The sequence below is a fragment of the Lampris incognitus genome, chromosome 8 (assembly GCF_029633865.1).
Source record: "Lampris incognitus isolate fLamInc1 chromosome 8, fLamInc1.hap2, whole genome shotgun sequence".
NCBI lineage: Eukaryota > Metazoa > Chordata > Actinopteri > Lampriformes > Lampridae > Lampris > Lampris incognitus.
This window is the reverse complement of record NC_079218.1, coordinates 16250388-16394566: the sequence shown is the minus strand read 5'-3', so window position 1 is coordinate 16394566 and position 144179 is coordinate 16250388. Positions and strand designations below refer to the sequence as shown.

The window sequence follows — 144179 nt, the reverse complement described above, 5'->3', positions numbered from 1 at the left end:
TGTTATGTTATGTTATGTTATGTTATGTTATGGACACGCTTGTATCAATTAAAAAATAGGTGCTTCAAAAATGCAAAAACATTAATGATGTATGTGGAGAAGCAAAATGCATGAAACCATGGTATTTGCTGAAATGAAAGGACAATGAGGAATGGCAGATCCATGTACAGCTTAAAGGGAACCATGTCCTGTGGCGTAGGCAGGGAGTGATGTCGCATGAACATCTGCATTGTCTTTGAATGGAAATGTCTTACACCATAGTGTCTTCTTCTGTTGAGTTAACGATTTAGTCTGGTTTGAGTAATGTTGGGACGGCTCTTCTTGGGCCTGATAATAAATCCTGGAGACTCTAAATGAGACACTAGCTTTGATAGGTATTGTGCTGCTGCTTCCTGTGAGACAAATGTGAAGAGCTAGGTTGTTTTAAGTAGTATGCGATTCTCATTCTTTGTGCTCTAGTGGGATCCAGGGCCACGTCTGAGAGTGATGTGAAGATAGAGGGAGACCAGTTGGTAGGAGTGAGAAAGACACTTGCCTTTACCTGGCTCCTCATTTTCTCCATTGCTGTACACCATGCTCTTTTTTTTATATCTCCCCTAGTAATACAGACACCTTGACCCAGGCTGCTAACCAATTCATAGCGGGGATTTTGGCCCTCTGGTCTTGCTCACAATTTGCAGTTTGACTGAAATAGATTGTGTGAGGACCTTAGTACACATTCAAGCACCCTCGTGAACATTTTTCCTTTGTTGGGCCATTACTTCTATTGGACGTTGTATGCATGAACACCACCCCCCCCAAAAAAAGAAAAAAAAATATTAATGACAGACTTGCTAGCTGAGACGAATTAATACTCATCCTTCTGCAATGTAATGTCTGCAGATTTGTGTCCTAAAAGTGATCAAGTTAAGAAGCCAAGTAACGAGTTAGCCTAAGACCCCTTGACAACCTGAGCCATAATGCTTATATTACCCAGGTTCATTCTTACAAATACTTGGGTGTACATATTGACTGTAATCTGTCTTGGCATGCCCACGTGAGTTCTGTATGCACCAGGATCCAACAGCGACGCCACGTTTTGTGCAGACTCAGGGTGTTGGGGGGGGGGGGTTGGACAGAGGGTAATGATGTTATTTTATCATGCTGCGACAGAGAGTTTATCATGTTACGTTATTTCATCTTGGTCTGGTAACATATCAGGTAAGTTAAAATCACAAATAAACAGACTGGTCCACACGGCAATGAAAGTGATGGGGGTGAGGGAGCATCCCCACCCCCCCCAAATGCTCTTTGAGAAGACATAGCTGAACAGGCTAGGAAAATTATCACTGACCCCTCTCATGCCCTGTATTCAGGATTCGAACTGCTCCCATCAGGTAGATGCTACAGGGTTCCAATTAAGTACAGCAAAAGATAGCTGAACATGTAGAAAACTATTTCCCCCCTCTATCGGGGACTCTCCTGTACTCAGGACATGAGGAGGGGGGGTGAGATGAGGGGCTGTGCTGCACGTATGTGAATGCACTTTATGTCTGTTGTTGCACAATGATGCATGTATTTTTATGCGGCAGCCTTTATGTCCAAGACAAATTTCCCTCGGTACAAAAAAAAGTAATCGTGACTCGTGACAATGGTGCTTACAGACAGCAAATTGTTGTTTAAGATGGCAAACTTATACTTTTGTTCACGTCTGTCATCTGTACTACATTGTGTATACTGCTTGCAAAATGTATAACTAGTCCCCCCCCCCTTCCCTTTGTTTTTTAACAGGATGTAGTGCCAACAGACATGTCGAACCATGCTGTCGCTATCTGAGCTGTGTTCATCTTCCCGTAGTTTATACTGAAATGTGTGGCTGTGCACACACACATAGTAGCAATCCCTCACAATCGCACCAATTAAAACAGCGATCAACCTCATGCAAGAATCATGACAAGTGTGGCACCTAATGTGAAATAAGAATGACTAATTCAAAATGATGGAAACGGGGGGGGGGGAGTTTAATCACTGAAATGAGAAAGAAAAGAAAAATTGTGTTCCTCCCCAAACTGAATGGTTTTGGTATATAAACCAAAGCCAAAGTCACTTCTGTGGAGGACTGTTGGCCAGAATATTTACAATCTGTTACATGTAGATGGGGGGGGGGGGTCCCTCTTCAGACATCCACAAATTTTTGATTTCTATGCCTGAAACACATGACAAGCGTTTCTACTTGCGTGTTGTGTATCGACAGGGGAACGCCGTTACACAGGTTTTTGCTGGTGAATTTGGCGTAGGTGTACTTGAACTGTGGCAACCTAAGAGAATATTGACAAAAAGGCAAATAACGCTCACACTCCATTTAAGTCTCTCTCTTTTTTTATCACTTTTCCTTTCACTTACTCCTCGCTCTTTAGCTGTAGGGCTTTTGCCCCCCACCCCCACCCCCACCCCAACGCCGTTGTTGTCTGCCCCCCCACAAAATGTTAAATTGCCTTTAAAGAGAAACCGATAGAATAAAACTGCAGTGTGTGTGTAGGAAGTTCTGGAAGCAGTGGCCCTCGGAGCGCCGAGAGGAGCCGGGATTCAGAGGAAATCGATGCAGACACATCCGGAATACAACAAACACGGATATACTGAGATTCTCGCCGAGGGCCTGAACAAACACCCAACGGTGGGGTGCCCCACCACTGATAGTCTGTTATGATGGATGTGAAATCTCTCCATGCCACATAAAAGATGGAGGACAAAGGATTGAGACGTCCTCTAGAGGATCACGGTGGTATTACAGGGAAGGGAGGAAAACATGAGTGGATTTTGGCCTCGTCCGTCTCTTGGGGAGGCTTGGGAGGAGGCACTGCAGCAGTCAGCAGATGGCGCTGCAGAGGCAGGTTGGAGGGTTTGACCCTTGTGTTGCTCCGAGGGAGGAGAGGGGGGAAAAAAACGAGAGGATGGAGGAATGAGGAAGTGGAGGGGCACCCACATCAGGATAATCATCATAACTCTAGGTGTCTTGGTGTGCAGACCAGCGAGGGATGGCTGCTGTAAATCCAGCACAAGAGAGAGCGGCCGTTACGTACGCGGTGCAGGAGACTGATGTTGAGCATTACTTGATAAATTAGAGACGTCCCTGGGGAGAAAGTTGCTTTACGTCGAAATGGAAAAGGCACACCATCGCTGCAGACACTCGTTATCACACGTCTGCTTGGGCTCCTAACGAAGACCTATAGGTTGTAGCACAGTTGGGGGCCTGGACTTGTGTTGTGTTGTGTTGTGTTGTCTTTATGCATGCTCAATAATCCAGGTAAGAAAATCAAATAAAGTTGAATCAGTTCATCTGGATACAATGTTTATTAACAGATACGTTTGTAACACATCTGTCAATAAATGTATCCATATGAACTGATTCAACTTTCTTCGATTGTGTTGTGTTGTGTTGTGTTGTGTGTTGTCTTTATGCATGCTCAATAATCCAGGTAAGAAAATCAAAGAAAGTTGAATCAGTTCATCTGGATACGTTTATTAACAGATACGTTTGTAACACATCTGTCAATAAATGTATCCATATGAACTAATTCAACTTTCTTTGATTGTGTTGTATTGAGTTGTGTTATGTTGTGTTGTGTTGTGTTGTAGTGAATATGTCCAAGAGGGAAAAATGTTAATCTCATTGTTTTCATTCGTTGCAAACAAGAAAAAAAAAAGATTGATGATGATAATTTAAAAGGTACCGAGTCAAGGGGTGTTTCACACTCCCTCAAGATTGTCACAATACCCACAATGTAATGAGAGAGCGCTCAGCGAGGGGAGATGAGGAGCGTTTTCGGGAACCCACAGGTTGGCAATTGGCACGGCGGTGGGCAGGGAAACGGCGGCAGCAGATGGGGTGTCCCATTAGCGGTGTCCTATTAGCCAGGGCCAGCTGCCACTCAGAGCCAAGAGAATAAACCTTTTTTTCTTTTTTATTTATCTCGGTTTACAAAAGGGGGTTGTTATTTTTTATAGATAGGGCGGCACGGTGGCATAGTGGTTAGCACAGTCGCCTCACAGCGAGGAGGCCCTGGGTTCAACCCCCGGGGTTGTCCAACCTCGGGGGTCGTCTCGGGTCGTCCTCTGTGTGGTGTTTGCATGTTCTCCCTGTGTCTGCGTGGGTTTCCTCCCACAGTCCCAAAACATGTAGGTCAGGTGAATCAGCCCATACTAAATTGTCCCTAGGTGTGACTACGTGTGTGTGTGTGTGTGTGTGTGTGTGTGTGTGTGTGTGTGTGTGTGTGTGTGTGTGTGTGTGTGTGTGTGTGTGTGTGTGTGTGTAACCTGTGATGGACTGGCGGCCTGTCCAGGGTGCCGCCCAATGACTGCTAGGACAGGTTCCAGCACCCCGATTGGGATAAGCGGGTTGGAATAATGGATGGATGGATGGATGGATGGATGGATGGATGGATGGATGGATGGATGGATGGATGGATGGATGGATGGGTGGATGGATGGGTGGATGGTTGTAAGTTTGCTGACTTACAAGTCAGCAAAACAACATGCACCCCCAAATACACAGTCACAATATTGGAGCATGACAGTTTTCCGAATAGGCGACGACGCCACTGGCAGAGTTTAAGCATAAGGTGCCTTGCTCAAGGGCACCTTCCAGGATGTCGTTCAGTAATCCTGGAGCAATGAGGCATTTCAGCAGCAGTGGGATAGCGGGTGGCTGGCGGCGGTTCACCTCTGTGATACCGCGGGGGGCTGTCACTCGGTTTTGGGAACCCCGCGTACTTCGAAATGTCAGCCCCACGTCTGACCGGTTTGAGACCCATCCAACGCAGCGATCTTATCTCGGTGATCCCCTACTCGCCGCTGTGCTTCTCTAATCCCAGGTTTAATTCCCGGCCAGCGTAAGAAGCCACAAAAGAAACGAACCCCCTCACGACAAATCAAACCCGTAGTGTGTGATTCAAATGAAAATAAATAGACAAACAAAGACACCTGCTAAGCTGTTCAATGAGGAAAGATAATCAGCGGGTTTCGGCAAATGAGACCGCCGGCCTAGTGACAGATCTGGACAGGGGTATCGGTTGTGGCCCAGAAAGACGGATACGTACAGTGGTTTCCAAGACAATAAAGCTTTAATAACTCAGAATGGTGATGATGGGATTTCCTTGGCCGGAGATGCAAGCTGGGGGGTTTTTTGTCACTCACTCTGCACCACCATTTGACTGAGGAGCACGGTTTACCTCACACCATTTCATTTACACACACACACACACACACACACACACACACAAGCACTCATACACACATGTCCCCATTTTTTCCACAACCTTTTTTCTTCACTCATCTTGTCCTTTTTTTTTCTCTTCTTCTTCTTCTTTTTTTAAATAGCTCTTTGTTCTCTACCCATGTCTATTTTTATCCTCGGTTCACGGGAGGAGTCAGAGAAATGACGAGGCTTGGGAGATTTGCTCATCTCCATGGCAACTATATTACAAGCCTTTATTGTCTGATACAATGTTGCCCCCCCCCCCCACATCACACACCTCAGATGATCTATCCAAATATGGAAGCAAGCCGGGTCGACGTGTTACAGTATTTCCTTTCAAGATGCTCCATGGACGTCTTTGGGTTTTCCACGCCTGCTGCCTCCCTTGGATTCTGATCTCTCCATGCTGTCCAGACTTCGTCAGCCCCTCCTCCTCCCCCCCCACACACACACCACCCCCAGGAGTGAATTGAGCTGTCCTTTCCTCTCTGAACCAATGGGTGTGCTGTTGTAGAGTAAATCTGCACCAACCCACGCCTTACTCGTGAGAGTCAATTAGGTGCCATGCGTCTTGCAGCCACTGTGAGGCCTACTTTCATGAAGCAAACAAAACAAAAAAATTCTCTGTGGGCTTTGTTCAGTTCAGGGGGGTTTCCCCGTTTTCCCTTTTCACTGGATCCTGCTGGGAAACGCAGGCTCACTTATTTCCTCCCCCAAATCAGCACAAGGCAGCAGCCTTAGAAAAAACCAAAAAGAAGATGCTTGACTACTGCCTGCTGGTGTTTTGGATTTACTGGGTGGAGGACACATTTCTCATCTAAGGGGATATAAATTGTTATATATGCACTGATAAGATACAGGGGCTAATGACAAAACCGAAAATGTTTTTGAAGCTATGAAAGGTCGGTTTACAGAGTGTTTGTGGGGCGGCGGGGGGGGGGGGGGGGGAGGAGGAGGATGAGGGTTGATACGTGCACGCCTTCCCGGGGTTTGGCGGGTTTTCCTGTCGTTTGCTCGGTCGGAAAACCCACACATTTGCTGCCATATGCTGGAAGCGTTTGTATTCGGCGGCATCGTGCGCTCAGGAGCCCACATAAAGAGGTGCAGAGTGAACGGCTAACACCGTAATAGCAACAGCACATCAGGGTTGGTGGGTTGGAAGGTGGGGTGGGGAGAAAACCCAGGAACAGCTCCCCACTACTGCAGATTACAGTGCACAGACGCACACTGACGGGAGGCGCCCGCACACCGTTTTGAGATTAGAAGAATATGCTAACGCCCAGGCTCACAATGCCAGGTGAGATAATGAAGTTCATTATGTGCTGCCTTTTTGTGCCAGTCCGCGAGTGCTGATAGACGCCCCGAGGAACTAAGTGCTCACCCGTGGTCCTCCAGATTGCCAGTAAAAGAGTCGGTTTCAACGGGCCCTCCGTTCCCTCCGGCGCAGTCAGCCCCCTCAGCACCGCACGCCGTCGAGGGAGCAGGTGGACCCAGCAGGGCCAGGTGGATGCTTCACCTGTCACAGTTCAACAACTATTCCACACCGGGGGGAGGACAGGGATATTTCCGACGTGCAAACATTCGTATATCTGGATTTACATAAACACTCGCTCCTGGTTGCACACGTCAACGCATGCAAACACACGAGTGCGACTTACTTGTGAATCGACACACTTTCTCGTGTGCGCTGTACCGTACATACAGAGTGAGGCATACAACACTGGGTACTGAGGTTCTGGTGCCTACCTTCCGGCGGGGGCATATTCAAAGAAGCCTTTTCCATGAGCCCCACCTCCATGAGATTCTCTGACAGCGTATCTGGGATCTGGCCTCACCGGGTCCGTTTGGATCTCACAGTTAATCGCCTCTGTCGGGGTAGTTGTGGTTTAGTTGTTATGCTGCTCCATATGTCCTTACTGCCTGTTTCCCAACACGACAAAAGGGACTTGTTTGTGACTGCATCTGATACATTTTTTAATAACTTTTCTCCCCAGTTGTACCTGGCCAATTACCCCACTCTTCCGAGCCGCCCCGGTCGCTGCTCCACCCCCTGCCGATCCGGGGAGGGCTGCAGACTACCACATGCCTCCTCCCATACATGTGGAGTCGCCAGCCGCTTCTTTTCACCTGACGGTGAGGAGTTTCACCAGGGGGATGTAGCGCGTGAGAGGATCACGCTATCCCCCCCAGTTCCCTGACTGACCAGAGGAGGCGCTAGTGCAGCGACTAGGACACATACCCAAATCTGGCTTCCCACCTGCAGACACGGCCAATGGTGTCTGTGGGGACGCCCGACCAAGCCGGAGGTTAACACGGGGATTCAAACCGGCGATCCCTGTGTTGGTAGGCAACGCTACCTAAACGCCCTCTGATACGTCTTTTTTCTTTCCTTCGCTGGTTCACATTTGGGGTCGACGGCCCATTTTGTGGCAGTGACTGCTGTGTGTCCAGCATGTTACATGTCGCCTGCCCGTACGGCCCCGGCGAGCAAACCCCTGATAATCAGAGAGAGTGCTTCTCATAAAGAATAAAAGGAATGATCTGACGCAGAGTATTATGGGATGTGAGAGGGGTGTCGGTGACCCCGCCCCCCCCCCCGACGTCGAATGAGTGACAGTCAGGCAATCTGTAACAGTATCTAAGGTCACAGCCGCCCACCCTGAAATACGGCTCAATCAATAGTGGCGATGAGATGCGGCGTGACGAGCGGTCTATCAATACCTGGAGGCAGACGGAAGGTAGAGTCATAAATCAATCTTGTCTTTCAGGTCCTGATTCTACAACAATTCTTACAACAGTGGAAACAAGGAGGGCATGTCAGCAGTTTACCGTTTTTCTGAGGGGGGACAAAAAAAAACTGTTTCAAGCTTTTACGATGGCAAAATTTCACCAAGGAACTATAATTATTAACCGTTACACCATGTAGGAAAAAAGGGAAATCCATTTTCAACGAGTGCGCAATTTTTCCCCTCTGAATATAAGTCAAGAAAAAAAAAAACCCCAATACTGCTGAACGGATATAAATATAATTTTTTTTACAGTGTAAGGCATTTACACATCTACGAAAACCGATTGATGCATTTGAGCGGCGGAACGACAATGATGAAATATGTCACGATATTAAACTAGTGGTCCAATAAACAATACTTCACGTTGTGTTGACAACCGAGATCAATTCCACATGCCATGAAATGTTGACGTTTCCCCCCCCCCCTTCTTTCTTTTTCCCCCCCTCCTTCCCCAGCTTTACTCACTATCCCTCAGTAATAATGGCATGACAAATGTGCAGAGAGGCAGTTGCACATCACCTCTGAGCTGGCACTTTGAGAGGAATGATTAAGTGCCCTCTGAAGGCCTTGCCAGGGGGGGGGGGGGCACAGAACCAATTGTCTAATTCCCAGTACAGGCCCAGTGGCTGTAAGAGCTTACTCATTATCTACTGTATGTCGCAACATTTCCCCTAAAACTACATCTTGGTCTCATATTACACTACCAGTGGATGGGATTTGCCAGCTGGGCTATATGTGAATGAATAAATTGACATTTTGTTGTTATAAGTATTTCCTGTTCGCTATGGTGCTGGCAAATCTGGTGCTTGTATGGACGAGTAGCTTGTATAGCAGCTGAATAAATGTCCCTCCTCTCATCCGCTCTCTGAAAACACTTCTATGGGCCATGTCCCATTACTGATCATGATTTATCACATTGCCTGCACGTACTGTACCAATCCAAGGGCATTTTGCAGCAACGCTGTACGCAGATGATGCCGCAAGCATCTGGAGTTTCCTGTACATTGCGTCTTAAAGAGATACAGTCAATTATTTAGCCACAGTGTGAAGTAAAGCATGTTAATTTGAGCGGGGGACCTATGTGGGTAATGTCTAACGTGTGCTCGCTGAATGGTGTACACATCCTATTCCCCTTGGCGGGGCGAAGATACGTACAGGAGCGCTGAGCTTTGGCCTTTGGTTTCAGAGGTGCTCTGTCGGGAATCAGATGAAATGCATGTGCAAAATGATTCCCAAAAGGACTGTCCACATCTGCACAAATCAGCACTGTGTTGTCATCGCCCTTTTCCCCGCGTCTCTTTCAGATGAGATCAGGAGGCATGAACACGGGGGGGGGCATTTTACACAACGACACCGGATCCTCACATGCAGATAACCGTGCAATCCCCATGGGGCAGGTGAGGTGGATATAACGTCTCAAAAAGGAAAAAAAATAAAAAAATAAAATAGGTCAGAAACTTGTCCAAACTATGCAGAGTATTTTGAACAATGCTTGCACTGTTTTCAGTGTCAAGTAACTCAAGATCTGAGGGAATACAACGCAAATGATGGCAGGGATTAAGGTGAAAATCATCCGTTTCAACAGGGCATTATTGAAAGACAGCGTGTCTTCTGTACAATGAGCATCCTTTCAAAAGTAAGGGGCAGCGTCATTGGAAAAAGGGGAGCACAAGGAGCAAGGCGTTGGCCCAAGGTGGGGGTAGGTTTGATTCGACGTCTGAATGATGGAATTGTTGTTCATTCATAATGGTCAGCTATAGATGACAAGGTAAACTACAGTATTTTACTGTAGAACATATCAAAAGACTAATTTCTTGTTTTTCTTTCCCCCCACATTTACAGCCTGCCCTTTGCTATCTCCTCCTATCTCCGTCCACTTCCCTTTGAATTGCTTGCCTGTTCGTTCCTTTGTGTGTTTTGCTGTCCAGCCTCCCTCGCTGGCTCTTTTTTTCCCTTTCCTTTACGCTGTACAGTATATGAGTTTCTTCCCTCGGGTCTTACAGACATGCAGAATAGAGCTGTGCACATTTAGGTTGACAGATTAGTTTACATTTGGTTTGACACCACAAGAGTAGGCTTGGTTTGCCTGCAGTGAAGACCACTGCTCTCTGGATTGGTTCAGGGTGAAAGCATGGCCTGCCAGGAGAAATATGGAGGTCCAAACCTTGACCCAGCAGAACCTGCCCATGTGTTCATAGCCTTGTCCTTTTGAAAGACGAGGTGAATCATCTATACTGGAGTATATATATACACCAAGTAAAGCTGGAATACGCCCTAAGGAAGAGGCTGTTTCTAAATTAGTGGCCAATGAAAGCTGCATTACGGAAGAATGCATAATCAGGCTTCAAGTGTGCTTATTTCAACGCTGACCATCTCAGAGAGAGAGAGAGAGAGAGAGAGAGAGAGAGAGAGAGAGAGTCAGTCATGTGCTTATATGCAATATTGAGCATGTGATTATGTGTGCGTTGTATGCTTAATTCACAAAAAAGTCATATAACAGCTGATTGAGTTGTACATCTCTATATCTGTATATGATATCTGATTTTAATTACTATTTTTTTGTGTGTGTTTAGAACAATGTGTAAATAAGCCTTCTTATTTTTACCAATCTATGACAGTGATGAGCATGTATATCAAACTAATGTGTGCTGCTTAGGTAATGAGTTCTTATCTGTGTGTGGCCACCTCTAAAAGAGTAGCTCAGCTGCTCTGAGAAGGCATAGGTCCCTTGGCTGAAACTCATATGCCAGACAAGGGTTGTGATACACACACACACACACACACACACACACACACACACCTCTTTTCCCCTAGTGTGGTTTCCGCAGCTGTTCCTGTTGGGGAGTCAGCATGGTTTGCATCACAAGGGCCAAAACAAAGTTGACTCGACTGTAGAGAAAATGGAGCATTAATGACAATTATTATGAAACGCAGCACATGTCAAACATTAATATATATATATATGTATGTATGTATAAGGGAGTATTCGTCAAGCATACCTTCTTTTATTACAAACGTAAAAGCCTCCAAACCAGTGCAACATTAGTTACAGTTTAACATCGGCTTGCAACTAAACTCTTCTGATTGGCAAACTGCAAATCCTAGCCAAGAGCAAATAAGAAATTGACCAAAATAGTAATAAACTCTGAAAAACAAAAAGCACGAGCTATGCATTGACATGAATATCAAATTTTATCAAAATTGAACCTGCAGTGACTGAGTCCTCACAGACGGATGGACGGACAGATGAACGGATGGATAGACAGATAGGTGGAGGCCAAACCATGGCTACCAGCAATTGGTACAATCAGGGGACAATAAACAAATTGTGGAAAGTTTGGCTACCAAACTTAACATGTGTGTCCAGAGTCTGTCTGTGGGTATGTTTTGAATAGGATTATTGCTGTTATTGAATTATATTTTTTCTTATCAGTGGATAGAGCAAAAAGAATTAGAAAAAAAAAATCAGTATTTCAGCATTAACTCTCATATTGTTATGCTTTGACTATAGCTCTCATATATAACACCTCTTCTCAAGTATATGCTGATGATACTCAACTGTAGCTCTCTTTAAACAACGTCATATCAGTGCACTACATCAGTCATCATCAATTCTGTGTTTATTTGGTGCTTGCAACATCTTTGATCTATCTATAGATGTTAAACATGACACTATAAACTAATCTGGACATGAATTTTATTTAAATCAGGAGCATAATAATAATTAAATTAACTGGTTTTTAATAATAGTGAGAAAATTATACATGATTTTTTTAAATCAAATTTCCTTGACTATTATGGATTGTTTTGCTGTCTGAGCCAATAAGCCTTAGCATGGCTTCAGATCGTGAAATTTCTTATTTCTAGGCTATTGAATAAAACTAAATACACATCCTGAACTACTCAGTAGACCAGAAAGCTCTGCAGCGGATCGTCAAGGCGGCCCAGCATATCACCGGTACCCAGCTCCCAGCCATAAAAGACATTTATCACAAACGCTGCCTTCGAAGGGGTCTGAGCATCAGCAGAGATCCCACCCACCCCAATCATGGACTGTTCTCCCCCCTGCGCTCTGGGAGGCGCTACAGGAGCCTCAGAGCCCGCACTACCAGGCTCAAAAACAGCTTCTTTCCACAAGCTGTTGCCCAGCTGAACCTGGCTACCCACTGAATGTCTGTAGATATTTTTAAATATTTTGTACTCCATCTCTTTTTTTAACTTATTTTTAGCTTTTGGTCTTCATGTGTGTATCTTATACTGTGTTTGCTGTGTTTGTCTGTGTCTGTCTTGCACTGTTTGGTGAAGCCACAGCCCTCATTTCATTTTTAACATGTGCCTGCACATTGTTTTTAATGACAATAACATTGAATTGAATTGAACTACTTTAGTGCTGGCTCCTGTGCTGAATATCAGAGAATACATTCGTTGTTTTTTAATCAAATCATTCATTCTTAGCTCGTCTCTGCCCATTCAAATTTTGAAAAAGATGAAATGGAGGAGCACAAGAGAAAATGCAGGTTGGGGTAGGGATACTGAAGGTGGCAGTGCTGTAACAGAACACCACACCTCAACTTCTCAGAGGCCTACTCGGATTGGAGTGACGCCTTTCTACTTGGGTCATATTTTAGTGGTCTAACGCTTTACACCCCACATGGTGGCAATGCAATGTGAGTTGTGTCAACTAAAAAAACCCTACCAAACAAGAACCTACATACATACACTCACCTCATCACAACTTTCTCTCGAATTGACTACTTCCTGAGTAATAACTCGATCAGATCAAAGAAGCAAGAAGTAAATATCCACCACATTATTATTTCCAACCACACTCCAGTAAGCATCCCTTTTATTACTGAAACCACCCTTGAACCATGCACAAGATGATGTTTTAACATACCATCGCTTGCAGATTCTGACTTCAACACATACTACCTGAATAGAGTGTACATCTTTCACCAAACTAAATGATTCTCCAACAACCTCGTGTATACGACTCTGGAAAACAGCCAAGGCAGTGATGAGAGGAAAAATAATCTCATACTCCCCCAATAAAAAAGGAAAGAGAAAAACCTGGAAAGAAAACTTGAGCAGAGAGTAGGAGAGCTGAACGGTATACTAGCTACAAATCAGTCTGATGATATAAAAAAAAAACTAACTGAAACAAATCATAAACAAGAAGACATACAGACTTTCTCATACAGAAGCTAAAACATAACTACTTTGAACACAGCGACCAATCAGAAAAATATCTGGCAAATCAACCAAAGCGACAACAAGAAAAAACTATAATACAAACAATTAAAAACTCAGAGGGAATACCATGTACACTCCAAATGATATATTGACAACTTTTAAAACTTTCTATAAACCGGGTTGTGCATGCCTAACCTAACTACAATAAACACATTCTTTGATAACACAGCGCTTCCAAAGCTACCAGAAATTAATGCAAATATCTTAGACAGACTTGTTACACTAGATGACTGTGAGAAAGCACTTCACGCCATGTCAAATAATAAGGCACCTGGATCAGATGGTTTCCCCACTGAATTTTACAAGTGCCTTTGGACCAAAATATCACCACTATTCATTAAAATGGCAACAGAAATTTATAAATCCTCCAACATCCCATCACATATGAATTCGGCCCTCATTTCAGTTCTCCCCAAACCTAAAAAGGATCCTACTCTCTGCTCAAGCTATCACCACTTATCAACACAGGCATCAAAATTATTAGTAAAGCACTATCTATGAGATTGGAAAAAGCCGTTCCTATTTTAATTCACCCAGACCAACCTGATTTCATCAAAGGTAGACATTCTTCAAATAATATGCACTGCCTAGTCAACCTAATAAATATATACAAAAAAAACAAAAACAAAAGACTAACCCATCCATCATATCATTAGATGCAGAGAAAGCATTTAGTTGTGTAAACTGGACTTTTTTTTATCTGCAACACTAGATAGGTTTGGTTTTGGAGAGTCATTTACTAAATGGATCAATTTTTTTTACAACTCATCCACAGCATCAGTAATCACCAGTGAAATAACCTCACACTATTTCACACAAAACTGCAGCACTAGATAAGGATGCCAACTCTCTCCTTTCTTATTCATATTATTTATAGAACCTCCAGCAGCCGCCATTCGCCAAGAAACAAATCACTGGACTCACCACCGCCAACACAACCTATAAGGTATGTTTATATGCCAACACTATTATGCTATATACAAAAACCATCAATATCATTGCCTGCAGTGTTTAAACTCATTTAAATATTGTCCTTCATCTATGATTATTCCATTAATTGGTCCAAAATCAGCATCCTCCTACTACATCAACACCAGTGGAAGGTTGCAACCCCAAAACTACCCTTCTAACATCTCAACTGGTAACATTCCATATTTGGGCATTGATATTTCTTCCAATCTTTCAGAGATTTTCCCCCTCAACTTTACCCCCATCCTCAAATCCATCGAAGGTCATTTAAACCGCTGGAATAATTTACAAATCTCCCTTGCTGGCTGCATTGCAACAATTAAAATGTCAATTTTACCCAGAATCAATTACCACTTTTCAATGACCCCTGTCCATCCAACACCCAATTGGTTCAATACACTTGATTCACTAATCACAAAATTCTACTGGGAAAATACACTCACCGGCCACTTTATTAGGCACACCTGTCCAACTGCTCGTTAACGCAAATTTCTAATCAGCCAATCACATGGCAGCAACTCAATGCATTTAGGCATGTAGACATGGTCAAGACGATCTGCTGCAGTTCAAACCGAGCATCAGAATGGGGAAGAAAGGTGATTTAAGTGACTTTGAACGTGGCATGGTTGTTGGTGCCAGACGGGCTGGTATGAGTATTTTAGAAACTGCTGATCTACTGGGATTTTCACGCACAACCATCTCTAGGGTTTACAGAGAATGGTCCGAAAAAGAGAAAATATCCAGTTAGCGGCAGTTCTGTGGGCGAAAATGCCTTGTTGATGCCAGAGGTCAGAGGAGAATGGCCAGACTGGTTCGAGCTGCTAGAAAGGCAACAGTAACTCAAATAACCACTCATTATAACCGAGGTATGCAGAAGAGCATCTCTGAATGCACAACACGTCGAACCTTGAGGCAGATGGGCTACAGTAGCAGAAGACCACACCGGTTGCCACTCCTGTCAGCTAAGAACAGGAAACTGAGGCTACAATTCGCACAGGCTCACCAAAATTGGACAATAGAAGATTGGAAAAACGTTGCCTGGTCTGATGAGTTTCGATTTCTGCTGCGACATTCGGATGGTAGGGTCAGAATTTGGTGTCGACAACATGAAAGCATGGATCCATCCTGCCTTGTATCAACGGTTCAGGGTGGTGGTGTAATGGTGTGGGGGACATTTTCTTGGCACACTTTGGGCCCCTTAGTACCAATTGAGCATCGTGTCAACGCCACAGCCTACCTGAGTATTGTTGCTGACCATGTCCATCCCTTTATGACCACAGTGTTCCCATCTTCTGATGGCTACTTCCAGCAGGATAACGCGCCATGTCATAAAGCTCGAATCATCTCAGACTGGTTTCTTGAACATGACAATGAGTTCACTGTACTCAAATGGCCTCCACAGTCACCAGATCTCAATCCAATAGAGCACCTTTGGGATGTGGTGGACCAGGAGATTCGCATCATGGATGTGCAGCCGACAAATCTGCAGCAACTGCGTGATGCTATCATGTCAATATGGACCAAACTCTCTGAGGAATGTTTCCAGTACCTTGTTGAATCTATGCCACGAAGGATTAAGGCAGTTCTGAAGGCAAAAGGGGGTCCAACCCGGTACTAGCAAGGTGTACCTAATAAAGTGGCCAGTGAGTGTAAACAACCGAGAAACAAACTCACAGCACTACAGAAAATCAAACAGCTTGGAAGTTTAAATGCCCCAAATTTTCACCAAAATGACTTAACCAATCAATTATAATACATCATGAAATGGATTTACTCAAATGTTCACCAAGATGTTCACCATGGTTAGAAATGGACAATCACAATGTGCCAGACTGTCCATCATAGATATACCATTTCCCCCCCAAAAAAACATTACAGCTACAGGAACACAGTCATTGCCACAACTATGGAAGCTTGGCGTAACATCAACAAGATCACCAATCACACACCCTCACCATGTAAATTCATCCCAATTTGGAACAAACCAGACATTGTAATCAATAAGCGCACCGTTTCTTTTAATTCATGGAAAATCAAAATAATCACCCACTTAGAACACCTGTTTGAAAACAATACATTAACGCTCCATGAATTGACCCAGATGTTTGATTTCACTCAAGAGTATCAGCAGTATGGTTTCATGCCACGAAAGAGCACTACAGATGCGATGCTTGCTTTGAGAATGTTGATGGAGAAGTATAGAGAAGGCCAGAAGGCGTTACATTGTGTCTTTGTGGATTTAGAGAAAGCATGACAGGGTGCCGAGAGAGGAGGTGTGGTATTGTATGAGGAAGTCGGGAGTTGCAGAGAAGTATGTAGGAGTGGTGCAGGATATGTATGAGGGAAGTGCGACAGTGGTGAGGTGTGCGGTTGGAATGACAGATGTGTTCAAGGTGGAGGTGGGATTACATCAAGGATCAGCTCTGAGCCCTTTCTTGTTTGCAATGGCGATGACAGGTTGACGGATGAGATCAGGCAGGAGTCTCCGTGGACGATGTTTGCGGATGACATTGTGATCTGTAGCGAGAGTAGGGTGCAGGTTGAGGAGAGCCTGGAGAGGTGGAGGTATGCACTGGAGAGAAGAGGAATGAAAGTCAGTAGGAGCAAGACAGAATACCTATGCGGGAATGAGAGGGAGGACAGTGGAATGGTGAGGATGCAAGGAGTAGAGGTGACGAAGGCGTATGAGTTTAAATACTTGGGGTCAACTGTCCAAAGTAACTGGGAGTGCAAGAGAGAGGTGAAGAAGAGAGTGCAGGCAGGGTGGAGTGGGTGGAGAAGAGTGTCAGGAGTGATTTGCAACAGAAGGGTACCAGTAGGAGTTAAAGGGAAGGTTTACAAGATGGTTGTGAGACCAGCTATGTTATATGGTTTGGAGACAGTGGCACTGACAAAAAGACAGGAGGTGGAGCTGGAGGTGGCAGAGCTGAAGATGCGAAGATTTTCACGGGGAGTGAGGAAGAAGGACAGGATTAAGAACGAATATATTAGAGGGACCGCTCAGGTTGGATGGTTTGGAGAAAAAGCAAGAGAGGCAAGATTGAGATGGCTTGGACATGTGTGGAGAGACGCTGGGTATATTGGGAGAAGGATGCTGAATATGGAGCTGCCAGGGAAGAGGAAAAGAGGAAGGCCAAAGAGGAGGTTTATGGATGTGGTGAGGGAAGACATGCAGGTGGCTGGTGTGACAGAGGAAGATGCAGAGGACAGGAAGAAATGGAAACGGATGATCCGCTGTGATGTCCCCTAACGGGAGCAGCCGAAAATAGTAGTAGTTTGATTTCACTCAAGAACATATTCTATAATACAACTTGAGAACACACTCAGGAAAAAAACTAGTATCACACATAATAACTTGCAACCACCACCAATAGTAAAAGACCTATTTACAAATTCAAATGGCTTTATTTGCAATATTAACAGCCATGAAACCACCGTCAAAACTATACAGACTTGTCTCATCAACCAAAGACTCCACTATAACCATCGTCACCAGACTGGGGAAAAGATTTATCGATTAATATTGATGCAACCCTCTGGGGAAAAAAAAGTTTTTTTGACAAAATAGATTTTATATGAAAAGTATATTTTTCCTACACAACAAGCCTCTCCCCCCAAAAAATCTCATGAACTTGAAAACAATACGATCATTACCTCTGATTTTCATTACTATTCCCACTTTTCATTTAGCTAATTTTTTACAAAGAAACATCCAAGTCTTTTCTCACTTGTCTATATCAAAAAATATCAAAAATTATATATATATATAAAAAAATCAGGAATAAGGAGAGGGCTGGGGCTGTCTTGTTGGGGAGCCACAAGCCAACAGTTACATGATCAATGGGAATCAGAGAATTTGAGTCTTACAACCAAACATCGGAAATAACCCTTTAAACAGCTTAATAGCAAAGATTATGTAAATCATAACAGTCGATGTAACACTGAACACATGCAAGAACAAGAACAAAATGTTACACAACAAAACACAGCTTTCAAAAAGAGGCCCAACACCGAAACAGCAGACCAACCTCTTGTAGGATTAAACTCAGAATATGCTAAATAAGGACTGTAAACAGCTCAAGTTGGGCCTTGCCTGGTATTAAAATTCAAACGGTCTCTTTGCTAGCGAAGAAAAATGCAGGCCGATGCATGAGAGCTCCAGCAAGCCCAGCGGGGCTGGGTGGGACGTCCCCAGCTTCTCCTCATCTCAGTACTCACGTCTGACGTTTGCGGGGGAGCTCCGAGAACGTTTGTCGCTCGATTTGGATTGTTGCTGGGCCATGTAGTTGCCAGTATGGTATCCACACATGTACCAGGACAGCAGCATGCTGGACAGCGTTGACATGTCAGCACCCGGGTCGCTGTCAGGCTCCAGGTTCCTGTCACCTCCGGCAGAGAACGTCGAGACGGGAGGGGGAGGAGGAGGGATGAAGGGCATACAATCTGCGGGGCTGGTGGTTGGAGGAGGTGGTACTGGTGGGAAGAGGGAGAAGGGGATACTGGGGCGTCTGACTGATATCTCTGCTGAGTCTCTCTGGAGGCTTCCTCCCCTGGTCTTCTCTTGCACCGGGGTTGAGTCAGGGTGGTCAGACGACAGCATGTCTTGGCGGGCTTCTACCCTCCCGCCACAGCGTTCGTCTCTATTCTTCCAGTCAGACTTCCTGTCTACAAAGGATCTCTCGCCAGCTGACGAAGATGTTCCTTTGAAATCATCCAGGGACAGTAGGTCACTGAGGTTATGCTCCTCCTCGTTGCCGTAGCCTTCGAACCGCACCCTGCAGCGGTCCCCCTTCATCCACACCACCACAGCGGGGTAATACAACCCATCTTCAGAGTAGGACGCACAACAGCGGGAGCCGAGTTGCCACACCCGTTTGTCCATCTGTGCTCCTTCTACAGCCTGTGGCATCATCAGAGCAGTCAGGTCCATCTCTTCCACATAACCACCGAATCTAACACGGCACCGCTGGCCCCCCATCCAAACCAATATCCCAGGGCACACCCGGCCATGTTCTACCCTGGCTGCGTAACAGTGGGCCCCTACCTTCCACTCCGACGGAGTCTCAGACTTGCTTGTCTCTTGGCGATCTTTCTCACCGTCTTCTGCCTTCCAGACGTCATCTCGTTCGGGCTCCTGTTTGCCAACCATCTCGCCGATGACTGCGTTGTCGTTTACTTCATTGGAGGCTGTCGTCTCTACATTCCCACGTGAAACAATTTCATCTTTAAACTCGGCCATGTTCGCTGCTTGCCGTCGGCAGAAGTGTCCCGTCAAACGAGGACCGAGCGTCTCATCGTCTTCACGACACTTCACGCGCGGTTTCGTAACGGAGACGTCACTTCCCTTCTCCGACTCCCCATGAGAAAAAACCGGACGATTTTAACTCCACGTGCGAAATTTGGCCGCGAGAGGCGGAGCCGGTGCAAGATGGCGGACCGGGCGCGATATTATGAACCCTACATAGCCCTCGCCAAAATCCCGTACCCTGTCCCAAATCTCGCGAACGGACGCCGGATTTCCGCTGCGTTGCTAAGGAAACAATCAACTATCAACTCGGTGCGAAGCAAAGCTAACGTTAGCTACCTTCAATTTGTAATTTTGTATTTTTCGCAATTTTGGACAGCTGGCTGCTTTTGTAATTTTGGACTGCTGGCTGTCAACAACAGAACGGAGGTAAGTAACGTTAGTTGTCTGAAAATGAACATATATCTAATAAATAGACTTTCTCACATTTAAGAAAGCTTACATTGAGTATTACATCACGACAGAGTCAAATATGTCATCTTCCTGAGGGTGGCGCTAATGTGCAAGAGCTGAAGGTGGCGCTAATGTGTAAGACTTGTAAAAGTCATATTACTACAATATAGGAGCTCGTTTTGTTTGTAGTCATGATAAGGGGTGAAGTATCCTATGCTCAAACGTGGAGCAAGCAAAGATTGAGTTAAAAACGTTAATGTTGATTGTGGATAACTTAGACAGGTTAAATTGTGGGTGTACGAGCAAGCAAAGATTGAGTTAAAAACGTTAATGTTGATTGTGGATAACTTAGACAGGTTAAATTGTGGGTGTACAGCGTTTCCTTGATGAGCGCTAACCCCATAACAACATATTTTCGCGTTGCTACGGTGGCGCACACGTGACAAAGCCAGAAACGGGATTTTGGCGAGGCCTATGTAGGGTTCAAAATATCGCGGACCGGGCGCAATCCATGCTTTAAACTCTGTCGGCGTGTTTTACAATATGTTTTACCACGCAGCTATCGTTATTTGGTGCTTGTATGCGCCTTTGAATATTTAAATTGTTTTTGCAGCGAATACGGGGGGGGGGGCAACCGCGGACACCGCCGGGACGCGAACCCGTGTCTCCTGCACGGCTGGCGACAAAGTTAACCAGTCGAAGGGTCCGACCCGTTAGCCAAGCGCTACCGAGTCTGTTTATCCGTGCACGTTACAATACTGAAAAAAAAAGAATTGCCCCATGACGACTATTTCAACCCGCTGCAAATATATGAAGAAAAAAAAACACGATGACGTATAACTACTGCGCCTCCTCGTGCACTCTTTCCTTCCCGGACGGGCGTGGCGGAGATGGCGGAGCACAACGCGGTCCCCAGCGATCTGAACGAAAATCCATCCATTATCCGACCCGCTTATCCTGCTGTCAGGGTCGCGGGGATGCTGGAGCCTATCCCAGCAGTCATTGGGCGGCAGGCGGGGGGGGACACCCTGGACAGGCCGCCAGGCCATCGCACACACACTCGTTTCACTATCCTTATGAGGACCCCTCATTCACTACAGTCATTTCCTAGCCCTTAACCCTAACCTTAACCACGCAAACTACATGCCTAACCCTAACCTTAACCTAACCCTAACCTAACCCTAATTCTAACCTTAACCCTAAAACCAAGTCCTAACCCTAAAATAGACAATTTTACTTGTGAGGACCTCTAAAATGTCCACACAAGGTAGGTGGTTTTTCTATCTGGTTTTCTGGTTTTTCTATCCTAATGAGGACATTTGGTCCACATTAGGATAGCTAAACATGTACACACACACACACACACATTCATACCTAGCGGCAATTGGCAATTTAGTATGACCGATTCCTCTGGAATCAAATTTGCAATAACATCTTCTCGATGACCAGCAACCCCAGATTACAGCTCATTCAGTGTAAGAACATGAACAGAATACACATAACTCAACACAAGATGCACTTAATGGGATTTACAGACACCGCATATGTCCCCAGTGCACTCGCAACGCCACAGACTACTTCCCCTCGGTACAGCTTGAACACCAACCCGAAATTTCTGGAATAATAACTACATCTCCTATCTTGGGGCACAGCATTCCACCTTTTCTTTCCCTCGGTCTCTTAGGAGGCCTCACACCCACAGTCACCTACATGTACCATAACGCCATACGTATTGCCCTGAACACTGCAGAAAAAAACAATATTGCTCAGCTGGAAATACAGACAGACACAAAATAACAACATCACAGTGGCTCAATATGTTAACGGAACATCTCTCAATGGAACAAATCACTGCATCTAACAAAAAATCAAACAGCTAAATTTCCCGACACCTGGGCCCCCTTCCCGAAAACTGAATCTGCCAGTGACGTCAAATCCCTTTTTTATGTACATAACAATACATATTCATGTTGTACATTAGTACCTGTTTAGATTAATTATAAACCAATGGAGGCTGTCCGTCCATCTGTCTGTCTGTCATTTGTCCTTACTAACATTATGCAGGGTGGGGGGGGGGTGTTTGAATTTGATTTTTTTGTTTGTTTGTTTGGTTTTTCTTTTTCATACATATTTTGCCCTTGTGGAGTGACGACATCTTGTCTGTAAATACACAAATTGAAAAAAAAAGTTCTTCGTGTCTTTGACGCCCTCATATGATGTCAGTGAATCAGGGCTTGATCATATTTTGCACCCGGGAAGAAAGACACAGCATATATTTCCTTCCTCAGAACAAATGAGTGATGCCGTGACATTTTTGTGCTGAATTTATAACAAAGCCATTCATTTTTACCATCCAAGGGAATTACCCACATGTTTTCAGCTCAGAGAGTGCAATTTTTTGGGATTACTACCTCCTTCATATCAACCATTAAAGGCTTAACATATTTCTTTACTGCATTTTTGAGTTGCTATGTCCATGTCTTAATTCACAATTGGAGTCATGGCTTTCGCTGGATCTGCATTAAAATCAAGTGGTGGCTGCTTCTCCCATAGACGTCTCTAGAATTTGGACAACCCTCCACATTGAGATTTCTGAATAATCTGTAGATTAGCATCAGTCTGGAAACCCTTAAAGATACAGCAAATAGTCAACAAAATTCAATTCATGACCTTGAAAAAAGGGGGTCAACATGATTGAGGCCATAAGAGCTTAGACGTAGAAGCCAATGGGATGTTGCCGTCCTTCCACCGCCTTCTTTTCCTCCATGGAAAAGATCTGTGCGTAACCCTGATCTCTTTGCTTCTAGGTTGGTCCAGTCTGTCTCTAATATCCTTCAGTGCGGGCTGCAGGCTGGGGCAGAGTCACGAAGGGTCCTTCATACTCGTCCAGCCCTAGTGGGCTGTTTTGCCACAGGTCTTTTGTCTTTGGCTCGCAATAACTATGTCAATAGTTGTGGATTTAATTTTTGTCGTCCCCCCACCCCCCCCAAAAAAAGGAGCATCTTTAATATTTGTTTTGTGATCCTGAATAGGAGGTCTGAGTGGGACATTGAGTGCATTCAAACTTCTGTCCAAAGGGCTACCTAAATGCATGTTGCAACACATCTCCAACTACTGGGGACAGGAAATGTTATTTTGGTAGATGTAAAAACGTCCATTTATATTAAATAAGTGAACACAACTTGAATCTCTTTTTTTTTTTTTTTGCATTTTCCGCCTTTATTCGATGGCGACAGGGGGGAGAGAGAGGGGATGACATGCAGCAAAGGGCCCCAGCCGGATTCGAACCCAGGCCGCTGCAGTAACAACTCAGCCTTATGTGGTACACACTCTTCCAGGTGAGCCCCTGGGTACCCCCACAACTTGAATCTGCAGCAGAAATCCTATTGGCAAAATGAAATCACTTTGAACGCCCCTTCACAAATGGAGTTTGAGGGGAAAGGTCAACTCATTAGCCACTTTTAAGCGTATTTCTTCAAAAGTATGCTGAAGTAATGCTTTGCACTTTTTACATTGTCAATTTTTCTTTCTACTAGATTACAGCATGAGCAGACATTGCACAAATGATGTGCCGTTTGGAGTTCTGCACAATGAAAAGCAGAATGAAATCTGTGAAGCGGAGCTGACTTAAAGCGCTGCGTATTTCTCACACTCCTAACTATGTTTAAGCAATATGCTCGAACTTGTTGCCGTATTTCATGTATTTCATGATGTATTTCATGGCATATTTCATGACATGTTTTATGGCATATTTCACATATGTCCAAATTCCATGATATAGCCATACAATATCACGGACTTCATTGACAGCCATATTGAGAATGTTACACGGCAGTATCCACACTACGCCAGTTTCTTTTTGTGGAGGTCAATTTGAACAATGTCTTATTTAAGATGAATTGCAGAACTTTCAGTTCATATTTGTCAGTATTTCACTTGAGATTTACATGACGGTGTTGTGTCAGTAGTATTCTGCTGGTTCGTCTATGCCCTCGCCTCTTCATTGGTATGCTAGCTATTTCTACCTCAGCCATTGGTGTTTTGTGTAATCCATCCATCCTTGGCATGTACTCTCAAATTAATCACAAGTGAAGTATCAAGGGGAAAATGGACATGTTTAACACCCTCCCTCTGCCTCCACCATTTTGTCAATACGTTGATCTCATCACAGTAAGTGTGACCAATGAGCCATGGACAGCACAGTAGATCACACTGATATTAAAATGGTATAGGTTTTGGGTCATTTAATTACCAAGTTATGTATTGTGAAAGTAACATAATGTGACAGTAAATACATGAATGATATATGGCTGATGTGTCCCACTGTCCATCTTACTTAAGGGGATAACTAACCCTGCATCAAAATCTCTCCAAACTCACTGTATGAGTGGGTGTATAGTGAAATTAAAGTGATATATGGTGTAAAAAGTCCGGATGGGGAAATGGGACCAAATAACTATGTTTAGGATTGTACTTTTTGGTACTATACTACTTCCACCTTTTTTCCCCTCAAAATTTCCCCCCTTTTCTCCCCAGTTGTATCCGGCCAATTACCCCACTCTTCCAAGCCGTCCCGGTCGCTGCTCCACCCCCTCTGCCAATCCGGGGCTGCAGACTACCACATGCCTCCTCTGATACATGTGGAGTCACCAGCTGCTTCTTTTCACCTGACGGTGAGGAGTTTTGCCAGGGAGACATAGCACATGGGAGGATCACACTATTCCCCCCCAGTTCCTCCTCCCCCCTGACCGACCAGAGGAAGCGTTAGTGCAGCGACCAGGACACATACCCACATCCGGCTTCCCACCTGCAGACACGACCAATTGTGTCTGTAGGGACGCCCGACCAAGCCGGAGGTAACACAAGAATTCGAACCGGTGATCCCCATGTTGGTAGGCAATGGACCAGACTGCCACGCCACCCAGATGCCCTCTACTACCACTTTTTAAAGGTATGATCAAATGTCTCTGGACTGCCACCCTTAGCGAAGATGTGATGGAGATGTTGGGGTGTAATATTTTTGCATCTTTATAGGGGGGCGGCAAGGTGGCGCAGTGGTTAGTGTGGTCGCCTCACAGCAAGAAGGTCCTGGATTCGAACCGCGGGGTATCCAACCTTGGGGGTCATCCCGGGTCATCCTCTGTGTGGAGTTTGCATGTTCTCCCCATGTCTACGTGGGTTTCCTCCGGGGGCTCTGGTTTCCTCCCACAGTCCAAAGACATGTAGGTCAGGCAAATCGGACATGCTAAATTGTCCCTAGGTGTGAATGTGTCGGCCTTGTGATGGCCTGGCAGCCTGTCCAGGGTGTCTCCCCATCTGCAGCTGCTGGGATAGGCTCCAGCATCCCGCCACCCCAATTGGGATAAACGTCTTGGTTAATGGATGGATGAATGCATGCATGAATATCTTACATAGTATCTCAATATCCAGCCTTGCTATCATTTCAACAAACCTCAGAAGAACCATATGTACTTAAACTGAAAGCCAGCACTTTCAAAATAATGCCTAACTCTAACTGACAATGACAACAGTCTCCAAAGGACAACAATCCATTCATTATCTACTATGTGTAGTAGGAAAGACAGCAAGAAGTCGATAAAGAAGGGGAAAGACAGGAAGTGGAAGTGACAGTCTGTCACTAGGGCCATACAAATATTGGAGGTAAACTTGAAAGCCCATGGTGTAGTTAGCATAGGGTCAAATAAGCCATTGCACTTATTCTTTCAGTGCAACTTTGATTATCGGGTCAACCGGCAAACGGCACATTATGTAGTCTGCTCTTCTCCTGCATTTTAATCCAGTGAGCCAGATGATATCCCAAATTGTTGAATTATTCATTGTGATCAGACACAATTCCATCACATTACACGTGTAAGCAAAGCAAATAGTGATGTCTTGTAATGCCATTTCAAAATTGTATTGTACAAAAAAAATGCCGTTTTATGTTTTTGCAGCACATTTTCTTTACTTGTTATTAAATGAAAGCCACTTTATTTGACATTGTATTCTTACAAATTATATTCTTACAACGAAATTTGTCCTCTGCATTTAACCCATCCTATTGTATAGGAGCAGTGGGCAGCTGCAGCGCCCGGGGACCAACTCCAGTGCTTCTTTCCATTGCCTTGCTCAGGGGCACAGACAGGAGTATCAACCCTAACATGCATGTCTTTTTGATGGTGGGAGGAAACCGGAGCCCCCAGAGGAAACCCACGCAGACACGGGGAGAACATGCAAACTCCACACAGAAAGGCCCTGGGGTTCGAACCCAGGACCTTCTTGCTGTGAGGCAACAGTGCTAACCACTGGGCCACTGTGCTGCCCAAATTACTGGTAGTTGCTTTAACCTTTAGTTCATGTATTTACTTTTTGTCATTACATTTTTAGGGTTCAGGTCTTTTAAACTTGTGCTGGTTTATTGGTTTGTTTTGTTTTTGTTTTGGGTTTTTTTCACAAATGCTTGCGCAAATTCCCATGAGATGGTAAATGGTAGAGGAGTGAGGTTTTGCCCATTGGCTGGAAGTTGTGTGCAAGTGCTGTTCAAGAAATATGACCCCTATCGGCCTGGTCGGGATGCATTCATTAATTAAAGGTCAACATTTTGAAGTCTGAAAAGTCATAACTCCCACGCTTCAAGTCCGATTTACACGAAATTTGGTACAGACATCCACCTCTTCTGATTCTACAAAATTACCCCAAGAACTACTAAAGTCCGCCTGACTAGATTTTCCACCATTTTGAATTTTGGGGAAAACACATTTTTGATATCTCCTCCTAAACCGTAGGTCCGATTGCTACCAAACTTTCTCTGACTTATTATTGGACCAAGTTTATCAAAAGCTGTATAAAGCTTGTTGATATCTTATTTAGTTTTCAAGATATTGACCAGTGAACTTCAAAAGGGCGTGGCTAAGCAAATGAGACCAAAGTCAACAGCTGGTGGGCTGATCATCACAAAAATTGTAGGCTATATCCACATAAGTACCTGAAACATACCCTGCAAGTTTCGTTCATTTATACCACTAGGAGGTGCAGGGGCAGCCGAATTCGCTACATTGGTGTCAGAAGTGGGATGGTGAGACCGTGAGGCCATCGGAAGCGCGTGCACCCACAGGCGTGAGGGAGCTGACATGCTTAAGCGTGGGGGCGCGCTTCCTGAAGGAGGGGGGTAGTGTAACGACCACGCATGACTAGACTCGCTAGCGGGAGACCCGGGTTCGCGTCCCGGTTGCGGAGGAGTCCTGGCTGCCCCCTGAATTTGCTTCATTGGTGTTAGAAGTGGGATGTGCAAAACTACAGAGGTATAAAGTTGTCAACTTTTCACTACAATATTTTCAATTAAGCTGTTGAATCTTTCAAATTCTAACAGTCTGTGTTGGCTTGAGCGCCAGAGTCGCCGCTTGCAGCTACATTCATTTTTGTTTATGTGTTTTAGAATTTGTTAATGTTTTCCCATTTGAATTCGTATTGCATTAATCTGGCCACCATATCCATGTACTGACCACCATACAAAAGGCTCCGATCATACATTTTTTTTCTACTAAATTGATAAAAACAAATTGCTGTCCTTATATTGCCCTGCCTGATCTTTATAAAACCTTGGCATTTAAATCGGTGAACATGCCATTTCAGAATCAGCAACACCTATTACAAACACTGAGTTTTCTGATCACAGATGTCGTTCCAAAATAGTCCAATGACAATTATATTTGGCATAGACACAATATCTCTACTGTTTTTTTCTCCAATCAATTGGCCGACACCTACTGGACAGGCCTCCAAAAGTGATTAACAGGGCTTGATGTTGCTCATCTGCATATTATGTCATCTGATTCAGCCAACAACTTGTCTAGTGCATAGCAGCTAGACTCAGCTCTCTGGCAGTGAGTGTGGGGGCATACTAATCTCACCTCCCAGCTGGGTGGCTAAGAAGTGAAAAGGCCTTCTTGGATGCAGGGGTTTACCTCCTACCAGAGGGCTGGCCTTGGGGGCCAAATAGTTAGCCAGCGTGGCTTCCATTTAAGGTTTAGAAGCCAAGCCCAAAATCTCAATCTCATCCAAATTCAAAAATTGAGCCAAGGAAAGCTTAAATGCATCTTTGGGTGTTCTCCGGGAAGAGGTTTGCTGGTAAAGTTAAAAAAAATGGCATGGGGTTACTAATTGTCTGCTGTTGAGGAAGGAAGAAGTATGCCCCCTCTCACCAGTTTTGTAGTTGTAGTACTAGGCAGTACTATTAACTCTCAGGTGTACATTGCATTGGATAAATGCGCCTTGCTTAATGAAATTGTATGTTGTAGGTAGCTGACAAGGCGCTGAAGCCCAAAAGCCTCAAATTCCTCAACACTGAATCGATCAGTGAGGTTTTTGTCTTTACACTTCTAAATGATGCCTGACAACGTCTCAATGAGAGCTGGTTTTCAAAATGTGAACCTGTCCCTTAGAGGTGATTATAAAATCAGGGATGGCAAACTTGTTTCTGTTTTTATTACTCGATCCGGTTTGTGTTCAGACTTGGAGAAAACACGCCTAGTCATAATAAAGAATGCCGAAGCTCACCTTTCTTCTATGTACGGAGAAGCTCCTATTCACAGAAATACATTCACAAGAGCAGACTGACGTCATATAATAGGAAAAAAAAATGTCTGAAACGTTACCTGCTTTTCTAACCATGAACCACATTCACAGCCAGACGACTTGAGAAGGCAAAGGTGTAAAACGCTGCGAAAACACCTGAATCTTCAGTGCAGTTTTTGAAACAGGATTATAAAACATCACTTTGTGCTTTGCTTACATGTGTAATTTGATAAGATGGAAAAAAGATACTCAAAATCAGCATATTACCTGAACTGATGTAACGGCAAACATCAGCGGAAATCAAATTAATTACTGTACAGGTATCTATGAGCCCAATTATTGAAGCAACATAAAGCTATTATTTCTTGAAAAGAGCAGCGGGGCCATCATAATTACAACATATATGAACCGATCACACTATCAAATGCTTACCTTTCCTACTTTTCATGAAGGATTTAAATATAATATTCTATTTTTTGTTTCATGTGCAATTTTACAGAATCGAAACAATAAAAACAGAAGCTCGAGAAATGATGACAATATGAAAAACTTCAACTTGAATTTTACAATGCCCGCCACATTCAACTATTCTTGCCTGTTCTCTAATGATGGAGGCTGGCTAAGGAGAGCTATAGAAAATGGTTGTGTCCATGCACGGCTCATTTGGCACACATCATAATCCTTACTGCTTATCACATCGCATACCTGCCTGATAAAGTCACCGAGCTTCTCTCTAATTTGCTTTTTGACTCACTTTTCTTTGCCTTTGTGATAAGCTACAATAGTTGCCCAATCTTGTAATTTGTGGCAGCGATGAGCAGTCTCATCAATTATAATTTCCCATTTGAGGATTAGGTCCCAAAAGGAAGTACAGCAAACTATTAACCCCTTCCATCCTACTTAAAGATGTGTAATTGTCACTAACCAGAGTTATTCTTCTTGTATGACGAGGGGAAGACTGAAGCAGATAACTAACCAAGACTAGTGTGCACTTGGTAGGTTGGGCTGGTCCAGTAACAGCTGGTACAGTGGTCTGACCTCACATCATGAAACTGATTGATCTCCAAAGAACCGGAATTGTGGTATTTTTGTTTCTCCTATCATCTCCACTTTTCATTCCAATTTGGCAAGTTCAATTCCTTGTTCCCCTATGCCACTGCAAGAACTCTACAGAAGTTAGGCAGGGTGTAGACATCAGGCACAGCCTCCGATACAGGTGGAGCCAGTCCATCACTTTTTCTCACCTGTTAACTGCAAGTTTGGGGGAGAACGTAAATCGGGCAGAGGCTCACACTGTTTTCCCTGCCCCCCCCGGCAGTTGCAGAGGTACCCCACAACTTGTAGGAGTCACTAATTGCAAAGGTGAAACCTTTCACCCTTACTGGCTCCCCACCAAGGAGCGTTGCCTTGTGTGCAGGGGCGTAGCCAGGACTTTTTTTTTACTGGGGGGCAGCTGGGGCCAGCCATTTAACTAGGGTGGCACTTGTCAAAACTACTATTTTAAAACTACTTCCGAAGATTATGATAGCCCTTTTAAAAATGCCATGGATTGTGTATAGCCAAAGGGTAAGGGATGGTATCATTCATCTAATCTACATGTCCCATACACGGGTGTTAATGCAAGGGTTTAAGTGTTGTAAAGTGTAAAGACCGAAGACAGAAATGTCATTTAGTATTTCAGTTGCAATTTCAGTTGCATGAAGGGAAAATGTACACGATGAAGCCAACACTCCCATATCCTGAACACACACGACTAAATAAACTACATCACTTGGACTTGCCGTGCTGCACTCACACACTCTTGCTTTTACACTTGGATTTACACACACTGCACTTTTTACTCCTCTTTAAATTCTTTCTTGATCTTTCTTTTTTTTCCCCACTGCACAGGAAAAGCTGAACATCCAAAATGCAATGTCACTACATGTCTAACATTAGCATTTCTATGTATGTGACATAGAAAAATCCTTGATACTTGATCCTTGACATTTCCATTTATTTGTCATTAACAGCATTCAATTCAAACTAAAACTCAAAATTATATCATAACTTTAGTGGCAAAGGACAAGACTTAAGAATAATAGGCTAATAATAATAATGCATGTATTTCAGCTTCCATTTGACTGTTTCTGTGCAGGCTTTTTTTTTCTCTTGTTTTACCCACTCGGGACAGGGGAAGGGGGGAGGGGGCGGGAGGGCCAGCGGGGGGGCCGTGCTCTGACCAGTGGGGGCCTTGGCCCCCCTGGCCCCCACGTGGCCACGCCCCTGCATGTGTGCTCCCTTCAACGGCCAGCCAAGATGGGGGCAACACTGAGGTTTGAACCGAGAACCTCTCCAATGCGATGTACACCACCCAAGAACCCCCAAACTGTGATATTATTTAAAGCAAATAAGTCATTCCCCCCTTTTTTGGGGGGGGGGATTTTTCCCCACCATTTTCTCCCCAATTGTATCCAGACAATTACCCCACTCTTCCGAGCCGTCCCGGTCGCTGCTCCACCCCCTCTGCCGGCTGCAGACCACCACATGCCTCCTCCCATACATGTGGAGTTGCCAGCCACTTCTTTTCACCTGACAGTGAGGAGTTTCGCCAGGGGGACGTAGCGCGTGAGAGGATCACGCTGTTCCCCCCAGTCCCCCCCCCCGAACAGGCGCCCCGACCGACCATAGGAGGCGCTAGTGCAGCGACCAGGACACACACACATCCAGCTTCCCACCCGCAGACACCGCCAATTCAGGAATCAGGAACCCTTTATGAAGTATTGTTTCCCCCAGCCCACAGCAGTGCAACACAAAGACAAAAACACACCCAAAAACTACAAGAACTACAAGAACACACATATCCAAACTAAACAAAAACTCACTGTCCAAGCGAATGAACGCCAGCCAGGATGACTGTCGGAACAGCCGGTCTGCATGGGCTAGCAGTTAGCTTAGCCTGCCCCACTTCCGCACCCTGTCAGACCACCCTCGGTGTTCCCTCCTTGGGCGCAGCTCCAGGCAGAGGCCGCAGTTGGGCCCGAGGAGGAATGGTGTCTGTAGGGACACCCGACCAAGCCGGAGGTAACACGGGGATTCGAACCGGCGATTCCCGTGTCGGCAGGCAACGGAATAGACCGCCACACCACCCGGAGGCCCCGTAATTATGATTTATGCCTCTGAATATGAAGACTGTGATTGTCTTCTAACTATTGTACAGTAAATTACAGCAAAATAGTGTTTTAACGCCGTCATTCATTTATGTTGTATTTATTGACTACTATAGAAACAACAAAATGGTCAAAATGGTAAATGTCTACGTACATTATGATGCACACTGCTCTGGCTGTGGTTCAGTCCTGGGATTAATTCTTTAGTTGTGTTTATGAGCGATGGAAAAGGGAATAGCGAGGTACATATGCAGGCCTTTTAGGTTTAAAACGAACATAAAGCTACGTGGAGTTCTGTCATCAGAGGCCGGATGTTTATTCATTTGTTTATTTATCATCCTTCTACTTGTTTGTTTATTTTCTGAACATCCTGTACACCGTGTCCACTTCCCTGAATGTAAACTTCCCTGCAACCGTGTGCCCAGTTGTGCTCTCCGTGGACTTAAAAGCTTTTCAATGCATCTCAAAATATTTATGAATCTAAATACGGTTATGTTACTCCAGTAACTAAGTGCCAATGGTGAACGCGGCAAAAAACCTACCTATGGAGTCATATTTGCAGACTCAAGCATAAAAGTCCATTTGAGCAGTGTATTGACTAGCTAATGGCACCATAAAAGGAGATGTTTCCATGCCGAGATGGATTCCATCAGCAAAGTATTTGATGGCTCAACGTGGGGCCACATGCACACATTACATCTTTATCCAAGGTTAAAAACATAGCTTGAACTGCAGAATCTTAAAGGACAGTCATAACCGTTCACGTGGCGCTAGGAAACGAAAAGGAAATACAGATTAGCATGCACGTGTGAGCGCTCGCATGTGTTTGTGCGTTCGTCCGCTGTATACATGCATGTATATGTGTGCACACACATGTGCATCCATAGATGGGTTTGTTTATACGTTCATTTATATATATATATATATATATATATATATATATATTAGTGTAAGCACTGTCGCAGCCCTCAATCTATATCTTCCTTATTCCGATCAACTGCAAGGCACAGTGCCTCAGGTCTGTCTCATATTGTGGATTAATTATTCTCTGCTGGAATTGTGTTAATGTGTGATTGTATGTGATCTTGTGCATGATCACACACACACGCACACAGTGCGTGCGTGCGTGTGTGTACTTTGTTGCTGCACGGGGAAATGACAGATCCGAGTATTACACACCATCTATCACATCCAGGCCTCATACTTGTGGATGCCTTATCTTCGCGGCTATCGCGAGCGCACTGCCAATCAGGTCCCTTTGAATATGGACGGCACAGAGAATGAGAGGAGGACCCTGGGCCAGGAGTGCAAGGTGGCTAGGCCTTTCTCTTTGTGGCTGTGTGCTTTAAAATAAATAAATAAATGCAGCTATGTGCACTGGAAAGCCTCTGCTCGCTGAATTTTAAAATACCTTTGGCACCATTGTTTTTTTTTTTGTTTTTTTTTTCCCCTCTCCTGTGTGTATACAAGCTGCAAGCAGTCACGCAGCTGTTTCCATGGCAATATCCATCTGTGTGAGGAATTCATTAACCCTTTCTCGCAGCGGCTCCATGTAGCGATCCCACGTACAGCGCAGACAGCAAAACAGGAAGGGCTGCTACACTACATACTACTTTTCACAAAAGGCTACTATTTATGAAAGGCTATATATATATATACACACACATATATACACACACACACACACATATATATATATGGTACATAGTAGTAAATCCAGACTTGCTTTGCTATTGGAAATGGCTCATGGTCTCAGATTTGTTGTTTCTGTTTTATAATAATCATAATAATAATACATTGTATGTGTGGGCGCCTTTCAGAGCACTCAAGGACACCTTACAGAACACACTTAAAAAAACAAACAAGCAGCACTGTATCAGACAGCATACAATCAAAACAAAACATGATTATTATTATTATTATATGATTATCATATCATCATATGATTTTAGTGGCTACAGCATACTTGATTAAGCTTTCACATTTCAGTTCGAGGTAAAAGAAAATAATAATACTATTTATGTGTGTGTGTGGGGGGGGCATGTTAACCGGAGAGGTGGGATGAACAAGGTGACCAATACGAGGCAGCCACCTTACCGTGCACCTTTCAGTCACATTCAAAGGTTCACACTGCAAGACTCGCTGCTTGATGAAGGATAAATGAGCGGGTTTGCGGAAACTGAGCTCGCTGAGGAACAGGGGACGAGGGAGTGTTGAAAAACTTCAAGCAACAAACAGACAGCGTGGCAGAGAGTGGGATCAGTTCATCTGGACACAGCGTTTATTGGGAGAAACCTGTCATCACTCGTCACTGTGTCCGGATGAGCCGACTCAACTTTCTGTGATTTCCACACACACAGTACGTACATGCAGACATGCAAAGATAATCATGTATGTGAACACACACACACACACACACACACACACACACACACACACACACACACACACACACACACACACACACACATACACAGCATATATATTTATGTATACAGTAATGGTTCAGATTCAAATTGCAGTCACACTTGTGTGTGTGTATATGGGAGTAAGAAAAAGGTGGGAGGGGTGATACTATTACTCTATGTCTTCTATTGCAGGCCATGTACTTTGCAGACATATCGGTCCAATAATTATAAGCCGTTTAACCTTATGCCTGACCACTTAATGTTATGCCTAACCTTTGCAAACGCTTAATTATTCATACCAGCTGTATCAATAGGTACCATTAGGGCATACCCGAACATATACCAAAGATAGAGGTGCTCAAGATGGCATCCATTAAAACGTGACTAGGAACCAGGTGTAGGCTGAGGGATAGAATTACAGATCTGAATAAGTCGTTTGTCCTCCATCACTAGCTTTTTGGCACTAAGTGTTTTGCCTCAACCGTGCATATTTTGACACGAACAAGCCATGTGACTGTTTGAGATGTGCACTCTGCTGGTGTAGAGGACAGATGAGGATTTCAGGTCTCTCGGTTTGGTGTTGCCTGGAGGATGGCGGGCCTCTATTTTACTGGTTTTTGAGCAGGTGGACTGTCTGTTAAGCTGTTAGCTGGGTATAGATAGATAGATAGATAGATAGATAGATAGATAGATAGATAGATAGATAGATAGATAGATAGATAGATAGATAGATAGATAGATAGATAGATAGATAGATAGATAGATAGATAGATAGATAGATAGATAGATAGATAGATAGATAGATAGATAGATAGATAATGAAAATACATTTGGCAGGTTAGCATTTTGAAAACACTAGCATAGCAACATCATAAGGTAAATAATCTTAAAGTGATCAATATATATTCTTTGAGGGCCGATGACCTTCTAGCTCACGATTTTCCAAGACATTCCTTTCAATAAGTGTCATTACTGTTGCTTATTGACCTTTGACCCCCATAGACCAGTGCAACTGCAAAGGCGGTGTTTAATTGTAAAACATGCGCTTGAACGTCTGTAAGCTCTTTACAGAAGGATTTCTGCGGCCGTGCTTGCTAAACGTGGATGTCACTTCATCTAATGTGAGGATGCTTTTAACTAGGAAGCTGTGCCATGTGCACATGTGTGGAAACGCAGTGAGCGGTCACAACGTTATGCGTTACCCTACAAAGTACCACCGATGTCATGTCAAGTTTATTTATATAGCACATTTACAACAACCACAGTTAAACCAAAGTGCTGCACAAGCTTAAAATACAATATAAAAGAAGTAATACACATGAATAACACATGTGATGTCCCCCAACGTGTACCTAATCCATGGCGGCCGTGCTGCCGAGCTGAAGCCACGGCGTAAGTGTGCCCCCCCCCCCACACACACACACACACACACACCGCGGCTGAGTGTAAACAACGCCGCTCTCAAGTACTGGGGGGCATTGTGGTGCGGCTCGTCTTCAGCGAGCAGCGCGCTGCGCTCTGGCTGGGCTTTCTATGGTAGCCTAGCAACAATTGCCTGGCAGCCTGCCGGCGAGGCAGCGCCTCGGAGCCGTGCGCGCGCGCTGCGCGTTTTTAAAGCCCCCGGTCTCATCGGCGCGCGGTCAACGAGTGGCGTGTGGAAGTCGAACCTCCGTCTTCTCGGAGCTCGTGACGTGTGCACCGTCAACACGGAAACCCTAGAAACAGAGGAGAAGCGGGCGCCCCCCCCTCCTCCCCCCGGGAGCCCCCCCCGGCTTGTCAGTGGGATCATAGTTGAAGACAATCGGCAGAACACGAGACAACTGTATCACGAAATCCATAAATGGGTTATAGTCACTATACATAACAGCGGCTCGTGTTCGCAGACACATCCTATGGACGATTCCTCCGGAAGCTCGAGCAGAACACCGGTTTAATTGGCCTCTGGACTTTCCACCGTTTGTTATGCCTGGTTCAAATGAATTGCTTTGGTAATTCCCATAATATTTCCATAACCCATCAAGAGCTGGTGCCACTTTAGGTCAAAAGCCAGTCTCAAGTCAACACGTCCAACTATCACTTACCAGGGTTTCTATTTTCCAGTGTTTCCGCCAAGACTTGTAAGTAGAAAGCCATCAGAGTTACTGTGACTAAGTCACTTCCGAAACTGTGTCCACCTGGATGCTGATAAAATAATCACTCATTCCTTTTTTTCCTTCTGCTGAAATGAAAGAAATCAAGGTCAGGCTTGAATCATGCCATGATGTTGGCCACTGTCTCTTCTTGTCTGCTGGAGCTTACTGGTTCATGCACTGGTCCATGCAGAGGTCAGAGGAGGAGACAGACTTGATTCCACCCGCGCAGCACATCTCTTCAGTGCTGAGGTCTACCAAGCACTGGCAAACCTCACCGATTATATCCCACTCAAACCTTGAGCCTCATGGCGAGCCATTTTAAATACTCACGGTTGCAACAACCACGAGGGCTCCAATCGGAGCAAAGTCTCTTCATGACGGACTGTGAGTTATAGTAAAAATAACTTGATTTCTTTACCAAAACGGCCAATATAAGCTTGATTTTTTCGTAACTTGGCAGTGAAATTCACCAAGAAATATCACCAACATCATTTTTTCCCACCTCTGTTACAGCACATCGATGAAGTATAATGAAGACAGGGTGATAAATGAAGAAACAGGCTTAAATATTGAAATATAATCTGTCAATTTGAGTCAATTAAGAATGTTTGACAGATTTGATAGAGCAAGAGGAAAGCGGCGGGAAAGCGACTGGGAGGCAGCAATGCATCAACCATGGATGGGATACTATTTATATCAGAGGAGTAAGGGTGACCCAGTAACTCACATGTGTTATGCAACATATGAACGGAGCAAAAGAAAGTGCATGTATATGCCCATCTCAGGGGGATGTATCTCCTTGTCGTAGGAGCCAGTAAGCGTCGGCTGCAGTCTTCAGGTAACCCTTGGAAAAGGGGACGCATCCTCATGAGTGAGACGGGCCAATGGATAAAGCCACCGACTGGGAAGGCCCTGCAGACTGTACTGTGATCCATGTTTGGGAGGTTCCTACACAGTGCACCCCACGTGTACACGACATACAAACCCCCCTCAGTGCTTTATAATGCATACAGAAGTGGTAAAAAATAAATGGTAAATGTGCTGCATTTATATTGCACTTTTCTAGTCTACCGGGCACTCAAAGCGCTTTACAGTGTATACCTCACATTCACACACACACATTCATACACTGGTGGTGGAGGCTGCCATGCAAGGTGCCAACCTGCTCATCGGGAGCAGTTAAGGGTTCAGTGCCTTGCTCAAGGACACTTTGCCATGCTCTCTGCAGGAGCCGGGGATCGAACCAGTGACCTTCCGATTCCTAGATGACCTGCTCAAACCCCTGAGTCATGCCGCCCCTATATGGACAAGTTTTGTTGGGCATTTCTTTTCTTTTTGGGGGGGGGGTTTGTCCCCCTTTTTCTCCCCAGTTGTACTTGGCCAGTGACCCCGCTCTTCCGCGCCACCGCGGTCGCTGCTCCACCCCCTCTGCCGATCCAGGGAGGGCTGCACACTACCACATGCCTCCTCGCAGGCCGCTTCTTTTCACCTGACAGTAAGAAGTTTCACCAGGGGGGGCGTAGTGTGTGAGAGGATCACGCTATTCCCCCCAGTTCCCCCTCCCCCCGACCAGAGGAGGCGCTAGTGCAGCGACCAGGACACATACCCACATCCGGCTTCCCACCTGCAGACATGGCCAAGGGACGCCCGACCAAGCCGAAGGTAAGACGGGGATTCGAACCGGCGATCCCTGTGTTGGTAGGCAACGCAATAGCCCGCTTCGCCACCCGCACCCGGATGTCCTTGTTGGGCATTTCTATCATTGTTTACCCATGCTTTTTACCCACGCTGCCAGCGCAACCAACGGCTTTGCCTGTGAGTAAGCTAAAAACGAAGAACAGCTAAATAATGCTGGTTAGGTCAGGCTGATCTTGTCTTTGACTCTCGTTTCAAAATCCAAACACACCGGGGGAGGCCTACGTAAAGATGCGTCCATTCAGCTGAGAGACCCACTTCCTGTGTGTGGACAGGGCTGGTTAGTACCGTCTGGCTCCATATCACCCCGACGTGAACAGCCACAAAAGGTATTGATGCAACCATAACAGTTTCCTCTAAAATGGAAAGTGAATAAATAAATAAACAATTAAATAACTAAATAAACAGAAGAAAACAAACAAACAAACAAACAAATAAATAAATAAAATTTTCCTTGTCTGTGTTTATGTAAATGAGGTCGTTGTATGTCTGCTGTATAATTGCTTGTACTTGATGTCATTTTGGCAGATGTTGGGGGGTGGGGTGGAGACATGTTAGGGAGCAGGGGAGGGATCCTTCATATGTTGATTCTGTGATTTGTAAAAGGCAAAATTCCAATAAATATAAGTTTAAATAGGAGGCACGGTGGTGCAGTGGTTAGCGCGGTTGCCTCACAGCAAGAAGGCCCTGGGTTTGAGCCCCGGGGGTAGTCCAACCTTGGGGGTCGTCCCGGGTCGTCCTCTGTGTGGAATTTGCATGTTCTCCCCTTGTCTGCGTGGGTTTCCTCCCACAGTCCAAAGACATGTAGGTCAGGTGTATCGACCGTACTAAATTGTCCCTAGGTATGAATGTGTGTGTGATGTGGGGGTCCCTGTGTGATGTGTGGTAATCTGGTGGCCTGTCCAGGGTGTCTCCCCGCCTCCTGCCCAATGACTGCTGGGATAGGCTCCTGCATCCCTGCGACCCTGAGAGCAGGATAAGCGGTTCGGATAATGGATGGATGTCTTAAAAAATAAATAAATAAAATGGAAGAAAATAAACACTTGTTGCTCACGACGATCACTGTTCGAAAAAGGAGCACTTGTGGATATCTCTCGGTCCATTTGCAATCTCACTCTACAATTTACGTCATACTTTTTAGTCACTAAACAGTGAATCAACAAAGTCCTAAACGGTCCTAAAATCAGGTAGACTTTGCCAGTGAATGTCAACGTTGTTTGGGTATTTGAGTCGCTTGGAAGCTGCATTTGTGGGCAGATGCAACTCCCAGCAGCATCACCCGGACAGAAAACAAGAATCTGCTCCATCACGAGGGAAAACTGGTGGATTGTTAGGACATTTCAATTTAGGAGGCTTCTGGGAGGGCGACCCTGCTATAATATGTCAAGAGCTTCCTTTGACCTCCTCTGCAGGGAACCTCCCACCAAGTTGGCCGGCTGCAGCGGCAGACCACATTCAAACGGCGCACAATCATCCAGGAAACAATTAGCAAATGTCAGTGAGGGGGAAATGGCTTCTTTTTATGGTTACCAAGGTAACCGGCAATTATTTTTAAATGGCTTTGCCCATGCACCTCCATCCATCCAGCGACAGATGAACAGGTATGAGGAGTCGTGTGTGTGTGTGATAGCAGTGTATACATTGCCTCCTAATCTTTAATTGGGCGCTAGCTCTTTAAATTAGAGCTGCTATCCCATCCAGGGTGTTCTGGTCATTAGGAGACTTGTGGACAATCTCATGTTGACTGAACATCTCCGGAGGCCAGTGTGCAGTCAATGATGATGTTGCCTCAGTTTTAAATGTACTTTTTTTTTTACAAGCTCTAACAGTCCAGTCCAGTATTTTTCAACACTGAGAACTTGAATGCAAAGTCAGAACTCAGATGTACCCAATGTATGGCCTAAAACTCTACCTCACTTACTGTGCATGACACAGACTGACAAAAATGGACCCGCAACATGTTTTTCCTGAACTTTAACATCCAAGTGAGCTTTGTATCATGACAGTGCTGTCGACTCAAGCCAGAAAACTTCCCCCCCTGAATTACTAGAAATCAACCTGCATCCTTTCGTCCATTTTCCCATCTTCACATTTGATCCCTGAGCTGTAGCACGTGTTGCCGTCACAGATTAGAGGACACACTCTCGACCCTGATTTCCGGCTGTTGTAGATGAGGGGGGGGGGCGAATCTTCAGAAATACAGACGGACATGTCAACGGTGTGTTCCTCTTTAAATGTTGAGTAATTACTTGGCTATACCATAGCAAGGCTCAAGGTTTTGATGATGATGATGACGATGATGATGATGGTGATTGCTCTGGCACGCCATTCCTCTCAATGGTCCCGTTTTGAACGCAGTACAACAATGGCTTAGCCGTGTATCAGTGGATGTCTGCTTGTGCCCCACTGACACCACGGCGGCGGCGGCGGCGGGGCCTACTCCTTCAAAATGAGCCTTTGCGCATAGCCTTCGAAACGCCACAACTGCATCGGTGCTCGCCGGGTTGCTTAGCAACTGGACAGCACAGAGATCCCTGAAGAAAGCCTCCTCTTCTGTATAAAACACAAGCTTGTGTGATTCTTGCATATGGTGTGTGTGTGTGTGTGTGTGTGTAGCGTCAGTGCTCACACATGTGCAGTTTAGTTTGTGTTTCAAATGAAAAGAAAGAAGAAAACAAAACGTGCACAAGCACTTTACGCAAGAGAAGGGATTTTTGGTGTTTAAGGTGCGATAGGGCGCCCATTGTGTGTGTGTGTGTGTGTGTGTGTGTGTGTTTCTTGAAAGAAAAAAAAAAAAAGGAAAAACGTGGCAAAGTGGAAGAAACGCGTGAACACGCGCCGGCACACACGCGCAGCATTTCAATGGGTTTTCGGAGCGACACGAGACAGTTGGGCGCACGGATATAGAAACGCCGTCGCTAAGGAAGTCACCTTAGGTGTTCCCCCTTCCTCCCCAAAATGAATTATTTAAATGTCGTCTAACGTCTTAAAACGGGGTTTCTTGATCGCGGATCCGTCGACCGTCGGGCTCCGTGTCATCCGTTCGGCGTTTCGAGAGAGAAGGCGAGCGGATCACGCCGAGGCGTTCGAACGCCATTTGACGGCGGACGGCGGAGACAGCTGGACTTTGTTCTCTCGCGGCGGGTCAGCGTCTCCGGTATCACGCCGCCGGCCCCGCGTGCACTGCAGGCTATCCATATTCCTCGCTATCTAATTTGTCACTAGAGGGCTGATGGCTGTAGCCTCGCTCTGACGTCTGCATCAGATATTACCCAGTGCTTTTTCTCTTTTTTCAACGTGCATTTTTTCCCCCTGTGACTTTGCGCTGATCTACATCATCATCATCATCATCATCATCATCATCAGCAGCAGCAGCAGCAGCGGCAGCGACGAAGATGCAATGAAGATTTGGTTTTTCCCCTTTTTAAATCCACCGCTCTGCTCTCATCACCCTACAGCGTCCACGGCGGAAACGAATCCCCCGACAACGCGCATCGTGGAACAGTCGTCGCGCCGGAGCATCGCTGGAACCATGCCTCTCCTGCAGACTCGGACTGGGAAAGCCCATCCAGCACCAGTTTGACCAGCGAGACGTCGCTGCCAGAAGCCGTTCGTCTCCCGAGCCCGTTGCGTTTTAGGGGAAGACTACTTATCGCCACTTTCCAAAGTATCGAGCAAAGGCTTGTTTTGAGCAAGATGTCTGATCTGCTGGTGCTGGTCGAGGGGCTCTGTGACCTGCACGGATTTCCATAGCTCGGGAAAGCAGCGGGGGACCAATTACGAGTATTTCAATGAAGTCCTTGCATGCGTAGATGTAGGGTAGTTTATTCGATATTTTATTAAGAAAAAAAAAAGAAAAGGAAAAAAAGAGGCGATTGTTTTCAATTGCCAGTTTTACTTTGCGCGTTTTTTGGGAGGACCACCGGCGGTTGGATTATTGAAAACTATCTAAGGATTAGTGGAAATGTTGGGTCGTCAAGAAGACAAATTATGTGGAATTTTCTCTGCTCTGGCGGCTTTGTCCTTCGTTTGCTTTGTTCAAAGGTAAGAACACGTCCCCCCCCACCACACACACACACCCCCCACACACCTTTAAAACACTGTGCACCCATAGACGCGCAATGCACTCGCAACGCGAAAGGGTGCAACGCAAACAATTACCAATTAGCCCTACTTATTAAGAGACGTTCGTACCGACGGGGCACGTTTTCTCCATCTCGCCATACTGTGACGCGCGCGAGCGTAAAAACATGCGCGTGCACATCAGCCAGCCCCATTGTGAAAGGTAACCCAATCCCGATACCAAAAAAAAAAAAAAATAATAAAAAATAAATGGTGATGCGTATTGGATTAGAGCAACGTTACCCCCACAGCGGGCTCCGATCGGATGAGAGGGGGTTGATTTATCGGACGATAATCGATAGATCATCAGGCTGTGGTGATCAGCTGCATGAATGACGGTCTATACGCTCAGTGGGTCCGGGCCTCCCTTCATTTTAAAAACATGAACAACATCCCCCCCCCCCCCACACACACACACACAGCTTCTTCCTACTTCGACAACTTAATATCGCCATCAACGCCTTCAGATGCAGAGCAACAACAGCAGGCCCGGATTAAAACAAGCATGGGGCCTTATTCATTTAAACAGCATTACTCGTGTTGTCATATTTCCCTGCCCATGTCAAAACGTTTTAACAGGCCGTAGTCTGTGATCAATGCCCGTCTTATAGACACATTTATCTGTTTCCCGAAACCCTTAATCTAGACACTGATCGTGGCCTCTGAGACCTCGTTGTCTTTCCCATAGCTGTAAAACCCCAGCCATAAAATGACCTCAGTCACCGTGTGCTGGTTATAACCCAGGAGGGATCTGTGCATCTTCACATGTTGATGACACAAACGTGCCCCCCCCCCCCAAAAAAAACGCACGAGCAGAAAAATGTGGCGCCGTGATGTACTAATATGAGATTACGTACACCTTACAGGTGTCACTCGTGCATGCAAGGCCAACAGTTTACCCTCTGGATGATGCTCTCAAGTTTTAAACCCACAAGCGTGGCGGTTGCCAGCTTGATGAACAGCTGTTCTACCTATGAGCTAATTAACAGCATGTCCACGACTTTGCTAAAGGCTCACGTTTCTACCAGAGGAATGCTCTCAACAGATTCTCACACACACACACACACACACACTATAAAAAGGGGCCCCAGGTAGACAGCTCGGCCCAGCCAGGTGATGCGGGTCATGGCACCAATGTTATGGGTGTCAGTCATACTAGCAAGGGCTGTAGCTTTGTCTTGGGGTAATTCTCCGTCCAGTCTCGACCCTGCAAGGCCTCCCTCCGTCGCCAGCAGCGTACACAGTAGTGCCGTGGCTTGAGCCTACCTCAAGTGAATTCTTTTGACTAAAAGATATTTGGTTTTTTTTTTTAACCCAAGGAGTGAGTTACACCTATAAAGACATTTTTTGTTGTCGTATTTATGTCTCCAGCTTTGCTCTTTCTAGTTTGAGGTTGTTTTTTTTGACAATTTGCTTCAATTAAAAGACTCTCATTTAGTCACTTTCACTGAGGCACTAATTTCAGTGTTGGCCCACCGGCTTTAAACTGATTAGATTTATACAGTAAGGTGGGGCTAGGTGGGAAAAAATGCAGACAAAATACATTTTTTAACCCTCAACCCTCCCATCCTATTGCACATATTCAGCATCATAGACAGCATAGGTTGAGAGCACAAGGGTGCCTCTAGTCTGAGGATATTTGCTGCCCTTGTTTTGTAGGTTTTTACATACATGCAGGGACAGGTACAGTGTGTGAGCACGTTGCTCATTCCTCAAAAACGAGGGCTGCTCGCAGTGACCGAAACCCTCATTTCTCTTTACTTTGTGTTCAGCATTCAGCAGCGACAGTCAAAGTTTGTTGCGGATAACAGGGAAGTAGTTGTGAATGACCAAGATGTTCACAGATGAGTGCATGCACACATGCAATTCGTGTTCACACGAGATGGGGCGTGAACAGATGGACTGAAAATGTTGTTCAACAAACTGCTACACCTTCTTTCCTGCACCCTTATTCACGTTTATCTCCATCACAGCCCCGCCAAATGTATCTGTCGACAGCCTCCTCAACAACGGTATCTATCGATGTTTCACGCCCTTATCCACACCGGTGTCTTAAAACAGAGGGACAGTAATTTTGGACACAGTAGGCTTAGGTGTGCTATGAGGAAAGGTTGTCGCTGACAACTATGTTAGATTTAGATATCAGATTTTTTTTTGAATGATCTTTTTAGTTATCCCCCCCTTTAAAACCTCTTTACACTCATGGTTTCTGTCCTCAGCACCTCCACTGGAAGCACCGGAATGTCTGTGGCCAAGACCACCGTGGACAAGTTGCTGAAGGGGTATGACATCCGTCTAAGGCCGGATTTTGGAGGTACGTGCAGTGTTCCTGGAGCTCTGAATGAAGCCGTACGCATCAGGGGTTCTCCCTACTTAGGTGTTCCCACACAATGACATGTACGAGTCACTTCTCTAAAATCTGGGGAAGAGTTGGCCTGTGGCAAAATGTACGGACTAGCTGTGAAGTGGCTGCTACCGTGCTATTGCTATGCGTCTATTCACATATTGAAGATGGCTGCTCCTCAAGATGTAGGGCACACACACGTAGGAACAGCCCGGCACCATGTTTCTAAAAATATGGGGCAGATTTTCAATACTCGAACCGATTTGTGATTTCTTTGTGATGAAATGCCACAGCAGGATTTCTGAGTGAATTACTTGCAGATGTAAAGGCAATTTTTTTTTCCTCCTCATGAATGTTTATTCTAAGTTGTGGGTCTTTTTCATTCTCTCATTCGAAAACAGTCACTTTGGTAACGGATGAAATTAGAGGGAGTTGGCGTAACAGGTCAATGCCGGGTTGTAGCATATGTATGGATGGATGTTTTGTCAGAAATTAAGGGGACAGGACCCCATCTTTCATGGAGAAATTATGTATTGAATATGAAACTGACAGTGGAATAGTAGATATGGGTGTATGATATATGCACATATTAGACACTGTTTTGCAGGGACATGACTTTTCCTCAAGCGACAGTCAAGTAAGCGTTTGTATCTTTGGCACTGTCAGCTTCCTTCAGGGAACCGCACCTTTTACAGCTTTACGCCCAACTATTCTGCTGGCTTACAGCTGATAACTTTTCAAACAAGGATTGCAGAGAATTTCTCGCCAGCTCACGAGCTCAAATCTACGACACTTGAGTCTGCGACACCGTGGAGGCCTCACCTCACATTATCCATGGGCCATTCACGCTCATGAGCTCAAATCTACAGCATTGAGTCTGTGACACCGTGGAGGCCTCACCTCACATTATCCATGGGCCATTCATCATTGCTTTGTGTTAATGCTATCATGTTGGGTTATTGCTTGTTTTGGGTGGCTTACTGATGATGTCATCCCGCAGCATCTGTTGATTAAACAGCAAGACCAGTGCTGTTTTAACATAAAAATCTAAATGATGTACAAGATTTCCAATAAGCTATTTAACTTCACCAACGTGCCACATGACAAACTAAACCGTTCGTGGCCTGTTTTACCCCTGACAAGTCTATCCCGACTGTCGAAGGGGGAAATCCTGATCGGATGCCTGGTTCAGACCAATAGACGGCAAAGATTACTTCACAGACTGAGAGAGGTTTCCAGATACAATCTTGACAACACCCGACTGCCTCACCGGCTGATCTGAGCAGAACTGATAATATCAAGTATGTTTGATAATTACAACTCTACATCTGCAGAGGCTTCCTGAAAAAAACCCCACTAGTGTCAGGATAAACAATTAAGAGTAGACTGCCAATAACCGCTGATTTAACAGACGATTTGGAAAAATTGTGCTTGTGAAGAGACAATACACAGGGATGGAAAATATTAACTCGTAGTAATGTATTTATTCATATAGTTTGGGCAATCATTTATTTACTTGTCTTTTTATTCATTTATTGATACCCATTAATGGAAGACCTACAAGTGCGCCATTGCTGTTCGTGATTATGCGCTATGTTGAGTCTCAGCAACGTTAGAGGTCCTGACGTCGGTGACGTGACACAAGATGATTACAGCAATCATCTATTGTGAGCAAATTTATGAATAAGAGGCATGTTTAATGTGTGAAATCTCGCTTTTTTTTTTTTGCATGTAATGCGTTAGTTGTTTTTCATAATCGCATTGCTTCACAAACAGAGGTGAGGAGTGGCATGATGTTAACATAGTGAGGGCAGGAAATACTTTCAAACTACTACTCAAGCACACTCAAATCTATGTGGGTTGCTTCTCACAGTACTGGAATTACACATGTAAGGAAAATGACCGAAAAATGTATTTAGCAAAAAGTACTTCAAACGTTTCCTGTTGTATACCCTTGAAGCTAGAGATTTTTTAGCTGTATTGCTATGCAGTAATGCTGCAAGTAGAGAAAAATGTGGGTGAGTCATGAAATCAGGTACATTTGATGATGCTGTGGCAATTCCAGGCTGGGATTTTCATCATGATAGGCTTGTGGAGCTTTACTAGCCCAGTGTTAAGGTTACTTTTCTTTTTTATGAATTTAAAAAGTCATAATTTTTTGGATTAGGTCCAGAATTTCTAATTTTTCCAACCATAACGTATGCATTGTCCTGCTGAAAGAACAATGCAAATCTTAAGGTAAATAGGGTGTTCTTTTTACAAAATATCCTTGCAATATTTAGCTAATGCCAGTCAAATGACCAGCTAGCTAGCTCAGGTCCTCCTATACATTAGACAAATAATTTGGTCAAACAAAATTTGCACAATTATATTATTAAAGTTTACATTTTTCTGCTGGTCATGCTGTAATCTACCCCAGTAAAATACAGGACGCTACAAGTACTAAATTACAGCTGGTTGTTTTTCCAACGGTGAGCTTCTGGCTCAACAACTTCTTGCTTCAAAATGTTATTTATGGTTTTCCTTACTAATGTCTAAGATCTGTACAGGTACTAAAACTGAAAGCTAACCAAACGGCACACAAATTCTGCAATACAATTGTTCGAATCATTTTGGCAAACTTTTGCAAAGGGCCAGAGTTCATTCAGAAGGCCTGATTCCACACTTTATGTCCCACAGAGCATATTTAGATCCATTAAATTTTTGTCTATGGAAAAATAATTGGATTTTTATATCCCATTTGCCAATCGCTTTGTCCTTAATGTATGTTAAATTCGGTAAGTAGATGACGCATGATGCAGCCACTATGTGTTTAATAGACTTAGTGTATTTTTTAAAGACGTTATACTACTGCTGTAGTGGGAAAGTTGTGTCGGACCTAACGGTCTTTAATGTGGCTCACTAAAGGCTAGCTTTTTTTCTGTATTCCCACAAACATAATGGTTTTCAACCTTCTTAATGTTTCTGTTTGCATCTTTACAGTACAGTCAATAAATCATATGCAATTAATATTGCCATGATAGGAGGAGAACAGTAGTGAGGGCATGGTCAACATAGTGGTATGAAATTATGCTAGGCTAGGTAATGCTACCAAATTTTTCTTGCAACTTTAAGCCCACCTGAATTCATTTGAACAGAAAAAGAAATACATGAATATGGCATAGGCTAAGTGAAAGTGAAATAGTCCAAAAATATCATGCATCTTTCCACTGAGTTGAAAAATAGATGTATCCAGAATCCCATATATGGGAATCAAAATTACACACTGCTTTACAGATCTCATGCATACTTGTGGTTTAAAAACATTATTTGAGCAAATAACCCTGCTGTACGGCATAAATAAGAATAAAAAAGACATTTTAAGAATTATAACCCTGAATACAAGTACCACATAACAAATACAAATACAGACATATAATTACAAAGCAAAATTTCCAATTTGAATTCAGTGCTCGCAAAACAAAATGCTTCATATATTCCCCTTCACAGAGATTGAGAGGCTTCCTGTAAATTACTACTACACCTACTTGTGTGCATTTTAAAATGTAAAAAATTTTTTTTTTATATATATAGTATATATATATAGACACCAATCAGGAGCAGCCGAAAGTAGTAGTAGTTAGTAGTATGTATGTGTATATATATATATCCAGTGAGTCAAGTAAATTCTTTATGAGACAGTACAAGTCTGTTTCATGCCATAAGCAATCATCAGCTGTCAATCTTATGCTTATGGCATGAAACAGGCTTTTACTGTCTCATAAAGAATTTACATGACTCACTGGATTATTTTGCTCCTTATTTGTTGAGCACTTTCCCTACCATTGAGTGCTTCTTTTAACAAAGTTAGTTATATTTATTTATTTATGATGGCCTTGCGGCCTGGCCAGGGTGTCTCCCCGCCTGCCACCCAATGACTGCTGGAATAAGCTCCAGCATCCCCGCCACCCTGAGAGCAGGATAAGCGGTTCAGACGATGGATGGATATATATATATATATATATATATATTTATTTTTTTTTTCCTTTTCTGGAAACTATCAATTGTGTTGTTGATAATATTGCGCAACAATGGAGGAGAAGTAGAATATTAAGTTAGATGTAGGAAAAAAACTGTAATACATTGAAGTACAAGCTTGTTTCATGCGTCATACACTCATCAGCTGCCAAGGTGATAAAACAAAAAAGAAAACACACAGTCAATAAATACTACGTTGCCCTGTGTCATGCCCCTAGTTAACGGTGGACAGCAACCAATGAGAGGATAGAAAACATTTGAAAAACTTTGAGAAATTACAACCAATGGGGTAGGTAGCTACAATTAGGGGTCGACCAATATGTTTTTGTTTTTTTCAGGGCCGATACCGATATCGATTATCAGTAAGTTATGGCAGCCGTTAGCCGATATTTGGGGCCAATATTCAGTTGCAGTAAATGTAAAAAATGTTGTGCCAAAATTTACAGCAACACAAACCCCAATCAATACAAGGCTGCCTTTAAATGAACATATGTTTGATTGAATTTTGTGTAAAACAGAAAATATTTGAAAAAAAGTGCATGATGTTCAAGGCACTAGATAACAATCTGAGTGGAATTCTTTTTTAATAAAAAATAAATAACTTCCAAAAGATGAAAATGGAATGAACTAAACAGCATGGACAGCAGGAAGTAAAGTTTGATCAAACTGAATAATTATAATATTAAAATAATTCCACATAAAATTGGTTAAAGTGCTCCCAGCAGGCTTTGACTGAACTGAATGGAAAAATGTACATTAGTGTCATTATATATTCCCTTTCTCTTATCTTTAAAGTGGTCGTTCAGGTTTTTTGAAGTGGGGTTGCATGAGGTACTTATCAATAGTCAGTGTATTACCTACAGTAGATGGGAGTCTGTGTGCTCCCAGTTTGGAGATTCTGCAGGAGTAGCTGGCACGGAACTTGAGGAATGAGACACAGACAAAACCCTCCCATGTTTATTTATTTTTAAATTATTATTTCATGATTCAGTTATATACGAATTTGAAACATTAATTGATGCCCTACCAGGGTACCAAAGAGTTGACCTTTGCTCCCTCCCTTTATGAAGTTTATGACAGTTTTTAAAAGCAACTGTCAATAATGTATTTTGAAGGAATGATGTTGCCAATGCTGAGAAGGTTTAAAGACTTTTGCAAAATGTAGAAATGCCTTGAAAAATGTTCAGGTGAGTTCCAGCTGTATAAAGGTTGTAGCCTCATTTTGAAGTTTATTTTCATAACCTTGCTCCTGTGCATCGAAATTTGATTGCTGCATTTATTGGAGTGTGTAATAGATTTTACTCCTGATAATGCTGTAGTTATGCTTTTGAACACACACCCTGACCATTCTTGCTTGCCATTTTTCTACAAGTTTCCCCTTTCTCCTCTTTTTACATCTCTCCTCTCCATGTGATTGTTTCAAAACCCATTTTCTGTATGTAAGGAAATAATAAACATTTTCAATATGTCCAATGGAGTTGAATCAAGTGCAACTGGACTTGGTATATATCCGTGAAGACGTTTCGCCTCTCATCCAAGAAGCTTCCTCAGTTCGTGCCTTTCTGACTAGACGAAGCTAGTCTGACTGGCTGGTGACGAGACTCAGAATTTATCCTCTCGGAGTCATTGTCAGAGCTATAGATGTCCATGGCTTTTTGTGTCCCGATGTTTACCAACATGGATGAGAGGCAAAATGTCTTCACGGATATATACCAAGTCCAGTTGCACTTGATTCAACTTCTTTGGATAACCATGACCTGGATGAATGAGAACATTCACAGACATTTTCAATATGTGATTTTAAAAAAAATATTGCTTGGCCGATAAAAATATGCCGGTGATGATAATATAAAAAATGGCAAATATCTAAGCCGATAATCGGCCAGACTGATAATCGGTCGATCCCTAGTTAAGATGCACAGCAACCAATTGGGAGGGGGGGGGGAGTAAAAAACATTAAAACCAATGGGGTGGGGGTTGGGGCTTGTTTTGAAAAAGAAAGGATTTAAAGGGCCAGGGCACTGCTGAAAAAGCATACATTTAAAATATAACATCAAATGGGGGTACTTTACGTATATCATATATAGTAGAGTGGTGCTGGGGCACAGTTGGAAGGGCAGACAGTAAAAATATAAAAATATAAAATCTAATAGAAGTCATGTGTAGCATATAATGGAGGGGGGGGATAATAAAGATATTGGTTTACTTGTAATTGCAAAGCTTGTCTACCAATGACCCAATGTGGCGGTTTAAGGCCGTGGCATTTCTTGCATGCTCATTCCTGAAGCTACTCATGTGGGCATTAAACCTAATTTTAAAAGGGCCCTCTGTTAGTTCAATGTAAGTGTCCACATTGCAGTTGTCTTCTCTTGTCACTGATGCCTGGTAGTTGACTCCCTCCGTCTGGCATTTTCCTTCAAGAGGGCATGATGTCTTAGCACGGCAGTTGCAGTTGGTGGTGTTTGGCTGCGTTGAGGGGGTCTGTGCCTTGGTCATGATGCTTGTGTTGTGGGATGAAATAACCTGCTGAACATTTGGCATGCAGCTGTAGCTAATTTTGACTGTGTTCCTGTTGAATATTTTTCCTAATATATGGTCTGGGGTAAAACACTCATCCAAAAGATTGAAAAATAGTTTTCCAATATTAGAGGCCACTGTGTTGCTGTATGGAGGATTATACCAGGTGATATTCCGCCTTCTGCTGCATTTTTCTTTTCTTTTTTAATTTTTTTTGTTGCTGGCTGTCACTAGTTGATGGTGGGTGGTACTTAAGCCTGAAATTATATCCACTTTTTTGTAAGGCTTCTTGGTATGGGGGGAAGGGGGGGCTGCTTCATAAAAGATGGCTTCACTGGATGATAAACATGAGAGTCTCTTATTTATGCTCACTGGGATGTGTGTGTGTGTGTGTGTGTGTGTGTGTGTGTGTGTGTGTGTATATATATATATATATATATATATATATATATGTGTGTGTGTGTGTGTGTGTGTGTGTGTGTGTGTGTGTATAGAGTTACCAATTAAACTGGCCATTTTTTTAAAACTATAATTATTTGAAAATCAAAAGCTTATACATTCTGTTATCTCTGTGCTGCTTGGCATCCTCTTCACCATATTCTTTATATATTTTATAATTCCATTTTAATTCTGTTATCCTCTTCTGATGTTGTATTCTGTAAGTTGTGTTTTATTCTGTACACACAAAATCCATTGCACGTCTGTCCATCTTGGGAGGGAGATCCTTCCTCTGTTGCTTCCCCTGAGGTGTCTACCTATTTTTTCTCCCTATTGTAGTTTATTTTTTAGGGAGTTGTTCCTTATCTGATGCGAGGGTCTAAGGACAGGACTGAGGCAAATTTGTAATTTGTGATAATGGGCTATACAAATAAAATGGACTTGACTTGGTAAGAATTTCCATTTTAAACAACCTAATATAAATTGGAACCTGGTCTAACTGCTGGTTAAACCAAAGTAGTAAGTACAATAGGCTTTATCTCACGTACACCTTAAAATCACTGGATGTTATGAGCTCATTCATCTGCAAGGCTGTACTTTTTAGGTTTAACAACATGACATGGGGTGCTTTTGCAAATTTAGCTCACAGACATCCAATAACCTGGCAGCGGGCTATGTTTTCGAGTGTGAGCATCCCAGGCAGAGAGGAGCAGTGTCTTCCCCTTAGGCCAGGGAGCTGTAGTCTATCACATCTTGATATTTCCAACATCAGTCAGCTACTTCTGCTCTGACACAGCTGCTGACAACTCTCAGCTTTTAAAATGGAACAAAGGGTATTTTAATTTGACACCAAGCGGGACACTGTCTGTGGTTTACAACAGCCCAGCTCACACCTGTATATAAAAAAAGCTGTCTCATAGATGTCAAGTCAAGTTTATTTTTATAGCCCTAAATCACAGTCACGTCTCAGAGGGCTTTCCATTCACACAATGAAAAACAGGTTGATACATTAAATGGCGTTGGATCACACTCTCTATCCTTACGAGACCCTCCATTTAGATGAGGAAAAAAATGCCACAGGACAAAAAAAAAGCATAGGAAAAAAAAATGGAGAAACCTCAGGAAGAGCATCAGAGGAGGGATCCCTCTTCCAGAATGGATAAGTGTGCAATAGGTGCCGAGTGGGCACGGTGAGCAATGTGTAGGTGTACATTAGAAGAAAATGGCTGTAGTTGAAAATGTCTAAGAGAATCTCAAGTTACCAAGGGTCATGCCATAGGATTTTGCTGAGGGGTGGTGGCGTTAACACTGCCACTGTAGATCCACGAGAACAACCCAGCCTCTCTTCTCACCATTGATTCCTAAGCCAAACTCACTTTCAGGTGACAAAAACTCTAAAAAAAAAAAAGTTGTCAGCGGGACTACATGGCAGGCTTTCACACGTCTTTTCGCCCTCATTCTCAACCAGCTTACCATTCAGGACTTTGAAGGGGGCACCAAACAGTAATTTAATTATTATTGTTAGTATATTTATAATTCAGTTGAAAAACCCAGACTACTGCGATATTGGCCCCGACTCGTGCATCCAGTTGCAAATGGGAAGACTTAAAAAATTCTCCCCTGTTTGTGTGGATTATTGGCTTTGGCTTAACTTCTTAACAAATAGCCCATGGTTGTGGTGCACTACCAGGGAGAGAAAGAAACCCTGAACTAAGCAGAATTCAAATCACCAGGGTCCACAGCTGAATTTGATTAAGCAAGGTAACTTGAGAATTGAATAGAGTCTAGGCAAAGAGAGAGACCTTGTCAAAGAACAATTGTAATGATTTTAACTTTTTACTGCATTTCCCCTCTATGGGATATTGTCCTTGATTTGCTGGTACTTCACGTATCTACCAGGAGCGTGGGTAGATGCAAAACCCAATCATAAACCCATTCAGGCATTACTCGCACTTTCATACCAGGCATGTAAATGGCTCTATTGGGTTATCATTATTAAGGTGAAGTCGAAGCACAAAACCAACTACGGTACCTAGATTTTTTGCTCAATCGTTCGATCTATTAGCCAATGTAAACGGCATCGTCGGCTTATAATTACATGAGATACACTACCGTTCAAAAGTTTGGGATCACCCAAACAATTTTGTGTTTTCCATGAAAAGTCACACTTATTCACCACCATATGTTGTGAAATGAATAGAAAATAGAGTCAAGACATTGACAAGGTTAGAAATAATGATTTGTATTTGAAATAAGATTTTTTTTACATCAAACTTTGCTTTCGTCAAAGAATCCTCCATTTGCAGCAATTACAGCATTGCAGACCTTTGGCATTCTAGCTGTTAATTTGTTGAGGTAATCTGGAGAAATTGCACCCCACGCTTCCAGAAGCAGCTCCCACAAGTTGGATTGGTTGGATGGGCACTTCTTTGAGCAGATTGAGTTTCTGGAGCATCACATTTGTGGGGTCAATTAAATGCTCAAAATGGCCAGAAAAAGAGAACTTTCATCTGAAACTCGACAGTCTATTCTTGTTCTTAGAAATGAAGGCTATTCCATGCGAGAAATTGCTAAGAAATTGAAGATTTCCTACACCGGTGTGTACTACTCCCTTCAGAGGACAGCACAAACAGGCTCTAACCAGAGTAGAAAAAGAAGTGGGAGGCCGCGTTGCACAACTGAGCAAGAAGATAAGTACATTAGAGTCTCTAGTTTGAGAAACAGACGCCTCACAGGTCCCCAACTGGCATCTTCATTAAATAGTACCTGTTAGAGCCTGTTTGTGCTGTCCTCTGAAGGGAGTAGTACACACCGGTGTAGGAAATCTTCAATTTCTTAGCAATTTCTCGCATGGAATAGCCTTCATTTCTAAGAACAAGAATAGACTGTCGAGTTTCAGATGAAAGTTCTCTTTTTCTGGCCATTTTGAGCATTTAATTGACCCCACAAATGTGATGCTCCAGAAACTCAATCTGCTCAAAGAAGTGCCCATCCAACCAATCCAACTTGTGGGAGCTGCTTCAGGAAGCGTGGGGTGCAATTTCTCCAGATTACCTCAACAAATTAACAGCTAGAATGCCAAAGGTCTGCAATGCTGTAATTGCTGCAAATGGAGGATTCTTTGACGAAAGCAAAGTTTGATGTAAAAAAAATCTTATTTCAAATACAAATCATTATTTCTAACCTTGTCAATGTCTTGACTCTATTTTCTATTCATTTCACAACATATGGTGGTGAATAAGTGTGACTTTTCATGGAAAACACGAAATTGTTTGGGTGATCCCAAACTTTTGAACGGTAGTGTATGTTTTAACAATATAAACATAGTGAAAAATCATATAAACACAGCAAAATGCTATGTTTTGAGGGAAACTTGAAACACAAAACAACAGCTATCCTTGTACCGTCACAGCATCCAGCCTTGTAATCAGATGAGTTAACCGTATGTCATGGCGGCATGAACGATTCAAACGGGAGTGAACAAATGTATTTTCAACTTGTGAGAATAGCAATGTCAAGAGAAGTAAAGACTCCCCTTGATGATTTTCGTAATGGGATCACAAGTCATAAGCCTGAAAAGGCGTTTGAGATTTGGCGCCCCCCCCCCCCCCCCATCAACCTTACACAATTTACTATGTGTTGATAAATCTTTTAACCAATGCCGTCGTAAGAAACCTCCTCTCTCCATTTGTGTCTTTTCTTTTCTGGATGTGTGACAACAGTTGATTCAAGCCATTAAGTAATTCATTAGGTAATTCACAAAATCGCGGCTGTGAGATGGCGTACAATAAACACCATTTATGACAATGTATGAAAAGGAATTTCAAACATGGACTTCAGTGCTCCAACACATTATCACATATTACTTTTATTTCTTTTTTTCATTTCTTTTTTTTTAGTGAAGTTAACGTTTCTTTTTATTTAAACATGAAATCCTATTTGTCTTGGCTAGTCCATATGTAGTATTACATCCAGTCCACCAATTTTAAACTGCTGTTTTGTATCTCATTTATGAGCAGAATAAGAACACCTGAGGCAACAGACACGGAGGGTTGATGTTTCTGTCTCCATTCATAGTTAGATAGTTTGACCACCTGAAGAAGCTGTGACATTATGTTGAAGGTATTAGCATCTAAAGTGACAAACACCAGTGTAGATGAGCCATGTTGTTGAGGTAAACTCGGATAAACATTTTAAAATTAATTAAAGCTACAGTAGGTAAGATTTGTTTGTATTAATTTCACTCCAAGTCATGTTATCATGGACACACTGACTAACAGTCTGCTGTGAGCGAGTGTCATTGGTCAGTGCAGTAGAGGTGCAGAGTTATTCCACTCTAAAGCTCAGTAGCGAGCCTCGCCCTTCTAACCAATCAGAGAAGCTCAAAGGGAAGGGGGCTTACCTCCTGGCTGTCAATCAACTTGTGTAAAGCGATTCAACACGTGTGCTCGGCAGTTCTCAGGTGAAGCAAAATCACAATAGTCACCCTTGGCCAAATGAAAACAGAGATATTCATTTTTAGAAATGCTTCACCTCTAAGTACAAAAGTGCTTCACGACCGCCATCTTCGTCTGGGTGATCTGGTTTCCTCCCACAGTCCAAAAACATGTAGGTCAGGTGAATCGGCCGCACTAAATTGTCCCTAGGTGTGAATGTGTGTGTGTGGGGAGGCCCTGTGATGGCCTGGCGGCCTGTCCAGGGTGTCTCCCCACCTGCCACCCAATGACTGCTGGGATGGGATAGACTCCAGCATCCCGCGACCCTGAGAGCAGGATAAGCGGTTTGGATAATGGATGGACATATGTACATTATTAACTGCAATACATTATACTTTCCTCGCGACGTTTGTGGATCTTCTGGACAGAATAAGTGCCATTGCTTGAAAATAGCGACCTTTATAAATACTTCAATTATGAGTGTAAAAGTACTTCACAACAGCAATGTTGGTGTAACTAAGAAATTTGCTGGAATTTTTTTTTTTTTACATGTGTAGCCTATCAGTGACGATACCAGTTTCACCAGTTATGATGAGCAAACTCATGCCACGTGCATGAACCCGGTGTGGAGTGAGGGGCTGCAAGAGGGAAGGAGGAAGTAGAGTGCGGGTGGTGTACTTTCAAAATCTACCTTACTCTTGCCCATTTCTCCAAAGTAGCATATTGTACCTTTAAAGTTAAACACCCATCCATCCATTATCTACACCCTCTTAATCCAATTCAGGGTCATGGGGGCTGGATTCTCTCCCAGCAGGCATTTGGCAGAAGGCGGGGGGGTATGCTGGAAAGATTGCCAGTCCATCACAGGGCCCACATACACAGTCACTTACACATCCTTCACACCTATGGGCAATTTAGAGACTTCCATTCACCAAACATGCGTGTCTTCGGACTGCGGGAAGAAACCCGTGCATGCACAGTGAGAGCGATACAGACAGGCTTGAATCGAATCCATCAACCTCTTGCTGTGTGTGTAACACCAAGGTAAACCGTACACATCTGATTTGTGTGGTAGCGTATGTACTAGGGTCTATTCATTATTGAAATGGAGGAGCAGGGTGTGTGTGTATATGTGTACTGATGAAGTCTTTTGCAAAAAAAAAAGAGAAAAGAAAAGCAGAGCAGGTTAGTTAAAACATAAATCTCCAGAGTTATCCAATTCTGAATTCTGTATTTTAGAAGAAAATTCATCATAGTTCAGGGCCTTGTGGGTAACCATTACCAGCTCATCACAACTGTACTAGGAGGGTAAAGGCAATTGCAAAAAAGAAAAAGTACAGTATAGTATAAAGTTGTGTTTTTGTGTGTGTGTGTGTGTGTCTGTAAGGCACCGCAATAAAGATGTTATATTTAGGCCACTTTCACATAACAGGATTCAAAAACTACAGACCAAAGTTCACAAAAGTCCGGACCAGAGTTCACATTGTATTGGGTCTGATTCTTTTCACGTTGTCCATTAGCAGGTGTACCTTTTGGTTCGATATTTTGGGTGGGAAATAAGCCGCTGCTTATGGCTTAAACTGATAAAACATGTGGGGATTTTTTTTTTCAAATTTAGTTTGGTGTAATAACACCAAATTAATGATTCAATGTAATGCCCTGTTCTGTCCTATAATTCTAAACAATCCATTACTGTGGGGTTGCAGTGATTCTTGTCATGAAACAAACTTCTGGGCAAGTCGAATTGTCGGATGTTATGATGTTGTGGTAGTCTACTGACATGGACAGGTTATGTGACAAATTTCAGCTCACCAACACTGCTTTATTAAAGACTTTAATTAATGAATATTTGCTGTTTCTTTACCAAAAAAAAACACAAAGCCAGTTGGGCCCAGGGAAGCAGCCGCCCTTGCAGCGTGCTCTGCGCCGACTTGTTATTGTCATACATCATTGGTGCTGTTTGTCTTTGTCTCTGCAAGGCTATATTTAATGTGTAGTTCGTTGCACCGCTTAGAGGAGCGGTCCATTCGACCCTCGTGTCGTACCACGTTTGAAATGTGTCCTCCTCTTGTTGTAGCATTTATTAATGTTGCTTTATTTGTTCAATTCATTTGTGCAATATCAGAGTGAATTTTGTGCATGTAAATTGTGTGCAGTCCATTTCAGTAACCTTAACAAATCAAGATATTCTTGCACCCATTCTTTATACTCTCTCTGTGCTCTGTGGTAAGTTTACCAAGCACAAAATAAACAAAACATCTCACCATGACCCCACAAGACACCGCACAAGACAACCGCCTTATTGAAATTGCTTTCTTGGCAGACATGATCCACACCACAATCTGTTTGGTAGCGGATCGAGACCCTTGTTTTTCCTTGAACCATTTGGTGTGCACCAAAGTTTGCATGACGTGGTCCCACCTGTCAAAATGGTGCGAACTTGGCAAACGCATACAGTACAAGGGTGGGTGTTTGATCTAGAATAGGGATCAATTGGCAACTAAATTGGGAGAAAAAAAAGGGGGGGTGAAAATCAGGAATAAATTTATATATATATATAAAAATGGTCCGAACTTAACAAAAAGTTCATGAAGTCTGCACCAAATGATGTGCCATGATGAAAGCTGCCTTGGATTTTTGCATTGAAATGTTTCTTTACGGGGATGTCATATTCAGTGCAATGACTGCAACAGAAGTTATTGAATATTTTTGCCCTGAGCCCAATATTGCACAAAAAAACTGGACAAAAAAGAGAAACTGGCAAGGATATACCCAAACATTGATCCCACCTGTGATCGATGTAAGACTACCACTGCAAACTGGTTGCACATGTTTTGGTCATGTTCAAGCCTTCAGACTTTTTGGGAAAAGGTATTTGAATCCCTTAGTGACATGTATAATATGACAATTGCACCTCAGCCCATTATTGCCCTGTTTGGCTTGAGGCCAGAGGATGTAGTGTGGTCGACTGAAATGTGCAATGTGGTTGCCCTCACCACTGTTAGCTCGACGTCTCATCCTCCTCAATTGTAAGAGAGCGGTGCCACCATCCCATACCAGATGGCTTAAAGAGATTATGTTTTACCTGAAGCTTAAAAAAATCAAATTTACATTGAAGGGGAATGCAAATAAATTTGAAAGAGTCTGGAGGCCTTTTCTTACCTACTATGATAACTTAACCCAAATAACAGACTGGGATAGTTCATAACCTAATAATTTCTTGGTTGGAGCAGAACTGTAGCAGTACAATTAAGAATAAGTTTAAAAAGATAAAAATTAGTGTATTTTTTTGTTATTATTAATTTTTATTTTTTATTAATTTTATTTTTTTCTTTCCCCCCTTGTCTGTGTTTATGTGAATGAGGTCATTGTATATCTGTCACATATTTATTTGCACGTGATGTCATTTCGGGGGATGTTGGGGGGGGGGGAATGTTAGGGAGCAGGGGAGGGATGGGAATTATACTGGATTTATTTCATGACTGATTCTGTGAGTTGTAAAATGCAAAATCCAATAAATATAAGTTTAAAAAAAAAGAGCAACATAACCAAAACTGTTTACGCAATTTTCTAAACTGTTTGGCAAATAAAAGAAATCGTTGCGCTCATGCTTAAAGAAAGGTTGTTGTAGGAAATCTTAGAGGTGCACTTGCACCTTTTTTCAGACAGATGCACACTTAAGGCTTATCTGGGTCTCGTGCTTACGTTTTGTGTCTGCTTGTGATCTGATGGGGGATGAGTTGTTCGTTCTTCATTGTAGCAAGTGAAAGTCTTGGGCTGTGACGGTATGTGAGACTGGCCTTTCAGTCGAGAAAATTGGGAGGGGGGTGTATCAGCCAATGCCTCCGCGACCATCATTGATTTGTGCATGGGAGCTGGACTCAAGTGTCACCAGTGTGTTGCATTACTCGGGTTTCTGCTGCTGGGAATTCAGTGTAATGATCTCGTAAAAGAGTAGGAAAAACAAGGACACAACTGCGGTCCAGTAAGATTGTAGAGCTCCGCTTAGTCATCACAGCCTTCCTACATACTATGTCCTTCTGGTGGACTAATTTAAGAATTTAAAGGTGTAGGTGTAGTTAGGTCTAAGAAAATAGTTCGTACATGAAACTGCTCACTACAAGGTCTGTGGATTATCGTGAGTAACCGGGTCATGATTTCCGAAAAGAGACCTTGCTGTTGAGTTTTTCAAAAAAATGTTTGTTTTTTTGTTTGTTTTTTGGCACAGTGGTTAGCGCGGTGGTCTCAGAACAAGAAGGTCCTGGGTTCGAGCCCCGGGGTAGTCCAACCTTGGGGGTCTTCCCGGGTCATCCTCTGTGTGGAGTATGCATGTTCTCCCCGTGTCTGCGTGGGTTTTCTCCGGGAGCTTCGGTTTCCTCCCACAGTCCAAAGACATGTAGGTCAGGTGAATCGGCCGTACTAAATTGCCCCTAGGTATGAGAGAGAGTGTGTGTGTGTGTGTGTGTGTGTGTGTGTGTGTGTGTGTGTGTGTGTGTGTGTGTGTGTGTGTCGGCCCTGTGTGATGGCCTGGCGGCCTGTCCAGGGTGTCTCCCTGCCTGCCTGCCGCCCAGTGACTGCTGGGATAGGCTCCAGCATCCCTGAGAGCAGGATAAGTGGTTCTGATAATGGATGGATGGATGGATTTTTTTTTTTTGGTGCTTTGAGAAACACAAGGCGAGTGCTATCCAGTTCCATTGTATTCAAGAGAAGGCAGACATCTATACGGCCGATATCGCCAAAACTCGGCAACTCGCACCAAAACGATCTAGATGGGTAAATAGTACTACAGGTAAGAGGAAAAACATGTATTTTTGATTCTGGGATGAACTGTCTCTTTAACGCTAACCTTAACCACCTTGAATTAGTTTTTGACTGAAAGGATTGTAAACCTCTGATAGACCAAATTAAAAAAAAAAAAATTGACAGTTACACCGCCCCTGTCAAAGTCGCCGGTCTGCAGAGATACAAACTTGAACTAGATCAGCAGTCAGCAAGACTTTCCTGATTGAACTTGTTCAGCCCATTAATATCCAAGTGTTAATGTCTCTTCTCCTCCTGCGTCAAGCATTTAAAACACATCACGTGAGTACCAGTGTAACCCCCATCTATCAAAACTCTCTCCACAACCTTGAATGGCATTCTGCATTTATGGTTATGGTTCTCAATTGCTACATAAATAAATGATTAAATACATAAAAAATGCTTTTATAATAAATAAACAAGGACAAATACAGCTACAAGGTTAACCCTATTGGCCAAGCTATTTAGCTTGGCCAGTAGGGTAGCTTTAGCTTTAGCTATTAGCTAAATAATAGCTGATAGCTAATAACTTTAGCTTATTTTAATTAGCTATTTATTAACTGTTATTATTTTGTAATCTTATTTTTAATCTTATTTAATCTTACTTTAGCTTATTTTATTTAGCTATTTAGCTTTATCTGTCCAGGGTAAAGAATGCATACAACTGGCCACATCTGTTGTAGTTCAGTTCCAAAGATAACACCAACTATTCCCTTTTATCACAGTTACACCAAGATGTGTGACCATCAGAAGTAAGCAGTAGCTGGCTGCAGCCTGCAGAATGGTGCGGGGTAAACGTTTAATCCCACCCATCCCTAACCCTAACCCTAACCCCAACTCTGTTTAATCCCGCCTAAACCCAAGTCCGACCCAATGAAATCAACGTTTAACCCCACCCAAATCAATGTTTAACCCCGCCAAAATTTGACAGTTAAACCAATCAAATCAAACCGTGGGTGAGATTAAACGTTCAACGTTGATTGCCACCCCATTCTGATGGCTGCAGCCAGGTGTACTTGTCAAAAGTCATGACTGTGGTTATGCTGAACACAGAAAGTGCCTCCTCATGGTTGTCACTACATGATGTACTGGAAGAGACAACTGCCCTCCCAGACTGTCACCAAAGTACATCAAATCCATACCTACACTTAATCGGGTACCACCAAACTCTGTACTGTTCCCCATTTTTCCTGTGGTTAAACCATGGGCACGACTTTCGATGGTCACAGATTTTTTTGCAAAGATCACATTTGAATTTAGGAGGTGCGCTAAGTCCATCTCTCGCCAAATAATTTCAAACTCAAATGACTGAAGAAGAGTGGGGCATGTTAATGTTCACCAAGTCAATGCTTCTGTTCACCATTTGCAAAAAAAAAAAAAGAAAAGAAAGGAAAAAAAAGCTTGACACAGTGATCCACCAATCAGTGTTTGGCAATTGCTCCATTTCCTCCGGCACTGAGCTCTGCCAGCCCCGCTGAGAGCAAAGGCGAGCAGCTTTTATGCAATGTAAGATGATGCCTGTTTGGTTGATAGACACAGCTGAGGCCAAGGGAAATAAAGTGCAAGGTGTTGGGGAACCTGTAATACAAATTCACGCATTCACACTTGAGTGATCAATTACGTCTTCTGGTAATTTGCTGAGGGAGATAGTTGTGGAGTTTATCTTGAAAGTTTGTCAGATATAGCAACTGTGACAAAGAATGGCGGGATGGGACTCGTAGAGTTTTTGGACAACTTGTAATACGGCACAAGATTTACCACACACTTTATGTTAATATCAATTACAGCGTGAGCAAAGAATCAGATGGGTGGGGTGTGTTTTATTTTACGGGCTGCAACCACTTGGCAGGGCTTTATGCAAGGCAAACAATGGAAATGCATTAAAACAAATCTTAAAATCAGCACTAGGAGTGTTAAGTGTACATACTAGGTCCTGTACAACACCAAGCTCATCCAAAATACTAAAAGTCTGTTTAGTTTTGTTAATGTTAGCGTCTATAATCTTGCACGGCTTCTTTCTGTGGAGATTCAGGGTCTTGTAGCTTAGCGTAAAGACAGTTTCCCCATGTTTCTCCACTATGTGACAAATGCCTTCATAACTCTCCTCAGGCTGGGCTGGAAACTTGTTATAATTTGCTGAAAAGCTGTTGGCCATCAGTGTGCAGGGTCTTAGATGGGGGACCGGGCAGAGCGTTTAAAGATCCCGTACATTGCAAGGGATCAATGGGGCTCATAGACCTCAGATTGTGTGACTGGGAGAAGTCACTCTGGCTGTGTGTGCATGATCTAGCCATAACTATAAGCACCTGGTCTCTGGCTTTAGGCGTCAATCGGTTTAGTATGTCTCCGATACGGCTCAGTGCCAGGTCACCCTTCAGCCATGGCATCAGAGAGTGGTCACCAGTCCCTGCCTGTTCTACGCAGATTGGTTTTCACTGATCTCATTTCCCATTGAACCACATGAGCCCCAGCTGCAGTCTGATCTTATTTGTAATGGAAAGTAGCAAACGTAGCCATGAAAACACAGAACATCATTGTCCCCCATATGCGAGACTGTTCAGTTTGACACATAATTGACGAAATATGGAAATTAGAGTTTGAACATGTGAATAGGAGCAACAGTAATGGCAAATAGTGCTCATCATTTTCATTATTGTTCATGTTAGGCTGTATTTTTTGGTCTCTCCGAGAGAGAATAAACACAGTACTGTTTCGATATGGCTGTAGTAGCTGTTCACAGAAACCAGTTATCACACCACAATTTTGTCCCTTACAAACATGACCAGGGGTTGATTCATGCAGGATATTAATTGAAACTTGCCTTTTGGCAGCAGCCATTAAATGATTTATGACAAGTAGTTCTCTCAAGATCAGACAACCCGTTTGCTATATTGGGGACAATCTCTTTTTCCGCGGCAACATATCAAATGGTGGGCTGTTTTGCATGTGGGCTGATAGCACAACTGATCGTAATTCAGTCTCAAAGTAGTGCCTACTCAGCGCAAAACAGGAGTGTGTTGTCAGAATAGCAGGATAGATGTTAGGGCATGTAGAAGTGATATCTATCACGATGAAGAGAGAACGCCAAATGATTTATTACAGAGGAAACTCAGGAGAAAATGCTCAAGGTAGGTGCTTTTCCCTTTTCCCTTTACTTGGGTTTTCTGTTGGGACTGAATGAGGTGTGTATGTACGCAGAGGAGGGGAGGGCGGGAGACACCGTGCAGGAGAAAGGACATACTTCATCTTCCCATTCAAAGTGTTGTTTTCAGCAACTTTGAAATGAAACAGAAAAATGCTGATAGAATTGCTCCAAAATGCATCACAGTGGTCTGTAAAGTACAAAAACATCCTGGGTCAGACGCTGGTGAGGCATCTTGCATGCAGGGCAGTTTTTTTCTTTTCTTCCTTTTTTCCGACTCCATAAGGTCCCCGGTGATTCTCTTTTTGAATCTTCAGCGATTGATGCGAGGTTTGTCCTTGAGAGGGCCAGGATGGGCTGACCAAGGGCGGGATGCAGCTATTCTATTGTTTCAGATAGATAAACAAGGGGAGAAATGTCATTTACGGCATTCAGAGATAGATGCTGCCGGCGTCATTGCCAGGAAGTGTGCTTAAAAGCCCATCTCATTATTGAACCCAGCCGGTCAGCTGCTCGAGTGACGTTTTTCGCATAAAGATGGGGGTGTACACCATGCACATCTTGGGATTTAATCAAAAATCAAGATTTCTTGACAAAAATTATAGACTTTATATATGTAGGCTTGATTTTGAAATCAATCTGATGCGAGGCTAAGCGCAAAAAAACATTTCAGCTGGGACACCCATCTATTTTCATGCTCGACCTATTTGTGTCATATTAGCATGCTTCAATAGGTTCAGAGTTTGTGATAATATGTGTGGGGAAAGAAAAAAGGTCCGGCTAATTAACATGTTCAGTTGTTAGGTCTTAATGCTGTACCGGACCCAGCTGGAAATGTATTGAGCATTGCTGTTATGTGTAATCAGTTGATCGATGCCTGATGTCCTAGTCACGAAAGACTGGGGATGTCCAATGATTTGTTAATTATTGTTAAGTTGATCAGTGATTTTAAAACCCATGTGATTCCACATAAATAACCGGTGGAAAAGAAATTATTGTGCAGGTGTCCAGGGTGAACCCATATCCTCACATCCTCCCAGTAATTTAAAACACTACAGGTTGGGTTAGGAATCAGCAGATAGAGAGTATTATCACATTTGACCCATGGTGCTGTACTAGTGTGGATTTTAATGTTTTGCTATGTTATAGTGATTGTGATTGCATTATTAGAAAAGTAATTTTTCGTCCCTGTTCATTTCTTATTCAAATGCATAGAAGCTGGAAAAAAATGCTCTCTATACTAGAAATATTTCGTAGTCAAATACAGATAGCTGCAGCTGAGCTACATTGTTGAGCTAAATTGTTGGGGGTTCAGAACTTGGCACCTTTAAAACGTTATGATCTAATTGACATTTTACAGTTAAGCTGTTTGGACGCTGTTGGAGGTTGTAGACATGATCGCCTCCGGTTTCACAAAGAGGGGAAACTGGGTGCACTTCCTCCAAAGAGGATTGGTCGCTGCTTAAGGGTCAGATTGATTCAGTGATAAAACCTCCAAATCAAGGCATTTGTTATGACGTTAACAGGAGGTGAAATACCTAAGTTTACCATGAATATACAACAAATCGTTTTATAAAATCAGAAATTGAGTGGAATAGCTCCCTTTTTATGTGAAATAGAGTTTTAGTTTGATTCACAATTTGAGTACGACATGGTGTCACTTCTTCACTAGATATACACAATTTAAACTGGAGAAGTTGCATTTACATTGCCACTGAGTGTAAATACAAGTAAAAAATGTAAATATAGGGGGCGGCCGGGTGGTGTGGCAGTCTATTCCGTTGCCTTCCAACACAGGGATCGCCGGTTCGAATCCCCCATGTTACCTCCGGCTTGGTCGGGTGTCCCTACAGACACAATTGGCCATGTCTGCAGGTGGGAAGCCGGATGTGGGTATGTGTCCTGGTCGCTGCACAAGCACCTCCTCTGGTCGGTCGGGGCGCCTGTTCGGGGGAGGGACTGGGGGGAATAGAGTGATCCTCCCACGCGCTACGCCCCCCTTGCTGAAACTCTTTACTGTCAGGTGAAAAGGAGCGGCTGGTGACTCCACATGTATCGGAGGAGGCATGTGGTAGTCTGCAGCCCTCCTTGGATTGGTGGGGGTGGAGCAGCGACTGGGACGGCTCAGAAGAGTGGGCTAATTGGCTGGATACAACTGGGGAGAAAAAGGGGGAAAGATCCAAAAAAAAAAAGGAAGAGTAAATATAGACTATTGAAATGACTGATAAACCAGACTACTCGAGGTAATCCTCAAGGACTTGGTTTTTTAGGTCCTCGTCAATTGATATTACGTATTCTCCTTCCACTGACAAATTTTGTTTTTGGCTAATCATTTCTTCCCCCATTTTGGATTTTATTGTAATTGTTGTCTTGAAACTTCTCTTTGCCTCTCTTAAGCACACCTTTTTGCTTTCTGGATTGTTTTATTTATTTAATTTTAATTTTACCTCGACAATTGGATGTTTAACCAGTGTTCTTTTAGTCAGGTACAATTACTATGTGCAAATGAATGAACCCTAAACTCTAGATGGCAGTGTAGGCGAAGCAAAGACTGCTGAGTAAAGACATTCACACGATGCTTTGTCTAAACTGATTGAAAAAAAAAAAAGTCTAATAAGGCACATATCCCTGTTTCTATGCTTGGTGTGAAGTCTGCCTCTAACACGCCACATCCAGCACTGCACTTCATGGTCATCTGCTTACTCAGTTCTTTAATGCTGCAACGGTGCTGCAGGACATACTCCATCTAAATTCCTGTTCCTCTCATTCCTCTCTTCGGTGTCTAAATCATGGTCATCCCCTCTCGAAATGAGATGTCATAAAGTGTGCAGCACAGAGCTATCGGCTAATTTGCCCCAGGTTGAGAAGTTATGATATGCTTCTAGAGGTAAACCGCAAAGAAAATAAATAAATAAACTCAATGCAGCTTATAGTGACCGGGTGCAGACAGTGCAGGAAACATGGTACATTTGTGGGGTAGTGTGCAATTGCAATCTGAATAGAAACAATTCTGCACAAGTCTACTATACCCGAAACTCTTTCTTTCTCTGAAATAGCGTGGGAAGACATAAAAATTAATTGTCTCTGAGATTCTAGACTTGACTCAATCATCTAAAGATGAAGCATAGGCCTGTCGGCTGTAGCACAGTCAAAGCAGAACTGGACTGCTGCCACTGGCAGCCATATTTCAGCAGGTTTGGACCCATTTATATATGATAAAAGCTTTGGGTTGTGTCTAAATCTGTGATTGTGACTGAGGTTCGTAGTTACACAGATTTATACGGTATCTAATTGCCTCGAGGTGAATGACATCCCACCTGGGAGGGAAGAAGATGGAGAGTATACAGGCAGAAAATGCCCACAAAGTCTGGTTAATGGTAACCTTAATGACCAACAATGACCAATATCATCTCACAGGAAGTAAATGTTTATTTTGTGTAGATGTAGCGATTTTTTTTTTTGGCCAAATTAAATTTTATCACCATTCTTTATTAAAAAAAAAAGATCATTTATCTGATAATTTATCTTCTATACATGGGCTTGTTGGACATTTCAATCATCATTCATCCCCTTCATGGTGAAATGCTTGAACTGACAGGAGGTGAATATGGCACTTCACCTCTTGTAATGTTTCACGTAATTGTCATGTTGATTTATGATGGAAACCGCGTCCACTGGTGATGCATGCAGTTAAAAAGGAGAAGAAAAAAAAAAGAAAACCATAGACAAAATCTGTGTACAAAAGTTTCATCATATTTTCACAAAGAGCTTGTAAATGTGGAATATGAGCAAGTTTCATGCATCGGGCTCATGGTTTGTCACAAGATAGGATGGCCGGATGGGGCCACCTTCACTTATCCCCTGTCCCACTGACTCCAATTGATGTACTGCCGCTGTTCTGCTGTTTTCTCTCATCATTCTCCCGTGCCCTCTACTTTGTCCTTTATGACTCCTGGGCCTGAACTGCTTGAATGACTTCCCCTCATACATCAGCTACTACTGATATCAGGAGGCTATTTCATTAGCTGTATAGTTGCCTTAACCGCATATATTCGCAGAGGGGAAGAAAGGAGTTCTAATTCTGATATGCTAATTCGTCGGAGTGATGGCTTGCAATTCTTCATCTGGGTCTTCAGACAACATCACACTCCACCAACATGTAATGCAAAATTTATGGCTAACTCAAATCTGAGGAAATTGAATGTGGGACATAGCTGTGGTGAATTATGACAGCACTGAGGTAATAATTCAAAAAACAGTACTATGTGCATCGAATAATTCTTCAAGATTGTCAAAGCCCCGATATTATTTGCAGTAATATACAACACATAATATACATGATATATTTCTTTCCATATAACGCCAACAAAAGGATGGTTTATCACCCAAAAAAAAAGAAATGCTACACATTATTATGAAGAATAACCAGAATGATATGGGATTATGCAGGATATAAAGTCCAGTGCACGTTATTTAACAGAAGAGTGAACAAAGTATTATTATCAGTGTTGTGCATTCAGGACGTGCTTTGCTAAAATGGGTGCGAAATCATTTCTACACATGTGGGAAGAGCACAGACTGCACCCAGTGTTCAGATTCCTGTTTTGTAAATCAGGTCATCAAGCTTTTGGTGCTCTTTCGGAGCTCTTCGAGGCTTGGATTGTGCTTCAGACATGGCATTATGTGGAACAGAAAAGTCAAGATCTAACTTCTGTAACTTTTCATGAATCTAAAGTAGGCTTGCACGCCCAATGTGTTAGTAGACCACAGGCCGCCTGACTGTCTCTCTCTTCTGACACTTGTCTCATACATTAGGAAACACTTTCCATTATGACTCATGAATAATGTTTGGTCAAGTTGTGGTTAAACATGTTCTAACCACGGGGTGTCCGGGTGGCGTGGCATTCTGTTCTGTTGCCTACAAACACGGGGGATCGCCGGTTTGAATCCCCTTGTTACCTCCGGCTTGGTCAGGCGTCCCTACAGACACAATTGGCCGTGTCTGCGGGTGGGAAGCTGGATGTGGGCATGTGTCCTGGTCGCTGCACTAGCAGTCGGTCAGGGTGCTGGGGGGAACTGGGGGAATAGCGTGATCCTCCCACGTGCTACGTTCCCCTGGCGAAACTCCTCACTGTCAGGTGAAAAGAAGCGGCTGGTGACTCCACATGTATCGGAGGAGGCTTGTGGTAGTCTGTAGCCCTCCTCAGATCAGCAGAGGGGGTGGAGCAGTGACCGGGATGGCCCAGAAGAGTGGGGTAATTGGTCAAGCGCAATTGGGGGGAAAAAAAGGGGGGGGGGATGTTCTAACTACTAGTTAATATACGTATCAGCTAGTTGTTTACCTCAGTCATGGTTACCTACTATGCTGACTTACAGTGCTTACCAGTGGGTTGGCAAAAACTACAGATATGATAACTGCTAGTGCGTCCACTTTTAAGTTTCTTAAGTTACTCACTGAACTTTATCTCCAATTTTCATTAACATGTCTTTTTTTATTTATGGCTGTTGCAATAAATGTTGAGTTAATATTGCTATGCTGAGTTAATGAAGAAGTACTACATTTTTAGGAGTATGAGTTAGTGAAACCATATGGAACATCCTCGGTCTCTTTAACTGAAGTTATGAATATGGTACATATTTAGGCCTGAGAAAAACCTCCAAATCAAATGTTCTTGGGTTTGCTTGAGGCTTGTTTTACAGAAATAAAAATGGCATTTCCACCAAAATGTCCAACACACAATGTCTTGCTGTGCACTATTTACAACCCAGAATCAATCATTCAAGTTTCAGAAAAAAATCTTCTTGTTTCCTTTGTCTCCATGAAAGGTCCATGAGTAGATATTTTCCATTAGCTAGACTAAACGCTCTGAAGACATTTCTAGAAGACTTAATTTGATCTGTGATATAAGTTGGACACCTAGAATGTTTAAGCATATTATGGGACATGTGGCTTGGAAAATCTGGGTAGCGAAAATAAACAGATTAAGTAATTTCTATTCTTCCCAAGTGTGAATCTGTGTAATTGAATGGCTCTGAAGCAGGGCATCCCTGTAAAGGAGCACGCAGGCTCAACAAACACTTCCCTGGGTAAATTAAGATTATATAAATTGTTGAAACAACGGCTGATTATAGGCCATTATCACAGAAAACCCATTACATCTCAACTTGCAGATGCTACTATATATGCACATTTTCGTGATTGAGAGCAGATCTTTAAAACATGGGACTTATGGGGGTCATTCCAAATGTTAGCCTATGGGCCTCATGATAAATTCATTACAACCTAGAAAAGATGAAAAGGCCAGAGTAGATGTTTTTCCCACAAATGGTTGCACTATATGGCATGACTGATTCAGTTTCTAAAAAAAAAGCACACACCGACATATGCATGAGGGCATTTACACAAAGGTCAGGGTATTTGCTGTTAAAAGGACAACAAGTGGTAGACCACTGTTTAGATTTTCTTTTGCAACATGTTCTGACAATTTAAATCATTAGACCTAGCAAGTGAATGGTATCCACATGTATAAACTTGCCAAATAAAAATCTGGAAAAATGTGAAAAAAGTTCATGTGGTTGTTATCCAGTGATAGTGACATCATGTAAACGTTTCATTTGAACAGTATTGTGAACAGTGATGTCCTGTCAGTGTTACTGTCTCTGCCACACCACAGCAAGAGGCTTCTGGTTTTCACTCCACCCCATCTGTGTGGAGGCTACATGTTTGCGTGGGTTTCCTCCCATAGTCCAAACACATTAGGTGAATGAGAGTCTCTAAGTTGCCCACAGATGTGAATGGTGAGCGACTGTGTGTGGGCCCTGTGATGAATTGCTGTCCAGGGTGTCTCCCTGCCTTCTGCCCACTGCCTGCTGGGATTGACGCCAGCCCCCCGTGACCCTGGATTTGATTAAGTGGATATCGACAATGCATGGATTGATGTCCTGTTGAGTTTCCAAAGCATACAAACCCCAGTGATTTGACCCACTAATGGAAAGTTTTGTAATCTACGTAGTGCATTACTATTATAGTAGTTAACATCTGTCATGATAACTGGGTTACTGGAATAGCTTTTAAGATGCTACCTTGCTGCGCAGTTTTACTGTTCAGATAATCATTGGCTTATGTGCTGATAATAACACACTGGTATTTGTTAAAGAGAAGGCCTTGCCTAATCCCTATTGTTGTGCAAGTTCCCTCTCCAGTAATTAATATCTAATAGCTATATGACCCAAATATTCAGTATTGGGCACCTGCTGTACAGTAGCACTGGCTAATGTTTTCATTAACACTTCTTACTCATGTAAATGCATGGCTACCATTAAGAGCAGGGATTGTAAGTGCTGATTCAAGAGCCCCCTTCACAATTATTTTACATTGTTTCAGTGCAGAGCCAGAGGCAGCTGTGAATACTTATAGTAATGCACCTTAAAGTAATGCACCAAAAAGCTCACGATCGCTATGGTCACCCTTACTAAAACCTAGTAGAAATTTGTAATGCAATAAATCCAAAAATGCATCCTTTATCTGTGTAAACACTGGTGCTCAGGGCGATTGTGTTTTGTAGATTAAATGTCACAATGGCTCTCGAGGGCATTGTACTTAATGCAAGCATTTTGGTGTAAGACAGTTTGTGGGTTTATTGGTTTACTTCCTTCTAAACGCGGGTTTTGTGGTAGCAGTTGATGTAGAAAACAGAGCGTGTACACAGACTGAAGACTGAGAAATCATTATGCTACTCTTGCAACATGGTACGGAGAATGCTCCACAGTTGCTATGGAACCGTCTGTTGCTAAGCAATGAGTTGATAATCAGAGGTTTTTTATATATATATATATAATATAACTTTGTTAAAAGAAACACTCAACGGTAGGGAAAGTGCTTAACAAATAAGGGGCAAAATAATCCAGTGAGTCAAGTAAATTCTTTATGAGACAGTACAAGCCTGTTTCATGCCATAAGCAATCATCAGCTGTCAAACATTTTTTTTTTAATAAATGTATTTCTAGTTTTTCCCCTTATCCCACCCGATTAACCCAATGGCATATGGCTGGAACTCTTGTCGAATAACTCCCCTGGCTCATGTTTCCACAGGAAGGAGATAGTCGTAACACCAGCTTCCTTCAAACTCGTGTCGGCTGCTCTCGCCATTTTACACGCTGAAGCCTTGCATGGATTGCATTACCCTCAGGCCGCGAAGGAGACGTAGGGAGAATGCCTTTGGTTGCTTGGCTGCAGGCGTCCGGATGGGCCAGAGGGGTCGCTGCAGAACGACGAATCCCCGAACACTACACCGATCTACACCCACTATCCCTTGGGTAAGGGTGGCCTAATGAATGCCTTACCCCGTGGACGCTCTGGCCGTGACCGGTTACGGCGAGTCTGGGATATGAACCTCCCAGCCACATGACGAGTGAACTGCAAGAACGGAGGGTTATTCCGCTCGGCCATCAGAGCGGGAGCTGTCAAACATTTTTTGATAAAATTTTGTCAAGATATTGACAGCTAATGATTGCTTATGGCATGAAACGGGCTTGTACTGTCTCATAAAAAATTTACTTGACTCACTGGATTATATATATACTGCTACAACTACTACTACTTTCAGCTATCCCTGTTAGGGGTCACCACAGCGGATCATCCGTTTCCATTTCTTCCTGTCCTCTGCATCTTCCTCTGTCACACCAGCCACCTGCATGTCCTCTCTCACCACATCCATAAACCTCCTATATGGCCTTCCTCTTTTCCTCTTCCCTGGCAGCTCCATATTCAGCATCCTTCTCCCAATATACCCAGCATCTCTCCTCCACACATGTCCAAACCATCTCAATGTCACCTCTGTTGCTTTGTCTCCAAACCATCCAACTTGAGCTGTCCCTCTAATATAATCGTTCCTAATCCTGTCCTTCTTCATCACTCCCAATGCAAATCTTAGCATCTTCAACTCTGCCACCTCCAGCTCCGCCTCCCATCTTTTCATCAGTGCCACTGTCTCCAAACCATGTAACATAGTTGGTCTCACAACCATCTTGTAAACCTTCCCTTTAACTCTTGCTGGTACCCTTCTGTTGCAAATCACTCCTGACACTCTTCTCCACCCTGCCTGCACTCTCTTCTTCACCTCTCTTCTGCACTCCCCATTACTTTGGACAGTTGACCCCAAGTATTTAAACTCATACACCTTCATCACCTCTACTCCTTGCATCCTCACAATTCCACTGTCCTCCCTCTCATTCACGCATATGTATTCCATCTTGCTCCTACTAACTTTCAACACCATGGTCTCCTCACCTGCTCCCTACTCTCGCTACAGATCATAATGTCATCCGCAAACATCATAGTCCATGGAGACTCCTGCCTGATCTCTTCCGTCAACCTGTCCATCACCATTGCAAACAAGAAAGGGCTCAGAGCCGATCCTTGATGTAATCCCACCTCCACCTTGAACCCATCTGACATTCCAACCTCACCACTGTCACACTCACCACACCTCCACCTTGAACCCATCTGACATTCCATCCTCACCACTGTCACACTCACCACCTCACCACTGTCACACTTCCCTCATACATATCCTGCACCACTCTTACATGCTTCTGTGCAACTCCCGACTTCCTCATACAATACCACACCTCCTCTCTCGGCACCCTGTCATCTGCTTTCTCCAAATCCACAAATACACAATGTAACTCCTTCTGACTCCTTCTCTATACTTCTCCATCAACATTCCCAAAGCAAACATCACATCTGTTGTGCTTTTTCATGGCATGAAACCATACTGCTGCTCGCTTATTGTCACCTCTCCTCTTAACCTAGCTTCTATTACTCTTTCCCATATCTTCAAGTTATGGCTGATCAACTTTATACCTCTGTAGTTGCTACAGTTCTGCACATCGCGCTTGTTCTTGAAAATCGGTACCAGTATGCTTTTTCTCCACTCCTCAGGCATCCTCTCACTTTCCACGATTGTGTTAAACAATCTAGTTAAAAACCCCACTGCCATCTCTCCTAAACATCTCCATGCCTCCACAGGTATGTCACCAGGACCAACTGCCTTTCCACTCTTTATCCTCCTCATAGCTGCCCTCACTTCCTCCTTGCTAATCCACTGAACTTCCTGATTCACTATCCCCACATCATCCAACCTTCTCTCTCTCTAATTTTCTTCATTCAGCAGCCCCTCAAACTACCCCTTCCACCTTCTTAGCACACTCTCCTCGCTTGTCAGCACATTTCCATATCTATCCTTGATCGCCCTAACCTGCTGCACATCCTTCCCAGCTCAGCCCCTCTGTCTAGCCAATCGGCACAAGTCCTTTTCTCCTTCTTTAGTGTCTAACCTGTCATACAACTCACCATACACCTTTTCCTTTGCCACCTCTCTCTTTGCTTTACGCTGCATCTCCTTGTACTTGTGTCTACTTTCTTCATCTCTCTGACTATCCCACTTCTTCTTTGCCAACCTCTTCCTCAGTATACTTTGCTGTACTTCTTCATCCCACAACCAAGTCTCCTTGTCTTCCTTCCTCTGTCCTGATGACACACCAAGTACCTTCCTAGCTGTCTCCCTCACTATTTCTGCAGTGGTTGCCCAGCCATCTGGCAACTCTTCACTTCCACCCAGTGCCTGTCTTAACTCCTGCCTGAACTCCACACAACAGTCTTCAACTTCCACCATTTGATCTTCGGCTCTGCTTTCCCTCATTTCCTCTTCTTGGTCTCCAAAGTCATCCTACAGACCACCATCTGATGCTGCCTAGCTATGTTCTCCCCTGTCACCACCTTGCAGTCTCCAATCCCTTTCAGATCGCACCTTCTCTACAAGATATAGTCCACCTGTGTGCACTTTCCTCCACTCTTGTACGTCACCCTGTGTTCCCCCCTCTTCTTGAAATATGTATTCACCACAGCCATTTCCATCCTTTTCGCAAAATCCACCACCATCTGTCCTTCCACATTCCTCTCCTTGACATCATACCTACCCATCACCTCCTCATCATCTCCACCAACATGCCCATTGAAGTCCGCTCCAATCATCACTCTCTCCTCCTTGGGTACACTCTCCGCCACTTTATATATATATATATATATATATATATATATATATATATATATATATATATATATGTGTGTGTGTGTGTGTGTGTGAATGTGTTTTCAGTAGGCTACTACATACATTTGCTCTTGCTGTTTGGGCTTGCATAATTACAATGGGTTTTCAGTAGATCTACAAAAGTTACAACAACAACAAAAAAAAACTAATCATTTTTAAAATATGTTCCAGTACCTTGCCATGGTATGTTTTTATGTGCTTGTTCTGAAGTGTTTTAAATTATATCATCGTCTTTTAAAGTGGTAATAATTTGGCAGTGGCTATAAATACCTCATTTGTAGTGTGAGAAGTGAAGATAACAGGGGAGGAAAGTCACGTTGTCACCTTCTTGGTGGATAGAGATTAAGCTTAGAGACAAAGATTTATTTTTCCTGTATTGACATAGCACAACATAGTCTATCGTAGTTATTTAGAGAAAAACTATCTGCTTTCCATAATATTTTAACTTTTCCTTTTATATCAGGGTCCCCATCTTAGCTGGATCTATTTATACTTCTATTCTCATTCTCTCTCCCCTTCTTCTTATCACTACATCATCTATTATCATAATTATTGTCATTACTGTTCTTATTGTGTTACTATTTATTGTAGGCCAGGAGAGTTTGAGTGTGTAGCCATTCCCAAAGCTATGTAAAGGTATGCACACTAAAAAGGAAATAATCTCCCACTTTTTGTTCACTATTTTTCATATTTTCTTGCAAACTCTGTTCTGAGGGCTGTGCCTAGCTTAGAAGGAAGAAATGTACCGGGATGAGTCGAGAGAAGAAACTGACAGATTATCACACATCAGGATATCATGTACATGCTCTGAGGTGACTGAATCCTGTTTGCACTACTGGATGAGAGCCTTGCTTTTTATTGCTGTTTTAGTGTTGTTCTGTTTTTATACATCCATCCATCCATCCATTATCTGAACCGCTTATCCTGCTCTCAGGATCGCGGGGATGCTGGAGCCTATTCCAGCAGTCACTGGGCGGCAGGCGGGGAGACACCCTGGACAGGCCGACACACACACACACACACACACACACACACACACACACACACACACACACACACACACACACCTAGGGACAATTTAGTATGGCCGAATTACCTGACCTACATGTCTTTGGACTGTGGGAGGAAACCGGAGCCCTGGGAGGAAACCCACGCAGACATGGGGAGAACATGCAAACTCCACACAGAGGACGACCCGGGATGACCCCCCAAGGTTGGACTACCCCAGGGCTCGAACCCAGGACCTTCTTGCTGTGAGGCGACCGCGCTAACCACTGCGCCACTGTGCCGCCTGTTCTGTTTTTATACGGCACATTAATATGTATGGAACATTGTCCCAACTTTCAGATATCAGGTCAGAGTATACCCAGATATGTAGTACCATTTTAGGGAAAGGATCAAAATTACATTTAATGGTAACTGCAATGAAGTAGATGCAGTATTCCTCTGGACACTATGATTTTCTTTCTCTTCCTTCCTTTCTTTCTTCCTTTCTTTCCTCTTTCTCTCCCCCTCTCTCTTTTTGCCTGAAAACAGACCTTTTGAGTATTTATACAAATGCATGAAGAGAAATTTTGTAAAAACAGTAAACTACATATCATGACTGAATTCAAATAAAAAAAAGAGAATTTATCCATAGCTGTTATAATGCGCTTACAAAATAAACGGTTGTGTGTTTTAAAATCATACTCTTCAAGTCATGTCAAGTGAAGTTTATTTGTATAGCCTCAACTCACAAGATGGTCCCGAAGGGCTTTACAACCATATATAACGGTATAGGACATATGACACCCTCTAACATTGGACCCTAAATCCGAATGAGGAAAAACTCCACAAGAAAAACCCTATCGGGGAAAGAAAGGAAAAGAGAGAGAGAGAGAGAGAGAGAGAGAGAGAGAGAGAGAGAGAGAGAGAGAGAGAGAGAGAAAAAGAAAGAAACCTCAAGAAGAGAAACAGAGGAGAGATCCCTCTTCCAGGACGGACAGACATGCAACAGGTGTCAAATGCCCAAAATACACAAAAAGAACAGAATTATAATGTAACATCATAGATTGCACAGGGCAAGGAAATATAGTTCATGCATAAAGCTAATTTTAATGTTGGGTAATAAACTTTTAAAGAGAGTGCAAGGACAATTTACTGACTCTGTGTCCATACAAGACAACGTCAGGAACCCCCACAGATGCAATCAATAGGACCCCGCACCACAAACCAGCTCTGCTCAGTGGGGCCTTGCAGAGAGAATAGACTTCACATATACACAAGAGGCGAGGCAGACTTCCACACAACATTCAGACAGAGATGAGAGTGATGCCAAAGTTGTCATAGCTGAAACAAATAGTATAAAAGCAATTTTGAATGAGAACACTGCAAACAATAGTATAATGCTCCATGAATGTGGGACTGTGACCGGGTGGTCGAAAGAGAGTAAGATGATCCTTGGTGATCAGACAGTCCATAAAGGAAGAAAAATTGTCCTGGAAAGTGAGATAAATTGATCGATAGGCAGGCAGGTAGGTAGGTAGATAGATAGAGATGAGAAAGAGAGGGGGGCAGGCACACAACATGGGCACACATGTACTAAGAGATACAAACAGAACGTTAGAATGGTGCGACGCGTTCAGAAAGTTTAGGAACATTCTCATCAGCAGGACAAAACCAAGAGATGACTGCTAAGACGACTGAGACCCTCCCAAAAGAGGATAGTTGTGACAAAGCTCAGAAGGAAGTCAAACTACCAAAGAAATCAAACAACTAGTTGAACGCTAACGAGAACAGATGGGTTTTCAGTTTAGATTTAAAAGAGTCTACAGAGTCAGATTCTGTGATGGTGGCTGGGAGACTATTCTGAGAAGGCTCTGCAGCCTCTAGACTTCTTTTTAACTCTAGGGACAGAGAGGAGGCCTGCACTTTGAGAACAGAGGGCATGAGAAGGTTAAGTATTTTAGGGAGGGTAGAATCGGCATGATATGGTCAAAAGTTTTTGTTTTAGTTAATATTCTAGCAGCAGCATTTTGAACCAGATGAAGGTTTTTAGTGCTAGCTAGTGGCAGGCCAGAAAAAATTACTTTGCAGTAATCTAATCTGGATAAAACAAAAGCATGGATAAAGTTCTTTGCATCAGCTATGGATTGAAAAGACCAGATTTTGGAAATGTTTTGTAGGTGAAAAAAGGAGTTATTGGTGATTTCTCTAATGTGAAATTCAAAAGATAGGGATGTATCAAAAATAATAAGATTTTTGGCTGTGGATGTTTGGAAGATCACGCAGTTGTCAAGAGATACTATTTCTTGATCATAAAGGTGACTTTGTCTTATAGAGCTGATTGATAACCAGCATCTCAGTTTTTTTTTTTCAGAATTAAGTAGTAAGAAATTTGATGACATCCAGTTTTTCTCTGCAGACAAATATGCCTCTAGATTTCTGATATGAAAATGACTGGCGGCACGGTGGCCCAGTGGTTAGCACTATTGCCTCACAGCAAGAAGGTGCTGGGTTCAAACCCCAGGCCATCCCAGGTCCTTTTTGTGAGGAGTTTGCATGTTCTCCACGTGTCTGTGTGGGTTTCCTCTGGGTGCTCCGGTTTCCTCCCACCATCAAAAAGACATGCATGTTAGGGTTAATACTCCTGTCTGTGCCCCTGACCAAAGCCATGGAAAGAAGAACTGGAGTTGGTCCCCAGGCGCTGCAGCCGCCTCACTATACAATAGGATGGGTTAAATTCAGAGGAAAATTTTCATTGTAAGTGTACAATGACAAAATAAAGTGGCTTTCTTCTTTTCTTCTTTCTTGTCTGACTTGACAGGTACATACAGCTGAGTATCATCAGCATAGCAGTGGAAATTTATTCCATAGCTCTGTATAATATGGCCAAGAGGAGAGAGCTGTAAAGGGAGAATAGCAAAGGACCAAGAACTTAGCCCTGGGGTACACCATATTTCACTGCAGTGAAATCAGACGTAACATTACCACTGTGTTCTATCCGATAAGTAAGACTTAAGCCAAGAAAGAGCCAGACCTGAAACACCTACACTACCGTTCAAAAGTTTGGGATCACCCAAACAATTTTGTGTTTTCCATGAAAAGTCACACTTATTCACCACCATATGTTGTGAAATGAATAGAAAATAGAGTCAAGACATTGACAAGGTTAGAAATAATGATTTGTATTTGAAATAAGATTTTTTTTACATCAAACTTTGCTTTCGTCAAAGAATCCTCCATTTGCAGCAATTACAGCATTGCAGACCTTTGGCATTCTAGCTGTTAATTTGTTGAGGTAATCTGGAGAAATTGCACCCCACGCTTCCAGAAGCAGCTCCCACAAGTTGGATTGGTTGGATGGGCACTTCTTTGAGCAGATTGAGTTTCTGGAGCATCACATTTGTGGGGTCAATTAAACGCTCAAAATGGCCAGAAAAAGAGAACTTTCATCTGAAACTCGACAGTCTATTCTTGTTCTTAGAAATGAAGGCTATTCCATGCGAGAAATTGCTAAGAAATTGAAGATTTCCTACACCGGTGTGTACTACTCCCTTCAGAGGACAGCACAAACAGGCTCTAACAGGTACTATTTAATGAAGATGCCAGTTGGGGACCTGTGAGGCGTCTGTTTCTCAAACTAGAGACTCTAATGTACTTATCTTCTTGCTCAGTTGTGCAACGCGGCCTCCCACTTCTTTTTCTACTCTGGTTAGAGCCTGTTTGTGCTGTCCTCTGAAGGGAGTAGTACACACCGGTGTAGGAAATCTTCAATTTCTTAGCAATTTCTCGCATGGAATAGCCTTCATTTCTAAGAACAAGAATAGACTGTCGGGTTTCAGATGAAAGTTCTCTTTTTCTGGCCATTTTGAGCGTTTAATTGACCCCACAAATGTGATGCTCCAGAAACTCAATCTGCTCAAAGAAGTGCCCATCCAACCAATCCAGCTTGTGGGAGCTGCTTCTGGAAGCGTGGGGTGCAATTTCTCCAGATTACCTCAACAAATTAACAGCTAGAATGCCAAAGGTCTGCAATGCTGTAATTGCTGCAAATGGAGGATTATTTGACGAAAGCAAAGTTTGATGTAAAAAAAATCTTATTTCAAATACAAATCATTATTTCTAACCTTGTCAATGTCTTGACTCTATTTTCTATTCATTTCACAACATATGGTGGTGAATAAGTGTGACTTTTCATGGAAAACACAAAATTGTTTGGGTGATCCCAAACTTTTGAACGGTAGTGTAGGTAATTCTCAAGGTGGTCCAAAAGTATACAATGATCAATGGTGTCAAAAGCTGCACTAAAATCAAGCAACAGTAGCAAAAGCAGTGGAACTGGAATCCATAGCAAGCAAAAGGTCTTTCATCACTTTTGTGAGTGCAGTTTCAGTGGAATGACAGGCTCTAAAAGCAGATTGAAATGGTTCAAAAAGATTGTTGTTGGAAAGATAGGCTGAAAGTTGATCAGCTACAACTCTTTCCTAAACTTTGGAAATGAAAGGTAGGTTGGAGATTGGTCTATAGTTATAGAGAACCCCCCAATTAAGATTTGGTTTCTTTAAGAGAGGTTTAATTGTGGCAGTTTTAAAACTAGTAGGAACACTGCCAGAGATAAAGATGAATTTATAATATTTAGTATTGGGGGACCCAGGAACCGCTAAAGTTCTTTGAAAAGTTTAGCAGGGAGGGGGTCAAGAAGGGAAGTTGTTGGTTTGGCTCCCAAAGCCAGCTTGGACAATGTTTCCAGTGTGACAGTCTCAAAACATGAAAGTACAGGAACAGTCTGAGAGTCCTTATAGGAAAGTGGACTCATGGGATCTGTAGGTAGATTAATTGTTTTGTTTCTAATATCAATTTTACTGCCAAAACATTCCAGGAAATCATGGGCAGTAAAAGGGTAGCAGTAGAAGGCTGCTTTCGAGTAAGTTCAGCTACATTGTCAAAGAGAAATCTAGGCTTGTGTTTATTGACATTAATTAGGTGAGAAAAATGTTCTGCTTTAGCTGCTGACAGTGCTCGCTTATAACTTAACAGACAGTCGTGCCACGCAAGATGAAAAACTTCAAGTTTGGATTTACACTATTTCCACTGAAGTGTCCTATAGGACAGTTTAAGAGCATGTGTCTCCTCAGTGAATCAGGGTGTTGATTTTCTTTGGTGTCTAACTTTGGTAGTTAGAGGTGCCACTGACTCGAGAAGATTAGAAAGAGTTGCATTTAGGTCACTAGTAAAGCTATCGACAGAGTCAGTCAATACAGTGAAAGGAGTGAGGGCCTCCAGTATTCTATCACCAACTGCCCTCGGGGTTGATAGGCTGATATAATGGGTGCTGAACACGTTGGTGCCACAGCTGCGAGGACAAGAAAGTGCTGCCTGAAATTTAATAAGAAAGTGGTCTGACACAGCAGATCCAAGGGGAGAGACGGTCAGATCAGAAACTACACCACATGCTAGAACCAGATCAAGATGCTAGAATCAGATCAAGAGTGTTGCCACTGAGTCTTCTATTTCGCTTCTCTCTGTCCGTTTTTTTTTTTTACCAGTTTAAAAAGTAGGCCTTATTTAAATTATAGCACTCTGCCAAATCTTCAGTTTCTTCGCATTATTTTTAAATCACTTTGGTATAAAGTGGACAAAAAAATGGATAAGTAAATCAAGCATTTGCTTGTACAATGTGTTTAATGTTGGCTGACAATTGACAGAAACATAACTATTTAAAGATGTGAAAAGACATTTGGAGAAGCATTCTCTCTCGTGGAGTGCAGTTGCGGGCAGTGTTTCTATCTTGAAAAAGCTGTTTCACTGAAGCAGGGTCAAAATATACAGCAAGAAAGAGAAAGGCAGAGAGAGATTTTGGTACTCTGTTTTCATCTAGTGAAGGAATGTACTTTGGCGTCTCTGGGGAAAACTGTTACTGGTTGCCTTCACAAAGTGCAATGGAAAATGGCCCCACTTTTTCCTTTTTTTTTCCAAATGAGAAGGGTCAGGGAATATGACAAAGCTGCTGGGCGTTTAGTGTACTGGCGGGGTGGGAGAAAATAGGATTACAAAAAATAGGAGCGCAGATATATGGGGCCTTTCAGTCAAGTGGTGTGTTGGTTAATATTTTAGTACAAGTATTTGGAGAAACATTGTAATTAACCAGCCTTACCAGGGTAGGTCCGCCGCTGAATTTATCTTTGCTCTATTCAAAGAGAGGAAATAGGTTATCGCTATACAATAGTAATGGGTTTGGAGCAGTCTCAGATAATCCTAATTTGAAGATTTATATCCCTTCTCTGCAATTATGAGTCAATATTGGAATTTTGTGGATGCAGTTATAAAAAAAAGTACATGAATCTCTAGACCATCCATCTCAGTTCATGCCATCTTTCTTCTGTGCCATTTATCTTTTCAGATGATGGAATACCACTTGACAATCTAAAATACATACAGAGGTCAATTTCCTGGTTTAAATAGATTTTTTTTTTTACCCCTCAACTACCAATGTTGCATGTAAACTGGAAATTCCAGCAGCAAACTATTTAATTTTTGTGCGGTAAAAAGGGATTGTTGTTGAAAACCCACCACCGTCTCCCATAACTTCCGAGTACAGATGAAAGTGTTCATCCTGAACCTAAATATATCTTCAGATTTATCAGTCCTCAGACTTCTTACTCTGGTTTAGAAATTTATTGTAGGCGCTGTTCACATTTCCAAATATTGAGTGGACTATCCGACGCCATCAGAGTAACCTATATGGGTTTCTTCTTCTTTTACTTTTTTCTCATCATTATATTCTTTAGTTGAAGGTTCGCCTCCCCTGAAATATTTCTACTGGTGGGAAATGGTTATGTCAAAAGTCTACAAGGGGTTTATTTCACATATATAAAATAAAAATATCTGACGAATATACCCCATACATGTTCGCATGCTCCTTCCTTCTTACAAGGCCGTTCATTTCTTCTATTTGTTGAAAGGAAATCCAGCGAGTGCCACGCTGGCTACCAAAGCTACGAGGAAGACCTGAAAAGACTGAGGTTTTAGTGCCGTATTAATATTACACTAGATACAAAAACAATAACTACAAAGTGCAGCACTGTGCACTACTGTCAGCTATAAAATGAGCGTCTGCTATCCTGAATAAATAATAATAACAGTGTATATTCAGGGTTCTCCCTGGATTTTTATGAAACAAGTGTGGCAAAGTCCGGGGAAGATGTGTGGTGTGTGGTGTGTGGCAAATGTGTGTGTGCAGTCAGAGTAGCGAGCACTTAGTTTTAAGAGAAGATTACTATAGTTTAAAACATGATGGTGTCCATGAGAATTTACCATTTTTGATTCCATGAAGAGGAATAAAGGTGGTGCCTTTGATTCGAAAATGAAAAACATACAGAATATAGGATTCGGAGTAGCGTCCCGTCACTGAATTAACACAATTTCAATTATCTTTCTCTCTGTAATGGTTTAAGTGAATGTCGGCTGATAGCAGTGGATCAAACTTGCGCTTGCCTTAGCGCATCACAGCAGTTGCCAATAGGGGGAAATTTAATCATGGAAAAACACTGGATATTTTTTATTATTTCACAAAGGCGGCAGACAAAACATAAAGGAGAGCAGCCTTCATCTTCGATAGCAGGGAAAACCCTAATACTGAACTGAATAGTTATCATAGGTTATACTGTATATTGTGAAATACAATCTTGGTCATAAACATTTAGTTATTTAAAAGTAACTAATGTGCATGGTGGTCTTTTCCATTGCCTTCCAACAGAGGGCTCGCTGGTTCGAATCCCCGTGTTACCTTGGGTTTGGTCGGGTGTCCCTACAGACACAATTGGCCGTGTCTGCGGGTGGGAAGCCGGATGTGGGCATGTGTCCTGGTCGCTGCACTAGCGCCTCCTCTTGTCGGTTGTGGCGCCTGTTTGGGGGAGGGGGGGGGACTGGGGGGAATAGCGCGATCCTCCCACGCGCTACGTCCTCCTGGTGAAACTCCTCACTGTCAGGGGAAAAGAAGCGGCTGGCAACTCCACATGTATCGGAGGAGGCATGTGGTAGTCTGCAGCCCTTCCCGGATTAGCAGAGGGGGTGGAGTAGCGACTGGGACGGCTCGGAAGAGTGGGGTAATTGGCCGGATACAGCTGGGGAGAAAAGGGGGGGGGACTAGATAGATAGATAGATAGATAGATAAAAGTAACTAGTTTATTGTTGAGGTGACTAAAATGAGAGTAACACAACGTGCTTCCTTCTCTTTAGTTAAAGCCGGTGGCATGTCCTTAAAAACTATGAATAAGTTTCTACACGTTGGAGAAGAATGAAAATGAACATCAGAATCAGAATCATCTTTATTGGCCATGTAGATTTGCACATACATGGAATTTGACTCCAGTTTCATGGCTCTCTCAGTGTACTTAATATTGAATAACAACACTACAACACAACAATGTTTAGAAATAAATATATGTATATACACACACTCACACACACACACACACACAAAGATTGACTATATACAGGTGAAATAAGAGGCAATAAAGTGCAATGCTGCAGAGAATATATCAGAGATGCTGAAATTGTTGACTTGTTTCTCATAAGTTATATCAGAAGCAAAACTGACTTTTGACCATACATTTTTCTTCATCCATCTGCTCCAGAAGAGAGATCGCTCTTCCTGCACAGACAGACATCCAGAATGTGCCCGGTGGACAGAGCAAAATTTACCTAATTTGTTGTATTTTGTAGGTTAAATCAAAAATAAAAAAGAAATAATCTGATTTTGTGATCGTAAAGAATGCTGATTTGGCAATTAAATGTGAAAACAAGCCTTCTAAAGTTTCCTTGCCTTTTTGACTTTTTCTTCATATTTCTTAGGCAATCATTACTCAAGATAAAAGTGTACAGGACAAGTTTTCTCCTTTACATACAACTATCACACATGTAAATAAACTAGCTGTAGTCCCAGTTTCTAAGATTACAGATTTTCAATGATGTGCTTTCCAGCTGTACTGTTGGATTCACAAGTTTCTTTGTCATTGTGGCCATTAGTGACTGGATTTCTGAGATGCGAGTGAATTTTTCTTTTCTTTTTCCATTGCACTTTGGTAATGGTGTGGGAAAAAAATCGATAGTAATATTTTGAAAAATCACAGTCAAGTTATTAACGTCATTAGCTACGCAAAACTGTACGTTGACATTAGCTGACGTTCGTAAGGAGTTATCTAAACCGCTGGTTGATGTGCGATTTTCCTCACGAGTATTGTGTTAAACCAATCAGTTATTTTCACTACTGGTGGCCCACCCTGTTGGGTCCAGGAACTTGTATTTGGGAACAACTCCTGAGATGATACTGAATTTTAGTTGCAGGACCGATTTGAGAACCGATCTGCTGGTAATGGAAGCACGCCATGAACCTGTGGGAGGGGTTTGTTGGTGTGGGACAGTGGAAGGGGTGGCGGTGGAAAAGATGCATCAGCGGAAAAGGCTCTACGTGTCTCTACATGTCGGCTTAGTGCCTTGCTTAAAGACACTTTGACAACTGTCTTTATGCATGCTCAAGGATGAGGATGTGCACATCCTTGATAGGGAGGAACACCGGTTTGAACAGGGAGTCAAAGAGGCCATCTATGTTTAGAGGGAACGACCATCCCTGAACCAGGGGGGCTAAGAGTACATCTGTCACCATCTTACAATGCTGTGATTGCAACTGTTCTCCAATCCTCTGTGAGTAGTACACATGGCCATTGTAACTCTAGTTAATGATCACTGCAATTTGCATATGAAACTGACTGTTGGTTTCCGTCATCATGCCACTGTATTGTTTATAAGGGTGGGGGTACCTGCAGTCAGTTGAGACTGAAGAGGTCACTAAGTTGAGTGATGAAAAGTTTTTCTCTCAATAAACATTGTCTCCAGATAAACCGATTCAACTTTTTGTGACTTTGGCAGATGTTATTTGGGGGGGGGGGGGTAGCATTCATACTTCTCTTTACTCAGCAGGAATGGTTGAAGTCTGATGATACTTCATTATTTCACTTAATCTATCCCTGCAAAACTGAATATATCAGAGCCAGTAGCACCTTAGGTAACCACTGCTCCCGCGCCAAGCTTGGTCAAGTCAAATAAATAAATTTGATGAATTCCTGCATTATCTTTATTCCCACCTCTGTTTTCTCTTAATTCCCACTTTTCTGCATCATATTATCTGCTGCTGCAACGATCCCATCTCCCAGCAGAAACCATTTAAATGTCGTTAGTAGTAAAATAATCTTTAGCAGCAGTTTTGGGTAGTCATTCAGACAGCTGGACATTAGAAACACATGGAAGTCAACCAAGAGGTTAGTGTATGTTGAATATCCAGCAATTACCATGTTTAATTGGTTACGACTTTCTCGTGTAACTCTCAGCATATGTTGTTTTTCAAATGCTGCTGTTGCTGCAATTCTGTTTTATTCCATTTCATGAATTGAATCTGAGAACTGTAGCTTTCCCCCACCCAAACTCTCCGTAGAAAAAACATACATATTTAAATCATTTCTGTGAGGTAGGCAGGCTCGAACAAAGCAAAAGCCCGTGGCACTCATAGAGCTATCCTTGGGTCCACCTGGGGCGTTTAATGAATTCAACTGTACATATTGTTCCACTGCTGGAACATGAGAACCTTTGTAATAATATTAATGCTAGCTAATATATAAACCGCTTAAGTGAGCCTTAACATTTCCAGATGTCACAACTTACTTCAAATCAGGAACAAATCAATGAGCGGTAGAATCATTAGCATATTCAACCGAAGATTCATTTTTAATATGTAGAATGTAATTTCCACAAGGGATACCAAGGTTTCGCTGCCAGGCACAACAAAAAGCAGAAAATGTGAGAAGATTGAACCACTGTGTTGACTTCAAATGTCAAACTCCAAATTCTTAGACAGATATTGAAATAGCTATCTCTGTGTCTAGAGATCTTAGATTTCTTAGTGGCTAATTGATCAATGATTTATATGACAGAGTGAATTTTTTTGAGACAGGATGTGGTTGTTGAACCACTGGGGAGTTTACTAACCTTGCTGACTTTTTCCAGATCATAGCAAGGTAAGCAAGGTGTAAATAAGCATAGTAAATATTCACACAACGGCTTGGTCGGGCGTCCCTACAGACACAATAGGCCGTGTCCGCGGGTTGGAAGCCGGATGTGGGTATGTGTCCTGGTTGCTGCACTAGCACCTCCTCTGGTCGGTTGGAGCGCCTGTTTGGGGGGGAGGGGGAACTGGGGGGAATAGTGTGACCCTCCCACGCACTATGTCCCCATGGTGAAACTCCTCACTGTCAGGTGAAAAGAAGCGGCTGGCGACTCCACACATATTGGGGGAGGTATGTGGTAGTCTGTAGCCCTCCCTGGATCGGCAGAGGTGGGTGGAGCAGGGAGCTGGATGGCTTGGAAGAGTTGGGTAATTGGCCGGATACAAGTGGGGAGAAAAAAAAGGGGGGGGGTCGCCCCCAAAAAATATTCGAGCAATGAAGTAATGAAACATTGCGTGCAAAGTTTCAAATGTGTTTACCAAGAGTTAGCAGAGTTAGCATGCCTTGTCTAAATGTATGGCAGGTACAAATATGTGTCAGACACTAAACACATGAAAAATGTTAACCTTTCTGAGAGGTTAAAGAGCTCGTGCAGCAAGATTTCTGAGAGATAAAGAGATCAGGTGTCAGCACATTATTAACATATATAACAGGATGTAAACCAAGCCTCGACAACGTTGCATGCTCTTTACATCATAAGACAGCTATATATATATATATATATATATATATATATATGATTGGGGAGCAGTGCATGTTTTGATTGACAGGTTGAGGATATTCGAGCAGGTGCTTGTTGATCTACGCAGTCTAACCGTGCCAGTGACACTCCGTCAGGTCCATGGGGCCCGTCTGCAGCGCTGCTCCTGGAGTAGTCGTCTAACTTTTTTCCTCCGTGTTGACAAAGAAAGGAGCACATGTGTAGTGCCGTACTGAGCTGAAAGTAAGACTCGGGGTAGCCTTTCGGTTCCTCGACAGTTATCGTATTCAAATCCTTACCCTGGCCTCCTCAAAAGAATGTCATGTAATCTCAAAAGCTGCCCTTCAATTATTTCTGCACATGCAATGATTTTTTTCTTATGTGTGTTGACAGTGTCTGAACCTTCAGAGTTGTCTTATTATTATTATTTTTTTCTTTCAGGTCCTCCTGTCATTGTAGGTATGAGCATCAACATAGCGAGCATCGACTCCATCTCAGAAGTAAACATGGTAAGTTATGAGGCTCCTAGTTTTACTTCATTTGCTTTCACTTTATCTTCTGGTCTTCATGATTAATCTTAAGTTTTTGCTTCATGTTATTTGTTTCAGCGGTCTTAAACTATTGATTTATTCACTATCAAGTACTAAATCATGCAAAAACTGTGTTTCTCGTATATGCTCTCACTCTTGTACACTGCATTTGAGAGTGTTAGTAATTCAGGCTGAGTCGTATTTTTTGCAAGAAGGAAATACGGCTGGTGTCTATGCAGCGGCATCCTTCTGTCTGTGTTTTTATTTTACCCCATGTGACACAGTCACTCACACGGTAGGTAGCTCGCTTCTCCCAGAGGTTACAGCAGCTTTGCTTTTTACGTTCTCTCTCCCTCTCCGTGTCCCTTCCTCTCTTCATCGCTCTCTCTCTCTCTCTCTCTCTCTCTCTCTCTCTCTCTCTCTCTCTCTCTCTCTCTTTTTCTGAAACACTGCCATTTGGAGGATTACAGCAGCTAACCTGTCTCTGGTCACTGAGGACATCGTTTTAAATCTGTGACTCGATTTTTCTACAAGTACAACAATGTCCATGAGTGAATTGTTGCAGATTAAGACAAAAAAGGAGGAAAATTGGTTGCATTTGTAATTGCTAGTGAGTCTATACATACTTTAGCTGCTGGAAGAACAATACAAAATATATCTCTATACCACGGTACAATTTCTAGTGCATTAATTAGCGTGCATTAGTATCAGTTTAGGTTGAGGATGATAACTATTGTGATATTTTGTCTAAAACTAGACAGACAGAATTACTAACACGTTTCTACTAACCACTTGCAGTCTTTTGGGGCAGCAGAAAGTTAAAAAAAAAAGATGTTGGTTCCTTAATCACATTTTTCTCAGCCCTTGTAATTTTGATCACAGGGCCATTCCCTCAGCGTCTGTTTCTGAGCTCACATGAAACTCTGCGTGGTGCTCAATGGGGGATTAGTTTGGTGCTGGGTTGACTTGGCGTCCGTTGTTTTGCGTTGCGCTGAGCGGAAAAGGTTACAGGATAGATCCTCGACGCAGAGACGTGTCGCAGGGACATATGAAGTGGCTCAGTATAAGCAGTCCGCGTGTCATTATTTCACTACTTTGTCCGTCACTTCCTCCAGCTGTTGTGAGAGACCTGGCTGTATGGATCCGTCCGTGATCGCTTGCCTTTAGACACACCTTACAAGGCAGGGAAGGCTACTTTGTGCAAACATTTTGTTTTCACTCTAGTATGTGGTACACGAAGGTTTTAGTGAAAAATACACACAGTAATACCCTTTATTTGGGGCAAAACTACGAATGTAGGTCATTTTATGTCTAGCTGAATAAACATTTGCTCTCGGACCCGTCAGCGATGTAGCCTACATTACTGGTCACTTGTGTTTTAAGAAAAGTGAATTCATCTTGTGGGATGACAAAGAGTCAGAATATTCGGCAGCTTCCATCTTGTGTTGATGAAAACTGAGATCAGGGAAACACAATAAATTGATAACTTGGCATCAACAAGAGGCATCAAGTCAAACACGTAATTATAAATGTAAATGTGGACAAAGTCGTCCTCCGTGGCGGGCCAAACACGAAAGGAAATAATAAGAACAACTCGGCTTTGGTTAGCCGTCTTATCAAAATATGCGCAGTGATATATTTCTTCATCGAAATGTTATTTTTGTCATATTTTGGGGTCATTTGGTGTTCACTGAACCTGCAGCGTCTCTCACCTCAGTCTTGTTTTTGTAGATGTGTTTTTCAATCCCTTTCCATTTTATGTTCTGCTGCCTCACTGACATGAGCGAGTTTGTTACCATGGCAACACAGTAAATGGAGCCACTGGGTCCCGCGTAGCCAAAACCAAACTTTTGGATTTTGCTCGTACAATTAATCCATTATCCGAACCGCTTATCCTGCTCTCGGGGTCGCGGGGATGCTGGAGCCTATCCCAGCAGTCACTGGGCGGCAGGCGGGGGGACACCCTGGACAGGCCGCCAGGCCATCACACAGGCCGACATACACACACACACACACACACACACACACACACACACACACACACACACACACACACACACACACACACACATTCATACCTAGGGACAATTTAGTATGGCCGATTCACAGGACCTACATGTCTTTGGACTGTGGGAGGAAACCGGAGCCCCAGAGGAAACCCATGCAGACATGGGGAGAACATGCAAACTCCACACAGAGAACGAACCGGGACAACCCACCAAGGTTGGACTACCGCGGGGCTCGAACCCAGAACCTTCTTGCTGTGAGGCGACCACACTAACCACTGCGCCACCGTGCCGCCCGTACAATTAATCATTTTATTAATTTGATTTTACAGTTTGGTAAAGCCAGGATAACATACAGGGTGTTCTGATACAAAGGCCCGGTTAGCTATATAAAGTATACACATCAAACATTTAACACTTTTTATAAGTTTGGCATTAATTTCACAGACAGATTAGAGGGTTGAAATCTAACCGCTGATGGAGGGATGTGCACTTCTTCGACCCTATTTTAGACTGCTTGGCTGGAGGTCCAAGTTATATCTTAATTTAAGCTTGTCTCCGATGATCTACTGTGGCATCAGATGGGAAAATAATAAAATGAGACTCAGTAGGTTCTCACATCATAACATGTTAAACGGAACGATGGCTTTATAGCCATAAAACATCACCATCAGGAGTTATTTCGGCTCATATTTGACATTATAATACATTGAGGTTAGGGCTGACTTAATGGCTTCATTTGGTACCCACATTTCATTTGCATTGCATAAAATCAGACGTGCAGCTTCTAATCACAGGAGGTGAACAGTCTTAAAAATAATGTCCTTCTTTCAGTTTGTTTTTTCTACCATTGGGAAAATTGCCTTTATTGAGGAAAGCTGCTGAAGCTTTTCATTTGGGGATATTTTCATGACAGTTAACAACACACAACATTTGCTTCTTTTTTTTTTATTAAGTCATGGCACCTACACTACGGGTTACTGTTCACCAATTCGTCAACCTTTTTTTGGGGGGGAAGGTTTTTTTTTCTTCCCCTTTTTCTGCCCAACTGTATCCAGCCAATTACACCACTCTTCCGAGTCATCCCGGTCGCTGCTCCACCCCCTCTGCCGATCTGGGGAGGGCTGCAGACTACCACATGCCTCCTCCGATACACGTGGAGTCACCAGCCGCTTCTTTTCACCTGACAGTGAGGAGTTTCACCAGGGGGACGTAGCACGTGGGAGGATCATGCTATTCCCCCCAGTTCCCCCTCCCCCCACGAACAGGCGCCCCGACCGAACAGAGGAGGTGCTAGTGCAGCGACCAAGACACATACCCACATCCGGCTTCCCGCCCACAGACATGGCCAATTGTGTCTGTAGGGACACCCAACCAAGCCTGAAGTAACACGGGGATTCGAACCGGCGAGCCCCATGTTGGTAGGCAACGGAATAGACCGCCACGCTGCCCGAACGCCCAGGTCAACCTTTTTTTCTTTTTTCTTTTAGCTTTTTGATTATGAATATCTATATTGGGGCAGTACGGTGGCGTAGTGGTTAGTGCGGTCGCTTCACAGCAAGAAGGTTTTGGGTTCGAGCCCTGGGGTAGTCCAACCTTGGAGGTTGTCCTGGGTCATCCTTTGTGTGGAGTTTGCATGTTCTCCCCATGTCTGCGTGGGTTTCCTCTGGGTGCTCTGGTTTCCTCCCACAGTCCAAAGACATGTAGGTCAGGTGAATCGGCCATACTAAATTGCCCCTAGGTATGAGTGCATGTGTGTGTGTGTGTGTGTGTGTGTGTGTGTGTGTGTGTGTGTGTGTGTATCGGCCTTGTGTGATGGCCTGGCGGCCTGTCCAGGGTGTCTCCCCGCCTGCCGCCCAATGACTGCTGGGATAGGCTCCAGCATCCCCACGACCCTGAGAGCAGGATAAGCGGTTCGGATAATGGATGGAATATCCATATTGTCTCTCATGTGTTGGCGGTGTGATTGAATATACATCTAGCTCGGTTTCACATTTGAAAGAAACTCTGGTGAAGTACAATGACATGTCACTGACAAGCCACGCTTCCAATGGACACACAGCGTATCATGGGTCAGCCTCGTGATTGTTTGCTGATGAGCTGAAATAACAAGAGAGATTAATTTACGTTTGCTGTAGGGTTAACATGAGTTTATCTTCTTCCTAGGACTACACCATCACAATGTATTTCCAGCAAAGTTGGCGAGATAAGCGGTTGGCCTACGGTGAGCTGAACCTGAACCTGACTCTGGATAACCGTGTAGCGGACCAGCTCTGGCTCCCGGACACCTATTTCCTGAATGACAAGAAGTCCTTTCTTCACGGTGTGACGGTGAAAAACCGCATGATCCGACTACATCCTGATGGCACGGTCTTATACGGGCTGAGGTAAGATGCCTTCACGCTTTTCATTCCATCACTTCACCCAATCTGCCGGGATGAAACCAGAAACCCATAGAAAGGCTACATTCGTTTAAAGAAATACATTTCATATCCTGCTGTCCTGTGGTTCACCTTTCTTTTTTTGCACAAAAAAAAAAAAACAACAAGCCTCTGACAGTTTCCAAAGAGGTCTATAGCCTCCTGTAGCACTCTGTGCTTTTTATAGTAGGTTTATAAAATAAGGATTGCGCTCTAAAGTGTGTGTGTGCCCTGAACGATGTAGAGCAAACGTGCCTCTGTCACCTGGCATGACTGTTTTACAGGGCCGTAAACTGCAGAAAGGTGTGGAGCTTCTTTTCTTTTCTTTTTTTTAACTAAAAAGAAAACCTTTTTATTCCAAGTACAGGATATAACTTATGCAAGCTTGCCCTTGACCTATTAGGGCTATAAATACACTATACTTTATAGTTGCACTGTTTAGCGGAAAAATCTCTAAAAATTGGATCGATCAGGGTTAAAAAAAAAAAACATCCTACAGTGATTCTGAGCTTGTTTTATTCCTAAGGCAATTGAATACGTTTTAGTCAGACTTTTTGAACCTTAAATTTTTTTCGGGTGGCCCCCACTCAGCTATATCCATGTTTAAAATACTTCACTGATACAGACCAATATGTATTCACAGTACTGATGGATTGCTTTACATATTTTCTTTAACTAGATTGAAAGATCATAGGTTTAAATGTAAATTGGGGCTTGTTTGACTTCAGCTGTTATCGTTATGATATAAACACTTGTATTCAGGTGCAGCAGCAGTAATAAGTTGATTCAGGTGCCCATTTGAATTGCATGCAGAGATGACTCGGATTTTTTTGTATTCCAACAAGGGATGCCAAATTTACCAGGACTACTTTTTATTCTAACCAGAGATGCCATATTTACCAGGACTGCTTGTATTCTAACCAGGGATGCCAAATTTACCAGGACTACTTGTATTCTAACAAGGGATGCCAAATTTACCAGGACTGCTTGTATGTTAACCAGGGATGCCAAATTTATCAGGACTGATTGTATTTTAACCAGGGATGCCAAATTTACCAGGACTGTTTGTATTCTAACCAGGGATGCCAAATTTACCAGGACTGCTTTTATTCTAACCAAGGATGCCAAATTTACCATGACTGCTTGTATTCTAACCAGGGATGCTAAATTTACCAGGACTGCTATTATAGAATATCTGGAATTGTGCAAGATGAATTATAAAATGTATTTTTCTGGCAATAATAAGTTAATGAGTAAAACCTGATGGTCGTACAAATACATTCACTGGTGATTGAGAAAAACAGAACTGCAACATTTGACGTGGTCAGGTTTTAGGAGAAAGAGAGATATTTTCAACCAACGGTTCTTCAACCCAGGAAGGCGAAAAAAAAAAATGTTCAAAATGTGAAACACTCCAATGTCCCACTTACATCAATGAAACAAACTAGACAGCCAGTCAGCAGTGAATTTACCCAGAATTCACCCATCGAAAACTCCAGGGGGGGCTCCTGAAAGTAAGAAAATATCCTGGTATCTGTTCAAACTCAGAATGGAGCCAGAGCCTTGGGCGCCAGATGTGTTGTTTTCTCATTTAACAATTCGCTGCTTTTCTTAACAGCTCAGTATGGTGTGATGGGGACAACAGAATGGGGGGGGGGGCTGCTTGATGGTTGATCAAAATAAATTGGCAGTAAAACGCTTTATGTCATCTAAAATCCCACATTGTTGTGCAGTTGACCTTGACTTCGTTGCAGTTACTGCACTTGCATGTACTATTACTACAAGCCACAGATGTGACAAGGAACGGGCAAGCTGCAGCCAACCCCTGCACCCCCTTAGAAAAGTATTTCAGGTACACCAGGAGAAAAAGTGATACATGCGGTAACAATAGCTGGCACATAACCTTTATTTAAGGTTCAGGACACCGACAACTCTCATGTCAAAGATTTTAAAGATGAAATAATTACACATCCAGTGATGTTGAAAAAAAAATGGGGAAAAAACACGAGAAATTTGAGTCTGCCGAGTCACGGTGAGAACATTGTTGAAGTACCAAAATAATAGCTGTGTATAGCAGTGGCTTGAATATAATTCTTCTGATAGACAAGCTTCTTAAATTGACCCCTGAAGATCTGTTTATTTTGTTTTGCCGGCATAGAGTTTCACCTCAAATTTTTCTTTGAGGGACTGACCACTTGAATCTATTCCTTGTGCTACTCTCTGTATAATACAAACTGTTGACATTTTACACGATCACATCACACAAACTGCCGCACATTCAACTACATTGGGTTTGTGTGCTTACTTAAATATATTTACTCACTAGCTCTCATATTGAGATACGGGGTAATGTTTCTATTTTCATTTTCTTTTCTTTTTTTTTGGATTCCCCCCCCCCCCTTTTCTCCCCAATTATATCCGGCCAATTACCCCACTCTTCCGAGCCATCCCAGTTGCTGCTCCACCCCCTCTGCTGATCCGGGGAGGGCTGCAGACAACCACATGCCTCCTCCGATACATGTGGAGTCACCAGCCGACTCTTTTCACCTGACAGTGAGGAGTTTTACCAGGGGGACGTAGCGTGTGGGAGGTTCACGCTATTCCCCCCAGTCCCCCCCCCCCCCCCTGAACAGGCAGCTCGACTGACCAGAGGAAGCGCTAGTGCCGCGACCAGGACACATACCCACATCCAGCTTCCCACTCGTGGACATGGCCAATTGTCTCTGTAGGGACACCCAACCAAGCCGGAAGTAACACGGGGATTCGAACCGGCGAGCCCCATGTTGGTAGGCAATGGAATAGACTGCTACGCTACCCAGGCGCCCCTTTATTTTAATTTTCATGCACTAAATGTCTTATAGTCTGAATACTGATACTGATAATTAATCAGTGTCTTATCATAGGGTCACACACATATTTAAATGTGAGGTTAGGCCATCTTGTAATGCGATAGCCACAGAACTGAAAAGATCATGATTGTTAACGTCATCTGCAATGCTTTTTGTGATTCAACTATGTGTTGTTCACTGAGCATTTATATTTAGGCTTCTGTTTTTATCTTTAGTGCAAGCTGGCATTGTGTCTGCATACCTGTGCCTGATTTTCTTCCTCACTGCTCTTGTTTCAAGGCCAGACTGGTACATTCACTGTGCGTGCAGACGCTACCTTATGGCTAAACCAGTCAGATCACAGGAATACATCAGTGTGTCTGTTAGGATACCCTGTATCCTGCCTCTTTTCTTGCATACATAAACTAAAATTGGTCACTGCTCTGCCCTTTCAGGGTCCATATACAGCACAATAGTTTTCCATATACAAGAAATTATGTTTTCAAGAGCAGGATCCAAGAATAGAGATCCAAGGGATCACTGCAAAGCTGCTTTTAAAGAAAACATTCCCATGTGTATATGGTATAAAATAATTAAAGCAAGCAGAGCCCCCAAAATTTCAAAGTTTTCCTTGTGATCTACAGACGCTTATCTCAGCTATAGTATAACCTGCATACGTTTTCCCTCCACATGTAAAACTTAGGTTGCAATACATTATTGCTAGATTACATGATTTAATGCTTATATGGGAGTTGGTTAAAAATAACATACATATGCAACATTATATGTATCGCAATATTACTAATCACATCTTGTAGCCCTCACAAAATACCAATGGGACTTTCGTGAGCCAGGTGCGATCAAAATAGTTAAAGCTAACATGAATGTTTTGGAAAAGTGTGAGGCTAACATGGGTGCATCACTTCACCGGTGTGGCTTTATATCTGCCAGAGCTTTCAAACAATAAGAAAAACATGACCACCTTTTATGGAATTTAAGAAAGACAATTTTAAAAAGTACAGAGAGGCAAGGGTTAAGGATGACCACTTAGGGGTGAAATTTGTCCAGGGACTTTTATTGCTCTGTTCATTATAGAATTAATAAAATGACTTTGTTCTAATCAAATTCCATTTAATTCCATTATCAGTTATTAAATCAAGTACATTTGAAGCTTTTCGTGTCGATTACGTCTGTAACCATCACTGAGTTTAAGGGGGGGGTGTTGAGGAAACCTTAACAACAGCCGCACATAAAACCCAGATGGGCTTAATCACAGAATGTTGAATCAGTTCATCTGGATACGTTTATTGACAGAAACGTTTCATCCCTCATCTAAGTGACCTCTAAAGTCTCAACTGACTGCAGGTATCCCCACCCTTATAAACAATACAGTGGCATAACGACCAAAAACGCGGATCAGTTTCATATGCAAATTGCCGTGACCATTAACTAGAGTTTCAATGGCCATGTGTACTATTCACAGAGGATTGGGGAATGTTTGCAATAACAGCATTGTAAGATGGCGACAGATGTATTCTTAGCCCCCCCCCCCCCCCCCCCCATCAGTTCAGGGATGGTCGTTCCCTCTTAACATAGATGGCCTCTTTGACTCCCCGTTCAAACTGGCATTCCTCCGTATCAACCAGTTAGGTGAATAGTGCACAGATTATAGTGGCCATTATGCAATAGGTAACTGTATGTCTGGAGATGTTTTTTTTTCAGTTGAGAAGAGTTTGCATATAAAGTGAAAAATGCATTTGAGTTATGAAGATTACACAACATAGTGAGTACATTGGATGAAATGCAACACCAGCCTATGACAAGTTCATTGTTTTCTGCCTCTGCATCATTCCACACAACACCCGTGTCAGCTCAGACAGTAAGGTTGTGTATGTGTGACCCACGATAGACATCTCAACACGTGGATGTGGCTCCGATATACTGTAGCACATGAATTCTTGCTACTCCACCAGTCATAGGTTTGGCAAAACCATGGACAACTCAGTATTACAACTCTTAAGTGAATCTAATCCTTTTATCGACACCCCGGGAATTTGGAGGACAAGCTCTGCAAGAGAAAAAAAAAGCACGAAAACTTTCATAGATCGTTGATCAATGAAGAAAACCTAAGAAGGGAAAGGGGAAACAAGTTGTCCATTAATTTTCCATTTCTTCCACTAATGTGACTAAATAATATTATAAAGTGAATGCATTCAGTAAAGCAAATGTCATAACACAGAGTGCTAGTTCCCAGCTTTTTTTTCTGCAGAGCAAAACTAATATTTATTTTCATCACTTTCCATTCCATTTAACTCAAGGTGTAAACGTCCTCTGCTTGGAAATGTATGTTGAAAGCTCTACTACTAAACTAGTTAATAAACTATGAATGATCACCAAAGCTTAACGTTTCTATTGAAATTTTATTTTTTTCCATGATAGCCATTTATACAGAGAATAATCATTCACGGTTTACATATTAGAACTTATTAACATTAAACTCTTGCTTTAGAATAGAAAAAAATAGTAAAAAACTATATCATTTGAACATGTGATTTGAGTCCAAGGTGCTTACACTTTGCCAACCATGACCAGCATCTCAATAGAACAGTCATTTGTTTTGGGGGCATCCAGGTGGCATGGTGATCTATTCCACTGCCTACCAACACGGGGATCGCTGGTTCGAATCCCCGTGTTACCTCCGGCTTGGTCAGGCGTCCCTACAGACACAATTCGCCATGTCTGTGGGTGGGAAGCTAGATGTGGGTATGTGTCCTAGTCGCAGCACTAGCACCTCCTCTGGTCAGTTGGGGCACCTGTTCAGGGGGAGGGGGGAACTGGGGGGAATAGCATTATCCTCCCACGCGCTACGCCCCCTGGTGAAGCTCCTCACTGTCAGGGGAAAAGAAGCGGCTGGCCACTCCACATGTATCGGAGGAGGCATGTGGTAGTCTGCAGCCCTCCCCAGATCGGCAGAGGGGGTGGAGCAGCGACCGGGATGGTTGGGAAGAGTGGGGTAATTGGCCAGATACAATTGGGGCGAAAAAGGGGGGACAGATTTTTAAAAAGAAAGACATTTCTTTTAAGTCCCACCTCCTCCCTTTGCTACTGTCGCTATGTCTGAGTTACTTTCAGGAAGACCTCTGCTTCTGTTAGGAGTTAGTTTAAAGCTGATGTCACATCATCATGGTAAATACAGGAAGCAGGCTGTAGTTAACTTTTATCTGAGCAGATGTAAGTGTGCATGACTTCGTAAAATTGAAATTGTCAGTTTCCACAAAGCTTCACCCATAGAAGGTACTTCTGAACATCAGATTTAGGTTTGGGAACAAGAAATACAAATACATTGCCATTCAGGCATTCTGTTTTATAGTTTCCCCAACAACATCTTATCACCACTTCCTTTTCCTTGAGCTTTGCCTTTTTACTAATCTAGCATTATTGATCATATGTTGCATCTGAGCGTCTCTTCATTGCTCTCGCTCATTGAGCAGTATCAGATGTCAGAGGAATTAGAGATAATTGCTTAGATTGGTGGATTGCTGTCTCAATCATTATTTTGCAGAAAGTCAATTTAACCTCTTGGCTTCTGACTGGGTGGACAAGCAGGTGAGTCACAGTCATTGGTGTGCAGGAAGAAGTGGACAGTACACATCCTTGTGGTTCAGTGCTCACAGGGATCGTTCCTGACATTTGGGGTTTCTGCAATGCGAACTGGCCTCTCTGTTTCAGGAAGTCTGAAGTTTTGAAAGACATTGAAGGAGGTACACTGAGCTGAATGGAGCAGTACGATTCTGTATATGGAGGATTCTGGTGAAAGCAGAGTTAAGGGGGTCCAGCTGTTCAGGACAAAGTGTTGACTTATGTTGATTGCTTTCATTGACTGGTACATGTTGTTGGGTTTAGTGGACTGAAAACTATGAGATGGGTTGGGGGGAGCAGGGGGCCGTTGGTGGGTTTTTGCTGAGGGATCAGTCATCTAAATGTAAGTAAAAGAGGTTAAAGGTCTTTGGACATTGTTGGGGGAAGCTGAAAGGGCATTCGACCCAGTTTACACCTGGTGTTATCAAGCAGTCTGTATCTGGATATGTTATCTTGATAATGAACAATTTGATAATGAACAAATGATAATGATAATACAATAATAATATGATAATGATAATGAACAAAATGACCTTTGCATTTACACCTAGTCTCTTATGCAGTTTTGTTGTCTGCATTGTGACGGTGCAGCAATTCGACCTCAATTTTTGCATGCATTGCTGTATGCAAAAAATCGGGCAGGAAGATGAAAAGTCTATCTTCATCAAAAAAAAAAAAGGCTAAAAAATCCCATGAACATTTTTCATTCACAGAGTCATTTAAAAAACTTGAAGGCATTGGAAAAAGCAAGTCGTTTAGCGGCGACCATGTCTGTAGCTGCTCTGACTGTTGCACGGTGACATATTTACCCTGGTGGGAGTGGTTCATGCCAAAGTTGGGCTGAGTCTGAGTCAACGGAAACCGCAGAGTGAATCTCAATGGATTTAACTACTGGCTTAGGGGATGACATTTTGACCCTTTGGGTAGTACCGTCTCACAAATGCGAGCGTGCCGTACAGCTTGCAGTCACATCTGTCTGTTTCTGGCTGAGATCAGATCTTGATGTGTGAGCCAGGATAGCTTTGAAAGTGGTCTGGCAGATCAGGTCACATTCAGACCACAATGCGTGTTGTGTGCATTTAAACCTTGCGTTACTCTGCATTTTTCCAGATGACATATTTGGATATAGGTCACACAGTCGTAACAGTTGAAAACGTGGCTGTTTTTCTGTAGATTATCAAGTAGTCAAGTAACTATCATGCTTTTCCAGGATAACTGCTGACAAGCGGACTCTCCACTGCCGGGACTTGGCTGGACCAATGTGTTGGTTTTTGGCCAAGTGGTATTCCTCTTTATTTCTTTTGTGAGCCTGCTATTTGATATCAGGCTCCCTAGGTGCTTAGTAACCATTGCGTAGTTGTAATATACAATGGTCTGCTTTGGTAAGCAACCTCCCTCACATACAGAGACACAGGAGCAGACAGTGTCTGTGTAGTCATCAAAACTACCGCTCACATATTCGAAGGCCTCGTTCTGTCGTGCCGAGCTCCTCAATAGCCTCTGGGAACCACGTACATATTGTTGTCCAGATAAGTTTAGTTGTTTTCAACTGTTGTCCGAATATCAGGATCTCTGAAAATGAAAAGAAGGCACCTCTAATATGAGCACTAATGCTAGCCCCGGATGCCTTCCCAAACCTAGTAAGCCTTTTGCAAAGAAAATGTAAACTAATCATATATATTTTCCAATTCAAATTTCATGCTGAAGTTATACTGTAGAGTGAAATCCATACTATAAAATATACATTATACTTCCCTGCAGGCTACACATAAAACTGTTGCAGGAGATTTTATTTCAGGTTTGACCAGATGTACCATAGGGTTCTCTTTACTAACTGAGCTATAATGAACTAGATGAACTGGATAAACTGCACAACTTGGAAAATAAGCTAGCCGAGAACTATCAGAGAGCTCCATACGTCTGTGAAATCCACCTTCTATCCCAAGCATGTCTGCCGGATATCAGCTCGAAGCTTACATATCACATAATTCAGAATAAAATAACGCAGCATGTTTGTGAATGGTCCAAGTCTCATTTATATATATATATATATATATATATATATATATATATATATATATATATATATATATATATATTTTTTTTTTACCTTTGCTTTGTCTCTCTGACCTCTTTGTGGAAGTAGTCCACATCGAATTTTCAGTCTAAGGAACTAAAGACATCTTGCAAACTATTTAAACATTTAGAGAAAAGATTTGATGAATAAAGTGCCAATTTATCAAACAAACATAGCGATGCAATATTTAGGTAGTGTTATTACAGTCATCAGAAACGGTCCCTAAAGCCACCACGTTGCCGTGTTGGTTGGGCTCTGTGTGCCTGTGACAGGAAATGCCATAGAGGAAGGGTAGGGCAAAACAACGTTATAATAACCAGGACGATAGTAATGTCATGTCATGTAAGGCTTTTACATAGAACCCTCTTCCCTTAGAAAAATAATAATGCATTTATGATTATACATAATGCATTTTTGTAGTGACTTGTAATTTGTTATGGCTGAACTGAAAAGTGAACCGGTGGCCAAAGGATCCTGTTTTTTGGCGGTGAGGCCAGACAATTAGATTATAGGGAAAGCTGTAGGTGAAAATGCTTGTTTAGTACTTTCAATATGTAAAAACAATCCCATCCAGGTAGTCCACTTGCAGGAACATCTGTAGCTATCCTACCAGTCTCTGTTTCTATGTAAAAGATGGCATACCCAAAAGTACACGTTAAGAAGTAGTTTTGCCATATATATATATATATATGTGTGTGTGTGTGTGTGTGTGTGTATATATGTATACATGTATATGTATATGTGTGTGTGTGTGTGTGTGTGTGTGTACATATATGTATATGTGTGTGTGTGTGTGTGTGTATGTATAAGTATGATTTGGGAATTTAGAAGAATGACACAAACACTGTTTTTTTGTTTTGGGTTTTTTTTAGCTCTGCCAACTCACATGTACCTCTGTGGAAGATACAGTATTTGCCCACCAATTTTGAGATCACAGCTCTTTACTAGATAAGATTGTTCGACTGAAACTTTCCGCATTCAGTCAAAAAAAAACAAAAACCCCAGTCTTCAGCCTGTCTTGCTGACAGTGACAAAGCACCTCCTAAACGGTCGACTGTATTTAAAGAATGATGTAACCTATATGCCAGACACAACACCCCCTGATGGTGCCCGGGGTTTCTCAGTTATCTTTGTTTAGCCTTTAATTGGCATTCCTTACGGATATCATCAGTTCCTCCAGCATTGTACATATTCGTCATCGGCACAAAATCCGGAAAAATGAAATTCAGTGATTAAAATAGATGATGAATCTTGATTTCTCTCTTAACGCTGCTGTAGGTAACTTTCTTTTAAAACCATTCTGTTATATTTGGTAATATTCTCATTGTTTATCCATCAAGTAAATGTGCTGTGAAAAAAACCCGGTCTCTCTGGCTGCTCCTGGTGCTGTATTCTGATTTGCAAGGAATCTATTTGGTCCAAATGAAACGACCAATCACCTCTAGGGAGCGTCCCTAACAAAATGTCAATCATGTCACCCAGGGCAGCCTGGTACTTCGAAGAGAGCAATCTTCATAAATACTTCACCAGTAAGTAAAACAGAGCTTCATGACAACAATGTCGGCGTAACAAAGAGATTCCCTGGAAAAAGAAATTACATTCATAGATCAACGACTGTGATACATTTTACTGTCTTCACAGCATTAAATTGAGTCCAGCTTGCCTGCTGCTAGATATCTGTAGATATCTGTCCTGTTGTCAATGAGTCCTCCTGAATCAGGCCAACCCCCCCCCCCCAACTTTGTGTTTGTGCAATCGATTAGATCGTCTAAATGAAACTAACTTTCAAACTGCTTGATTTTTTTCAAGTTTGCATTAAATGGCGCTCCTCGACTGTCTGGCTCATGCAGTCCATTCAGTAGTGCAGTCGAGGGCGTTCATTCTAATTTAAAGAATGGTTAAACACGTTGATAATACTCAGCAACGTTAATATCAAAACATTGTAACGTTTATAATGTTTTGAGACTTTATTTGCTCTATGGCCGTAGGGGCTTTGTTGTTTAGTTTTGCAGAATTTTTTCCCCCATCCTGTGACAATCAGAAGTGGCTGTTACAGTGCTGAAAAGAAATCCAGCATTCGCCATTCATCAAAAATATACTGTTTTCTGGAATGGAGTGGCCAGGGCCAGCTGGTTGATGTGCTGTCCAATGCCTGTTTAGTTATCGTTCAAAATGACTCGATGTCACGTTCACTACATGACCTTAATGGTGTATGACCCCAGCTTTTGTACCATTCAGTAATTAACGTTTGAGATTCTATAGATTGGTGATTATTCAAAATATGATTAATTCATCCGGGTAGCGTAGCAGTCTATTCTGTTGCCTACTGACACGGGGATTGCCGGTTCGAATTCCCGTGTTACCTCCGGCTTGGTTGGGCGACCCTACAGACACAATGGGCCATGTCTGTGGGTGGGAAGCCGGATGTGCGTATGTGTCGTGGTCGCTGCACTAGCGCCTCCTCTTGTCGGTCGGGGCACCTGTTCAGGGGAGAGGGGGAACGGGGGGGGGGGGTCGCATGAGAGTCCCACATGCTACGCCCCCCCTAGGAAACTCCTCACTGTCAGGTGAAAAGAAGCGGCTGGCGACTCCACATGTATCGGAGGAGGCATGTGGTAGTCTGCAGCCCTCCCGGGATCGGCAGAGGGGGTGGAGCAGCGACTGAGACAGCTCAGAAGCGTGGGGTAATTGGCCAAGTACAATTAGGGAGAAAAAAGGGGGGGTATGATTCATTCAATAATTTTGCCCACCACTAGCAACAGACACACCCATTTTCACATTACCCCCTTGCTAGTACTAGCTTGTATCAGACAAAAGTGCATTCAAAGTTTGCTAAAAACCACACAACGTTGTTTCCCTGACTTCACATCGTCAGACCTCTGTGTACACTTCCATGTCAAATAGAAGATTTGTGAGGCAACCACTACCAAAGATAGCCCAGTTTACATTGGCAACCGCTGTGATTATGTTAATAATGTATAAGCCCCCTAATAGCTTGGTGTGATACAGGGAGATCATTTTAGTTTTGTTTGTTCAATCTTATTTGTATCAGAATATTCACTTTGACAGTGCATCTTCTAAGAAACATTTTATTTCAAAAAATATGACAATGGTAAAAAGAAAAAGATCCAGAGTGAGATAGCCACCATTTAAAGGTGCAATATGTAATTTCTGCCTGAATGCTGACCTCCTTTGCTTAGCAATGTGAATAATAACAACACGTGATTTGGCCGCACATTAAGCAACCATGACATTTCTAAGACAACAAGGCAAATTTAAACAGAAAGGTGGCGGACAGGATACAGATAGTTCACTGACCACTATGAGTGCAACACTCTGTCTTTTCAGGGCCACTATGTTAAACAACAACAAAAACACTGGCCCCACTCCTGGTTTTATGAATGTAGAGATCTAACGAGCAGGAATGCTATGAATCATTTACTTTGTTTCAGTCATTACTACTAAGTAATTCCTTCTGATATTTACTTGACATATGCCACAGGAAAGCAAACCTATTATACAAACCATTTAAAAATGTGACATGCATTCTTTAAAAATGATTAATACAATCTACTACTACTACTACTACTACTACTTTCGGCATATTTACCAAAACCTGATGAATCAATTTCTTCTGTGTTTTAGGCCTAAAGATACAAATGTACTGAGGAAAAATAATCTGTGGTTCACATTGTTCTGAAATGTAAGAGCTGTTTGGAACCACCGTTAAATAACAAATTACCCCCAGATAATTGATTGATTTCAATTGGCATTCCCTTTTCGGCCCAGGAGGCAAGGTGATGTCTCTCACTCCCCATCATGTTGCTCTCTAGTCATAAATATCGAATGTAGGTGTCCAGGTAGCATAGCGGTCTATTCTGTTACTTACCAACATGGGAATCGCCGGTTCAAATCCCCGTGTTACCTTCGGGTTGGGCGGGCGTCCCCACAGACACAATTGGCCGTGTCTGTGGGTGGGAAGCCGGATGTGGGTGTGTCTTGGTCGCTGAACTAGCGCCTCCTCTGGTTGGTCGAGACACCTGTTTGGGGGGGAGGGGGAACTGGGGGGAATAGCATGATCCTCCCATGCGCGACATCCTCCTGGCGAAACTCCTCATTGTCAGGTGAAAAGTAGCTGGCGACTCCAAATGTCTCGGAGGAAGCATGTGGTAGTCTGCAGCCCTCCCTGGATCAGCAGAGGGGGTGGAGCAGTGACCGGGACTGCTCGGAAGAGTGGGGTAATTGGCCAATGCAATTGGGGAGAAAAGGGGGGGGGATCCTAAATAAATAAATATTGAATATAGTGATGACAATTCATGCTTCAATATGCCTACTGTTTAAGTGCAGAGCCACTGTTTTGCAGGGAATTGTAAGGTACAATCGGCAACCTATGATATTGATTACAAACAGTTCCTTAAATCATGCAAGCTATATGTAGCATGCAGCACATTAAGCTGTTGTGCAACTTTCTTAGTCCTGGCCATCAAATTCTGTATCTAAGAATAATGGTGAGAGGAACCATAGTAATGGTTTGTGATGGAGTAATGGTGAGAGGAACCGTAGTGATGGAGTAATGGTGAGAGCACCACATATATGGACCACATATAGCAGGCACATGAAGGCACTCGAGGCATACCAACGGCGATGCCTCAGGAAGATCCTTAAGATCCTGAAAGGTGTCCTGTAGCTAGCTTAGTGTATGTAAGCATGGTCTCTACTGTATCTGCAATATAAAGACCTGAGTGATGGACAATAGTGCCACCACCACAGTGCCAGGTCAGGTGCTGGTGCTGACTGTTTCTGGCAGGGCTGGAAGTTGCTGACCTTTCTGAATGCTTAGTTACCCAGTTGTAGTAACTTGTGGCTACTCAGTAATATTCCATCCCTGAACCGGGGGGGGGGGGGCTAAGAGTACATCTGTCGCCATCTTACAATGCTGTGATTGCAAACATTCTCAAATCCTCTGTGAATAGTACACATGGCCACTGAAATGCTAGTTAATGGTCATGCCCATATCTGCATATGAAACTGATTGTTGGTTTCGGTCATTATGCCACTGTATTGTTTATAAGGGTGGGGATACCTGCAGTCAGTAGACTAAAGAGGTCACTTAGATGAGTGATGAAAAGTATCTGTCAATAAACGTTGTATCCAGATTAAATGATCCAACTTTCTTCGATTTTCTTACCTGGATTATTGAGCATGCATAAACTCAGTAATATTCTTTTTTGACATGTTCACTGTTACCTTTAAAACCAACGTAATGCATTCTTTCTGATAATGGGCAAAGAAGCCATTTCTATTCATTTACTGTTGTTGCCTGAGGTGTGGATTCAGGTCACACGACTTGGATTCAAGTCAAAAAAATTTATGACTTGAAAAAGACTTGCTACTCGACTTTGACTTTTAACACCTATGACTCATCACTTCACTTGGACTTGAGCCTTGAAAGACTTGATACGTTCTCCAAACCCAAATGAATCAATCCAAAATGAATTTAAATTTTATAATGCATTCGTGGCATGCATACATTTTATATATTAACTATTAATATTTGTTAAAACTTTGAAATAGCACGACATTTGATAAGTGTATAATGACTTGCTTAGGATTTGAAATGCATAGTTTAGGACTTGACTTGGGACTTGTCAATCTTCACTTGGGACTTGACTTGAACTTGTCTGTTTTGACTTGGGACTTTAGCACTAAGACTTGAGACACACTTGTGACTTGAAAAACAATTACTTGCTCCCACCTCTGGTTGCTCTTACAAGCAACGTTAGCATCTGGTTATGCTTTGGAGCATCCTGTCCTTTGAAAAATCTGACTTCTTTAGGAGGTCAGACATTTCACTTTTTAGGTATGCGGCTACTGTTTAAAATGTTGAGGGGTTGATAGTGCATTGTAGGCGGCTGCTCATTGCCCCTGTTTGATTACAGAAAAAGCTGTGGCACACCTTGATACTTCTATTGGATAGTGTATTAGCCAAGGGTTTAGCTTGTTTTCCATGCAGGTTGCTTCTTGTATCATGACCAAGGTTTGCTTGATCTTCCTCTTTTTAAAAGTTCTATTGCCTGCCAGCTGTTGGTGCAGGTGCTGCCTGTCCTGTAGATGTCTTTCAACGCAAGTCTTACTTTAAGACATTTGAATTTGTTGTCTAACATTTGGATAAACAATAATTTAACAATGATTTAACACCTCCTTCGGTGCTGCAATGCTAAGACAGCATTGAAATATAGGCCTAGGAGAAGAAGCCATGAACATGTGTAAATCATGTTCTCTGCATTAATTTGGTTCTCCACATATCAGACATATCTGAGATATGTACATTTAGTATTTTTTTTCAAATGTGTACAGTGCACAATTACCAGTTTTTCAAGATTTGCATTTTTTCTAAGATGTGTCTTGTGTTTTACAAAGACATGATAAATTACATTTTGCAGCAAAAAAATTAGGAAAACTTTTTTGGATCTCATATACTCATATGTCTTAACAGTGTCATTATGATAAAACATCGGGTGGGTAAAATTCATTCGGCAAAAGCTTTTGTCAATATCAAATTAAAGGCACTGAAATTCTATTGTCTATTCTCAGGGATGACCTGAAATGCTATTATAGTACTACTCCTTACACTGTTAGCAAGTATGTCACCTACCTTTAGTCCTTCACTAAGTATACTATATATTTCAAATCCATGGTCTTTTGGGATACAATGAGGGCAGAGTAGTTGTTTTCACCATAACTCCAAAAATAAGTAAACTGATCCCCATAGTTCTGTCTTGTGTGTTCCAGTTTTGTCGTATCGGTCACTCATCACTATACTGTGGTTCCAAAATTCAGTATACTCAGGAGGGCATTAGTAGCATCTCAAGCCACTATCATCATGAGATCAGACCTTGACTGCATAAATGCCCTTCTTCCCACAGACTACCATAACAGTTTATTAACTTTTACCCATAAATTAAACCACTGTGACACAGTGCAATTGCAGATGTGTCCTTGTGAAATGGATTGACCCTACTACCACTACTACTTTCGGCTGCTCCCGTTAGGGGTCACCACAGCGGATCATCCGTTTCCATCTCTTCCTGTCCTCTGCATCTTCCTCTGTCACACCAGCCACCTGCATGTCCTCCCTCACCACATCCATAAACCTCCTCTTTGGCCTTCCTCTTTTCCTCTTCCCTGGCAGCTCCATATTCAGCATCCTTCCCCCAATATACCCAGCATCTCTCCTCCACACATGTCCAAACCATCTCAATCTCGCCTCTCTTGCTTTGTCTCCAAACCGTCCAACCTGAGCTGTCCCTCGACTACAATCATTCCTAATCCTGTCCTTCTTCATCACTCCCAATGAAAAGCTTAGCATCTTCAACTCTGCTACCTCCAGCTCCACCGTCTCCAAACCATACAACATAGCTGGTCTCACAACCATCTTGTAAACCTTCCCTTTAACTCTTGCTGATACCCCTCTGTCACAAATCAATCCTGACACTCTTCTCCACTCACTCCACCCTGCCTGCACTCTCTTCTTCACCTCTCTCTGCACTCCCCATTACTTTGGACAGTTGACCCCAAGTATTTAAACTCATACTTACCAATGACACTATCGTTGCACTTTAAATCAGTACAACTCCAGAAATTGTGTGGTCGGTGGGCACCTCCTATCAAGCTAATAAAAAGGTGACACCATAGCTAGGTGACATGGACATAGCATGGTTTGCATACCTGTCTTGGTGATGAAGATCCTATTGGACTGTTCCAACCCAGTTCATATTGACACTAAGATAGAGCCATAATTTGATTTCCAGTTGATTTGTTGATATCCGGACAATAGCTATTAAACTGTGGTACATAATCTTGCATAACATAAAAAAGTTACGAGTATATGGATAGGTTGCCCCTTGTCACCGATTCTGTTTGTGATATTCATTGACAGGATCTCAAGGCGCAGCCAAGGCGAGGAGGGTGTCGTCAGGGCCGGGCTTAGTCGTCAGGGCCGAGCTTAGTCGTCAGGGATGGGGTTTATCGTCAGGGCTGGGCTTAGTCGTCAGGGCCGGGCTTACTCGTCAGGGCCGGGCTTAGTCATCAGGGCTGGGCTTAAGTTTGCTGGTCTTCCAGCGCCCGTTGCCAGTTTGTGCCGTGACCGTCTCGGTGAGGTGGCTACTCTTCCCTCCATGTGTATTCTCTCCGAGTTTTTCTCAGCCCGTGGATTTACCGTTTTCTCGGTTTGTTGGGATGACCCGCGAAGCGGGTTACTGGGCTCTTTTCGTTGCTGTGTGTATTTTTCTCGGTGGACCGTAAAGGGACATTTCGGTTCATTTTGGGTTTCCTGCTTCCTAGTTGCTCCTTGTCCTTCCGTGTCGACCTTTGTATGAACTATTATAAAGTACGCCAGTTTTTGGCGAACTCTACCTCTGCCTAGTGTCGCGCGCTTGGGGTCTCCCACAAACCCTAACAGTACAAACTGGCCATGACGACCCAAGCCGGCACAGAGAGCGTACCGACCAGTCCGGTTCGAGCAGCTCTCGTCGAACAGGTCCAACTGACCAACTCCCACACCCGGCAGCTAGAGGCCCCCTGTCGCTGTGAGGGATCTCCAGACTCGGGTCCAGCCCCTCCAGGTCTCTGTGGATAACCTAATGGGCCAGCAGGTGGCGTTGGCGAGCCTACAAGCAGAGATCCTGCGGCAGTAAATGTGTTAAATTAAGAAATTTTTCCTTTTTTTTTCTTTTTTTTACTAATGAAATTACAAAAAAGAAAAAGTACCGTTGCGTACTGGTACCGAATTCCAAGTACCGGTACCGGTACCGTATTGGTTCAAATGTGAACGGTACCCATCCCTAGTGGGTATGTGTCCTGGTCTCTGCACTAGCGCCTCCTCTGGTCAGTCGGGGCGCCTCTTTGGGAGGGAGGGGGAACTGGGGAGAATAGCGTGAGCCTCCCACGTGCTACGTCCCCCCGGTGAAACTCCTCACTGTCAGGTGGGAAGAAGCGGCTGGTGACTCCACACGTATCGGAGGAGGCATGTGGTAATCTGCAGCCCTCCCTGGATCGGCAGAGGTGGTGGAGCAGCGACCAGGACAGCTCAGAAGAGTGGGGTAATTGGCCAAGTGCAACTGGGGAGAAAAAAAGGGGGGGGGAATCCCCCCCAAAAAAGAAATACGACAAATCACAATCTGTATGCAGCATTTAGCAGATTTAGCAGCTCTGCCCATTACGTTTATAGAACTTCTGTGGCTATGTTTTTGCCTTGAGTACTGTATAATTTTTTTTGAAGAATAATGACAGTAAATGCAGTTGACATTACAAATGGATGTATATATGCATTATTTTGTGTATTCTAACTTAATCCAGTCAAGTGATATATCCTGGTCATGTGGTTGCAGGCGGTGTTTGCAAAAGTGTGTATCAATAGCATCCTACTCTACATTCTGAATAGAGGAGTACTTTAAGGCAATACAGAGGTCTAGTGGTGTAGCAGAACAGGATGCAGCCTGGGCAGCTTAATGCTGGTGCAGCAGAATGCATCTCAGTGTCATTGCGAATAATAAATACGCGGCTGTGACACTTTCTTTTCCCCTCTAACCTTCCAGTGCCTTCTACTATCCTGGGCCCAGAGCCTCTGCAAGCCTGTGTTAATCTAGCCCAGTCTACTTTATTACACCATATTTTGTTTTCCAATTACCCTCAACAAGCATTTTGTTTACATCACCATGTCGAATTTACAGGCTCTCGCCTTCCTCAAGAAATACCTCTCAAAATGCACACCACTTGTTAGCTATTACTAATACTGTATAGATGGGTGTTTTTCATTGATGTAAATCTGCTCTATACCAGACTGCCCTAAGCATGATAAATTATTCATCCCAAATGCAAAAAGTGCTTTAAAAGGGCAACGCTTTCCTCCATCCTGTAATGTATACAGAAATATAAACTGTCCACATCCGACTATATGAATATATCGATGGCTTCTGACATAGAGATGATTCGATTTAAAATTAATTTCCTATTTTAGTTACAAAAGAAGGTAGAAGGTAGGAAAAGCTAGTATCAGGAAAACATAGCAGCTGGTATGAACGGCACAGATGTAATTACTAAAATGTGCTGCTCCAGTAAATATCTCAGCTAAATGCCAAAGACCCCAACATGTATAATTTGTAGCCAGTGCTGTATTCTAGGGCTACTGGATTTACTGAAATTGAATATACCGTTATGCATACATCATTCATAAACTAACATGGCAGTTCTTGGAAAAAGCAATAAAACCCCCATTCAGAGAATCTCATAATGGGGGCTCAGCAGAGATCGAAAATAAAATGTGCGCATTGCCCCCATTGAAATATTGAATTTTAATCAAAACCATCACCATTTCAATCATCCAAACGTCTTCAACATACAACAGAAATAGATTTTTACCTCTAAAATAACTCAATATGATAATCAATTGGTAATTAACTATACTTCTAAAACAGCCTTATTAAAAGTTTAGTGCATAGATCTTAACAAAGCACTTCCCTTATATATCATCTGGACTTGTAAATTAAATTGGAGGCCCGTAGGTCTGAGTAACGCTCAGTATATTTTTATTGCTATGGCCGCTACACAACCTTTTGCTGCCTTTATGAAGGAAATCTCGAAGTTTTGCACTATTCTTGTTTCTGATCTGTTGGAATGATTTGTTTCATATGTTAGATTCTTCGTAATGTGTAGTTTTGATGTACATTTGGTTTCCTATGTTTTGTGCACGGATTTGATCGACTCGTTTAAGATACTATAACTATATCTTACACTGACTTTACCAACATATGGTTATCTAATGCACAGCAGTAGCTTACCAAGGAAGGAAAACCTTGCTCTAAAGTCATCCAGAAACTGGTTTCTTCTGGTGGTTCCATTCACATTTTGGAACAGGAAATATGGTGTAATTAACCTGCTTCTGTTTTAATTAATTTCACGTCTGTGTTACATGCACCAATTTTGCATGAGGCATGGAAAGCTAAAGACTGACAATAGGAACGGACATAAAAACAAGTATTCGAATACTGTTGGGCCATTTTATATTGCTTTTCTTCCCCTACGATTCCTCTTCTGTCTCATCCTTTATTTAGATTATATTGGTACAGCATAAATTGGATTATCACAAAGCTTGTATGTTGCATAAACCCTGGGTTCAAAAGTGCTTCCTTTGAGCACACATGATGCACAAAAACAGGTTCAGCAAAGTAACCTTAGTTTGTCCTGTCCATATCCAGCGACCCTTCCATGTCTCCATCAAACAGCCGAACTCTAATAATTACTGTCATAAAGCATAATGGCCAGATTAGGTGGTCTAAAAGTGGACTATACTGATGTGTCAGCGGGCAAAGGCACGTAAGAGCAAGTCAAACCCCTGTGACACCCACCTTGTCCTGTCTCTTGACCTTTTTCTCTCGCTCTTTCTAGTTTTTTACTGTCCAATAAAGCAGAAATTCATAAAGAATAGGCTTTAAGGAAAGGTTACCATGGTAACAGTGCTTACCTTCTCACCCAACCTCTGTTTGTGACTGTCTGTGTCGCTGCTGTCTATTTTTTTTGTAGGATAACCACCACAGCCGCTTGCATGATGGACCTGAGGAGGTATCCTCTGGATGAACAAAACTGCACCCTGGAAATTGAAAGCTGTAAGTTGTCAAAACGAAAACTAATTTCTGACGCCGCCACTTGCTAACCCATTAACTATCCTCCTCATCCCCTACCCCTCAATGGCCTGCTTCTAAATTGACTAAAAGTGGGTGTCAAGCAATATGTTAAAATCCCAAAATGGTACCTCTGACAGAGGCAGGATGTTTTTTTTTTTTTTTTAATTTGTTGTTTTTTTGTGTTGGAAAAAGGAGCTGGATGTGTACACAGAACATGTGTAACAAGGTATTACTCTGATAAGTTGGAGAAGCTGTTCTAAAGACCAACCATGTAGAATATCTGGTAACACTTTACAATAAGGGAACATTAATTAACAATAGTTAATGCAGTAATAAGCATCAGCTAAATGTTAATTAATGTCTCTTGTTAACAGTTATTAAAGGTTTACAGGTTTATTAAGGTACTAACTAATATTACTTAATGATAAACACCATTAGTAAATCAGTGACACGGTGGCCCAGTGGTTAGCAGTGTTGCCTCACAGCAAGAAGGTGCTGGGTTCGAACCCCAGGCCCTTTCTGTGTGGAGTTTGCATGTTCTCCCTGTGTCGACGTGGGTTTCCTCCGGGTGCTCTGGTTTCCTCCCACCATCAAAAAGACATGCATGTTAGGGTTAATCCTCCTGTCTGTGCCCCTGAGCAAGGCAATGGAAAGAAGAACTGGAGTGGGTCCCCGGGCGCTGCAGCTGCCCACTGCTGCTATACAATAGGATGGGTTAGATGCAGAGAACACGTTCATTGCAACTCAACAACTGTACAACGACAAAATAAAGTGGCTTTCTTTACTTGACACATTGGTTAACTGTTAATTAACATTAGTTAATGCTTATAATGTACCCCTATTGTAAAGTGTTACTGAATATTCAAAGCAGCCATTTGGTATGATTATTGGCATTTCTGCACACGTGAGCTATTTGTTCTGCACTTGTTAACCCCAAAGCCAATGAATCAATTGACAAGTGCAGATAAAGTGGAAAGCGACTGCCAAAGGTATTGATGGCAAATCCCCATGGCCTGACAGAAGGAACTCTAAAGGCTGCAAGAGAAAACCTAATTTTGGGGCCTTGCCGGACCAATGCATTATTGCTAACCTATTAATCAAACAGGCCCTAAATTATCATATCAAGTGATGGCCTCAACACATCCACCATTCAGTATGATTCAATTATGTCGTTGTAATGACGATTTGTGAGCCATTTTAAGGTGTGACTTAGTGAACACTTGCAACAATTGTCGGTGAACTGGCCCTTGTATTGCACAATAGTGAAATTTACCGGAACAACCTTGCAAAGCATTATTTTTAAGTCGACCAGCAAAAAATGTCAAATCAGTAGGGACCCCTGTAGAGGAAGGATTGATATGCTGTCTGATGGGGACCGGGGGGCAGCATGCAGCATATGCTCCGGATATAACAAGGTTCAGCATTTTCTGTCAAGGGCTTTATAAAACAAGAGTGAAAAGGATGGGACATATAGCACATGATTCTCATCTTATACAGGGAGGGGGAAAAAAAACTTTAAACTCAAAAATGATTGCGAAACTCTTGAGAAACGGAAATCTCCACACCTATGCAGTTGTTTTGTTTTAGTATTAACCTCCAGATGAAGAACGCTAAAGTCACATACTGGATTCTGTGCACTTACTCTTTTTATATATAAAAGGTGATTTATAATTACCCTTAGCGATGCAGTAGTTATGCTAAAATGTACGTTGTTCCGATCTAAAAATAAAAATAAAAGTCTTTAAAAAAAAGTACATGTACATAAAAAGAGAGAAAACAAGAAAAAAAAAGATGGCTAACTCCCTTGTTACCACGAGAGTTGGCATAGCAGTCAATAAAGCGGGCGTACTTTATTGGATCTATCAACACTGCTTAGATTGTTTGGCTAAACCTACACAGTGTATAATTCAAGTCTGTGCTGCCTTTTTATTATTGAAGGCTCGGTGAATTGCTAACAAGCTACCCAACCGGATATAAAAATAATACAAAAAATAAATAAACAAATAACTATAGTAATCGCTTCACATTAACGGATGTCTCATTAACAGGTTCACTGACCACCTTAACAGCGAGCATGCTTGTTCAGTATACCAGATATTTTTGTTATTGCTGCTTATTTTGAAAGGGGTGACCTTTTTTTTTATGCTTGGGGCATCCAGTTAGGTGTGAAATATGTATAAGCCGCGAAATAGAAATCTGCTGTAGTTTCCGCTATTTTCGAATCATGTAGGTGGGATGCATAACGCTACCGGGAAGAGTGCTCAATAAATATCAACCTGATTGATTAAGTGCGTACCGGCTTGGTCAATTTCACTGACGGTCACTGTTCCTTACCCTATAATCCCAGAGAGATTTAAAGGGGGTGAATTCTGTGCTCTTCTGTTTATAGGGTGCGATATAGTCAGGAGCTAGACAAGGGTAGTAGAAGGTGAAATATAGCGGCACCTTTCCAACTGAGATATGGCTCTGCAGCAAATGTAGAAACTAGATTATTGACATAAATCTACCTCCGAGGTCACTCTTAATTCCACCGTCAGTTGTATTATACCCCTTGAGAGAGTCACAGAGACTAATTCACTGTGACACACGCTAATGCATATTCATGCATACCTTTGTCATAATTCATGTAGTGTTACAGTGAGCTCCACAAGAACCTGGGCAGCAGATCTTATGAGGCAAAGTGAGGAGCATAGCCACATTAATTTAGTATTTAGTATATGGGAATATATACCGCACTAGCAAGCTCCAGTTTGTTCTGGTACGACCCGCAATCTTGCACAGAATGAACCCGACCTACATAAAAGGGCTTGTTTTAATGGGGAGAAACCCTGTTTGGAAATCCCCCACCCAAATATCCTCCTACTTGGATGACAACAACCCCCACATGCAGCATACGTTAGACAAATACAAGAAAACAGTTTTGGCCTTTGTTAAAGTCAAAGATGAAAATAAAATTTACTGGGGGAGGAAAAAAAAGGAAAAAGTAATATGAGCAGGCAGCGGTGAGAGGTTGTAGCAAGACTGGATGTGTTGGCTCCTGCAAAGTCTTAAAAGTTTGTCTTGTTACACAAAGTCATGAGTGAAGAAAAATGTAGGTTACATTAGATAGCATAAAGCTACCTCGATGATCTGATTCACGTCCCTGCCCAGGCTCTTTGCCTTCATTTCATCCTCAGTCATCTAATAATAGCGCAATGAGGATCTGCTGGTGTTGTTTTGCCCCTAAGCAAATGGGATGCTTAATGTGTTGTGCTTAAGTGATGCCTACACCTAGCATCGTTTTTGAACTCAACACAGGTATTTCTTTGAGTTAGTATAGGGAACTATAGCAAATATGATTTTTTTTTCTTTGAGCAGAATGGTTCTAGGGTAGTAGAAACACAAGAAACGTGAACAGAAGAGGTGGCTTGTTTGCAGAGCCTTGTGCTTGTTTGCAGAGCCTCGCGGTTGGGGGGTGAAGTTTCATTTTGCTTCTCTCATCTTACAAGTTACGTTGAACAGAACGCCAGTCGTTTTATTTTGAAATATGCAAATTGATGCAATATCTCAATTTTGATACAAACTTATTTCTAATTTGAGGGTATTTTCGCCTGAGTACTTAAGGTAGAATATGTAATGGTGTGAAACAGCAGCCTTAAAGGTATATTTCATAATTATTTGCTAAAAAAAAAAAATTTTTTTGTTGGGTGGGACCACTCAGTGGCGCTTCGTCACCAAAGCTTTGGCACGCTGGTCGATGTTGTGCACACCAGTTTGCCAAGCTAACTAAACATAGCAAACTGTTAGCTACCACTAACATGGGGGTGGGGTGGTGGTATCAAGTAGTCACTTGTTCAGTAAAAATGCTGCAAATGCATCGTTGTTGTAAATCTTCTTTTGTTTTTAACATATTTCCATTTCAGGAAAGCATATCCCGCCGTTGTATGTATACGATGGCGAGAGTAGTCGCGAGCTTGTATGCTAATCAGGCCTCCTATTCCCACACAACTCAAATGCACACACAACCAAGCATAGGACTAACAACTAAATATTAGCAAAATGCGGCAACCAAGTGGGGCTTACTTGTCTTGAGGCCACCGTTTGATGCCATTACAGAGGCCATCTTTTTAAGAGCCTGAGAACAAGTTATGTCGTCATTTTAGGGGATGGTCAAAACTTGTGACAATTAAATTACTTTTGAATATAAAACATGATCGGGTATGCAAGCGATCATCCTGCTCCCACTGCGATGCTTGAGTAGAAACACGACTGTCTTCATGGTTGTTTACGGATACTAATTGTGCCACTGAACCCATGCTCTTCATGTTTTTATTTTCCTCTCCACTTCTCTGCCAATTCCCCGTGACCTTGACGCAGATGGTTACACCACAGATGACATAGTGTTCTTCTGGCAAGGTGGAGATAACGCTGTGACAGGGGTCGACAAATTAGAGCTACCTCAGTTTTCTATTGTCGACATCCGCTTGGTTTCCAGAGAAGTCAGGTTTATCACAGGTAAGAACTTCTATGGTAAACCCTGATCAGGGTGAATGTGCCCATCACACTCAGCAAGTCATCCTCACTCACACATAAACTACAACATCTCTGCATCCATCTCTCCACTCCATGTATGAGACCATTGTTTTAGGCTACACATATATGGTATGTGCATTATTGCTAAAATTGGGAACATCATTATAAACAAATCTGAAGATAGAGTTTTGCCAATGAAAGGAGCAAATCACGACTCCATTTCCATATAGCACTGGGTTGTGTGTTCAGCTGAGGGAAGTTGAGAAGCTATGTTTGATTGATGGATATCAAACTGCCAGCTCGACTTCTGAGCATATACAGTTTAACTTTTATTGATGGTTGAAACATCATTTTATGTGATAAAAACACACCAGAAAGCTCCATCATTAGTTATGTCCACAGAATCGTTTTAAATGGCAAGTACAGTAATGTGTGTAATGATCTGAGGACAGGGACATAGGGTTGCACTTGCATTATTGTCAGAGACATGTCATTGCCACACATTGCACAGCAATGTTGTCAGTACACAGATTAAGTTGGCCATTTTGTGTGATGCAGAAAGTTCAACCTCAGCTCTGAAGCATGCAAATCCATTCTGGACAAATCTTTTTTTTTTTTTAAGAAAAAATATGCAAGCTTTGCAAAATTATTATTAGCAAATGTGCCAATAATATAATTTCAGCAGATTCACAACTCCCAAAGGCAAAAGGCAGACAAAACAAGAATTTAAATGAAATTGTTGCGTTTCATAATTTTTCAACATTTAGAAAATGGCACTGCTATTAATGTATTTTTGTGTTCTGCATTTGCACATTTCTATTTACTACGGTCTTGATAAAAACATATGCTGAGATATAGATTTATTTGAAGATTTACAGGATTCTGGAGATAAAAGCAATATACACTACCGTTCAAAAGTTTGGGATCACCCAAACAATTTCGTGTTTTCCATGAAAAGTCACACTTATTCACCACCATATGTTGTGAAATGAATAGAAAATAGAGTCAAGACATTGACAAGGTTAGAAATAATGATTTGTATTTGAAATAAGATTTTTTTTACATCAAACTTTGCTTTCGTCAAAGAATCCTCCATTTGCAGCAATTACAGCATTGCAGACCTTTGGCATTCTAGCTGTTAATTTGTTGAGGTAATCTGGAGAAATTGCACCCCACGCTTCCAGAAGCAGCTCCCACAAGTTGGATTGGTTGGATGGGCACTTCTTTGAGCAGATTGAGTTTCTGGAGCATCACATTTGTGGGGTCAATTAAACGCTCAAAATGGCCAGAAAAAGAGAACTTTCATCTGAAACTCGACAGTCTATTCTTGTTCTTAGAAATGAAGGCTATTCCATGCGAGAAATTGCTAAGAAATTGAAGATTTCCTACACCGGTGTGTACTACTCCCTTCAGAGGACAGCACAAACAGGCTCTAACAGGTACTATTTAATGAAGATGCCAGTTGGGGACCTGTGAGGCGTCTGTTTCTCAAACTAGAGACTCTAATGTACTTATCTTCTTGCTCAGTTGTGCAACGCGGCCTCCCACTTCTTTTTCTACTCTGGTTAGAGCCTGTTTGTGCTGTCCTCTGAAGGGAGTAGTACACACCGGTGTAGGAAATCTTCAATTTCTTAGCAATTTCTCGCATGGAATAGCCTTCATTTCTAAGAACAAGAATAGACTGTCGAGTTTCAGATGAAAGTTCTCTTTTTCTGGCCATTTTGAGCGTTTAATTGACCCCACAAATGTGATGCTCCAGAAACTCAATCTGCTCAAAGAAGTGCCCATCCAACCAATCCAACTTGTGGGAGCTGCTTCTGGAAGCGTGGGGTGCAATTTCTCCAGATTACCTCAACAAATTAACAGCTAGAATGCCAAAGGTCTGCAATGCTGTAATTGCTGCAAATGGAGGATTCTTTGACGAAAGCAAAGTTTGATGTAAAAAAAATCTTATTTCAAATACAAATCATTATTTCTAACCTTGTCAATGTCTTGACTCTATTTTCTATTCATTTCACAACATATGGTGGTGAATAAGTGTGACTTTTCATGGAAAACACAAAATTGTTTGGGTGATCCCAAACTTTTGAACGGTAGTGTATATACCATTGTGTTTTCCATGAAACTAGGAGATAACCATTTAGAAACCATCATGTTTACATCAGGACTTTTTTCCTCATTTCTCAAAGTCTCATCTCTATCTATCTATCTATCTATCTATCTATCTATCTATCTATCTATCTATCTATCTATCTATCTATCTATCTATCTATCTATCCCGCTCTATTCTCACTCCATTGCTCCTATATATATATGTGGGTCTTTCTGCGGTGAATGTGTTGTTTTTGCATCAGCATCTTCTTTCTCTGGTTGTTTGCATTAGTGCATTCAACAGACCAATTAATGTCATGCCACAACCGGCTGACATGTTTCCCTGTAAAATGCATGCACAGTAGGATGATTTACTGTACCCCGGGACTAGATATATATATATTATTCTGGCTCATGTAGTGTAAAGACATACTTTCCAATTACGCGCCTTTTTAAATGCCCTTTTGGTGATGTTTAGAGGACAGAGAAAGTGCTAAAGAAAGGCAGAGCAATTCTCTGTGACAATTCTCAGAGGGATGCTGGAGCTGCCTGCTGAGATAGGGGGTTGCAGAAAAATCTGCCGTGTTTGCGACTTTCTGCCATGTTTAATTGGAATCGAACTTGTCCCTGGAAAGGAATCCATCGCTTTGGGGAAATTAAGTGCTCCGTCTGAACAAATGGAGAAATGACTATCCTGCGCGTTGTCAAAGTGCAGACTTTGGAAGTCTTTAAGTTGTGCCAACATTTCCCCCTTCTCTCATTTTTACTGATGTGTTTCCTCTGCCTCGCTTGTCTTCAATCTATCACTCCATCCTCTCTCCTTTAAGGTTCATATCCCAGGCTGTCGCTGAGTTTCAGGATTAAGAGGAACATTGGCTATTTCATCCTGCAGACATATATGCCCTCCATCTTGATCACCATCCTCTCCTGGGTTTCCTTCTGGATCAATTATGATGCCTCTGCAGCTCGGGTGGCCCTGGGTGAGACACGGTCGCTACTGTATTCTTTAACTTCACAGTGTTTCCGATGAAAGCAACGAGCAAAGTAACCACAAGGTTGCCGTATCATCCCAATAACACAATACATTGCTCTTACACGCCAGATTGAATTCATTTACTTGTACACAAAGTAATTTAAGTATTGACCTTACCTTGATTATAATTTATCATTCTAAATTGATTATAATTCTAATTAAGCAGGTCGTGAATATGGGAGGGAAAAAAAGGACATTTTGTCAATATTCTAGTTTTCATGCAATTTTTTCCACTGTGATAATTGACTGAATCAATAGAAAGCCAGTAGGCTGCAAGTTACATCAATCATTGTCATTTGGCCATATATCTCCCGTGGTATTTTGGTTGCTCCCATCTGACGTTCTTACAACGGTACTAATATGTGAGAGACGTGAGGTCACAATGCTAACAAAATCACTGGAAACACTAGCAACTGAGCAAATTGAAGATGCACAATTATGGGAATGTTTTTTCAGTCCCAAAAGATCTCTGAGGGGTGAGTTCACTCATATTACATTGTATGTGTACATTCTTACAGCCCCTCGCATAATATAACTAATGTTACATCACTCCACAAGGTTGTATCACCATACAAATACTCTGTAAAAGGTTTTATTCTTCTGGGTTTTTTTTACAGAAATTTTGGTGTTTTTGTAATGACCACGAATAAATAGACTCCTAGCCCTTGGCTAATGGGTTGGACCCTTTAGTTGACTGGTTAGCGCAGTGGCCGTGGTGCGGATGACCCGGGTTCACTTCCTGGCTGCCCCTGAATTCGCTACATTCCAGTCAGCTAAAGGGTCTGACCCGTTAGCCGAGGGCTAGCAGTCTAGTCATTCGTGGTCGTTACACTAGCCCCCTCCTTCGGGAAGCACATCCCCGCGCTTCAGCATATCAGCGCCCTCACGCCTCTGGGTGTACGCGCTTCTGATGGCCTCACGGTCTCACCATCCCACTTCTGACACCAATGCAGTGAATTCAGGGGCAACTGGGAATCCACCGCAGCTTGGAACCGAACCCGGGTAGCCCAGACCACGGGCGACCACATTAACCAGTCAACTAAAGGGTCAGACCCTTTAGCCCAGAGGCACGAGGCAGCTAATATGCTGAACCATGGGGACGCACTTCCCAAAGGAGGTGGGTAGTGTAACGACCAGGAATGACTAGACTCACTAGCCCTTGGCTAACGGGTCAGATCTTTTAGTTGGTCAGACCCTTTAGTTGACTGGTTAGCGCAGTCACCCATGGTGCGGGCAACCCAGGTTCGGTTCCCAGCTGCCCCTGAATTTGCTACCTTGGTGTCAGAAGTGGGATGGTGAGACAGTGAGGCCATCGGAAGGGCGCGCATCCATAGGCGTGAGGGAGCTGATATGCTGCGGCGCAGGGACGCACTTCCTAAAGCAGGGGGTCTGTGTAACGACCACAAATGACTTGACTCGTTAGCCCTTGGCTAACGGGTCAGACCCTTTAGTTGACTGGGTAGCGCAGTCACCTGTGGTGCGGGCGACCCGATGTTAACTTCCTGGTTGCCCCTGAATTTGTTACATTCCAGTCAACTAAAGGGTCCGACCCATTAGCCAAGGGTTAGGGGTCTAGTCATTCGCGGTCGTTACATTTGGATGATTTGTAGTATTTTTGCAGTTACCTTTCAAATGCGGAAAATATCAGCACTTGGCGCTGCAATATTAGCAATGCACAGGCCAAGGGGCTCGTATAGTCTCAAAATAGGGAACGTACACGTATACGGACAGTCCATAGTCCTTTACCTTTCATACTCCAAGCACACCAGTGTGTACCAAAAGCCTACATTGTCCACAACCTTTGTCAGCCATATTTTGTGTGACACATGTACACTTATACATACAGTAGGCATTCACTAGGTAGGTCATCCTGTGCGGGTGTCCACCTGCATATGTTCTTTGTGGTCTAAGAATTGGACCTTAGGCACACCTTGCACATTCTGTATGCTTTTGATTGCATCGAGCAGCAATGGGCAAATGGCAGCTCACAAGCCACAGCACATTTATATTCAATCCCTGCATGCACTGCTGTATCTATATGTGGAGTTTTAGACAGTGAAGCTCAAACCACATTCAAACGTTTTTGAATTTATGATACGTAGGCAGTTGATACAACATTTCCTGACATTTTTTTGAACTAAGTGACATCTATCCCATGAGCTCAGCTTCTCTTGGACGGGACCCTACCTATGTTATCTATCTTGCCCATTCCAGTCTTCGCTATAGATGCTGTCTGGACTTGTCTAGGAACATCACAGGCAAAATAAATTTGTACTGAGATATTACCAGAGCTACACATCTGCATGTGTACAAGAGGGCCATAGAATCATATGACAGGGTTTTGGTTTTTTTTCCCAGGAACCTGGGAGGAAATCATTTCACCCACATTAATTTTCACAGAATTCAACGGTCATAAAATAACACTGAAAAAATATTTTGTGGGTCATTTTTCAAGATCACGAAGGTGCTGAGTGTAGAAGGATTGAGATGATAAAGATCTTGAGGTGTTGAGGTATCAGCATGAATTAAAATGTTTTGGGCTCCTCTGACTTTACTTAAGAAATTATATTCCATAAAGATAATTAATGAATAAATTGATTAATTAGAAAAAAACTATAAATATATATATATAGAGAGAGGGGGGGTAGAAAGAGAAAGGGATAAAATGAGAGAAAGAAAGAGTGAGAGGGCAAGAGAGCAAGCGAGATAGGGGATAGAATGAAAGAGAAAGATGGATAGAATGTGAGAGAGAGAGAAAAAAAGAGGCTAATTTCAGCACGTGAAATTTGTCTGAACAGATTAAAGTAGGTTTTTGATGCATTGTCATCCCAAGGCATCATATACTGAAACTTTTGCCAAGGTGTGGATATATGACATGTAAGGTACCCTTCGGCGTCTGTAAGGTGATGCTGCGGGTGTTCCCTAGACTCCATTGTTAAACCTCCGGCCTGCTACATGAACATCACCGACAGAGGTTTGGTAGTGGTTAAGTTTGGGGTTGAAGTTAGTTAGTTGTCAACCCGCCATGTCTCATACAGACAGGGAGGGGTACTTTGCGTGTCATGACTCTGTGGGATGAGAAGGGGCTCTGTATATCCGATGCTGGATTCACTTCGGTGAGATGTTGTTAGTGGTGGGTCGTTCATTATCCCATACATAAATATGCATACTAAAAACTGCAAATGTGTTCCTGGAAGTAAATATAATTACCTTCCACTGATGTGTCTTGACAAAAAATTTATTTTTGTTTTTTGTGTGTGCTACACTTAGGTGTGACAACGGTGCTTACCATGACAACAATTAACACCCACCTTAGGGAGACTCTCCCAAAGATCCCGTATGTGAAAGCCATCGACGTCTACCTCATGGGCTGTTTTGTGTTTGTGTTCCTGGCCCTGCTTGAATATGCCTTTGTAAATTACGTGTTCTTTGGCCGGGGCCCCCAGCAACAGAAGAAAATCAATGAGCGGCTGAACAAAGCTAACAACGAGCGCCCAAGATACGAAGAGAAGCGCCTGAGGGAACAGGTTTGCATCTTCATCCTCTCCCTCTCTCTTCTACTCTCCTTCTCCACATCAGCCAGAATTCAAGTGTGAAACAACTATCTGTTTAATATCAGACCCCCCCCCCATCCAAAGTCCTTCTTACTCTAAGAGTGACACATAGCTCCCCAAAGTAATCTTTCCAGAAGCATACCAATGCCGCCACAGCCAAAGGTCTAAATTCTCCCACCTTCACCCATTGCTTTCCCCTCAAGCACTGACTCTGCTTCTCCTCTCGAGCGCAGCCCTTTCCATTGAGGTAGTGATTCATCTGGATCAGCAGTGGTGCAAACATTCTCATTTCTTGTTGTGAGCTACGTTTATGCCGTGGGCTTGATTCACTCTCACACCACCACCGCGTCCTTTAACGTGCACTTTCCGACTTGTGTCTTAATCGGGTGGCGGCAAATGGCAAAATACAAGAAAAAGGGGGTAAAAAAATTGTTCGGTGGCACGTGCCGAGATGGTTAGAGTGAATGAAGCCCCGTGTTTTTAACTTTGTCTTTATGCATTCTGTGATTTTTGGAAAATGTGCTTTACCTACCAGTATTCTATAGCCACTTTAATGTTCTCTCCATTTTTCTTTCACATTGCAAGGACTCCATTTCCGTGCCGTTTCAAACCAACACCTTCAGGTCATTTACACAACGAAGAAATCTGTATCTCGAGGAACAAAGAAAAGTCGGGGTACATGTATTTAGAAATCATATGAGCTGTGGGACAGCGGTCAGAATAGTCAGATGATAAGGCTGTTCAAATTATTTGTGTCACTTTATTTCAAGTGAATAGTCACTAATGCAGTACAGTAAATATCTTTAAAAATGAAAATGTGACTTTTAACTATTTAGACATTTTTTGGAGGCATGCAAGAATTGACATTCCATATCATCCCTGCACTTTGCTTTAGCCTGAGCTCTGGGGTGAGGGGGTTTTGGGGGTTTGGAATAGATGTTTGAGTAGTAAATAGATTTGGGGGTCTTGCGGGGCGTTTCAGCCCCCCCCCCTGACATTCAATGTTTTTCCCTCCTCTCCCTTCAGGTGGATGCGTATGGAAACATCCTCCTCACCACACTGGAAATGAACAACGAAGTGATGCCCTCCGATGTCGGAAGTAGCGTCAGTGACTCTCGTAATTCGGTCATGTCCTTCGACAGCTCCGGGGTCCAGTTCAGGAAGCCCATGGCGCCTCGAGACGGCTTCAGCCACCACTCGTTGGATCGGAGCGCCATGCGAAGCCGGGCCAACTGCCGGCTAAGACGACGCTCATCCAAGCTCAAGTTGAAAATCCCAAATCTGGCCGATGTTAGCACCATTGACAAGTGGTCTCGGGTCATTTTCCCTATCACCTTTGGATTTTTCAACCTTATCTACTGGTTGTACTATGTGAATTGATGTGCATCCCACTAGGAATCATGGGCCATATTTTGAGAGCACATTAAATTGGCTTTGATACAGTTCCAAAATATGTATACACATATACAAGTTGAACATATGTATATGCATATTTCTATATATTATATTTATATATACACATGTGAAATCTGAAGGACCTTTCTGCTGTACAAAGTATTAATAGGATGACTTGAATGTTTAAGAAAAATTGTGAGAGAAGAATTTCAAGGCTTTGAGTTTCTTTTTCCTCCTGAAACAAACAAACATCAGATCCCACCAAGGGTTTTTGGAACTAAAGACTGCATGATATTTTTGCTAAAAAAGAAAAAAAGAGAAGAAAAAAAGGGAACGAGAGAGCTCTCGAGAAAGAACAGACGTCTCAGAGTCCCGTTGACTTTTTATTGGTACTTATTGTAATCAAAGTCCTCTACTGCAGCTCATGAGATCAGTGGTGGCTCGTCTGTTCAGGCATCAGCTGAGTGAGATCCTTGGCACCCCGCCCTCTCCCACCCCCCCCACCCCACCCCCCCATGACCCATGGATAACATGCACGGAGCTCTCCGGTTCTACTATGTACAGCAACCTTGTTTGGATTATGTGTTGTTCCTTGGGTTTTTTGAAGTGATATTATTCTCTTTATCAGACATCAGCTCTGGCCGAGCGGCCTCCGTTTGAGGGCCCCGTGGATGGGATGTTAGACCACCGCGTTCCTGCCCGGAGTCAGCGCAAAACTTCTGTACCTTTTTTTTTCTTTTTTTCCTCATGTTATTTTCAGAACAGGTCCTGGGGGAGGGGGTTGTTTTTCATTACGGTTAAAACAAATGCTGATTATTGTAGATATGATTTTGTCTTGAAAAATACTGTGATTTCGGAGAGTGTCAGAACATGTTCTAGAGCTAGGGCATTACTAGATAAAGAGTCAAAGGTATGCATTACTACTCATTCTGATTTGGAAAAAAAATAGACACATTCTGTACATTTTATCATTCAGTATTATCATTGGCATAGTTTGAACGTATAATTGTATTGTTTCTTTTCTCCAAATGATTCACACGCTCTTTAGATGTGGTATTCATTGGCATCATATGCTGCTTTGTTGATGGCGAGAACAAGGGGGTGGGGGGGGCGGGGTGGGGGTACGCTAGTGAGTGAGTGTTATAAAATGTTCCTGTGAGTGATGTTACATGATTCCCTGGTAAGGATTTGATAATATGTAAACTTAAAATAGCCAACATATCAGCCCACAGCTTGGCCGGATGACGTACAGTTGACAGCCTCCTTCTGTATCGTGGCCTGAGAATGATGAGGTTAGTGATGGAAGTGTAACTGCAAGTCTTAAGACATGATTACTTTGGATATCAGTGGATGGCCAAGGAGGAATATAGGGGGATTAAAAAAGAAAGTTTGTATTACAGCTATTCAATACACAACAACACAAGATGTACTTCATATATATAGCCATGAATTTGAAAGATGACCAAAAGGCCTATAATATATATACACACACAATACACAGTTTTTTTTTCTTTTTGCTCTTCCAGACAGCATTTCCAGTGCTCAGGTTCCATCACAAATGAATTGTGAGTTTTGCTTTGCGAGGCTGATACCCTGTAGGAGCTTGATATTTCTAAATAAGTCATCGGGTATACAACACACACACACATTCAGTGGGACCCTTTTCAGTTCAAACTAGATTGCAGAGATTCAGCCGATAGATGACGTGCGGTATTCAGGGGACACAATGAAATCAGTGAGATGTGGTGTCTGCTTACCTGGGTGATTGTTCAGTCAAGTCAGCGTGGTTGGTGCAGCAGTCAACACGGCACAGACACGTAGATAGAAGCAGAGTGCTAAACATGGGCAGGATGGTGTAATGGTTTGGGTCCAGTGGATGTTATGGAAGAGACAGAAACAAGGAAAGAAAAAAAAAGATTGAATAAGATAGGGAAAAAAAGGGATGGAGAAAAGACTATACAAAGTGGAGAAGCGGAAAGAGAAAAGACTATGAGGTCTGTCAGAGTTACTTGCTCGTACTGTCGCTAAAGAACTCTGTGCGGCTCTCACTGAGGGCCTCCCCCGAGCTTCAGCCTCTTCTCTCTCTGTGTTCCTCACCCCAGCCTCCATAAAACGGGCACAGAGAGGAAGTGCTGGGAGGCTCCTCGGGCTCTGAAGAGGACTACCACTGGGGCCCAATAGCAGAAGAAGAGATTTTCCAGTGTTAGAAAGGGAGACACAGTTGCACAGGAAGCGAAAACACCAGAAGAGGAGAGGAAGTGCCATGTTTACGCACAAAAAAAGGGGAAAGGAGATGGAGGAGCTGCAAATAAGATGACGAGGGCGGAGTAACATTGTCATACAAAGCATGCACTCTCTTCTGTACCACTGGCTGTTTTAGGCAGCTCTAATCACACACAAGGTTGGTTTGTAGGTTGCAGTAGGGTAAGTTAGGGAGTAAGGTGTAGTTGGTTTCCTCTGGGTGCTCCGATTTCCTCCCACAGTCCAAAGACATGTAGGTCAGGTGAATCGGCAGTACTAAATTGTTCCTAGGTGAGAATGAGTCGGCCCTGCGATGGCCTGGCAGCCTGTCGAAAGTGTCTCCCCACCTGCCTACCAATGACTGCTGGGATGGGCTCCAGCCTCCCGCGAGCCCGATTGGGATAAGTGGCTTGGATAATGGATGGATAGTAAGGTTCACTGAGTGATGCCATCTATAGACCAGTATTCCTTTTCATGAGATTTTTAAGCGTAGTGATTTCATGCACAGGTAAGGGAAACATACGATTTAGTCACTTTTTGAAAGGGAATATACAAATAGAGATGATGAGTATATGTGCTTGATATATATTGTCGTATAGATCAAGGGGGCTGAGGGAAGGACGGAGCTGTTGTGGGTTTCTGTCTGCAGCCAAAGTCATTTGTTGTCGGTCTTGAAGAGGATTACATGCATACACACACACACACACACATACATACACATAGGTACACAAGTTCCTGCTACCAGTTGAACCAGTTTCACATGCACACGTCCATACGTGCACACGTCCATGCAAGTATATTCAGATCAATGGTCAGATGCAAGGTCACAATACATTCATAACCCATACGTACATGGTAACTGAACTTTTTTTTGTTAGAAGTAAAGAAATTTGTTGTTGTTGGGGAGAACTGTCTATGGGTTAACAAGAGGTAGCTGCAAACACTCTGGGAAACTGGTGTCTGGGCTAAAAATTATCCCCCCCGTAAGCTGTTAAGAATTTGCACTAAATTAGACCCCACTGGGTTTTATAGAGAAAATACATCGAGTTGAAGTGACTGCGAGGGAGAAGGACTGAAATGGCCGCGCACATAACGGTTCATGATGTCTTCATAAACATGGCTTAAGTTGCTTCATGGCACACAACAACCGACATTATATATAACTTGGGTTTTCATATGGTACTGTGCGGGAGTTAGCCGTGGTTGAAATACAAATATGAATATACAAAGTGTGATAACAACCTTGTATGAATATGTATACCTTGATGTGAACTTAAATGCACTGTCATTTAACGGTCCGATCGTGCCACTTTCAGCCATGCCTGAACGTTGCTTCTGACTGGAAGAGCTGATAACAAGATCAACACACCGTCTAAGCACTAGGTTCCCACAGGCTCTCTCTCACAGTCATCACGTCACTCACATTTGCAATCAGATGAAGAATAGATCTTGATTGGGTCCCCGCAGATCGATAGTTACAATATGATATCCCATGGTTAGCAGAGTGATTTATGGTCATGGTGGACAATTAGCCGACTGAGTAAGGGACATTCAGGCACTTGTAATGTTCATTGCAGTTGTTTAGTGGTTACTGCCGGTGTACCAGCACATTGACACAGTATTTTCAGCTGACGTTGCTCTACCCTTTGACCATTGGAGCAAAAAGAGGACGAGACCTATCAGCAGGACAGGAACTGCTCACAGAAGGAAGAGGGTAGAAATAATGTAATACATTTCAAGAACAAATACATATTTCGGTAATTATTTGAGATTGCAAGATTTCATCCTGGCTTGGACCTAAATAGCTTGTGTAGCTTGTTCAAAGGCAATATGATGGATCTTTATTAAGCGTCAAGTCAGACTGTGAGGCTTGACGATGCTGTTTATCCCAGTGCAAGAAGGGCACGTAATGTAATAACATGACACATAATGCAACCATTAGTGTCGTTTTAACTGAAACGGTGGGATTTGTTTGACTGGAAGGAGGCCAATCCATCTAGCTCACTGAAATGCACTAACATTTTGTAATACTTACAAACTAAATGTAAGACCGAACGAGGATGAACTTCTCATTCAGGTTAGTTTATTCCAAGAACTCCCAGAACGAACATACCTATTCAGGTATTTACTTATTTTCTGAGGTATTAGATCCACTTTTCTTTCACCGAAGTCAAAACACTTTCACGAAAGAAACATTAGCAGCCCTTGCATGCTTGCAGTAAATATATTCACTCAACTCATTTCACTTGAAACATGTATTACCTGCTTTTTGGACATGAAATTGGCACATTCATCCCAAAAGCTGTGAGGATTTTATGTTCTATGCTTTACTTTAGGATATTTGCTTATACAAGAGTGGAAATATATTTCTTTTGACACATATGTTCAAGGAGCGGAGGAGAAAAAAAACTGTTGAACTGATTTCAATGTGAATTTTCTTGCCTCTAGTGTATATGTGTAATTACATGTGAATTGTACTGTAAATAGGATATCTTTCACTTAATAGTTCTTAATGCATGAACAAAAACATGGCAGTTCGTAATACCAGCTAGCCTCACTGCTAATGGCATGGACAGCTTCTCTAGCATTGGCATACTTTCTGCAAACGAAACCTCTAAAAAAGTGAAACACAAGATATACGCGGTATGAACGAAATAATGACAACACGGACATACGTTCGTCTCACAGTCATGGTTTCCGATGGCTCCGTGGGGATCTGGCTCTATTTCTCGGCATGTTGCTGCCTGGTTCACCTATTTGCCCGAGGCCAAATCTCATGGCAATCCCTACTGTCGTAAAGATTTCCACAAACTCATTCATGCAATGATGTGTTCTTTCTGAATGGGATCACGTGTTACAGGATGAAACGGCCCGATCCCCGTCCAAAATGTCTCTTCAAAGGTCTGAAAAGCATTATAATGACAAGAGGCATAGACAAGTGTCTTCTGAACTACTAGATCTGAGCCTATCTGAGGGCTTGCGGGAGAATTGGAAGCTGCTCTTGATACTGTGCTAACTATAAGCTTCAATAATATATTGAATCATCCCCGAATATTCAATCATCATCATGCATATAAAGAATAGATACTGTCTATAGACGGAAAATATAATAAGTATATACTGGGGACTGCTGATAACAACACCATGGGAGTTGTGAGATTCTTGAGATCAGAGAAGGAGGCTAACAACTGGAAGATGAATAAAATCGAATTTCTCTAATTGAGCTGCCAACAGTAGGGGAGTACAGTTGCGATGGACAGCTCCCGAGCATCTATCAATGTAACTGAATGTGTGAGGCAGGGTTTTGGTGAATAGGGGTATCGGCTGAGTAAATTTTCCCTAGATGAATATAAGAAACAAAGACAGCACATGACCCTTTCTTGTGCTCGATGCAAAACCAAAGATTGAAATCTACCATTTCTAGTTCAACAGGATGCTGTCCGGGTCTTCACCAATAGCAGGATAGGAGATAAGTTATCACCTTTTTTCTCTCAGTTTTGCTGCTGTTCTTTGTCTTTGTTTGGAGAATAAAACTCGCCAACATGACGCATTCAAGCCGTTGTGGCATCCCGCAGCTCCCCCGACATAGCATTTAATGTTTGTAGAGGGCACAATATCAGTAAATATGCCCTATAGTCCCCCAATTACTCAACTGGGCTTTCATTTGTTGATTCGAAGATGCTGTTTTACTAACACCAATATTGAATTTTTCAAATAAGTGAATGACTTGCACTCTGTAGTTTGGGACATTTCATCCCGAATTACTCCGATCTCAGTCAGAATATGCATCGTGAGATGAAATTACGAACGCCAGGCCGCTGGTCGTTAGTAGCAACGATGCACGGCCTCCAATGTAAAGCTGAACCACAGCCATGCCAGAAACGACCAGCTCACATCCATACAGAGCTGAAGGTCTCCTCGCTATCGAAATCATTTCTGCGAGTCCCGTCATTATTCTGTATATGCCCTGTAGGTTTTGTTTTGCATGACCTAAGTTTTCAAAAGGTTTATTTTCCACACCATCAGTTTCATCTCCACAGCCAGGAAAGGAAAGTTCCAGTGTTTACATGCTTAAATTGCACTTATTTTACAGCCAGCTCAATGAAATCTTGTGATATAAACTGTACGTAAAAACGAGGGGGGGGGGATTGACATTAAACACGGAACGTACGTCATTATGATTCATATGGATCATGGATAAGTACGTCTATTAAATGGACATACTGTAAAACACTCGATTTGGAATGGATGCACCGAGTGCATGCTGTAGTTTTATCAGGTTCAGCATAGGCATTACCATCGACTGTCCTTCAACTACAAAGGATGCTCACCAGGAGCATCTGAACGTAAGCCATGAGATTGCACACTGAGTGGGTGTTCCCTGCATATTCTCTTTAATAAGTTGCCTCTGGTTATGGCCTGTTGTCGATTACTGTACGATGAGACTTGCAAGAAGAAGCTGTGCTGATTCCCAGTCACAGATCGGTACACCTCCCTCTTTCAAAGAGGGGGTTTTGTTTTTTGTTTTTTTCCTTCCCGGTGAGAATATATAAAAAGCTTGTCAAACCAGTAGGTGAGAAATGTATTTCGATACTATAAAATTGGCAAAAAAAAAAAAAAAAGGAAGGGAAGGGAAGAAAACACAGGACTAACAGCCCATTTATTTTCAAATATGAATTAGTAGATTATTTTATTCATTTACGTGTCCATTTCTAATTTACTGTATTTGTTGCATTTGTTATGCATTGTTATTACTACTGTTGTTGTTGTTTTACCATGAGAAGGAAATGTAACCCATCTGATATACTGGCACTGGAAGAAAAATGCATTTGGTTTTTGTACCGTAACTGTTTTGTTCACATTGGGCGCTTATTTGATTCAGTTGTTTAATAAGGTGTTTGGTTTCATTTGGAGTATCAGTACCCATGGAATCAACATTTGTGTAGTATGAAGTTGTATTTTTTTTTGTCAGTGCAAATTAATGTTATAGTGTCAATCAGCTTTTTTAGGTGTTTGAACAAAATGTGTTTTTTACAAATACAAGGTGTTCAAGTATGTGGTATAAAAGGGTTATCATTCAAACAACAGACTTTTTACAAATAAAGGCTTATACAGTAAAGAATGCTAATGTCTTTTCATTTGCCCTTTGAGGACTAATATAACGCATTATATCCAACTTGATTTGATTAGTAATTTATTTTCAAATATTAGTCCCCAAAAGGTAAATAGCATAACTTGTTGCAAAATAAGAGGATAAAATCAGGTATTTGCCATTGCTATTCCAAGTTGTTGTCAGAGCTTTCACCTATCAGCTGGTGTCTTGCTTTTGATAAGGATTGTCGGATATGGAGACAGTCTGATGACAAAAATTTCAGAAAAAAAGTCAAGAGTGTCTTCTTTTAATTTGATTACAAACATTGCGCGTTTATGAGAATATACCTCCTTTCATACCCTATTTCCTGAATAAAGACACAAAGTGACTCCTGCTGAGAAGTGTAATATTTGCCCCTTTTTCAACTCAGGCACTATTAAATTATGAGTCATTGACATGGATGAGGAATATAAGCCAAGATAACTAGAGATAATGCAGATTGGACATTGTGACTCTGTGGTCCGTCTGACACAGTTTGCTGGTTATCTAACCTTAGTGAGGTCTGTATGCTCACCGGGTCTCAGAAAGGCATATGACGTGGAAGTCACTTGTTGAAATCTTATGTTGATGTTATAAATAGTGGCCTATGGAAAAGGACATGAAAATATAAGGTAGTACTTGTTATCTCGAGATGTTCTTTTGGAATGCCTTCTGGCCTACTTTGTAATGAAAACAGCAAAGGCTGCGAAATTGGAAAGGACACAGATACGCAGAATGTGGTTGTTAAAGACAAAGAGATAGTGGGGAACAAACAATATTGAGAAATTACACTGAGATTGCATACAACCGCAAAGAACAGTCACAACTAAACAGGGAATAACCCCCCCCCCTCTCTTATACTCCCCATTTGAACTGGGTAGGTGCTGAAATTGTTATTAAAACTAAAGCCACACAAAGCTTGTTATTTTGATCCAGCATAAATCTACCATTTGTGTATCGTTTACTAGTCATAAAAGTCACAAACCCAGAGCAAATTACAGACCGTTTCCCAGCTAGCTCTGAAGTCATTTGATAACTGCCCTCCAGATCTAGCTGATGTCTTTGTAATCTAACAAAACATTACGTTTGTGGCGGCCAGGGGATAAGCAGAAGTACAGACCATGGTGTTTTACATCTGAGCAGTGGTGTGGGGAGATCTTTTTAACCCATTACTACAAGTCCCCTGGCAATACACACACTGCGCATAAAAATTACATTGCAGGACCTCCTCCAGTAAAATTAATTCAGATCTAATAGTATTTCAATATTGATGATGGGTGATAATAAAACAGTGAGCTAAAGTCCTGGCAGTTCAGTGATTACAGAGATAGAGTTTAAGGGCCCAAATAAAGACAAAATATTTAGTGACCACCCCCCCAATCCATCGCCCCCCTGCATTTGCCTCCCGTGTGAAACAACATCCCTATCTAATACCCTTTAATCAAACCGACACGAGCCACAATGTAATATATATTTATTTACTGTGATATCTGTAATTAGTCTTCGGTCATGGCGCTGATCAATAATTCATGAGCTGTGACGACAGCCATGGCCAGTAACACTTTATTGACACTGGGAGCAGGGCCGGGGGCATGTTGCACTGAAAAAATAGCTTGCATGCAACAAAAATAAAAAAGAGGAATACGTATATGCGATTCTGTGCAATTTTGAGAATTATAGAAAAGTCAAATTTGTGTGTGAGGGTGTATCTTCCACTGCATGTTTATGCATATTTTGGAGGTGATGTAGCAGCAGAACCCTGTACTGTTTTCAATGCTGTTTAATTGCTGAAAATTTCCAACAACGTACAGTAACAGAGCTTTATAATAACTGTTAGGGTTGGAAATTCTGTTTAGGCTGGCCAGGTTTTTGCATGGCACCGTTGATGCAGTAGCTAATCTGCTCTTAAATTCAAAATAGAAATCAGTCTTTCACAGATAAAACAGTGATTTATTATGTGCCCGGTCTGTAGCCTTATAAAAGTTGACTCACATGAGCAACATTTGTTGAAACACATGCGACATGTGGAACATTTGCCTCCATATATCATTGTCAAATTAGTTTTGATTGCACAGCACCAAGGCTGTAGAAAATCAGGTCACCCTCCTGTAAATTGTTTTTTTATACTGTATGTCTTGCTTTCAATCGTGTGTCTGTGGGTATGGGCTCCTCCGATTTGTGCATGATCGAACAAAGAAACAAAGGAAGCGTATCAGCCAAAAACGGAAGAGGATTGCTGCACTTTAATTGAATTGGGTCAATTGAGCTGCTCATAGATATGCAGAACATTACCATTACAATGAAATAATAATAATAATAATAATAATAATAATAATAATAATAAAAAAGGCAGGGACAATAAATTAAAGTGACAAATGATGATAACATGTCATTCAATGACCAAAAAACAATAAACTGAGGCAAAGATTGACAGGATGTCTGGGGTCGATACATGCGGGGTAAGCAGTTATCCTTGGGATAACAAAAGGGATTCACAGGCTTACCAATGCCATCTCAACACCTACTACATGTAGCAGATGTGAGTGTGTGAATATGTCCCTAACATGAACTTTTATCCACTAGGCCTTCTGTCACAGAAAAATACTGCTAGGGTAAGAGATAACAATGAAATACAACCTTAATCTGTCTAATATTTGTAGTGAAACTGAAATTAATCATTTTACATCTTGGCAATGTTTGAAAACCCATGCAGACTTCTGTAGGAAGGCATTTTTAAAGTTTGTGTTATTTTTGGAGGCATTTGGCATTTACTGTATTATTATCATTATTATATTTGCCATCATTTTAGTTTACTGTTTCTCAAATTTTGTTTAATGTCCGACGACAAGAAATGCCTCCAAAAAGTAAAAGGTCCGGGCTTACAGTGCAGCCATCCGCGGTGATCATCAACTACAAAGCAGAAAGATATATTTTGAAATGCCCACCTGTTTGTCAGCGATGAATGATTTGGAAAACCGAGCAGGATAATATTGTGATGAGTGTACACACATATTATAAAGCCCTTTGAAACACAGGTGACCGAGAATTACAATCACAAGTGGACAAAGGGTTGGGTAGGTGTCGTTTACCATTCTCTCGTCTTTTTCCCCCTCTCCTTTTTCTCTGCTCAGGAACAGTTCTTTTTTGAGACATAGCTATTTAGCTATAAAAGATGCATGCTAGCAAGTATGGTCCTACAGCGGCACAGTTGAGTGCATTGAGAATAAATGTCCATCTTATACACGTATGAAATGGACATTTGGGGGCTTTTTTCCCCAAATACCCTCAAGTGCATTATACACACTTGAGGGTATTTTCCTCACTCGCCAAACACAGTTGCAAGTTATTCTTTCTCTCTTGACCTTAGATTCATTCATCTTCAATTATTTTACGTTTGGTATCCATGCTAAATGAAATATGAATTATGTTATGTGATATTATGTCATGTCTTTGTATATATTTTTTTTCTTTTTTCGGCTGCGGGGGGGGGGGTTTCCCACCTTTTTCTCTCAAATTGTACTTGGCCAAATACCGCACTCTTCCGAGCCACTCCGGTCTCTGCTCCACCCCCTCTGCCGATTCAGGGAGGGCCGCAAATTACCACACGCCTCCCCCAATACATGTGGAGTCGCCAGCCGCTTCTTTTCACCTGACAGTGAGGAGTTTCGCCATGGGGACGCAGCGCGTGGGAGGATCACGCCATTCTCCCCAGTTCCCCCTCCCCCCTGAACAGGCGCCCCGACTGACCAGAGGAGGCGCTAGTGCAGCGATCAGGACACATACCCACATCTGACTTCCCACGCGCAGACACAGCCAACTGTGTCTGTAGGGACGCCCGACCAGGCCGGAGTTAACACAGGGATTTGAACCAGCGATCCCCGTGTTAGTAGGCAATGGAATAGACCGCTATGCTATGCGGACACCCCCATCACAAGATAAAATTTGAATGTAAAACTTTATTAACCTGTAACTGGTATCAACCAACTGATGGTCGGTCAGCATTACAGTTCTCAGTTCATGATGAACTCATGAACTCAAAGATGTTACGATATGAAGAGGGCTGACTTCACATTGATAAATGTCACTGATTTGAGAAACTCAAACATGAAAACAACAGCCAAGTGGTTATTCTGAGTACGTGTACTGTAGTCATATCGCCTACACAACAACGTTTCTTTTTTTTGGGGGGGGGGGTTCCCAATTTCTCCCCAATTGTACTTGGCCAATTACCCCACTCTTCTGAGCCGTCCCGGTCGCGGCTCCACCCCCTCTGCCGATCCGGGTAGGGCTGCAGACTACCACATGCCTCCTCCGATACATGTGGAGTCGCCAGCCGCTTCTTTTCACCTGACAGTGAGGAGTTTCGCCAGGCGGATGTAGTGTGTGGGAGGCTCACGCTATTCCCCCCAGTTCTCCCTCCCCCCTGAAAAGGCGCCCTGACCAACCAGAGGAGGCGCTAGTGCAGCGACCAGGACACATACCCACAGCCGTTTTCCCACCTGCAGACATGGCCAATTGTGTCTGTAGGGACACCTGACCAAGCCGGAGGTAAGACGGGGATTTGAACCGTTGATCCCCATGTTGGTAGGTAACGGAATAGACCACTATGCTACCAGGACGCCCCACAACAACATTTCTACAGATGAAAAGGTTGCAGGTCAAAGCTGATGCTTTACTAACTGTAAAAAGGGGTTACAATGTGACATTTTAATTGTAACTTGGTGGCAGTGCTTTATCAGCATGTCCTCTCAGAGTTGAATATATCAGTCAGCCTCGGCCCAACTCAGGAAAGCTCACAGGAGAAAAACAATCAGAGTTTATGTCTCTGATCGGGGATAGGGAGAGTCAGTTATCTTATAATATTAAAGGTGCTTTAGTTGAAATTTGAAATGCTAGCTTGGATTTCTTTCAACACAAGGTCTTTTGTATTACTTCAGATGTCTACACATCAGATAACCCCGTCCAAAGACAGAAACCCAGTTCCAAAAAGTCACGGCCATGTCAGCCAAATCATCATGACTACAGGCAATGCAATTACATCTTTACATCTGAACATATGCCGCCCAACACTACAGGCACAAAACATGGTTCCAAATAACCACATTAGAATAGATATAAGCATATCTTTTAACGGGACATTTGTGGGAGATTATAGCACCCCGTGCATATTTAACACTATTTTGATGGTGTGCTGCCAAATACACAAAGGATGCAAATATTTATCTTACCTGGCCAATGACTAGACTATAGGCCATCCATTCTTACCTTAATAACATAACTGTGGAGTTTTATCAGCATTTTCATTCAAGACAAGTATCATTTTGAAAGTGTGAGAAGACACATTCATAATTTTCATTCTTAATTTTTTTTCCCAACTTTTCCAGGTACAATGTCAGATAATGTTATTCAAAGTAATGATTTATGTCCATAGTTTGCAGGTAATCGTTACTACGTGTGAATAAAACTTTATTGGCTTTATTTTTTTAATATCTTAATACTTCTGAAGTAGAAATGGCTTTTGTAAAATAAGGAAGGAGTCAACGAAATCAAAGACTGCCGAATATTTTTGTGATTTTGATACATTTATTAATCCCGGTCGGGAACTTATGCTCTGCATTTAACCCATCCTAGCTGTGTAGCTAGGAGCAGTGGGCAGCCGCCGTGCAGCGCGCGGGGACCAACTCCAGTTCGTCTTGCCATGCGTCGGTCAGGGGAGCTGACAGGAGTATTAACCCCAACATGCACGTCTTTTGATGGTGGGGGAAACCAGAGCACCCGGAGGAAACCCACCACAGACACGGGGAGAACATGCAAACTCCACACAGAGGACGACCTAGGATAAGCCCCCCAAGGTTGGACAACCCCAGGGTTCGAATCCAGGACCTTCTTGCTGTGCCACCATGCCACCCAATATACAGTGCATCCGGAAAGTATTCACACCCCTTCACTTTCCCCACATTTTGTTAAGTTACAGCCTTATTCCAAAATGGATTAAATTCCTTTTCTTTCTCATCAATCTACATACAATACCCCATAATGACAAAGCGAAAACGGTTTTGTAGAAAGTTTTGCAAATTTATTAAAAATAAAAAACTGAAATATTGCATGTACATAAGTATTCACACCCTTTACTCAGTACTTGGTTGAGGCACCCTTGGCAGCGATTACAGCCTCAAATCTTCTTGGGTATGAAGCTACAAGCTTGGCACACCTATATTTGGAGTATTTTTCCCATTCTTCTCTGCAGATCCTTTCAAGCTCTGTAAGGTTAGATGGGGAGCGTCGCTGCACAGCTATTTTCAGGTCTTTCCAGAGATGTTCAGTGGGGTTCAAGTCTGGGCTCTGGCTGGGCCACTCAAGGACATTCACAGACTTGTCCCGAAGCCACTCCTTCGTTGTCTTGGCTGTGTGCTTAGGGTCGTTGTCGTGTTGAAAGGTAAACCTTCACCCCAGTCTGAGGTCCTGAGCGCTCTGGAGCAGATTTTCATCAAGGATCTCTCTGTACTTCGCTCCATTCATCTTTCCCTTGATCCTGACTAGTCTCCCAGTTCCTGCCGCTGAAAAACATCCCCACAGCATGATGCTGCCACCACCATGCTTCACTGTAGGGATGGTATTAGCAAGGTGATGAGAGGTGCCTGGTTTCCTCCTAACGTGACGTTTGGCATTCAGGCCAAAGAGTTCAATCTTGGTTTCATCAGACCAGAGAATCTTGTTTCTCATGGTCTGAGAGTCCTTTAGGTGCTTTCCGGCAAACTCCAAGCGGGCTGTCATGTGCCTTTTACTGAGCAGAGGCTTCTGTCTGGCCACTCTACCATAAAGGCCTGATTGGTGGAGTGCTGCAGAGATGGTTGTCCTTCTGGAAGGTTCTCCCATCTCCACAGAGGAACGCTGGAGCTCTGTCAGAGTGACCATTGGGTTCTTGGTCACCTCCCTGACCAAGGCCCTTCTCCCCCGATTGCTCAGTTTGGCTGGGCGGCCAGCTCTAGGAAGAGTCCTGGTGGATCCAAACTTCTTCCATTTACAAATGATGGAGACCACTGTGCTCTTCGGGACCTTCAAAGCTGTAGAAAATTTTTTGTACCCTTTCCCAGATCTGTGCCTCGATACAATCCTGTCTCGGAGGTCCACAGACAATTCCTTTGACTTCATGGCTTGGTTTCTGCTCTGACATGCACTGTCAACAGTGGGACCTTATATAGACAGGTGTGTGCCTTTCCAAATCATGTCCTATCAAATTAATTTACTACAGGTGGACTCCAATCAAGATGTAGAAACATCTCAAGGATGATCAGTGGAAACAGGATGAACCTGAGCTCAATTTTGAGTGTCATAGCAAAGGGTGTGAATACTTATGTACATGCAATATTTCAGTTTTTTATTTTTAATAAATTTGCAAAAATTTCTACAAAACCTTTTTCACTTTGTCATTATGGGGTATTGTATGTAGATTGATGAGAAAAAACGGAATTTAATCCATTTTGGAATAAGGCTGTAACATAACAAAATGTGGGGAAAGTGAAGGGGTGTGAATACTTTCCGGATGCACTGTATATATATATAAATAATCTGATGTAATACTAACAAAATTCCACTAAAACTCTTCATGGAAATTCACTGTGTGCTTTTTGTAACATAAATTAAATGTTTACGTATTGACTTTTGTACGCCTAATTTTCATGGACTGAAACAAAGAATTTGGTAGGAACATATTAATATCATATGAGTTGAGAGTGATATTTCATTCTTGTGCATTTTAACTTGTCAGGGCACTTATATATGGTATGATTTTGATTGCAATTTGATAGCCATCTGTGGCAAACCATCACAGCCAGCGAGGCCTCCTCTAAGATCAAACAAACCTGCGGTTAACCTGGGGGGAGAGCACCGGCTGTGTGTGGAAAAAGAAATTGAGTTGGGTGAGCATAGATGTGCTATGGACCAGGCAGCAACTCAGCCTCTTGTCACACGTGTTTTGCTGAATTAGGCCAACAATGCCTACATAAGACCTACAGTGGATTGTTACATGTCACCCCCCACCCCCTCCCACCACCACCCACTTCAGTACCCACACTCAGCACTGAGTATATCTGCACACATCCACAGTGCACAAGGCTGATGCTGCAGTGACAATTTACACTTACGTTCACATTTAGATTGCAGTTTCACTCACGTATACGTTCTACACCGATACTGCAACGTCTCACCCAGTGATTTCTGTTGTGGTCATAGGATTAAGTTTCCAACTTTGGGCCTTTTAACTGGTGCCCCCCGATAACTGCCTCTTTGGCTGCATTTGAGTCTGTCAGTGTGGCCCAATATATCCCAACTTCCTGGGTAAACTACGCAGAAGTTTATGTTGCTTTAATGCCTCTGCACTCAACTTTCACAGGTTGCACCCTGGTTTTGCAGCTACACTGGTTAACCTTGGCTTCTAGCTGAGTGCATTCAAGCTTTCTCTTTTCATAGTCTTCATCTATCACATCTCCCTATGGCACCATTAGCTTGGGAAAAAAAGACCACTGCATGCTGAAACACAATACAGGGCCAAGTCACAGGCAATCTCTGTAAGCTTTTCAACAACAGTCTACTTCCATTTCCCAATCCTGAGCCTCTTTGAGCTGCCTAAACTTATTCTTATTCTGTAATAAGTCTTTACTGCCTTTCTTTCGCTCAGGTATAAAGCAAATTTAATGTCTCGTGTTCTCCGTTCAGACAGGTTAAGATTTTTTTTTTCTATCTCCTCTTAATTATTGCTTCTGGGCACTTTAACACTTGTCACCAAATTTAATGACCTTCGGAAGCACCAAAGTAAATTAATGTACAGTGTAAGTGACAGGGTAATGGTATATTGAAGTCAACTGGTTAAAAATTATTAAAATATTTCTAGAATGGCCCAATATACCATAAGTGACATTTGACCAGAACTGAAATTGGAAAATTAATTTTGTTTTCCACTCTCTTTGTTAGCCATCCGCCAACTGTTAGTTTTAGCATGGGGAAGACACAAACATATAGCATTCACACCTCACAGAAAGTCCACTTTTGCAGTTTTTCTGGTATTTTCATCTTTACGTCCACAGAAAGGCATTCACCGGACTGGAGTGCAGAGCTCTGTTAAGAAGACGGATGCAGAGCCAATGAAGTGGCTCGGCAAAATGTGCCCTCCATTTCCGTGTTCTATTGTCAGCACTCCATATAAAAACATCAAATATTGAAAGGGTGCATTAACATGGGTCAGAAATTGATGGCTGTTCCTCTGTGGAAAAAAAATGAGGAAAGTGCTCGGAAAGCAGTATATGCTTTGGCTTCATGCCTTTATTCGCTTCTGTGCTTTCGACCACAGAGATGTTTTTGATCAGCTGTCTTCACTGAAGCTAACCTTTTGCCCTCTTTGACTTTTTCATGCTTCTACAAGTTACAGATCCACAATCAAATGATGTATATTGTAATATACTTTACCTGGGGTCAAACATTTAACATGCGCTGTGCAGAAATGTAGAAATTGTAAAAGTGTCAAAGTCTCGCATTGTTTTAAGCTTCACAAGTAGACAAAAACTGCAGCGAAAATAGAGAAACAAAACTAGCATCCATCCTACCCACTATCCAAGCTGCTTATCCCAATCGGGGTTGCGGGGATGCTGGAGCCTATCCCAGCAGTCATTGGGCGGTAGGAGGGGAGACACCCTGGACAGGCCGCCAGGCCATCACAGGGCTGCAAAACTAGTATAAAACCCTAAAATCTCAGTTGTCCCTCTTGCATCATGGGGCTAGAACCTGGGAAGTTTTTTGGAGTTGAGTTATGAATTTAAATGGTTCCAAGGAGAAGATAAGCCTTGCTAGAAATGAGAAAATTTGAAGATCTTCAAATGATTATTTGTAAGTCTTTTTGTGTAAACTTTGAATCGTAGGGCCCTATTTAAATGATCTTTAGTGCATGGTCTAAAGCAAGTGCATTTAGGGGGTGTCTAAATCTCCTGTTGCTAGTTAAACGGGTCATAATCTGGGCGCAAAATAAGGTGCAAAGAGCAAAGGGGTTGTACTTAGTCTCTTAATTGTTCATAGGTGTGTTTTGGGTGTAACATGAAATAAACCAATCAGAGTGTCATCTCCCATTCCCTTTTTGTACCTTGGCGCATTGCTATTTCAATGGCGGATTTGGCAAGTTGGAGAAACAATGGGTTTTCTGCTGAGGAGACAGATCTGCTCGTGCAGAATCCACCAAGGCTTGGATTCCATTTTGACATTTATTTTTTAAATATTGTGATGTACACAATAATAATTTTCACATTGTAATGTTTTTAGTTGTAATCTGTTGCATGTTTGTGCACTGCTGCACGTCCCGGTGTGTGTAACAAGTAGAGTGTACGTGCGTTATGCACTGCCCCCCCCCCTTATGTAGGCGCATCTGAATAATGCGCCCTTTAAAAAAGCATGAAAATACTGCGTCATTGATTTTAGACCAGGTTTTTTGTTGGTCGATCACTGTCCGCTGCCTCAAGATCACAATATGCCAACAGCGTGCCTGACCACACCACATTTTAAGACCAACACGCCCATGGGCAATCAGATGGGCAGGAGTACATTTGCTATATAAACAACATAGGCGATTGGTGGAAAAATCACAACTACATCAGTCTGAAACTAGCAAAGACACCTGTGTAGTGCTTTGTGCTGGGTGGAAGATGGGACCCTGAGTCTTTAAATCTCTGGTATCGATAATCACTTGATCAGGAAAGAGGTTAGTTTACACTGAGTTTAGAATAAAACTTCAAGTTATATAATGCTTTTGATGTATTGTAATGTTTATCTTTGGACTTCATAAATTGTGTCTCACTATTTATTCATCTACAGAGGCCTTGTTTCAGTTGTAGACTGGTGTCTCCTCCCCCTTTAGGAAGGCCATTTTGCACCAGCTTGTCCCTCTAGTTTCCATATTCAGTATGTAGGTCTATGTTGCTATGGTGTTCCTGTTTGGGGATTGGAAAGGGAGTGAAGAGATGAAGAGGAGTGGAAACATAATGTGTCTAATAAAATATTAAGACATAACTCTTTTATGCACGGTGACCACCACTGAACCACTAAAATTCAGCCCCCCTCCCCCCCATCATTTAGTTAGACCTCGGGTACAGCAAATTGGGTGGGTGGAATATAGGTGAGATTATTGTTAGATATAAGAAAGAAGAAATGTGGAATGGTATGCATGGTGAATGTACCCAAGGAAGATTTGCAGACAGTTAAGCATTATCAACATATATTAGTTGTCACATTATCAACAGTTTCAATAATACAGTGTAGTTAACATTAGCCCTCATTATGTGAGTAATGATGCGGTCCATTTTTTTCCCCAAATTTTTTTTATTTACAACAAACAGGTATACAATTGTCATACAGAGGGAGAAAAAAAACAAAAACAAAAAACAAAACAAATTTGTATTTACCTCGTAAGTCGGAGTGAGAATGACGTCACTTGTGT

At 42.6% G+C, this 144179-nt stretch overlaps 1 protein-coding gene across 2 annotated transcripts; it reads left to right on the top strand.

Moving 5' to 3' along the window:
* Positions 1-41864: 41864 nt before the first annotated feature.
* Positions 41865-125316, top strand: gabrb4 (gamma-aminobutyric acid type A receptor subunit beta4). 2 transcript variants are annotated; one of them, XM_056284498.1, is made up of 10 exons: positions 41865-41944; positions 44242-44336; positions 88007-88074; positions 92268-92488; positions 112646-112728; positions 117103-117240; positions 120177-120329; positions 123653-123909; positions 124522-124611; positions 124963-125316. In XM_056284498.1, the coding sequence occupies exons 1-10, from the start codon at positions 41865-41867 to the stop codon at positions 125314-125316; spliced, it is 1539 nt and encodes a 512-aa protein (XP_056140473.1). The 2 variants fall into 2 exon arrangements, with proteins under 2 accessions (XP_056140473.1, XP_056140474.1); XM_056284499.1 differs by lacking the exons at positions 41865-41944; positions 124522-124611 and having other exon boundaries at positions 44252-44336.
* Positions 125317-144179: the final 18863 nt, after the last annotated feature.

Bases quoted from the DNA above. Each gene is read 5' to 3' on its own strand.
- gabrb4 (XM_056284498.1), top strand. From the start codon at position 41,865: ATGTTGGGTCGTCAAGAAGACAAATTATGTGGAATTTTCTCTGCTCTG. The intron at 44,337-88,006 runs GTACGTGCAGTG...TTTTTCTTTCAG, and splicing joins TCTAAGGCCGGATTTTGGAG to GTCCTCCTGTCATTGTAGGT. The intron at 123,910-124,521 runs GTTTGCATCTTC...TCACATTGCAAG, and splicing joins AGAAGCGCCTGAGGGAACAG to GACTCCATTTCCGTGCCGTT.